This window comes from Aotus nancymaae, unplaced genomic scaffold (assembly GCF_030222135.1).
Source record: "Aotus nancymaae isolate 86718 unplaced genomic scaffold, 86718_ANA_hifiasm-v0.15.2.pri h1tg000022l_1, whole genome shotgun sequence".
Taxonomy (NCBI): Eukaryota; Metazoa; Chordata; class Mammalia; order Primates; family Aotidae; genus Aotus; species Aotus nancymaae.
In genome coordinates, this window is record NW_026988435.1 from 46,746,292 (window position 1) to 46,850,000 (window position 103,709).

The 103,709-nt window shown below is 60.2% G+C and overlaps 5 protein-coding genes, 1 long non-coding RNA gene and 1 other non-coding gene across 14 annotated transcripts in view; 4 read left to right on the plus strand and 3 right to left on the minus strand.

The window, feature by feature from the left end:
• Positions 1–968: 968 nt before the first annotated feature.
• LOC110567991 (small ribosomal subunit protein eS10-like) lies at positions 969–2,446 on the minus strand. The gene has a single exon (XM_064379986.1). The coding sequence runs from the start codon at positions 2,334–2,336 to the stop codon at positions 1,998–2,000; it is 339 nt and encodes a 112-aa protein (XP_064236056.1). The 5' UTR covers positions 2,337–2,446; the 3' UTR covers positions 969–1,997.
• Positions 2,447–3,071: 625 nt separating this feature from the next.
• Positions 3,072–3,175, plus strand: LOC135276432 (small nucleolar RNA U13). The gene has a single exon (XR_010343974.1). It is a non-coding gene; the product is annotated as a small nucleolar RNA U13 (small nucleolar RNA).
• Positions 3,176–8,543: 5,368 nt separating this feature from the next.
• On the plus strand, positions 8,544–22,141 carry AIRE (autoimmune regulator). Its single transcript, XM_012444701.3, has 14 exons — positions 8,544–8,672; positions 9,593–9,767; positions 10,012–10,146; positions 10,510–10,584; positions 11,348–11,461; positions 12,608–12,753; positions 12,936–13,016; positions 13,702–13,817; positions 14,250–14,349; positions 14,843–15,025; positions 15,975–16,096; positions 16,755–16,857; positions 20,200–20,262; positions 21,803–22,141. The coding sequence occupies exons 1-14, from the start codon at positions 8,544–8,546 to the stop codon at positions 21,881–21,883; spliced, it is 1,623 nt and encodes a 540-aa protein (XP_012300124.2). The 3' UTR covers positions 21,884–22,141.
• On the minus strand, positions 21,886–27,404 carry LOC105711800 (uncharacterized). Its single transcript, XR_001106153.3, has 4 exons — positions 24,492–27,404; positions 23,705–23,795; positions 22,434–22,561; positions 21,886–22,115 (listed from the first exon to the last, which is right to left on the minus strand). It is a non-coding gene; the product is annotated as an uncharacterized LOC105711800 (long non-coding RNA).
• Positions 27,405–28,525: 1,121 nt separating this feature from the next.
• PFKL (phosphofructokinase, liver type) lies at positions 28,526–58,628 on the plus strand. Its single transcript, XM_021669402.2, has 23 exons — positions 28,526–28,610; positions 34,654–34,727; positions 39,024–39,101; positions 40,304–40,493; positions 41,159–41,324; positions 41,831–41,875; positions 42,105–42,213; positions 44,346–44,441; positions 44,536–44,628; positions 47,511–47,636; positions 48,381–48,445; positions 49,548–49,611; positions 51,317–51,463; positions 51,726–51,796; positions 52,509–52,596; positions 53,327–53,479; positions 54,040–54,204; positions 54,404–54,465; positions 54,720–54,831; positions 55,531–55,630; positions 55,728–55,833; positions 56,276–56,481; positions 58,616–58,628. Exons 1-22 carry the CDS (start codon positions 28,526–28,528, stop codon positions 56,421–56,423), a joined length of 2,343 nt encoding a protein of 780 aa, XP_021525077.1. The 3' UTR covers positions 56,424–56,481; positions 58,616–58,628.
• Positions 58,629–59,429: 801 nt separating this feature from the next.
• On the minus strand, positions 59,430–69,013 carry CFAP410 (cilia and flagella associated protein 410). Of its 4 annotated transcripts, none has more exons than XM_021669466.2 (7): positions 68,918–69,013; positions 67,730–67,748; positions 65,372–65,418; positions 62,747–62,976; positions 61,581–61,752; positions 60,293–60,383; positions 59,430–59,864 (listed from the first exon to the last, which is right to left on the minus strand). In XM_021669466.2, the coding sequence occupies exons 1-7, from the start codon at positions 68,992–68,994 to the stop codon at positions 59,736–59,738; spliced, it is 765 nt and encodes a 254-aa protein (XP_021525141.2). In that variant the 5' UTR covers positions 68,995–69,013; the 3' UTR covers positions 59,430–59,735. The 4 variants fall into 4 exon arrangements, with proteins under 4 accessions (XP_021525141.2, XP_021525140.2, XP_012300055.2 ...); XM_021669465.2 differs by having other exon boundaries at positions 60,293–60,386; XM_012444632.2 differs by lacking the exon at positions 68,918–69,013 and adding an exon at positions 68,589–68,750 and having other exon boundaries at positions 60,293–60,386.
• Positions 69,014–81,848: 12,835 nt separating this feature from the next.
• Positions 81,849–103,709, plus strand: part of TRPM2 (transient receptor potential cation channel subfamily M member 2) — an 80,024-nt gene continuing 58,163 nt past the window's right edge. For 2 of the 5 annotated variants that reach the window (XM_064380214.1, XM_064380218.1), the window contains exons 1-8: positions 81,849–81,905; positions 85,200–85,466; positions 86,217–86,305; positions 96,022–96,190; positions 97,561–97,741; positions 99,522–99,688; positions 101,980–102,160; positions 103,491–103,552. In XM_064380214.1, the coding sequence (XP_064236284.1) occupies positions 85,302–85,466; positions 86,217–86,305; positions 96,022–96,190; positions 97,561–97,741; positions 99,522–99,688; positions 101,980–102,160; positions 103,491–103,552 (1,014 nt within the window). In that variant the 5' untranslated portion in view covers positions 81,849–81,905; positions 85,200–85,301. Of the gene's footprint in view, positions 81,906–82,810; positions 82,872–84,996; positions 85,032–85,199; positions 85,467–86,216; positions 86,306–96,021; positions 96,191–97,560; positions 97,742–99,521; positions 99,689–101,979; positions 102,161–103,490; positions 103,553–103,709 lie in introns of those variants that run through there. The other 3 variants (XM_064380217.1, XM_064380215.1, XM_064380216.1) reach the window with 3 other exon arrangements.

The window sequence follows — 103,709 nt, forward strand, 5'->3', positions numbered from 1 at the left end:
CTCAACATAAAACACGTACAGGATTTGTGTGCTGAAACTATGAGACACTGTTATTAAAAAATCAATGAAGGTCTCATAAAATAGAGAGGCATACAATGTTCATGGAACAGAAAATTAAGCATCATAAAGACATCAAGTTTTCCCAAATCAATATATAGATTTAATGTAATTCCTATCAGAATCCTAGCAAGATTTTTTAATAGTTGGAAACAAAATTATTCTAAAATTTATATGGAAATATCAAAGAAACAAGAATAGCTAAAACAATTTTGAAAAAGAATGGGCCAGGTGCAGTGGCTCACGTCTGTTATCCCAGCACTTTGGGAGGTCAAGATGGGTGGATCACCTGAGGTCAGGAGTTCAAGACCAGCCTGACCAATATGGTGAAACTCCATCTCTACTAAAAACACAAAAATTAGCCAGGTGTGGTGGTGTACCTGTAGTCCCAGTTACTCTGTAGGCTGAGACAGGAAAATAGCTTGAACTGGGGAGGTGGAGGTTGTAGTGAGCCAAGATCACACCACTAAACTCCAGCCTGGGTGACAGAGAGACACTCAAAAAAAAAAAAGAAAGAAAGAAAGAAAGAAAAGAAAAAAGAAGAATGAAGTGAGCTGGGCTTGGTGGCTCACACCTGTAATCCCAGCACTTTGGGAGGTCAAGGTGGGTGAATCACGAGGTCAGGAGTTTGAGACCAGCCTGGCCAACATGGTGAAACCCCATCTCTACTAAAAATACAAAAGTTAGCCAGGTGTGGTGGTTGGCACCTGTAATCCCAGCTACTCAGGAAGCTGAGGCAGGAGAATTGCTTTAAAACTGGAAGGCAGAGGTTGCAGTGAGCCGAGATTGTGCCACTGCACTGCAGCCTGGGCAAAAGAGTGAGACTCAAAAAAGAAAAAAAGAAAGAAAGAAAAAGAAGAAGAATGAAGTGAGGAATCAGTTTACTAGGTCTCAAGATGGATTATATAGCTACAGTAATCAAGACTGTGATGTTGGTAAACAGACAGGCACATAGATCAATGGAATGAAACAGAGAACCCAGAAATAAACCCATACAAATGTTTTTTCATCAATTAATTTGTATTGTAAATTCACATAACATGAAATTTACCATTTTCACCATTTGAAAGTTTAAAATTCTGTGGCAATTATTACACCCTGATATTGTACGACAGTCCCCACTGCCTTAGTTCCAGAACTTTTCCATCCACTCTAAGTGGAAGCCGCGCCCCTGGAAACCACCTGTCTGTTTTCTGTCTCTACAGACTTGCCTGTTCCGTGAATGTCACACAGATGAAATTGTACAATATGCGGCTCTTTCATGTCTGGCTCACGCAGCATCACGTTTTTGGGGTTCAGCCACATTGCAGTGTGTATCAGTACTTCATTTGTACTTAGAGCTGAATGATGTTCCTTCCTGCGCTCACAGCACATTCTATTCATCCATTCCTGTGTGGATGGACGTTTGGCTGTCGTCAACGCTGCTGCTACGCACACCTGCGTCCAAGCTTCTGCTTGAAGACCTGCTTTCATCTCTTTTTTGGTATATCCCCAGAAGTGAAATTGCTAGATCATATAGTCATTCTGTATTTAACGTTTTGAGGAACTGCAAAAGTGTCTTCCGCCGCGGCTGTGCCGCTTTCGGTTTCCGTCAGCAACTTGTGAGGGTTCCAATTGTTCTACATTCTCACCAAAGAAACAAGAATAAAACTGATTTTCTGTTCTTTGATAATAGCCATCCTATGGGGTAAAGTGCGATCTCACTTGAATTTTTTTTTTGAGACAGAATTTTTTTTTTTTTAGCTGTAAGTTTATTCAATGCAAAATAATCCTCTCCAATTTTACTGAGGTGGCTGACCACATCCACGACCAAATCCGCCTCTAAACTGGAATTCGGTTGCTGACCCGGCCCCCGCCTCGGCTTTCTTGTGGGCACCAGGGGGCACAGCACTCCGTCTGTGGGTATCTCTGTCGGCTTCCCCTCTTGTGAGTCTTGCAGGTCACTCGCCTTCCAGACCTTTAGGCCGAGGCCTGCCAGTCTCTGGACGGCTGCGGCGTAGGGTGGCAGGCACGATCTCTGGGGGCAGATGGAGGTAATCACGGAGATACTGGATACCCTCATTGGTGAGGTACCAGTAGAAATGTCTCCAGGCAAACTGTTCCTTCACGTAGCCTTGGAACTTGAGAGACTGCATGGCCTTCGTGACATGAAAGTTGGGCATGTTCTCGTCTGCCAGCTCCGGGTGCTTAGGCATGTGGACATCCTTCTTGGCCACCATGACTCCCTCCTTAAAAAGGAGCTCATAAATGGCAATCCTGTTCTTCTTAGGCATCAACATCGCGGCGGCTGTAGGGTCCGGGTCTGGGGCTAGAAAGACTTGAGACAGAATTTTTGCTCTGTTTTTTTTGAGACAGAGTCTCCCTCTGTTGCCCAGGCTGGAGTGCAGTGGCGCAATCTCGGCTCACTGCAACCTCCACCTCCCGGATTCAAGCGATTCTCCTGCCGCAGCCTCCTAGTAGCTGGGATTACAGGTGCACGCCACCACGCCCAGCTAATTTTGTATTTTTTTTTTGTATTCTTTTTTTTTTGAGACAGAGTCTTGTTCTGTCACCAGGCTGGAGTGCAGTGGCGCAATCTCGGCTCACTACAACCTCCACCTCCTGGATTCAAGCGATTCTTCCACCTCAGCCTCCTGAGTAGATGGGACCACAAGTATGTGCCATCATGCCTGGCTAATTTTTGTATTTTTTTTTTTTTTGAGACGGAGTTTCGCTCTTGTTACCCAGGCTGGAGTGCAATGGCGCGATCTCGGCTCACCGCAACCTCCGCCTCCTGGGTTCAGGCAATTCTCCTGCCTCAGCCTCCTGAGTAGCTGGGATTACAGGCACGCGCCACCATGGCCAGCTAATTTTTTTTGTATTAGTAGAGACGGGGTTTCACCATGTTGACCAGGATGGTCTCGATCTCTTGACCTCGTGATCCACCCGCCTCGGCCTCCCAAAGTGCTGGGATTACAGGCGTGAGCCACCGAGCTTGGCCCCTTTTTTTTTTTTTTTTGAGGGAGAGGGTTTCGATCCTTTTGTAGTTCATGACCATGATGATTGGGTGCTCACACGCTTGTGTGAGATGTGCTACCCCTGAACCTTGTCATGACGTTGGCACATTACCCGTCTGACCTGAAAAAAAAAAAAAAGAGACAGGATTTCACCATGTTGGCCCGGCTGGTCTCAAACTCCTGACCTCATGATCCATCCACCTTGGCCTCCCAAAGTCCTGGGATTACAGGTGTGAGCCACTGCGACCTGCTGAATTTTTGCTCTTGTTGCCCAGTCTGAAGTGCAGTGGCGCCATCTTGGCTCACGGCAACCTCCACCTCATGGGTTCAAGGCATTCTCCTGCCTCAGCCTCCTGAGTAGCTGGGACTACAGGCACGCGCCACCGTGAGAGACAGGGTTTCTCCATTGTTAGTCAGGCCTATCTTGAACTCCCAATCTCAGGCTATCTGCCCGCCTTGGCCTCCCAAAGTGCTGGGATAAGCGCGGTGGCATAAGCCACCACGCCTGGCTTATTTATTTATTTATTTTGAGATGGAGTTTTATTCTTGCTGCCCAGGCTGGAGTGCAACGGCGAAATCTTGGCTCACCGCAACCTCCGCTCCTGGGTTCGAGCGATTCTCCCACCTCAACCTCCTGAGTAGCTGGGACTACAGGCACGCGCCACCATGCCCGGATAATTTTGTATTTTTAGTTGAGACTGGGTTCCTCCATGTTGGTCAGGCTGGTCTCGAACTCCCAACCTCAGGTGATCCGCCCGCTTCAGCCTCCCAAAGTGCTGGGATTAAGGCCTGAGCCGCCGCGCCCGGCCTCATTTGGTTTCAGTTTGCACTTCCCTGGTGGCTGATGCTGCCGAGCATCTGTCCTTGTGCTTGGTGGCCATGTGCCTGCCTTCTTTGGAGACATGTCTATTTTAGTGCTTTGCCTAGTTTTTAATTGGATTGTCTTAAGAGTCCTGTATATGTCCCGGATATTAGACCCTTATCAGATATGTGATATTTTAAGTACTCACTTTCATCCATCTTCACTCTCCTGACAGTGTCCTTATTGTATAAACATTTTATTTTTTCGAGACAGAATTTTAGCCTGGTGGCCCGGATTGAAGTGCAGTGGCGAGATCTCGGCTCCCTGCAACCTCTGCCTCCCGGGTTCCAGTGATTCTCCTGCCTCAGCCTCCTGAGTAGTTGGGATTACAGGCATGAGCCACCACACCTGGCTAATTTTGTATTTTCAGTAGAGACAGGGTTTCACCATGTTGGCCAGGCTGGTCTCGAACTCCTGACCTCAAATGATCCACCCGCCTTGGCCTCCCAAAGTGCTGGATTACAAGTGTGAGCCACTGTGCCCGGCCATCAGACTCCTTTTATACAAGCAGTAATCCGTTCATGAGGGCAGAGTCCTTGCGACCTAATGACCTCCCAAAGATCCCACCACCTACTGCTATCACCCTGGGGGTGGGGAGATAACATACGAATGTTGAGGGGAGACCAGCGTCCTCCCCCATAGCAGGTGGGCTTCGGGGGGCAGAGGGCAAGGCTCCGTTCTCCCAGGGCCTGTCCACCAAGAGGGACCCCGCCCACCAGCTGGGCCGTTTGGTAATTCTGCCAGGCAGATGGTGAATTCTGCAAAAAGGAAGAGAATCTCTGTCACTACTGTCCCCTAGCTCACTGAGAAGAGCGATGCTGTCTGACACATACCCACTGTGGACCGGAGTGGAGAGGCCAGACCAGGGAAACTGAGGCACAGCCAGCGGGGCAGGTTTGAGGCAAGAGGAGTGGGAGGGGAGAGAGCAGGGACCCCACCCTCACGCCCTAGGCTGGGCAGGGGTGTTTTGGAGCTCACCGGTGCTCAGCGCTGCCTCCCAGACCTGGACACCCATGTGGAATGGCCAGCCCGCCCTCAACAAGCAGAGGCAACTTCCTCTCCACAGTGGGTAAACTGAGGCCTAGTGAGGAAGCTGGTGGCCAGGAGGGTTCTAGGGTCCTCACAAAGTGTCCTTCAGAGACCCACACCTCCCCCGATGCCACACTACCTGGCCAGGCTGCAGGAGCAGGGCCTAGGCCCTGCCCAGAGCTCCACGTCACCCAAGGCCATCCTGACTCCGGCTGCTGGCCTCTGGGAGCCTGGCACTTCCGGGGAGCCACAGGGGATGGAGCCTCCACCTGCAGCAGGGGAGCAGGCACAGAATCCAGGCTTGTTTGAGGCGCCAAGGCTGAGGCCCCTCCAGCCCCTGCCCTGCTCTGCCATTGGGACCTGGCTTCTCCCGAATTCTTCATGCATCACACGGGCAGGGCCCGCTGTCTTTGCAAGCTGGGAACACCTGATGTGACCTGGGCACCCGAGGGGCACCCAGCACAGCAGGAGCCTGGACCTGGAGAGCTTCTGTCCTCCGTGCATCAAAGCCTGAGTCATGGTCCTGCCCCTTAGCAGTGTGGATGGCACCAATCACGATGAGACCTAAGGAGACCATTCTGCCGATGGAGTGAGCAGAATTGCAAAGCTCTCAGGGCCCAGCCCGGGCATGCCAGGCCTGCAGGCGTCCTAGGGCACAGCACGGATGTGGGAGAAAGGGCTGCTGAGCCCGTCTGCTCCATCTGAGGACACCAGGCCCAGGGATGGAGCCCAATACTGTCCCAGAGCTCTGCTGCCCAGGCACCTCTTGGGGAAACTGAGACTCAGCCCCACAAAGGCATCAGTCGCACTGAAGACAGGGCCAAGCCCCTGACCCCTCACTCCCCTCCAGGGTCTGTGTCACCAGGGCCTCCTCCAGAGAGCCTTGGCGGCTCCAGATCACCCCAGGGCAAGGGGCTGGGATGGAAAGCCCCACAGCATGGTGGAAAGTCCAGAATTCTACAGGGGCCTCTTTGTCAACCTCCATGCAAGAGGCTGGGTGACGCCTGCCCACGGGGGTCAGGCCCCAGCCCAGTGACACAGGTGCACCCGCAAAGATTTCAGGTCTTTTAAAAAAAGTGAAGTGCAGGCTTGGGTGTTGCTTTTCGGTTTTTAATTCCCCTTGACCTACCTCTGGGCTAAGGCTTCCACTAACCCACTTAACCACCTGGGGCGAGAAGAGCCACCAGGTTGCAGGGAGTGACTTCAGGGCAGGGCGGCCTCACAGGAGAGAGGGGAGCCGAGCTGCTGGGAGCAAGTTGCCGGTCATCCCAAAGCTGTGTGCGCCGTTCCCTGGCACCCCGGGACCTTTCCGCATGGACAGTGGAGCCCGTGGGTCTGAGGGTTGCCATTGAACTTGATGTTAGTGAGCCCTCCCCTGGTGAGACCCCTGACCACGGAGGAGCAAGGAGAACGGGGTGTTTCGAGGGCAGGCAGGGGCCCGTGCAGAGCTGGGCTTCTGTGCAATTTTGGCTTGCGCTTATTCTAAATATTTTTGCCATAAATACAGAACTCCAGGGGAGAGGGCAGGAAACCTGGTGAGCCAAGGCCTGGCCCAGCTAGGGACAGGATGTGCCTCTCAGAGCGGGCACCTGCAGGGCGGTCCAGGAGGGTCTTCTCTCATGGGGTCTGCAGAAGGCACAGTGCAGGGAGTGAGAGAGCACACTCCACACACCCAGACATGGGCATCGAGAGAGCCCTGCTCCCAACGCAGAGCTCCTGGGCACTCCACACACCCAGACACGGGCGGCGAGAGGGCCCTGATCCCAGCGCAGAGCTCCTGGGCACGCCACACACCCAGGCACAGGCATCGAGAGGGCCCTGCTCCCAGCTCAGGGCTCCTGGGGCACGCCACACCTCAGCCAGCCTGTTCCAACCCCGACTCCGCACTGCCTGACACTCCACAGCCACCCTTGGCTGTCTGAGATGGACCCCTCCCCGACAGCTCCCCACAACAACCCCAGCACCTGAACCCAGGCTGACCACCTCAGCCGCCACCTCTGGCCCCACCTTCCTCCCCAGGTTTGTTATCAAGCACCCCCGGAGTCTTTTCTGGAGGAATCTCAGCACGTGCAGAACATTCAGGGGGACGCTGGGGCTGGAGGCAGAAGGAGAAATTGAGACCGAGCCCTGGTCCAGAGGAGATGTGCGCGCTGCTCCCCATCCCGGACTCTGGCTGCCCAGCGACCAACGGCACACCTGCCCACGCGGGAATCTTGGTGGCATCTCTCACTGCGTCAGTCACCCCAGCCCAGTGCTGCCCAGATTCAGGCTTCCTGGTACCTTTGTCACTCTTCAACCCTGACGCATGCTGGGCAGGTCGCTTCCTTCTCAGGCTCAGGGGGAACACTGTGTGCCGAGTCCTTCGTGGTTCTCCGCAGGCTGCACACAGGGCCTGCCTCGCTGGCTTGACTGCACAGACAAGGGGTCTGTGTTACCAAGCCCTCCCGCTGAGGCCAGCCCCCTCGAGGCCATGCCTGCGGGGCCGCCATGGGTTCAGCATCCTTGCAGGCCCCAGGCCTCTGCATCTGCTCCTGCTTTACTGGGGGCACTGTCCCCACCCACGTCCACCTGGGACCCCCGTCTCCTGTCCACTGCAGCTCCTCTCTGGGACGTCTTCCCAGATGCCCCTGAAGCTCCTGTCCAAGCCGCAGTGTCCCTCAGCCTCTGTCACTGGTCCTAGGAAGACCCCTCGGGAGCTCACACTCAGGGCCACGCTCAGGGCCACGCTCAGGGCCTCCGCCGTGGGGCCAGCTGCCTTCCTTCTAAAGCACCTGGGGGAAGGAAGTAGGGGGTCAGTGGGAACCTCCATCCCCAGGCGAATATACCCCTTTTGAAGATGAGGGAACCGAAGCTCAGAGAAGGAAAGGACTTGCCTGGCGTCACACAGCCAGCCTAGGGTGGCGAAGTCAGGAGCCTCCCCGGCATCGCCCAGGGCTGCCTAGGGCAGGACACCAGCCCTACAGTCTCGTCCATCAGACTGGGACCCTGCATCCGGCTCCTCCCGCAGCCCCAGGCGGACCCCCGAGTGGGGCTCTCAGCTTGTGTGGAGGTACCTCAGGGACGCCACCCCGATCCAGCCTCCATGGAGGCTCTTGCAGGCCACTTGGAGGGGCCAGTGCACCCCGGCAGCCCCTGTCAGGCCCCTGAGCGCCGAGCCTCCCCACCGAGGGCAGCTGTCCTGCCTTTGCCCCATTCCAGCAGGGCCCTCGGAGAGGCAGGATGGGGCCACATTCCGGAAGCCAGAGGCCTTTGAGCCCCGCCCAGAGCAAGTCTCAGTCCCCAGCCCCCAAGGCAGCTGCCCCGGTGGGTGAGTCAGGCTGGGCGAGACTTCCCGGGAGTGAGCGAGGGAGAGCAGCGCCCCCATCACACGGAAGCGTCCCCGCCGCAGGGAGGCTGAGGCTCTGGCCCTGATTGGGCACCGGGCAGAGCTGCCTTTGCGCTTTGCGTGGTCGCCGGGGTATAACAGGGGCGCGCGGGGCTGGCAGGCAGGGGACACGGGTGCGCAGCCGGCGCGGACGCCCCACGGGCCCGCCGGAACCCGAGGCGAGGAGAGGGACTGCCAGCATCCCGGGACCCCCGCCCAGCCCCGAGCGGACCCCATGGCGGACGCGGCGCTGCGCCGGTTCCTGAGGCTGCACCGCACGGAGATCGCGGTGGCGGTGGACAGCGCCTTCCCTCTGCTGCACGCGCTGGCTGACCACGACGTGGTCCCCGAGGACAAGTTCCAGGTGGGCCCCCCCGCCCTCCCCTGCCCCCAGGCCCCGCAAGTCAGGGGTTGTCCCCGGGGAAGCTCCAGAAGGACCGCGCCCCGAGCCTCCCAGGCCCGGCAGGGTGGCTCAGGCCTGTGATCCCAGCACTTTGGGAGGCCGAAGCGGGCGGAACACCTGAGGTTTGGAGTTCGAGACCAGCCCGACTAACGTAGAAACCTCATCTCAACTAAAAATACAGAATTAGCTGGGCATGGTGGCAGGCGCCTGTGATCCTAGCTACTTGGAAAGCTGAGGCAGGAGAATCACTTAAACCTGGGAGGCGGAGGTTGCGGTGAGCAGAGATCACGCCATTGCACTCCAGCCTGGGTAACAAGAGTGAAACTCCATCTCAAAAAAATAAAGGCCGAGTGCAGTGGTTCACACCTGTAATCCCAGCACTCTGAGAGGCCTACGTGGGCAGATCACCTGAGGTCGGGAGTTTGAGACCAGGCTGACCAACATGGAGAAACCCCTCTCTACTGAAAATACAAAAAAACTTAGCTGGGCATGGTGGCACATGCCTATAATCTTAGTTACTTGGGAGGCTGAGGCAGGAGAATTGCTTACCCAGGAGGCGGACGTTGCAGTGAGCCGAGATCGCGCCATTGCACTCCAGCCTGGGCAACAAGAGCAAAACTCTGTCTCAAAAAAAAAAAGTTGGCTCCCTTCCCCCAGCCATCCCCACACCTCACCCCCAAGCCAAAGGAATGGCCTCCAGGACAAGTTTCCCCAGCCCCCACCCTCCACGCCCTGTGCCACCACCTGACCCCACCACAAGCCGAGGAGATGGGCGTGGAGGCGCCTCTGCGTGGGAGCGCCCCCCTCTAGCCATGGTGGAGACAGAAGGGCTGCAGGGTGTGGGTGACCATCGCAGGGGACCTCATGCCACCCCACTGCAGGAGACGCTTCGTCTGAAGGAGAAGGAGGGCTGCCCCCAGGCCTTCCACGCCCTCCTGTCCTGGCTGCTGACCCAGGACTCCACAGCCATCCTGGACTTCTGGAGGGTTCTGTTCAAGGACTACAACCTGGAGCGCTATGGCCGGCTGCAGCCCATCCTCGACAGCTTCCCCAGAGGTGGGTGCTGGTGGTCCTGGCTGCCGGGGGGCCTGGGGCAGCTGCTGTCACCTGCTCAGCCCAGCTGGACTGGAGCCAGAGTGGTGTTTGGGGAGCCCGTGGGTGATGCCCCAGGATGGGCTTGGATCCCAAGAGGCAAAGGGCCCAGGCCTCACCCACGTGGCCAGGGTGTCCAGTTCTGGGGACCAGCCTCCCCTGCAGAAAACTCTGAGGCTGGGACCCTGCTTCTGTCCCTGAGCTGCAGATGTGGACCTCAGCCAGTCCCGGAAGGGGAGGAAGCCCCCGGCCATCCCCAGGCTCCCCACCAAGAGGAAGGCCTCAGAAGAGGCTCGAGCTGCTGCGCCAGCAGCCCTGACTCCAAGGGCCACCTCCAGCCCAGGTACCCAGCAGGGGAAGCCAGCTGGGGGCTCCAGTCTTTCCTGGGAGCCTGCGCCCCCTCCCCACCCGGGCTCCCACTCACTGGGGTAGAGCCAGCCTGCCTGGGTACTGCCCCACACACTGGGCCAGCCTCTCAGCTCCTTCCTGCCTGAAGGCTGAGCTCCCCAGGGCTGGCAAAGTAGGCACGCGGGTTTTATTTGCTTCTACTGAGGGGAAACTGGAGTCCCGCAAAGGGAAGGACCCACGGGAGGCCGGGATACCCAGGACTGGACCCCACTCCACACCCTCCCACCTCGGGCCCCTGCCCACCAGCACTTACCCCCACCGCGAGGGAGGCCAGGCTGCCCCCAGCTCCCCCATTCAGGCTCTCAACTGAAGGCCAAGCCCCCCAGGAAGCCAGAGAGCAGCACAGAGCAGCAGCGCCTTCCGCTCGGGAACGGTGAGCAGGGCCCGGGGGAGTGCCTCCCTTCTCCCTGGTCAGGGGCAAGGGGTCAGGGGTCAGAGCAGGGCCTACCCCCTGAGGGCCTGTCCTGGGGACTGGGAACATGCTGGCCTGGCATGCAAGGGCCATCCCAAGGGCCTGAGCGGCACCGCCAGACCCAGAAAGGGGACACCCTGGCTCCAAGCATGATCTTGCCAATCACCTCCGCCCCCACTGCAGCCCGGTTCTGGGACCCCCTTCTCAGGCACCCCACCTCTGCCCGTCCACTCCCTATCCTTCAGGATGAGTCCAGACACTGCTTCCTCCAGAAAATCATCCCTGGCCCCCAGCTGCACGCAGACTGGACCCCTCCCATTTCCCTCTCATTCCTTCCCAGGGCACTGGACTCCAGGGACACCCTGTGCCCAGCGCTGTCCTCCCTGAGGGCAGAGACTAGGAACTCTGTGTTCCTCCCAGCACAACACAGGGCCCATGTCATGGGGGGCCTGGTGATTAGTCATTCCTTCCTATCCATGCGCCAGCTCTGCTGACAGTGCCACTCCAGCACACACACACGAGTGCACACATGAACACACACATTCGTGTGTCTCTGCACTTACCTGTGGGCTGTCTGCACATGGCAGGACTGGGTCCCCTCCTCGGCCTGCCCCGGCTGGAAGGAGAGGCCTCTGCAGCCAGGTACCGCCTGCTCCTGGCAAGGAGGAGGTGCTCGGGCACGGTCTTCCCCACGGGTGACCCTAATGGGTGGTCCCTTTCCCAGGGATTCAGACCATGTCAGCTTCAGTCCAGAGAGCTGTGACCGTGTCCTCCGGGGACGTCCCGGGAGCCCGAGGGGCCGTGGAGGGGATCCTCATCCAGCAGGTGTTTGAGTCAGGTAGACGCTGTGGTGGGGAGGGCGGCTGACGGGGAGACCCAGGCCCCAAGATGGAAGAAGGACCCCGCCCTTTGCACCCTCGTGGTCCCACAGCAGACAGAGCTGTTGCTCAGGTAGCCGTAGTTTCTGCCTGTGGTTCTTCTGACTGGAGGAGAAGGGTGGGCACTGACGTCCCCTGTCGGGGGGTCTTCTGTGAGGCCGGCGGTCCAGGCCTGCATCCCAGCTCGGGGTGTGCAGCACTCCCATCACCTCCATCCATCCGCAAGGCCCTCCTGGGCCATGGGGTTGCATCCTTAGAAAGTTCTGCTGGTGCTGATGAGGACCTCCAGGGGGTCTGCACTCCGACCAGGACGGCCTGCGGCGCCCTCGCCCCCATACCCTGGCCAGCCGCCGACCCCATGCAATCACCAGCACCACCTGACCAGGGCACAGTAGGGCTGCTGGCGGCAGGCCCACCGTGCCATTGGGGCATTTGATCTACGGTCCCTGCACAGCGTCTCTTTGGTGCTGGACACGGGCTGGGGACACCGAGGGCAGCCAGGGCCCTGGTGTTGCACCTCTGGGAGGGCTCCAGGGCCACTGTGTTACTTCCTAAGGCTGTTGGACCAAATTGGCACAAGCTGGAGGCTTAAAACAACAGAATGCCAAGGTCCAGGCGTCCCGGCCGCGCTCCTCTGGAGCTTCGAGGGGACAGTGTTTCCTTGTCCCTCCCAGCTGCTGGTTGTCATGGGGGTGCCCCGTACCCTTGTTCCCGGGCTCAGGACCCTACCGCTCCAGGCTCTGCCTCTGCGGTCACACAGCTGTCTCCCGTGTGTCCCATTTTTGTAAGGACACCAGTGATTGAACTTATGGTCCAGTGCGACCTCATATTAACTAATCACATCTAGGAAGACCCCAGTTCCAAGTAAGGTCACACTCTGAGGTTCTGGGTGGACATGAACTTTGGGGGACACTATTGAACCCCCTTGTGCAGACAGCCCCAGGACAATCCTCGGGCCTGAGTCGCCGGCGGGCGGGGGCGGGCTGGAGGAATGCAGGCTGGGGAACTCCACCTGCCCCTGTGAGGCCCCAGCCCAGGGCCTATACCACCACCAAGGCAGGTCCTGCTGGGTGGGTGAGGCGGGACCAGCCAGCATCTCCTCCCAGGGAGCTCCAAGAAGTGCATCCAGGTCGGGGGGCAGTTTTACACTCCCAGCAAGTTCGAAGATCCCGGTGGTGGGAAGAGCAAGGCCCGCAGCAGCGGTGGCCTGAAGCCTCTGGTTCGAGCCAAGGGAGCCCAGGGCGCTGCCCCCGTAAGCACCCACCTGTCCCTGGGGAGCCCGGCTCCTGGTATACCCCCACCCAGGAACAGTGTGGCCTCCAGGGCAATAGCTCTGCTGGGGGCTGGGGACTGCTGCCGAGACGCCTGTCGCCACAGCCACGTGCACCCCCGCTGCCCAGGCCGCCCCCATTGCTGACGCTCTCTTCCTTGCAGGGTGGAGGTGAGCCTAGGCTGGGCCAGCAGGGCAGGGTTCCCGCCCCTCCGGCCCTCCCTGGTGACCCCCAGCCCCACCAGGTAACGCCCTAGAGCACAGGAGGGCCCCTGTCTGCCCCGGCTCTCCTCGGGCAGGTCCTGCTGCCTCTGTCTTGTCCCACGCACTCAGGGACGAGCACCAGGGCCCGAGCCCCTCCCCACAGGGTAGAGCTCTTTTTCTGTAATAGACAGTGTTTTCTCCTCATAATGTACAATTATAATATTATTTTAAATAAGTCAGAGAAAATGAGGTCCTTTCAGGTGTGCCCAGGCTGTACCCCGACGATCTCTGATAGGCACAGTGACCAGCCTAGCCTGGGTGTCTGGGAGGCCCCTGAAGGCATAGCAGGCACCATCCAGGCAGGGCACCAGGAGGGTGGGGCCGAGGGCGGAGGGTTCAGCAGGCGCTGAGGTCAGGAGGGGCTCCCTGGGCCTGGCCCCGCTGCCCCGAGAGGAAGGGCGTGTGGTGGGGGTGTATAGCTCCCGGACCCCTGGAACACAGCAGCCCTCGAGAAACTGGGTTTTCTTCCCAATAAGGATGGCAGGTGTATGTCAGAGACGAGATGGACAGGAAGCAGGGGGTCAGGGTGGAATTTCAGGCCCCAGCAGCATGGGGGCAGGGCGGAGCCTGGGGAGCTTGGGCCCCCAGAGACTGTGGGGAGCCGTTTCGGGGAGGAGGGGGCTCTCAGGAAGGTGCTGCACTCCAGCCCCCTCTTACCCGTCCCAGAAGAACGAGGACGAGTGTGCCGTGTGCCGGGACGGCGGGGAGCTCATCTGCTGTGACGGCTGCCCTCGAGCCTTCCACCTGGCCTGCCTGTCCCCGCCGCTCCGGGAGATCCCCAGGTGAGCCAGCAGCTCTGCCAGTGCAAACCGGCGTCCCGCTTCATGGCCACCGCCACCTGCAGACGCTGAAGGGAAGCCATTCCCCTTAAGGAAACAGGGTCGGGTCCCGGGACATACGCAGTCAGCTTGGGGAGGCCCCTGGCAGGGCCCAGCCCTGAGAGGCAGGCATGGCCACTGCACTGGAGATTCTGGGGTTCATCAGAGAAGTACGCCAACAGGACCTTGATCACGCTGGCCAGGGCAACCCCACATGGGCAAATGTCCCCTGCTGGGCTCTCCCTGCCAGAGTCTCTGCCCAGCTCCCCGCTGTGCCTTGGTTTCCCCTCTGTAAAAGAACTTGGTGCTCTGGAGCCCTGGGGCCCCGTCCTTGGGTTTGGGGATCTGTCACCCCCTGTCTTGTACTGTATCTCTGACTGGTGGACACATGAGCAGTGGGACCTGGAGGTGCTCCAGCTGCCTGCAGGTGACAGTCCCTGAGATGCGGCCCCCGACAGAGGAGCCCCGGCCCCAGGAGCCACCCGTGGAGACCCCGGTACGGCCACGCCCACTCCAGGCCCGGCCACCCCTCCTGTCCGCCTGCCCCCTGGAGTCCTATGGGACAGGCCCACCCCAGCCATAGCACTGTCTCCCCCCAGTGCCCAAGCCCGGTCCTTGTGGTCTCCTGCGGCGGAGCCCCCATCAGGGTTCCCGCCGGCCTGAACCCAGCTTCCGGCTGTGGGGCCTGCCCAGGGGAGGCAGGGTGAGCACTGAGAAGGCCCCAGAGCTGTGCTCCTCTGGCTGCTGCTGCGAAGATAGCAGGGACCCCGTGCACGACCCGTGCAGACCCAGTGTTCCCTCCCACAGCCCTGAGGGCCGGGCGTCGCTGGGTGAGGATGGAGGACCACAGGGCCAGGAACTGCCACAGGCCTTTCCCACCCAGCGTGGTACCCTGCCACCCGGATTTCAGGGTCCCAGCAGTCACCAACTGCCGGGTGGTGCTGGGCAGGTCCCCGCTGCCCCTCTGAATGCTGACCCTTGGGTTCCAGCTCCCCCTGGGGCTGAGGTCGGCGGGAGCGGAGGTGAGGGGCCCACCCGGGGAGCCCCCAGCCGGCATGGACACGGCTCTCATCTACAAGCACCTGCCAGTCCCACCTTCCGCAGCCCCCCTGCCAGGGCTGGATCCCTCGGCCCTGCACCCCCTACTGAGTGTGAGCCCTGAGGGGCAGCAGGTGAGCCGGGAGTGGGGGTCAGGGTGGGAGCCCAGGATCTACAGGGCTGAATTCACCTGAAACAGAAGAAGAGGGAGGCACAGGGCCTGGGGCTGTGGGGGGAGCATGGGGGGCTGTGGGGGCAACATGGGGGGCGAGTGGAGGGTTGTGCGGGGAGCGTGGGGGCTGGTGCGGGGAGCGTGGGGGGCTGTGGGGGGCTGTGGGGGGAGCGTGGGGGGCTGTGAGGGGAGTGTGGGGGCTGGTGGGGGGAGCGTGGGGGGCTGTGGGGGGCTGTAGGGGGAGCGTGGGGGGCTGTGAGGGGAAGGGGAGGCTCCCGGACACATCCTCTCATTGCTCCTGGACCCTCACTCCAGCTCCTGGCCCTGGGCATCACTGCTTCCCGCACAAGGCAGGACAATGAAGGGAGGATGACTCAGTGCCAGTGGGAGCCCACCTCGCCCTGCCTCATCCCCCCAACCATGCCTCATCCTCACTCTGCCTCATTCCCCCATCACACTTCATCCCCCCACTGCACCTCATCCCCTCCACCCCCGACCTTCATCCCCCCGACCACGCGTCATCCCCCCCACCTCACTTCATATCCCCCCACAGCTCTTCATACCTCCCACTGCTCCTTACCCCCACACCGGGCCTCATCCTCCCCACCTCGCCTGATCCCCCCACTGAAGCCCTGTGGGCAACGCCCTTCAGGAGACCCCCAGAACTCAGCCCCAAAGGAGGCTGGCCCACCAAGCAGGAGAGAGGTTGGGCTCCTGGCTTGCGGGTGGCAGCCTGAGGGTGCCGGTGTGGCCCCTGCCTCCTGGGACCGGACCGGTCCCACTGTCCCACAGTCTCTGAGCAGCATCGTAGGCTTCCCACTCATGCTTAGGCCCCCGTCCATTCCTAGGGGGTCCCAGGGGAGAGCGGGGAGGCCACCCCCGTCCTGACCCCTCACTATTACCTCCTGCAGCATCCGGCTCCTGGCGCGCGGTGCGGGGTGTGTGGAGATGGCACAGACGCGCTGCAGTGTGCTCACTGCGCTGCCGCCTTCCACTGGCGCTGCCACTTCCCGGCGGGCGCCCCCCGGGCAGGGTGAGTGAGTGCGGTTCACATGGAGGCCCCAACCCGCACCCTGCACCCCACACCTCCCACCCACACCATACACTCCACAACCACACCCCACCCCACCCTACACCCCACCCCACCCCTCATCCACACCCACACCCTACACCCCCCACCCCCACCCTACACCTCACCCCACACCTCATCCACAGCCACACCCAAGCCCTACACCCCATCCACACCCTACACCCCATCACAACCTACATCTCACCCCATACCCCCACCCTACACCCCACACCCCCACCCTACGCCCCCCCACCCCCACCCCACCCCACACCCACAGCCCCACCCACAGCCCCCCACACCCCACACCTCCTATCACCCCCACTGCACCTCATCCCCCCAACCATTGTGCCCCATCCCACACCCCGTCCTACTCACCACTCACACCCACACCCCATGCCTCCCACCAGCACTCACACCCCATACCCTATACCCCACCCACACCCTACACCTAACCCCACACCCCCACCCACACCCCACACCCCTCCATATACCCCAGACCTCTTATCCCCCACTCACCACCCATGCCCACACCCCACGCCTCCCACCAGCACCCACACCCCATACCCCTGAGGGTGCACTCCTGCTCCCCACAAGACTGGCAGCCCCTCCTCTTCTGCCTCAGGATAGGCCTTCGATGCAGATCCTGCTCAGGAGACGTGACCCCGGCCCCTGCGGAGGGGGTGCTGGCCCCCAGCCCCGCCCACCTGGGCCCCGGGCCCACCAAGGTCAGTGCCACAGGGACCCTGCATGTGTGCCAGTGGGGTGGGGGTGCGGACCCCTTGGGTTGCAAGTGGGGAGAGCACATCTCAGGGCAGACCCTGGGTGCCAGCTTCGAGGGTTTGTGCCACACCCACCGACCATGTGCTTATTATTTGTAGAAAATATTTTCCCTTCTTGGCCCGGCGAGGTGGCTCATGCCTGTAATCCCAGCACTTTGGGAGGCCGATGTGAGCAGATCATGAGGTCAGGAGTCCAAGACCAGCCTGGCCAACACGGTGAAAACCCGTCTCTACTAAAAATACGAAACTTAGCCGGGCGTGGTGGCTAAATTTACAGGCGCCTGTAATCCCAGCTACTCGGGAGGCTGAGGCAGGAGAATCGCTTGAACCCGGGATGTGGAGGTTGCAGTGAGCCAAGATTGTGCCACTGCACTCCAGCCTGGGCAACAAGAGCAAAACTCCATCTCAAAAAATATTTATATATATTTTCCATCAAACGAACTCTTTTTGGCAGCTTAAATATAGTCAAAAAGGAGGCTCCCCCCAAGGGTTGGTGACGGTGAGATCATGGTTGGCTTGGAGGCCCTCACAGCACGGGCCTGAGAGTCTGCCAGGGCACCCTGGGTGGGGTGAGGGGAGAGCAGGAGCACCCGGCCTGCGGGAGCAAACCCCACCCTGCGTGAGCAAACCCCGCCCTGCGTGACCCCTCCGGGTTGTCTCACCCCCAGTACTCCCTGGGGCCAGGATCCACCCCATTCTGTGGCTGGAGCCCTCCCAGAGAGGCAAAGTGACACCAGGTCCAGCCAGTAGCTTCCTGTCCTCCCACTCTGGTGTCAGAGAGGGCCCAGGTGGTGGGGAGACCCGTGACTGCTGGGGTGGCCGGGCTTGCCCTGGAGCTGGGTGTGGGGGAGGTCCGAGTCCTTGCTGCATGAACCTCCAGGGGTGGTGGCCTCTTGCCTTGACTGTCCCTAGCAGAGGGCCCCTGAGGAACCTTTAGGGATCCTGGGTGATTACATGTCCCACCCGCTCCATGTGGCTCCTGCTCCTTCCCAGCTGTGCCTCCACCCTGTATACACTGTGTGGGTGACAGGCCACCCAGCATGGTACTCCCCAGGAGGGTGACAGCCCACCCCGACATGGTACTCCCCAGGAGGGTGACAGCCCACCCCGGCATGGTACTCCCCAGGAGGGTGACAGCCCACCCCGGCATGGTACTCCCCAGGAGGGTGACAGGCCACCCCGACATGGTACTTCCCAGGAGGGTGACAGCCCACCCCGACATGGTACTCCTCAAGACGGTGACAGCCCACCCCGGCATGGTACTCCCCAGGAGGGTGACAGCCCACCCCGGCATGGTACTCCCCAGGAGGGTGACAGCCCACCCCGGCATGGAACTCCCCAGGAGGGTGACAGCCCACCCCGGCATGGTACTCCCCAGGAGGGTGACAGCCCACCCCGGCATGGAACTCCCCAGGAGGGTGACAGCCCACCCCGGCATGGTACTCCCCAGGAGGGTGACAGGCCACCCGGCATGGTACTCCCCAGGACGGTGACAGCCCACCTCGACATGGAACTCCCCAGGAGGGTGACAGGCCACCCAGCATGGAACTCCCCAGGAGGGTGACAGGCCACCCCGACATGGTACTTCCCAGGAGGGTGACAGCCCACCCCGGCATGGTACTCCCCAGGAGGGTGACAGCCCACCCCGGCATGGTACTCCCCAGGAGGGTGACAGCCCACCCCGGCATGGAACTCCCCAGGAGGGTGACAGCCCACCCCGGCATGGTACTCCCCAGGAGGGTGACAGCCCACCCCGGCATGGTACTCCCCAGGAGGGTGACAGCCCACCCCGGCATGGTACTCCCCAGGAGGGTGACAGCCCACCCTGGCATGGAACTCCCCAGGAGGGTGACAGCCCACCCAGCATGGTACTCCCCAGGAGGGTGACAGCCCACCCCGGCATGGAACTCCCCAGGAGGGTGACAGCCCACCCCGGCATGGTACTCCCCAGGAGGGTGACAGCCCACCCGGCATGGTACTCCCCAGGACGGTGACAGCCCACCTCGACATGGAACTCCCCAGGAGGGTGACAGGCCACCCAGCATGGAACTCCCCAGGAGGGTGACAGGCCACCCCGACATGGTACTTCCCAGGAGGGTGACAGCCCACCCCGGCATGGTACTCCCCAGGAGGGTGACAGCCCACCCCGGCATGGTACTCCCCAGGAGGGTGACAGCCCACCCCGGCATGGTACTCCCCAGGAGGGTGACAGCCCACCCCGACATGGTACTCCCCAGGAGGGTGACAGCCCACTCTGGCATGGTACTCCCCAGGAGGATGACATCCTGCCCCGGCATGCAGACTCTGGCCTGGCATGGCACAAGCCTCAGACCAAGCCCTGCCCTTCGGGGCTCATCTGGAATACTGTTCCCTTCCTTCTGGAAGCCTCCCTCCGTGTGTCTGGGGGCCCAGCCATGCCTAAAGCAGACGCCCCTCCCCACCCAGGTAGTCTTCCTGTGGCTGCTCAGGCAGCGGTCCTCATCACTGACCTCCTGGGCTCTGTCTCTGAACAGCAGAGGCCTCTTTCTCTTCACTGCGATGTGAAATGTGGCACCATGTTAGAGGAAAGGTCCTGCTGGCCTCAGCCCCTCCCCAGCCTGCGCCCTTCCCTGGGGAAGGTTGTGTGTAGCCCCCGACCCCGTCTTGAGTAGGTCTCCCACCCCGACAGCATCCTTAAGACAAGGGTGCATCCAGGGACTCTCCCTCCAGACCCAGCAGCGCGCCCTCAGCCAGGCAGGGCTGCAGAGCCTTGCGCTGCCAGCGTTCACCGGAGTGGAGGAGCTGACGTGTGGCTGTTCTGGGTTACAAATGGGCGATTCCAGTAATACGGTCTCCTCTCTGCAGGGACTGCCCGCCTGGGGACCTCCCCAACTCTGACCACTCACCCAGGGCATGGCTGGCCCTGGTGGTCCTTGCTGGGGGCGGGGCTGGCATGGACCAGGCACTTTCCTCTCTGGGCCTCAGGCTTCCACCTCAGAGTGGGGGCTCCTTGCTGGTTCCCTGAGTCCCCTCGTTTTCCCAGGTGGCCGTGCAGTATGGAGGCTGTCTGGGGGCCTTGGGCAGCTGGTTTCCCCAGTGGGCAGGACCCTGGGCGGGCATCCCCAGCCTCCTCATGCCCACGCCACCTGATGCCCCTGCCCCCAAAGGAGCTGGTGTAAGAATTCCCATCTCAGTGGGGGGAAGCACTCCCGAGGCCCTAGGCCCTGTGGCCTCTGTGGGGAGTCCTGCTTCTGTGTCCCCCGAGGGCTGTGGGAGTTGGGCTGACCTCTTCTCTTTCCTGGGTTCCAGGACGACACTGCCAGTCAGGAGCCCGCTCTGCACAGGGATGACCTGGAGTCCCTCCTGAGCGAGGTAACTGACGCCTCCCCTGGCCTCCGAGGCACCTGCCGTTCCTCCACTTCCCTCTCCCACCTCAGCCGCCACCCAGGCTCTCCACTCTGGGCATGCTGAAGACTGCAGGCCCCCGCCGCTCCTGAGCCACGGAAACTCAGGCTGTCTCTGCTCCACCCACCACCAGGAGCCCAGTGCTGCTGAGCCCCTGGCGCCCTCCACAGGTGCCCCCAGCCCCCCACAGGAGCCCAGTGCTGCTGAGCCCCCGGCACCCCCTACAGGTGCCACCCCAGCCCCCCACAGGAGCCCAGTGCTGCTGAGCCCCCGGCACCCCCAACAGGTGCCACCCCAGCCCCCCACAGGAGCACCAGTGCTGCTGAGCCCCCGGCACCCCCTACAGGTGCCCCCAGCCCCCCACAGGAGCCCAGTGCTGCTGAGCCCCCGGCACCCCCCACAGGCGCCCCCAGCCCCCCACAGGAGCCCCAGGGCTGCTGAGCCCCCGGCATCCCCCACAGGAGCCCCCCAGCCCCCCCACAGGAGTCCCAGTGATGCTGAGCCCCTGGCAGCCCCCACAGGTGCCCCCCAGCCCCCCCACAGGAACCCCAGTGCTGCTGAGCCCCTGGCACCCCCCACAGGTGCCCCCCAGTCCCATCCACAGGAGCCTCCCCGTCCCCTCCCCCCGCAGGAGCCCAGTACTGCTGAGCCCCCCCGCGCCCCCTCCCCCGAGCACCTGGACCCTGGCAGGCAGAGGCCGGAGCACCAGGCTGGCTCAAGATCCACTCTCCCCTGGGGAGGGTGAGGTGTGGAGCAGTGGGAAGGGCCCAGCCCAGACCCTGTCCCTCCGTCCCTCTGAGAGCTGCTTGCCCCTCCCTCTCAGGCTTCTCTAAGCTATGATGGGGAGGTAGGATCTGGGGAAAGGTGACTTTAAAGGGCTCTGTTTTTGACAAGAGGACAAGCTCCTCCAGCCTCCACATGTTCCCCTCAGTGTCTGGCGTGGCATCTGGGGGTCCTAGCTGACCACGGGGTGGGGGTCCTGCCCTGTGCAGTAGCGTGGCCCACATACCCTGATGGTGCCAGTGTTGAGAGAGCCCCAGGGCCTGGGAGTGGGCAAGGGGATCCGGTGCTGGGTAAGGGTGCTGCCCCTCTGGACGGGGTCCCCGGATATACCTGGAGAGAAGAGGGGCGGGCTCACAGCCTCCCTGGGGCTTATTCTGCTGGCACCGTGGGCCCCGCGGCCCCATCCTATGGGAGCTTCGGGCTCCTGAGCAGAATGAGAAGCAGCTGGACCTGACCCCCCACCCTGAAGGAGCCACCCGAGGCGGCGGAAGTGCCACGGGGTAGTGCCACGGGGTAGTGCCACAGGGTAGTGCCACGGGTTACGGGGTGTGGTGAAATACACAAGATGGGTCCTCCCCAGACTGGCCTGTGCCGTGGGGCCTTGGGCCTGTTTCCCCACCTTTGAATTAGAGGAAAGGTTGTACGGTGATTTCTAATGAAAGCCACGATCCTGTGGCCGTCGCAGGGGCACACCCGGAGTTCTCGCTGTCGCTCTGTTCCACAGCACGCCTTTGATGGCATCCTGCAGTGGGCCATCCAGAGCATGGCCCGCCCGCTGGTGGAGGCGGCCCCCTTCCCCTCCTGACCCCGGACGGCCAGGATAGCCGGTGGCCTGGAGCTGCCCTCCCTCCCACCGGGCAGCAGACGGCGCTGAGCTCCCCTCACGCCACACAGCTCTGATCAGAGGGTGCCGAGAAGGACACCTCCTCCCTTAGCCCTGGAAGCCGGCCAGCTTGGACCAACAAGAAGGGGCGGCACTGCGTCTTGTCCTCGGCTGCAAACACAGCCCTGTGTTGTGGGGACAGCAGCCATCACGCCTGGAAATTAAAACCTGTGGTTTCGAGTTGCTTGTTGGGGGGGCATTTGTTTGGGGCGTTCCTACACCTGGTGCCTGAAGTGTTCGCCATGACGGCTGGAAGGGAGCCTGCCTAAGGGAGGAGCAGTGCCCGTGGGTGGGAGTCACACTGACAAGCCCACAAGGCTCTGTCCCCTGCCTCCCTCTGCCCCCCAGCAACACCCAAGCCCTCGCTGTGGCCCTAAGGTGCTGCGTGGTCCAGCCCCACCCCACCCCGCCTCCACCCCTGGCTGTGCTCTCGGCTTCCCTCTGTTCCCCAGGCAGCCAGGCTCGTTCCTACCTGCCGGCCTCCACATGGGTGTTCCCTCTGTCTGCACGTTCCTTCCCCTGGGGCTCTGAGTCTGGCTTCTCATCATTGACATCTCGGCTCCAACGTCATCTCCTCATTCATTCATTCATTTAAGAAACCTTTTTTTTTTTTTTAAGAGACGGGGTTTTACCATTTTGGCCAGGATGGTCTCGATCTCCTGACCTGTTGATCCACCCACCTCGGCTTCCCAAAGTGCTGGGATTACAAGCGTGGGCCACCTCGCCCAGCCTAAGAAACCTTTATTGTACAACTTCTGTACCCTGAGCATTTTCCTGGGACTGAGGGGGTGCCTGAGGGACATTCTGGTGGGAGAGGTGGATCACAGAAAGAAGGAGGGTGACCTTGGACGGGGTAATGCTGCAAAGCAGGGCAGGGCAGGCTGTGCGTGTGCTGGGGTTGCAGGGACCCCGTGGAGGAAGAAAGGAGCTGGAGGTGTGCCAGCAAGTGCAAAGGCTGAGGTAGCCTGCATGGCAGGAGTGCAGGTGGATGCCAGGGATTAGGGCACAGCGACCACGGTGGGGGGGCATGGACAGTGCTGTGCCCTACCCTGTTCACGGCACCTGCCACGGCTGGCAGCCTCTGCACTGGCTTCCATCTCCCTAAGGACAGCAGCTGGGAGGGAAGGACCCTGTCCGGTTCTTGGCCAGAACCCGAAGGCCAGCTCGGCTGGTCAGTCAGCGTCGGTGGAAGGAGATGGCGGAGCTGTCATAACTCCCCCACCCACAGGGCTCCCGGCGCAGCCTCCCCAGGTGAGAATTCTGAGACCTGGGGTCGGAGAGTAGCTGCAGGTCTCTCCACGCATGGGTGCCAGTGTGAGACCCCGCCCAGGAAGGAGCAGTGACTGGGGTGGTGGCGAGGACTCACAGTCCTTGGTCCCTTGGGGCCAGGCCCTTGGGAGACCCTCTGCACCCCTTTGCCGGGCACACAGCCTCCCAAGGTACTGAGGGCCTGCAGATAGCGGGAAGGCAGCCCCTGTGAGGGACGGGTGGGGCGAGGCCCACCCAGGATAGCCGGGGCCTGACCAATGCCCCAGGGGAAGGGGAAGAGCCCAGGATCTCTTTGTTGAGTTCTGTGAACACAGAGGGCCTCCGCCAGCTCACATGCTGGTGCTGTAGGAGCAGGTGGGCAGGTGTCCCAGGCCGGCCTGACCCTTGGGACAGCTGAGTGGAAGAGCAGGAAGTGCTGCTGCACGAAGGCTGCAAAGCTGGACTCAGGGACGTCCGCCAACCAGCAGCGCTCACCTAAGAGCTCCCTGTGCCGTCCATCCGGATCAGACTTTGGTAGATGTGTTCTTTAGATCTGTCAAACGTAAATGAGCTGGTGTCTCCTCCCCTGTGCAACGAGAGAGATCGGCTCTTTATTTCAGTCTAGGCAGAGACAGAAGAATGTTGAATGAGAGCACAGTTAGGGTCCTGTCTGGTTCTCTGCTGCCCAAGAAAAGAACTCTGCTGTCCAGGCGCTGCTTGGCTTCCTATCCCAGCAAAGACTGCAGTTTTATGGCCTTTTTCACCACCTTGTGGCTGGCACTGTCACACACCTGAGACAGATTTCAGCCTCCCTAAGAGACTAGAGAGAGGAACAGGTGTCGGATACTCATAGGCATTGAGACCTACAAATGGCAAGCTTGTGAGTGGCCCAGCTTTGTTGGCCTACAGACTTTGGTTTGATGCCACTCAGGTGCCAAATGAGAACCTTTGCTGAGATGCAAATAAACTAAGAGAATGTTTTCTTGAAAAACAAACAAACAAAACAAAAAAAGGAGTGAACGTGGTGGATCAGCACCCAAGAGGGAGCCACCTTTGTGTCCATGGGCCCACGTGGTGGGGCCTTGGCACCCAGGGTGGCTAGGGCTGCCCAGGGCGATCCAGGATGCTGCACACACACCGCCCATCAGGTCCAAACGGCCCCCACTCCACAGCTTCTCCCTCCACAAACGCAGCCTGGCCATGAAGTCCTCTGGCCCTGTTCCCAGGCACGGACCCAGCCTTCCCCCTCAGCCCAGTGCTCTGCTGACACCTGGGGTCTCACCTTGGGGGCCTGGGGACCCCATTTTCATCAGAACTGCTCTCCAGACAGGTCCCGGAGGACCCTGCTCCTGTGCCCAGCATGCCCTCCCGGGGGCCTGGCAGTTCCCACCGCACTGACGTCATTGTCCTCAGACTCTGTCGCTCTTCTCTGGGATGTGGGCCCTGAGGTCCTGCCCTCCCGTCATCCACCTGCAGAGGGCTCTGGGGGCTCCTCCACCAGCCGCATTCAATTCCCTTAGAAATAGCCAGGATTCTGCTCAGAGGTGTGGGTGGGCGGACGGGGGCAGAGGACGACTCCCCTCCTTCCACCGCTAAACACTGGGCTGAGGACCAGGCAGGCGGGGATGGGGCTTTTGAGGGCTGTCTTTCCCTACTCTCCATAAACGCCTGTCCATCTGGCGTTTTAAATCGTAAAAAAGTAATTAGAAAATGGCCAAGAGAATGACTGCCTCTCACTGGGCAGCCGCCCCCCGCCCCCCGCCATCCCCCGCTTCGCACTCCTCCGGCCGCCTGCCTTTAGACACCAGGCTCATGCCTGGAATCCCACTACTGTGGGAGACTGAGGTGGGAGGATCACTTGAGCCGAGGACTGAGACCAGCCTGGGGAACACAGCGAGACCCCGTCTCTACTACAAATTAAACAAAATAAGCCAGGTGTGGTGGCACACTCCTGTGGTCCCAGCTACTCAGGAGGCTGAGGTGGGAGGATGCTTGAGGCCAGGAGGCCAAGGCTGCAGAGAGCTATGATTACACCACTGCACTCCAGCCTGGGCGACCGAGTGAGACCCTGCCTCAGAAACAGTACCCCTCCGAGGAAACCCATTCCTCAGAAACGGTACCTCGCCGAGGAAACCCATTCTCATGTAGAGTGACAGCCACTGCTGAACGACTGGGGAAGCGCATGGCCTCCTCTCTGTTCCCTGAAAGCACAAGGCCCTCGTCCACCAGCTTTTATATGTCCGTTTAGTCACTCACTGCTGTCTCCCCTCTGGACCATCTGCACCAGGGGCGGCCAGGTCCATGTTGGTCACAGGGACCCACCCAGGGCCAGGCGCACAGCACAGTGGGAAAATAGTGGCGGATTCAGTGAATGAGGGCTTTGAAAAGAAACTGTTTGCCCCCATAACTTGTTGCACGTGTCTGTTTAGCCAACCCATTCAGCACAGGGCTCCTGCCCCAGCCCCTCCTCCTTCTGATGGTCAGGCCAGAGGCAGGCTTCCCAGCCCGTCAGAATGGCCACCCTGCAGGCTGTAACCCTTTATACAAAATAAAGCTCTCCTTTCCAAATTTATCATTGTATGATTTTTTGTTTTTCAGTTAACAGGGGCATGATCTTCCCCTCCAAGCAAGAAAGAAAAGATGCTTCTTTTGAATCTGACCAGTCTGAAAGAACAATGGTCCTGGGGGTTTCCCCAACAAACCGCTCAGCAAGCTCACCCTACTCTAGACTCAAAGACCTTAAGCCCCCGTCCCGTTCAAAACGTCTGCCTCTCAGTCACGGGCAGCAGAGAGCCCTAAACACGAACGAAAGCCCCAGCATGCCAGAGACCCAGACAAACAGAAATCAGTTGGCATGGATGAAAAAGAGACTTGGAAGGGAGGAAAGCACATTGAAAACGAAAACGAAACTAGCAATAGTCTTAGATGGAGCCTGTATTCATGAAACAAGAACAGGACACTATGAAAAAGAACATTCAGAAGAGGACAACAGCAGCTCTTGGAAATCAAAACCAGGACAGCAGAAATGAAAAGCTGGATATGGGGTTGAAACATCAAGTTAAGGAGAGCTCTGTGAAAGCAGAGCAAAAATGAGTTAGAAAATAGGAAAAGAAAAGCTAAGAAATGTGGAATATTGGCCTGGGAAGCCCAAGGTGTAAAAATTAGGAGTTCCAGAAAAGGTAAAGGGGAAAGTTGTTGGTAGGAAGAAGTTGTTGGTAAAAGAGGAAGAAGGAAGAAGCTGTTGGTAAAATAACTAACTTGTCCCAGAGACAAAGCATGAACTGCTAGGTTGGACGGAGCCAGTGAGTGCCCAGCACAGTGGTGGGAAGTAAACCACCCACAGAAGGCACCCCCTGTGTGATTTCACAACACTTGGGAAAGCACTTCTACAACTTCTGGAAAGAAAATACCAGGCCATAAACAAAGGAACCAGAATGACTAATGTCTCAGTGCCATGCTGGAACCAAAGGAAAGTGGAATAGGCCTTCAGGATGCGTTGAGCAAACCAGCTCTAGCTTTAAAGTCCATATACGACGATGTTTTCTTTTTTTAATTTTGATGGAGTCTCACTCTGTCGCCCAGGCTGGAATGCAGTGGTGCGATCTTGGCTCACTGCAACCTCCGCCTCCCGGGTTCAAGCGATTCTCTTGCCTCCTGAGTAGCAGATGCATGCCACCATGCCCAGCTAGTTTTTGTATTTTTAGTAGAGATGGGGTTCCACCATGTTGGCCAGGCTGGTCTCTACCTCCTGACCTCAGGTGATCACCGCCCTCAGCCCCCCAAAGTGCTGAGATTACAAGCATGAGCCACTGTGCTCAGCCTGTTTTTCTTTTATAGTAGCCATCCCAACGGATATGAGGTGGTATCTCATTCTGGCTAAACCACATACGTTTAAGATTTATGTGCACGAGCCCGCCCCACGATGAAGCTGTAAGAAAAGGGAGACAGGTCGGGCGCAGTGGCTCTCGCCTGTAATCCCAGCACTTTGGGAGGCCGAGGCGGGTGGATCACAAGGTCAAGAGATCGAGACCATCCTGGTCAACACGGTGAAACCCCGTCTCTACTAAAAATACAAAAAATTAGCTGGGCATGGTGGCGCGTGCCTGTAATCCCAGCTACTCAGGAAGCTGAGATAGGAGAATTGCCTGAACCCAGGAGGCGGAGGTTGCGGTGAGCCGAGATCGCGCCAAAAAAAAAAGAAAAGGAAGACAATAATGACCCAAAATGTCAGCACATGGCTGCCTCGGGGTAGACACGGGTGTCTTCTTAGCGCTTTTTAGCCCACACACGTGCTTACGCAGTCTTTTGGGGTGTTTCCTAACATTTCACAATTAAATAAGGAGCAGTGGGTATTGGCAGCCACCATTTCCCGAAAATAGCATATGTAGAGAAAAACGCACAAACCCTAGTGATCAGCCCGCTGAGCTTTCACAAAGCAGCCAGCTCTCATCCCAACACCCCAGGTGTGCCCGCGGGCCCCGTCCCGACACCCCAGGTGTGCCCGCGGGCCCCGTCCCGACACCCCAGGTGAGCCCGCGGGCCCCGTCCCGACACCCCAGGTGAGCCCGAGGGCCTCGTCCCGACACCCCAGGTGTGCCTGCGGGCAGGGCCGACTGCGTGGCCCACGGGGGAGGCGGCTCTCCCGACCACCTGCTCTGCACCCCCAGGGCCCAGGGCCCGAGACTTTCCCAGGGGCCCCGCAAATGTGAGGAGGAAGGCAGGGAGGGAGGAATGCGGCTCGGCCTCCGCTGAGGCCTGAAGGCAGCCCGAGGGCCCCCGGGTGGCAGGAGGGCGGTGGCTGTGGCCAACGGCGAAGAACCTCCGGAGAAGCGAAGCTGGGCCAGACGCGCCACCGGGCGGCGAAGGGACGCCTCGGGCCAGCCCCGCCCCGGTCCCCGGCGCGCCTCGAGGCCGCGGGGTGGGGGCTGCCCAGGACTCGCTGCTCGGGGCCCGCGTTCCATGGCCCAGCTTTAGGAACGCAGAGCGGAAAGGCGCCCCGGCAGGCCCAGACCCAGGATCCCCGCGCGCTCCGTCCAGGGAGGTCCTGCGAGGAAGCGCCGCGGCGAGGCCGGGCGTGCGCGGGGCGGGCAGGAGGCGGGGCGGGGGCGGAGCCAGACGTGCGCGGGCCGGGCCGGGGCGGGGCGGGGACGGCGGGGCGGGGCGGGGGGCGGGGGCCGGGGCGGGGCGGGGCGGGGGCCGGGGGCCGGGGCGGGGCGGGGGGCGGGGGCCGGGGCGGGGCGGGGCGGGGCGGGGCGGGGACGGCGACGCGACGCCGGCGGCGGGAGCGGGAGCTGAGTCCCGGTCTCGGCCGCCGCCATGGCCGCGGTGGACCTGGAGAAGCTGCGGGCGTCGGGCGCGGGAAAGGCCATCGGCGTCCTGACCAGCGGCGGCGACGCGCAAGGTGGGCGGGGGTCCCGGCGCGTCGCGGTGCAGCGGGTGGGAGGCGCCCGGCCCCGGCCCCTCCGGAGCGCCCGCCGAGCCCTGGGACCCGGGTCTCCCTCCCGCCCCGGCCTCCTTCCCCTCCCGGCCTCCCTCCTTCCCCGGCCTCCCGCTCCGGCCTCCCGCCCCGGGTCCAGTCCCCGGCTCCGGCTCGCGCGCTCTCAGGCCTACGTGCGGCCGGCCACGTTCTCGACCTCCGCCTGGGTCTTGGCGCCGCCCGCGCCCTGCCCCGGGGGGTGTGTCCGACTCCGGGCCGCGGGGCAGGACCTCCGAGGACTCTTAGAGGCCACGCTGGGCAGTGGGCGTCCGTCCCGCCGCCCCAGAACCCGGCCCTTCCTGGTCCTGAAGCGACCTGAGGACCCGGTGCTTCCCGAGGGCCGGCGCCAGGCTGCGGGCTTCCGGGACCTCCCCCGGCTGCGCGGGGCGGGCTCACCCCGGGACCGCGCCTCCTCCTCCGGCCCTCGCGGCGCCTTCCATGCGAGTCTAGCTGGCGAAGAAGGCGGGTGGGGAGATGACCTGCCTGGGCCTTGAGCGCAGCGTCGCTGTCCTCCTTTTTGTAGGGGTCCTGGGGAGGCCCCAGGTGGTGGGGACTGGGACTTGGCAGGCCTGGGTGGGGGTCCGGCCTGGGGGGTGATATGTTCTCGCAGTCTCCTTCCTGAAGGCCTGGTCCTGCCTACTGCCGGCCTCCAGTGTCTCTGGCCCGACATGTCCAGTGTCGCACCTGTAGCTCAGGACGCCACCTACCCTAACCCTCAGAAGGAGAGGGGAGAGGACTTACGAGCCCAGAAGGGAGGTCCTGCGCTGGGGAGGGGCCCAGCCAGCAACCCCAGTCTGTGTAGCGGGGCTTGGTGTGTCTTCTTTAGGGTTCAGAATATGGTTGAGAAAATGCAGACATACCCCCACCCAGCTTCAGGCTCCTGACCCTCCTTTCCCTATCTGGAAGCCAGGAAGAGGGAGGAGGAAGCAGGCCTTGACGGGGACCAAGCCAGGGAGGCGGAGTGGCCCGCAGCTGTCTGAACTGCAGCCTTCGGAGGGGGCTCCTTCAGACCTGGCTGAGCTGGGCCTGTGGTGGCGGCTGCCCGCCCTTCTCAGGAGCTGCTGCTTGTTGCCGGCCACAGGCAGTGTCCTGGAGCGTGGCCTGGTGGGCGTGGGCCCAGGTGGGAGAGGAGGCCCATGGCCTTGGAGGGTGAACTCAGGAAGCCCCATCCCATGAGAAAGGCCCAGGTCAGGAGGGCAGATACCGAAGCAGGGCTGACCCCCCTGCCCACCAGGGAGGTGCTTTCTCGGTGAGGCTGGTGAAGCCCCAAAGCCCACCCTGTGAATCCCAGAAACACAGAGGGTCCTCAACCTGCTTCCTTGTCTACAAAGCGGGGCAGGGGGGTGCCAGAAGCAAAGGGTTGGGAAGGTTCAGAGCCCAGCCCACCCACCTCCCCTCCCCGCCGCCCCGTGCACAGACTAAACAGAAGGGGGGCCCACCAGAGGTTGCTGAAAGGCCAGCTTGGCAGGTGGGTCTTGGGCCAGTTGGGAGGGGCACCCAGGGTGACAGACAGTGGGTTCTGGATGCTGGTGGAGGGTCTGGAGATGAGAGGCCCCTCCTGGCCCCCTGGGCCGGCCACCGGCTGGGTGGGCCTTCCGTCTCTGCCTGAGCTGGGGGTTCCCACTGGCCAGCCTGGCCCCACTGCCTGACATGGGGTGGGCAGCGCTTCCTGGCTACAGCTGGGAGGGTGTCCACAGTGCACCTGCTGGCCGATCATGCCATCCCAGCTGGGCCCGTTCCTTCCTCTATAAATGTCCTCCCTTACCAAGCCCCGAGGCAGCTGCAGTGTCTCTGTGTGGGGCCTCCCACGCGTGGACAGGGAACAGGTGGTTTTCTGCTAGGGAGGGGGACTCCACACACTTCCCTAGTTCAGAGCTGGGGCTGATGTGGGGAGGACCATCGGGGGCCAGTAGGATACGGGAGCTGGCCTTCTGGGTGAGGACTATCAGGGGCCAGCAGGATGGGCCAGCTGGCATTCTGGGCAGAACCAGAGCCCTTCTGTCTCATGAGTTCTGAAAGGCAGTCTGCGGGGCTCTCCCCAACCCCACTGCTGCTGCAGTGCAGCTCCCCGTGGTGGATGCTGTTTTCCTTCTCGAGCCTCCACTGCCTTCCAAGAAAGGCTGACCCTGGGCGAGGGAAACCCATGGCCTAGTGTGCCCTTCTCTGTGCCCTCTGTGTCAGCCAGGCAGCAGGAGAGTGGGGACTGGGAGGCGCTTTCTGCCCCGATGGGGCAGCCTGTGTTTGTTAGATGTTTGGGAACAGCCAGCCTCACCCCTCTGCTGGTGTTGCCCAGTCCTGGGACTTCTCGGGCCTCGGTTTCCCCTTCTGTGAAAAGGGGTGTTGGGAACAAGACAGGCCACCTCGCAAGTTCCTTCCATCCAGCCCAGAAGTCCTGTCCTGTGTGGCTCTGGGTCATGCCCTTCCTGTTGGCCAGGGGTCCGTGCTGTCGAGCAGGGGGAGGCATTGTTCAAGGATGTCTGTTGCACCACAGCCTGTGCACAGGTAGCTAGAAGACTTAAAACAGGCCGGGCGCAGTGGCTCACGCCTGTAATCCCAGCACTTTGGGAGGCCGGGGCAGGTGGGTCACCTGAGGTCAGGAGTTTGAGACCAGCCTGGCCAACATGATGAAACCCCGTCTCTACTAAAAATAGAAAAATTAGCCAGGTGTAGTGGCATGTGCCTATAATCCCAGTTACTGGGGAGGCTGAGACAGGAGAATCGCTTGAACCCAGGAGGTGGAAGTGGCAGTGAGCTGAGATCGCACCACTGCACTCCAACCTGGGTGACAGAGCGAGATTCTGTCCTAAAAAAAAAAAAGGACTTGAAATAAAAAACAGTCCAGCCTGCCTGTGCCCACCTTCATCTCGTCCTGGCCTGGGCACTTTTAATTCTCTGGGCCGTTTGTCAAGCACCCCTCCCTGGCCCTGCAGAGTATGGTGCCCTGCCTTTCCCTGGCCGGTGCGTTTGGACATCGGTTTCCTGTCACTGCAGGTGAGGACTTAGCTCCTTGGCCTGCCACACCTCCCTGACTTCCGTCCGTGTTCGGAGCCATCAGGCTCATGCTTACATCCTTAGCTGATCATTAAACTTTGTGACTTTTGAGCCTGGAACCATTTCACGATCACTGCTTTCTTGCCCGGGAGCTAATGGTGAGGAAAGGTCACCGCGGGAACCAGTGCCCCAAACTCAGACATCTATTTCGTTCCAGCCTTTTTTCCTTGGCGGGGTGTCCGTCACCAGCTGGTAGGCAGCAGCAGGCTCACCGTCCCGCCTGCCCTCTGACTGTGGGTGCTGGAGACTGCTGCCTGGGGTTTATTTTGAGAAGGGAAAGCTGATTAAAGGGCCATTAAAGAGGCCTGTTGAAGATTACAGCTTCCAATGAGGTTGACAGAAACCGCTCCTTCAGGCCCCCAGTCCTGATCTAAATCCAGTTTCCTATGACAGGCACTTTGTTCTTCTGAGGGCTCAGCGCAAAGCTACTTTTGGCAGCTTCATTGTCTCTGGGCGTCAAAGCATGTTTTATTTTGCAGAGCGCCTGAAGACATTTGGAAGCCAGGGGTACAGTGCCAGTGTCACCCTGACCCTGAGGCCCCTTTGCTGTTCCCAGGCCCCCTGACAAGCCCACCAGGCCGGCTGCTGAGATGGCTGTGACCCTGGGCTGAACCGCCCGGCGGCACCCGGACTCCACCCGGAGCTGGGGAGACAGAGAGGCCTGTGGTTGGATAGCGGCCTGGGCGTGCTGCTCCTGCCCTCCCTCCTTGCCCTGCCAGAGCTGCTGCCTGCCAGAGCTGGGCTTGGACCCATGCTGGGACCAGGTCCGCAGGGAGGGCGAGGGAGCCACGGAAGCTCCGGCAGGCTGCGGCTGAGCTGATCTTCACTGCCCCCACCTCCTGCGAGGGTGGGATCAGGGAGCCTGCAGCCGAAGCACCTCCTTGGACGCCCAGCCTCAGGCAGCAGGACTTGGCTGTTCTGGGTGTTTCTGGTTGTCGGGTGCCTGGAGTGCTCGGCTGTCTGGTGTGTGTGGGATGCTGGCTGGGCTCCCACCCGGTTTCAGCCGCAGCAGCCCCGCTGCCATCTGTGTGTGGATGTGAGGCAGGCACTGTTCCTTTAGAGATGGGGGTGCTTGCTCAAGTGGGGAAGCTGCCAGTGTGGGCCGCTCCAGCTGCCTGCAGGCTCCATGCTCTGCCTGTCCTGATGTCTGTGCCCTTCCTCCCAGGGGCTCAGGATACCCTGGCTCCTGGGTGAGGGGAGGGCTGCCTGCTGAGCCCGAGGATGGGTCTGGGTGAGTCCTGGCTCTGCTGTCACCTGCTGGGCTCTGGAAGGTCCCTCACCGTCCCTCTGGGACTTCGGTGGGTCCCTGTAGTGTGGATGATGGGAGATGCCCAGGCTGCTGTGTGGGAACCCTGCGCAGTGCGCCAGTCCCTGGGCTTCTCCAGGCTTGAGGCCTCACCTCACACCTGCCCCCTCCCGCCAAGCCCCTGCCCAAGCTGGAAAGTGGCTGGAAGGCTTGTGTAACCAGGGTGGAGGGCGAGAGTCCTCTGGGGGGTTCTCCATGTTCAAGGGCGCTGCCGAGGCTCGGGCAGGAGGCCTCAGCAAGTCAGCACCTTCGCCCTCTGCGAGTGCAGGGGCGTGGGAGGGCAGGCGCTTTTGAGGGGCACAAGGCTTGGGCCAGATGACCTGCATCTTAGGGACGGGTGTCATGGTGCGGGTGCCGGGAGGGAGGCAGGAAGAGCAGGGCCAGTCCCAGAAGCAAGCCCAAGCTGAGTGCCATCTGTGACCCAGCCCGGCCCTGCTCAGCGTGGGGATGCCGGCCGCTGGCCTGGGCTTCTTGCTTCCTCTCCGAGGATGGTGGTCTCCGGTGCCCCTTTTGTATGAAATCATGGCTGTCTTTTGAGATGGGGGCTCTTGGGAAGAAGGCGTTGGGTACATCAGCACCAGCATTTCCTGTGTGCCACCTCCCCGTCACTGTCGGCTTTGCAGGGACCCCTGCTGGGACGTGCTGTTTCTTTCACTGTAGTCCCAGGAGCCCAGGATGAGGGGACAGGAAAGAGGAGGTGACCGCAGAGCCTGGTGACACCAGTGTCCTGTCCAGGCTGGGGGGTGAGGGTGCCTGAGGCCCTGGGGCAGGGCAGTGCTGTTCCCTGGGTGGCTGGGGCTGGAGGGGCTCTGTTCTCAGTCTCCCATCTCATTGCGGGGTAGGAGCCTGTGCCCAGTCCAGTGGGCACTTTCCTCAGTGCCCAGGGGTGTTTCCTGGGCACTCCACTCCGATACCGTGTCCTGAATATCTGGGGCAGGGGCTGGTATGGGAAGTGCTGCCCTCTTTTCCACCTGCCCCTTTTTACTGGTCTGTGGTAAAGGCCTGGCTCTGTGGCCTGTGAGGGTGGGGGCTCCGTGGCAGAGGTTGGGGCAGTGGGGCATGGAGTTCTGGACGTGCGCACACGCCTGGTGGGCACGCCCCACGTGGGATGCTCCCAGTTTATCTCTGGGCACCAGGACTCCAGGTGCTTGGAGGCTGACGCCTGGAGCCTGCTGGGTTCACCCGAAGCTCCACCCAGGGGCCCAGGGCTGTCTGCAAGAAGTTTCTTGGCCTGGTGCCATCTGAGCTGGGGAGGATGACCAGGGCTTCCCCACCCACTACCCTCTGAGCTGGGGAGGATGACCAGGGCTTCCCCACCCACTACCCTCTGAGCTGCGGAGGATGACCAGGGCTTTCCCATCCACTACCCTCTGAGATGGGGCGGGTATCCAGGCCTCCCCAACCCCCTGCCCTCTGAGCTGGGGAGGATGACCAGGGCTTCCCCACCCACTACCCTCTGAGATGGGGAGGATGACCAGGGCTTCCCCACCCCCTGCCCTCTGAGATGGGGCGGGTATGCAGGCCTCCCCAACCCCCTGCCCTCTGAGCTGGGGAGGGCGTCCAGGCCCTGCATCTCAGGTTGGACTGACAGGTCTGCCCTGACCTCTGCAGGCATGAACGCCGCCGTCCGGGCCGTGACGCGCATGGGCATTTATGTGGGCGCCAAAGTCTTCCTCATCTATGAGGTAAGGCCAAGGTGGGCTGCGTGTGTGCAGGGAGTGGGGCCTCCTGGGGCGTGGGCCGAGGTGTGTTCTGTGTGGGTCCCCCTGGGAGGCTGGGTGGTCCTGGCTGGGGGGAGCTGATGGGTACATGGTCTTGGGGAGCTTAAGGGGGAGCGTGGGGCCCAGCCAGAGGCATCTGTGGAAAGAAGAGAAGACCTGTCCCCTGGGCTGGAGGCTCAGAGGCTGCAGGGGCTGGGCCTGGGGGCAGGGAAGGAGCCGGGTGGAGACAGAGCCCAGACCCTTCCTGCAGTGATGGCTGGTCAGCGTTCAACCAGAGGCCTCCATCTGGGGGTTGGTCGGACATGATCTGTGCCTGGGGCCAGACTCCACCCACCACACCCCTGCCTGGTGTCCCCCAGCCTGGGCCCTCGTCCCGCCCCAAGGCCTCTGTGAGTGGGGTTAGAGACCTCGCCGCCCCCGCCCTCATCTTCCGCAGCCTCCTGCCTCACCACCCAAACCTGGGGAACAGCAGCCACCAGCCCCTGGCAGCACGTTCAGCGTGTTCCTGTGCGAGCAGCCAGTGCCCCTCTTCCTCAGCCCCAGCTCCCTGTGGGAGATGTGAGGCTCGCCCTCCATCTGGGCGTTTACACACACACACACACACACACACAGACTTGCACACACAGGGCATTCACACACTTGGGCCACACCAGGTTCTCTCAGCCTGTGCTCCTGGTCTTGTGGTTTTCTGGTGGCCTTTTGGTATTTTGTTGCCACTTTTTACATAAAATGTAGCTGTTTACATAAAATGTAGCAACTTCAGCTCTGCCTCTGGTGCTGAACCCCACCTGCTCACTGCTCACCGCCCTGGGTCTCAGCTCCTTCACCTTGGCCCCAGGGAGAGGCCGCCACCCAGCCCTCCCTCTACAGGGCTGTGTGAATGAATGAGTGGGTGAGTGAGCGGTCTGTGCAGGCCCCTCCGCTCCCTGTGGCCAGGCTGGGGTGGTGCTGGGGCCCTGGCAGTATGGGATTAGGAAGCAGGTCTCAGAGCCCCAGGGAGCTGGGTGTCGGGGGAGCCGGGTGTGGGGGGAGCCGGGTGCGGGGGGAGCCGGGTGCGGGGGGAGCCGGGTGTGGGGGAGCTGGGTGTCGGGGAGCTGAGTTTGGGGGCCAAGGCCTCCAGACAGGATGGGCTGTGTCCCTACAAGCCCCTCCCACCACCTGCTCGACCTTCAGTTTCTTCTTCTAAGTGGCGATGGGGAGAAATTAGGGTTTTCCTGAACCCCCATACATTCGTGGTTGGGACAGACTTCTGCAGCAAAAGACAGAAAACAGGTTCACAGCACAGGGTGTGTCCTGGAAAATCGGGGAAGAGGCGCTGGGCCGTGCCTGGAGTCCTGGCTTCTGTAGAGCCCCAGCAGAGACCAGTGCGCTGGAGAAGCCGCGGGGCACAGGAGCGCCGTGTGAGGCTCTGGGAGGTGGGGAGATACGGGAGGGTGAGTTTAGGGAGGAAGGAATGAAGCGGGGTGGGCGCAGGTCCTCGGGGCTGTCTCTGGGTGGGAAGAGTTGTGAGGGCATTTACATCCTGTGCAGGCGGGAGCAGGAGGAGCCTTAGTCTGGGGATGCTCTGTCCGGCTTTTCTCTCGAAGGGAAGCAAAGCTGAGCGCCTCTCTGCACCTGCTGCCTGGTGGGCTTAGCTCAGAAACATCCACATCAAAGAGGCATCTTTGGAGGTGAGACATTCGCTGTAGGAGCCACGGGAAGACCCCCTCCGTCCTGTGAAGGTTCTTGGAACAATCCACTTGCAAAAGACGGATTACTAGGGAGAAGGTGCTGGCACTCACTGTGAACAGGCATGGGGAGGTGGGGCGGAGATGCTGACCGCCCTCCTCCCAGGGGAAAGGGGCATGGGCAGCCTGGATGATTCTAGGATGGTAGTGTTTTTCTTTCCCTTTTTTTCTTTTATTTGAGACAGAGTCTCACTCTATTGCCCAGGCTGGAGAGTGTAGTGGCAAGATCTCAGGTCATTACAACCTCCGCCTCCCGGGTTTAAGCAATTCGCCTGCCTCAGCCTCTTGAGTAGCTGGGATTACAGGCACCCACCACCATGCCCGGCTAAGTTTTGTATTTTTAGTAGAGATGGGGTTTCACCATGTTGGCCGGGCTGGTCTTAACTCCTGGCCTCTGCCTCCCAAAGTGCTGAGATTAGAGGTGTGAGCCACCGCACCTGGCCATCAGTGATTTTTAGGGGATTCATCGGGCTTGGGCAGCATCTGTTGGCCTGGTGACCACCTGCCCAGGTGTGTTGGCAGACGCGAGTCTTTCTTCCTGTGATGACCTCAGCGCATGGAAACGCAGGGAAGGGACTGACTGCCACCGTGCTTCCCCGGCAGCTGTGGGCTTTAGGCAGATGTGGGGGCTTCAGGGAGCGGCTGCGTCCCGAGCTTGGAGGAGGCGGATGGAGGAGGCGGAGGGTCGAGTGGAGAGGCGGGAGGGGGAGGTTGGGGACACCTGCGCTGCGTCCGTTCACATCAGACTCTGCATTTTGAGTCTCATTTGAGCCCCAGCACTGGTTTCCTTCAACAGGGAGATCGATCCCTTCCTCGGGGCTGTCGGGGCAGAAAGAGGGTGGCCTTGCAGGTGAAAACTCTTCTCAATTCTGACACAAAGGAGGGCTTGGGACGGGGCTGCTCTTATCCTCCCAGGCGGAGCCCAGAGCGGGAAGTGTCCTGGGCCTGGAGCCAGGCCTGCAGGGGTGAGAGGAGGGGGCGGGACGAGAGGGGAAGGGAGGGGGAAGGTAAGCTGGGCCTGGGAGGACAGATACAGAGGCAAAGCGAGTGGAGGGGGGCAATCCTAGAGCTTCCAGAAGGCTCCAAGAGTAGGAGGAGGTTGTGTCTGAGACTGATTCCGGCAGCCCGGGCCCCTGGCCTTGTGGGGTCTGTGGGGACTGCTGGGCTGGCCACCCAGTGGGGCAGGAGGCTGGCTGGCGCCTGGGCTGCGTGTTGGGTCCTGAGTTTTGCAGGCAGCTGTGTGTGTGGTGCCTCCTGCTCAGATGGGGCTGTGGGTTTGGAATCATTTTCCGGTTTTCCTTGTGCCTGGCTGGGGACTGTACGACCAGAGGGGGCCAGGCTGGCCTGGCCTGAGCCAGAGGAAGTGGCTCTGTGGTCCCTCAGATCACCCGTGAGATGCGGCAGGGGCACCTGTCCCCCCAGCCCAGCTGGTGAGGGAGTGAGGCTGTCAGGCTGCGAGCCCGCCACGGCCAGAGTGGAGCCACTCTCACGCCCCTCGGCGTGCACTGTCCCTGGACCCGCTGCCTGGTTGAGGCACTTCCCTCCTGGCCCCCAGAGCGCTGACGCCTGGTTGGGGAGGAGGCGGAGGGAGGAACAGAGGCACAGAGTGGAGCTGGCATCGCCCCAGGCTGAGAGTGGCACCTCCAGGGCTTCATCTCGAGGCCGAGAAGCTGCTGCTGTCATGAGGTGCTGGGGGCTGCACGGAGGAGGCCGCCCTTCTCCTCTCCGCACTCTTAGTGAAACAATCATGAGAGCCCCTCCCCTTAAACAATAAGAGACGGCCAGCCGTGCGGCAGGAAACGGGCATGTGGCATGGAGGCTGTGCAGGCACCATCGGGGAAATCCTGGGCAGAACCACATGAGAGGCAGGTCCACAGCCACGGGGTGGTACGCAGAGCCTAGAGCCCTGCCTGGGGTGTGTCCGGCCCTACGGTCCACTGGACCCATGACCCCCTCAGGTGGGGGCGTGGCTGAAACGGGTGCACCCCTACAGGGAGGTGTGTGTTCTCAGCCGCCCGCTCTGGTGCGCACACGGGAGCCTGTGCTGTTCATGCAGTCGCCACACAGCAGGAGCCCGCGCCGTGCACCTCGCCGGTCGCACGTGCAGGGGGACTGCAGGGGGACAGAAGGAGCCAGACACAGAGGTCTCTGAGGCGCCATTTCTGCGACGCTCAGAGCAGGCAGACCTAGGCTGCACTCCCAGGAGCTGGAGGGTGGGCTCCGCCAGGGGCTTTGGGGCCCTGGTCGCCTTTGTGGATCTGGAGGGTGAGGGAGCTCAGCCAGGCCCCTGCACCAAAGCGCTCGGGAGTCACACCCCGGACACACAGACTCGGCGGCCATGCAGAGGGTGTCTGGAGCCCCATGTGGGGTACCTGGTCCCCATTACCCCAGGCCCTGGAAACAGTGGGGCCTCAGTCAGCACCCCCACCCCCGGCCTGCTTTTTGCTGGTGGGGTGACGGTCCTGCTGCTAGACCACCTGCTGCCGGCTGCCAGAGGGCTGCCTGTCTCATGCCTGCCCCACTCTGATTTCAGGGCTACGAGGGCCTCGTGGAGGGAGGTGAGAACATCAAGCAGGCCAACTGGCTGAGCGTCTCCAACATCATCCAGCTGGTGAGGCCGGGGAGCTCGGACGCACGTGTGCACACGGACGCGCAGACGGACAGATACACAGAGACAGATGTGCACACGAAGACACACACATACAGACGTGCACACAGACAGACATGCACACACACGCACACAGATATACAGACAGGCACACACACAAAGATGCACACACAGACGCACACGGACCACGTGTGCACAGAGACAGACACGCACACAAGACAGACACCTGCACACACACAGACATGCACACACACACACACACCCAGTCACACAAACACAGAGACAGACACATGCACAGACACAGACAGACACATGAACACACAGACAGACATGCACACACACCCATAGACATGTGCACATACACAGACGCACAAACCCAGAGACAGACGCACACACACAGACACAGAGACAGACTCACGCATACACACAGACACGCACACATACACACCCCCAGACACAGACACACACACAGACACGCACACAGACGTGTACAGACACAGAGTCACACAGCAATGTGCACACACACACATATACAGAGAGAGACGTACATCCGGGGATAGACACGTGCAGACACATACAGAGATAAACACATAGAGACATAGAGATGCACACACAGGTACACACACAGAACATTACAGACACATGTACTTGGAGTCACACACACACATACCCCATCCCACAGGGGCTCAGGTTCTGGCCAGCCATGTCATCCGCTGCCATGGAGTGGTTGGGTCATAGGGTCATGGGGTTGCCAGGGGCCAGGAGGGCCTGGAGTGTGGCTGTGCTGGGTTCTGGGGATGCCCCAGCAGAGGCTGGTGGTGAGGGCCGTGTGAGCGCACCTGGCACTGCTGAGGCTCATGCCCTGGGGGCCCCAGCCAGTTCCCCGAGTTGGTGCAGGGCCTGCGTATGGAGTGTGCGTGCAGTGTGCGTGCACGTGTGTACTGTGCTCTCCATCTCAACACCTTCCGCTCCGTTACCGTGGGCTTCCAGAGCCCAGGACCAGGTGTCGTCCTCCTCTTTCTATCCAAGGAGTGAGGCACAGGGAGGTGGGGCCCCATCAGGTTTCTGGAGATTCCCGAGCCTCTCCGTCTTCCTCTCAGGCCTGCCCATCCCCTTGCTGCCCAGTCCTGGGGTCCCTCTGCTGACCCACAGGACCTGCCTGCTGCCGGCCGTCCGTCCTGAGGTTTCCGGTCTCTTCCGTGCAGGGTGGCACTGTCATTGGCAGTGCCCGATGTAAGGCCTTTACCACCCGGGAGGGCCGCCGCGCAGCGGCCTACAACCTAGTCCAGCGTGGCATCACCAACCTGTGCGTCATTGGCGGGGACGGCAGCCTCACGGGCGCCAACATCTTCCGCAGCGAGTGGGGCAGCCTGCTGGAGGAGCTGGTGGCGGAAGGTGGGTCTGCGCCCGGGCGCGCTGGAGACCCCGGGGTTGTTTTTCCACTGCTGGCAGGCGTGGGAATGGGCAGGACAGAGGGAGGAGGGAGCCCTGGGTGCCCTGAGGCAGATGAGGGGCTGTGTGGCCGCTGGCCGGGGAGGTGTGGTGCATGCCAGCCCGAGCTCGGACGTCTCCCAGAGAGGAGGTCAGTGCGTAAGCCTGAGGGAGGGACCCGGGCAGTGCCTGACCTGGTGGAGGCCAGTGTGGCTCACCCTGCGTGGTGCAGACAAGTCTCTGTGATTGATCCAGTGAGATTCTGGACAGGCATGGTCAGAGTTCACAGAACAGAGTTAAAGTTCTGGTAATGGGGACACAGAGTCCTGAGGCCACCGCTTGGAAAGTGGCCTCTTGGAGCCTTGTCTGTTCCATGTCCCTGGTGTGGGGGACCCTGAGGTGAGGCCGTGGCTACTCTGCAGGTCCCCCCACAGGTCCCCGTCTGCGCTCGGCACCAGCGGGTCCAGCCACGCTGCTGCAGGGTTCGGGTGGGAGGAGACTGAGCCTGGGACTCCGGGCCCTGCCGGGCTGCATGCCTGGGATGGGGAAGGGCGGCAGGAGAGGGGTCTCTGGCCCTGCAGTGGGGCCCCTGGAGCCTCAGCCAGACCCTCCCTCTGCTCCTGGCCCAGGTAAGATCTCCGAGTCCACTGCCCAGACCTACTCGCACCTGAACATCGCCGGCCTGGTGGGCTCCATCGACAACGACTTCTGCGGCACTGACATGACCATCGGCACCGACTCGGCCCTGCACCGCATCATGGAGGTCATCGACGCCATCACCACCACCGCCCAGAGGTGAGCGAGGCTGGCGCCAGCGGGCCGGCTCGGGGTCCCGTCCTCCCCGCTCGGTGGTGAGGCGGCCTCAGGGTGATGGCCATCGGAAGGGCAGTGGACTCTGGTGGCCCCAGCATCCGGGCCATCCGCCCTCAGCCCCCAGCTGGGGGGATGCACGGTGGGATCCACGCCCACTCTGCCAGGCTGCCAGGGGCCTTTGTGCAGCCCCCTCTGCGGGGCAGCTGCTTGCCCTGGAGTGTGATGGCCCCAGAGGAAGTCCTGGGCTGGGCTGGCCCGGGCTGGGCTTGGCGAATGACCCTCAGCCTTGGAGCAGATCAGTCGAAACCAGCCCAGCAGCTGGAAGGAGCCCAAGGTGTCTTAGCTCAGAGCCTGAGCAGCCCTGTTGTGAGAAGGAGCTGTCTCCTGCCTGCTTCTGCATCTACTGAGTCCCTTGGGCACCCCACAGGGGATGGGGCTGGCAGGGCCACGTGGCTGGCACTGATGCCTGTTCCTGTCTCTCTCCGCAGCCACCAGAGGACCTTCGTGCTGGAGGTGATGGGCCGGCACTGTGGGTGAGGAGGGGCTTCCTGGCCCAATGGGGTGGGCTGGGTGCTGCTGGGGACCGCAGTGATGGGTGTGGCATTTTCTAGGGTTCAGTTAACACCACGGGTGTGAGAGAGCTGTGGGGGGGCCAGGAGAGATTGGGAAGCTGTGGCCCAGAGTCGGGCCTGCGGGCGAGGGGGACGCTCCCCCCAGCGACTCCCTGCAGGGTCCTGAGCCGGCAGGGGTCCACCCCTCCAGGTACCTGGCACTGGTGTCTGCGCTGGCCTCGGGGGCCGACTGGCTGTTTATCCCTGAGTCCCCGCCTGAGGATGGCTGGGAGAACTTCATGTGTGAGAGGCTGGGTGAGGTGGGTGCCATCGTCAACGGGGGGCGCGGGTGTCCTGGGGCACTGGGTGGCGCCCTGGGGTTTGGGGACCAGCTTTGGCCAACTGGTCCCTCACTCATTGGTTCAACAGCAGCTGCAGGTGCCCCTCAGAGTGGGACATGTGGTCCGGGGCTACAGGCTTGACCTCTTCGAGGCTTGTGGTCCTGCCCCCAGTGGGCAGGAGGCGGAGAGGGTCACTCAGGCCACCGTCCCAGGCTCAGTGTGGGGAGCGTGGTGAGGCTGCTTCCTGTGGGGGGACTGCTGGGCCTGGGCCGGTGGGAGGTGGCTGGTTGTGAGGATGAGTGGCCCCAGTGAGGTCCAGATGGCGGGGGCCCTGGGGTGGCGGGGCCAGGAGCTGGGCAGGTGGGGAGCAGGGACTTCCCCTGAGGGCGGTCAGGGCTTGGGGGTGGGTTCTAAGCTGGGGATATGTGTCCGAAAGTGCCTGTAGCCACTGAATGGACAGGAGGTCCTGGAGGCAGGAGAGGGTGGGGAGGCTGCTGGGAGGCCGAGACCTGCTCTGGGAAAGGTGGGGGATGCTTGGCGGGGAGGGGTGTGCCTGGAGTGGGGTTGCCTGGAGTGCTGCCCTCTGGTTCCCTTGAGGTGGGGTTGACACTCTGCCCTGTGGACCCTGAGACCCCTCAAATAGGGGCCCCTCAGCCAGGCAGGCTGGCCCCTCTGTGGGCTGGGGTCAATGGTGGAGCAGAGGCGTGGGCCACACAGGCCATCCTGGCCCACGCCCCGCCACGCAGGGCAAGCCTGGGGCCCCATGGCTCTGTCCTCTGTGCTCTGAGGCTGAGGCAGGACCACCGGCACCAGTCCTGGGGCAGAGGGTGGGTCTGGGCTGACAGGGTGTGCCCGTCCCCATGTGAAGGTGGCAGCGTCACTCCATCTGTGTGGATCCTAGTTCTGTCTCTGCCTGGCGGAGGGCAGTGAGTGAGGCCAGGGGTCATGACCTGGCTTCTGGAACCTTCCTCAGTGGAGCTCAGAGGCTGGGTGGAGTTGGAGCCGTGCAGGGGAGGCCGCCCGAGGGCAGGTCCTGTGAGGGGCCTCGTCTCCTAGGGTGGGACCTTCCTCTTGGGGTGTCCCCCGCCCCCCTGGCTGCAGTGGGACCTTGGCCTTGGCTTATGTCTGTGACTCAGGTTGGGTCCTCCTGGAAGTGGCCTGGATGAGAGGTTGGCCCCCCTCGATCCTTCCCGCTCTGTGAGCGGCTCAGGCCCTGGCCGAGAGCCTCAGTTTCCCCCGTAACGTGGGTTTCCGCCTTGCCCACTGCCCAGGATGTACTGGGACAGGGAGGGTGGCACAGCTCTCCTGCTGCACCTGCAGCCTAGCTTCTGGGTGTCTGACCTCACCTGCACTGGCGCCACCTCCAGGCAGCCCTCCACTCCCACCACACCCAGGCTATGCCTGAGCTGCTCCAACCCTGTCCTTGTAGGAGGCTCTGTCGCCCGTGGTGGGGCAAACATGGGGCTCGTGGCTCAGAGTGAGTCCCACAAACGTTTGTTGGGTCATTGAAGAAGTGGACGACTGGAAAGCCCTTTAGTTCCCGGAGAGCTGGGCCACGGCTGGGGTGTGAGGTGCTGAGGCAGGGGCCTGCCACGTGTACCAGCGTGCACCCATGGTGGCTTCAGGACAGGGTGTCCAGGGAGACCTGGCTGGAGGCAGCGATGTGAGGCTCCTGGTTGTAAGGATGAGCAGATGGAGGTTCACGGAGCTCCAAGTAGCGCAGGCTAGCCTGGGCAGGCCCTCTGCCCTCTGCCCCACGGAGCTGCAGCCCCGAGTATCTTCCCACCTGGAAGCCTTCGCCAGACACAGGGGCCCCGCCCCAGCTGTGTGTGTGCTGGGCCCAATCCCAAGGCCCCTTCCTCCCTGCCACCCTTCCCCGAATTTCGGGCAGAGCTCTCTGGTCACCACCTGTAGGAGGGCGGGGTGCTAGCGGCCGCAGCCTCATCTCTGCCCCGGCTCTCCAGCCATGCCTTCCTCCTGCTGGGTGGGCGTTGTGGCCTGGCCCAGTGGGTTGGGGATGGTGGCCCCAGGGGGGCTCTCGGGGCCTGGGGGCTCTGTCCAGGTCAGGTTTCCCCACCTGGCGGCTGAGCCCCGTCCTGCCTTTGACCCAGACTCGGAGCCGAGGGTCCCGCCTCAACATCATCATCATCGCCGAGGGTGCCATCGACCGCAACGGGAAGCCCATCTCCTCCAGCTACGTGAAGGACGTGCGTGTGGGCCTGGGGGCGGCCACGGGGCAGACCCCCTGCATGTCTAGGCCGGGTGGGGTGGGCTCAGGCCGCTCCTTCCCCTCTCCTGCAGCTAGTGGTTCAGAGGCTGGGCTTTGACACCCGAGTGACCGTGCTGGGCCATGTGCAGCGGGGAGGGACGCCCTCCGCCTTCGACCGAGTCCTGGTAAGTGGCCATCACCCTGCCCAGCTGGACGCGTGCGTGAGGGGGGTGTGTGCGTGTGGGTGTGGGCAGCGTGCCTGTGAGTGTGGCATGTGCACTGTGTGTCCATGTGGTTGTTGGTGTGTGCCCGTGTCTGTGTCCGTGTGGGTGTGCGTGGGGGTTGTGTGGTCCTCGTGGGTATGTGTGTCAGTGTGGATGACTGTCCATGTCTGTGTGGGGGGTATGTGTGTGGGGTGTGTGGTTCTTGTGGGTGTGTCTGTGTGTCTGTGTGTGTCATGGGTGGGTGTCAGTGTGTGTGGGTATGCGTGGGTGTGTCTGTGGTCCTCGTGGGTGTGTCAGTGTGGGTGTGTATCCACGTCTGTGTATGTGTGGGTATGCGTAAGGGGTATGTGGTCCTCGTGGGTGTCCGTCAGTGTGGGTGTGTGTCAGTGTGGATGTCTGTCAGTGTGTGTATTGTGTCAGTGGGTGTGTGTGTCAGTGGGTGTGTGTCTGTCACTGTTGGTGTGTATGTGTGTCTGGGTGTGTGGGTATGTGCATTAGTGTGTGTATCTGTGTGTATCGTTGTGGGTGTGTGTCCGTGTGTGTGTCTTGGTGTGTGTCAGTGTGTGTGTCTGTGTTGGTGTGTATGTGTGTCAGTGGGTGTCTGTGGGTATGTGTATTAGGTGTATTAGTATGTGTGTCTGTGTGGGTGTGTCTGTGTGTCGTGGGCTTGTGTCTGTGTGCGTGTGTGTCAGTGTGTGTGTGTCAGTGTGTGTGTGTGTCAGTGTGTGTGTCTGTTGGTGTGTATGTGTGTCAGTGGGGGTGTGTGGGTATGTGCATTAGTGTGTCTGTGTGGGTGTGTCTGTGTGTCGTTGTGGGCTTGTGTCCATGTGCGTGTGTGTCAGTGTGTGTCAGTGTGGGTGTATGGGGCGTTTCTCCCCAAGCTGTTTCTCCTCCTGGGGGACAGCGAGACCTGCTTTTCAATTCCCTGCAGGTGTAGGGAACTCAGACCTGGGGACCACCCCTGCTGGCCCATGCCTCCTGGCGGTTCTCCTCCCCACCCCCTGCCAGGTCCACATGGCAGCAGGCAGGGCCGCAGACCCTCCCGGCAGCTGGGGGCAGGCCCTGGGAGAGGGGGCTGGGTGGTCAGAGGGCGGTGCCTGTGGTGCCCGCAGCGTGGTGGTCTAGGAGGCTGGCACTGGGAGGGAGCGTGCAGGGTCTGGCCTGACCTCGCCGCCCTCAGCCGTGATCACCGCTGGGTCTCACTTTGTCCTCTGGGAAATGGGAATCAAGTTGGAGCCAAATGGAAAGGGTCTGGGACCAGGAAGGCCCCATGGAAGGCAAAATGCCAGACTGTGAGGGTGGTCACCCTCTCGGGCGGGGCCAGACTGCCAGGCAGGTGGGACTTGCGCTGAGGCAGACCAGGTGACTGCGCCCGGCCCTGTGACTCCTGTGCCGAGCCTTCCCAGGGAACCCAGAGTGCTGGACGGGGTTCACTCTACAGAGGGGACGCTTCTTCAGAGAGGGGCTCCGCTGACCTGGCCAGGCAGCCGCTGCCCCTCTGTGAGGCCTCAGGCTCGCTCAGAAGAGCCTCTCAAGGGGCCTGGGACATCAGGGCAGGCCAGCCACTGCTGCGGTGCCTGGGTGGCGGAAATGCCGCCGCCGTGACCGGGCGGGCCGCGTGCTCCCTGCCTGCAGGCTGCTGGGTTTTCCGGCCAGTGTCGGATGCTTGACGCTGGGTCTGAAACAAAGGACAGCTGATCGCCCTCGGCCGCGGCTGTCACCCAGAGCACCAGTGTTTTGGGCTCCCTGAGCCTGTATTCCCACTGGGTGCCATGAAGGGGGCTGGTGACCTAGCACACGCAGTGGTAACTGGGACTTTTCCAAGGAGCCTCAGCCAGCATGAGGGGTGTCTCTGAGGCTGCCCCTGAAACAGTGTCCTGGAGAGAGTGCCCGGAGCAAGGAGCTGCCTGCGCGTCACTTGCGAGACGAAGAAACCCGCATAGACCACAGAGAGCTGCCTGGGGCCCCACAGGTCCAGCGGCCGGGCTGCTACAGGGCCAGAGCCGCCTGGGGCCCCGCGGGTCCAGCTGCCGGGCTGCTACAGGGCCAGAGCTGCCTGGGGCCCCGTGGGTCCAGTGGCCAGAGCTGCTGCAGGGCCAGAGCTGCCTGGGGCCCTGCGGGTCCAGTGGCCAGAGCTGCTACAGGGCCAGAGCCGCCTGGGGCCCCGCGGGTCCAGCTGCCGGGCTGCTACAGGGCCAGAGCCGCCTGGGGCCCTGCGGGTCCAGTGGCCAGAGCTGCTACAGGGCTAGAGCCGCCTGGGGCCCCGTGGGTCCAGCGGCCGGGCCGCTACAGGGCCGCACTGGCGGTCATGGGACAGCCACGGAGACCGCGGGCCTCGCTGTCTTGCCCACTGTGGGCTGTTCCCTGGGTGGGGCGGGGCCTGCCTTTGCTGTGTGTTCCCAGGGGCAGCTCCTGGATGTGTCCACTGCCCAGCCCCTTGGCTGGTGCCAACACACACCAGCAAAGTCCCGACATGAGGACACGAGAGCCTGCATGCAAGGAACCGTCGCAGCAGAAGGGCCCTGGGGACCCGGCTCCACCCTCGCCCTGTGTGCCCAGCGATGGCACTGAGTGCTGGCGGGTGGTGGCATTGCATGGCACCCTGCAGCCCGAGGTGCAGCCCGGGCCTCCCAGCAGGGCTGTGGGGACTCTGAGACAAACAGTGTCCTGCATGCTGCTGTGAATGCAGGTCAGACGCCTTTCCATCTCCGGTGCCACCTGTTCTGGAAGCTTCCGTCATCTTGGGGGGCTTTGGAAGCTGGGTTTGTGCATCTGCAGAGGACGGGCATGTGGTTTGGGGTAGAGGGACCAAGTGGGTGTGCCAGCCTGAACCCTCCCCACAGAGCAGCAAGATGGGCATGGAGGCAGTGATGGCGCTGCTGGAGGCCACGCCTGACACGCCGGCCTGTGTGGTCAGCCTCTCGGGGAACCAGTCGGTGCGGCTGCCCCTCATGGAGTGCGTGCAGATGGTAAGCCCTGGGCCGTCCCCTCACGACCACCTGGACCCACTCCCAGTCCCCACTCCTGGGCCCCAGCACAGGGAGCACCGGAGGACAGGGCCTCATGGCTGGCCCAGGGAATCCCAGGCCTCCAGGAGGGGAGGGGTGTGAGCACATCTCCCTGGGATGGTCCCCAAGAGGTGCATCAGAGCTGCAGGGAGCCCGGTATGCGGGAGAAGGCACAGGGGCCGTGGTCACTGAGCTTCTGTGGGCAGTGCTGGGAGTAGGGTTAGGATGGGATGGAGGAGGAGGGGCCGGTGGTCAGAGCTGAGCCCTGGAAGGAGCTCGGGCAGGTGGTGGGGACGCTGGTGTGGCTGGAGCAGGGACCCTGGGAGGGGAGGTGTGGGGACGGGAGGTGTGGGGAGGGCAGAGGCCAGGAGGCTGGGTGTGGGGGCGGGCCCAGCTCTGGCTCAGTGGGTTCGGAGGCCTGCAACTGGGGCAGCTGGGGCAGGGTGGCCCTGCCTGGAGCTGGGGCCGCTGGAAGGAGGGGAGGGCAGCTGGGGCAGGGTGGGGCCTCTTGGCCTTGGCTAGTCCCCCAAGACGTGACCTTGGTAGTGACCCCTGCTCCCAGGGAGAGGCTGCTAGGCCAGGGCCAGCCCCAGGGCTAAGAGATGCCGGCCAGGTCTGCCCTCGTCTGGCCCACTGGATGGGGCAGGGGCCATGGGTGTGCGGGCAGCACCCTCTACACCCTGTGTTCTGTTTCTCTTCCTTAAGACCAAGGAAGTGCAGAAAGCCATGGACGACAAGAGGTTTGATGAGGCCATCCAGCTCCGCGGCAGGTGAGCACCCTCCGCAGACCCTGCATCCTCCACGCTGGGCCCTGGTGCCAGCTGTCATGTGCCCTGGTGGCGCTGTGCATGCCTGGCCTGGGTTGTCTTTCCGGGCACAGCGTCTGAAGATTGAGGGAGGAACGGGCCTGCAGGTGGTACAGGAGGTGGGCAGGGAGGCGTGGTGCTGCGGGAGACCCTGGGTGGCGGCTTGGACAGGGCCCAGTGCACACAGATTGGGCGTGGCGAGGGGCTGAGAAGCTGTGGACGCAAGCCCAGGACCTGGGGTGGCCCCGTGGGGCTTGGAAGGCTGGCAGGTGGCGGGTGTGGGTGCTGCCCTCCTGCAGGTCTGCTGGCACCCGGGGCAGGCTGGATTTGACATCTGGTTTCCCATCCGTGCCTCCGCCTGCTACCAAGATGGCCTGCCCTTCCTGGAGCTGCACGGCTGACGCGGCCTCGTGTTGTATGGGGGTCTTGACCTTCTGTGGAAGGAGCCCTACTGGGCATGCGCGCTTGCCGCAGCCTCACGGCTGAGCTTCCGGAGCCGTGTACCTGTGACCAGCCTCCTGGGCTCTGTCACAGCTGCACTGTGGCTGTGGCTGTGGCTGTGGCTGTGGCTGTGGCTGTGGCTGTGGCTGTAGCTGTGCTGTGGCTGTGGCTGCGCTGTGGCTGTGGCTGTGGCTGTGGCTGTAGCTGTGCTGTGGCTGTGGCTGCGGCTGCTCTGTGGCTGTGGCTGTAGCTGTGGCTATGGCTGTGGCTGTGGCTGTAGCTGTGGCTGTGGCTGTGGCTGTGGCTGTAGCTGTGCTGTGGCTGTGGCTGTGGCTGTGGCTGTGGCTGTGGCTGTAGCTGTGGCTGCGGCTGCTCTGTGGCTGTGGCTGTAGCTGTGGCTGTGGCTGTGCTGTGGCTGTGGCTGTAGCTGTGGCTGTGGCTGTAGCTGTGGCTGTGGCTGCGCTGTGGCTGTGGCTGTGCTGTGGCTGTGGCTGTGGCTGTGGCTGTGGCTGTGCTGTGGCTGTAGCTGCGCTGTGGCTGTGGCTGTAGCTATGGCTGTGGCTGCGCTGTGGCTGTGGCTGTAGGGCTGCAGGGCTGTGCAGGTCATGACCTGAATCCTTTCCAGGAGCTTCGAGAACAACTGGAACATTTACAAGCTCCTCGCCCACCAGAAGCTCTCCAAGGAGAAGGTGAGGCAGGGAGTGGCCTGGTGGGGACACTGGTGTGGCTGGAGCAGGGACCGGGCTGGAGAGGGAGGAACGGGCTCTTATTCTGCAGCCTTTTCTCGCCGGCCCCTGAAGCTGGGCCTGCCTCCACCGCCTTCCTTCCTGCTGGGGTCCGAGCTGTGAGCCGGGAGGGTGGGCTCAGCCTCTGCCTGGGCTCAGGCACCACTGTGGCTGGCTAATCCCAGGCGCTGGGACCCTGGCTACAGGGCTGGCAGTTGCTTCTCAACGGTTGATGGAAATAAAGTCAGGCCCACAGGGTTAGCTCGGCAGAGGAGGGAGCCATTGTGGAGAAAATGTCTCCAATGGCGAGTCGCGGTGGCTCAAGGCTGTAATCCCAGCACTTTGGGAGGCCGAGGTGGGTGGATCACCTGAGGTCAGGAGTTTTCGAGACCATCCTGGACAACATGGTGAAACCCTGTCTCTACTAAAAATAAAAAATTAGCTGGGCGTGGTGGCAGGTGCCTGTAGTCCCAGCTACTCAGGAGGCTGAGGCAGGAGAATCACCTGAACCCAGGAGGCAGAGGGTGCAGTGAGCCGAGATCCTGCTTCTGCACTCCAGCCTGGGTGACAAGAGTGAAACTCCATCGGAAAATAAAATGTCCCCAAACAGCTGAAAGCCTCAGGAAATGGGATCCCTCCAACACAAGGATGAAGTGGCTTGTTTCTGAAGTCCTGGGATCCACGAGGTCCTGTAGAGAGTCAGGGCCAGTGAGGTCTTGAGCCACGGCCAGAGCAGCAGGCTGGGGCAGGCAGCGTGGCCCAGCCTGGGACTGGTCCTTCCATCCGTGGCCATCTGTGGGTGTCCCTGCTGCTCCAGCCTCCTGCCAATCCCGGAGCTGGTCAGTGTGCTGCACCCTCCGTGTGGGGCAGCGTGGTCCATGAAGCACCCGGAACCTGGCTGGGACGTGACCGGCTCTGGGGACAGCAGGGCTGGTGGTGGGTGTGGCTGCTGCCGAGTGGGCTGTGCTGCACGTGACGGGTGCATGCCAGGTTCAGAGCCTTGGCACAGGGTGGCGGGGAGGAGGTGGCAGCCGTCACTGGATTCACATGGACACGGTGGGTTAAATTAACTGTAGTCCTGACAGGTCTGTCTTCACGTCTTTGTGCCTTCCCTTCCTTTAACGTGGCTGCTAGAAAACAGGATAGTCAGGGCCCCCTTCCTTCCCTGTGGCTGTGCCCGCGCCTGCCGCCGGCCCCTTGCGTGAGCATAGACCCTGGCTCAGACCTGTGCTCCTGCCCCAAGCCTGGCTTCACTACCGTGCCTGCCCCGCCGGCCCCTCCGCCCCTCCGCCCCCCTGCCCCCACCGCCCCCCACGCGCCCCCGGCCCCTCCGCCCCCCTGCCCCCCTGCCCCCGCCGTCCCCCCGGCCCCCCCCAGCCCCTCCGATCCCCTGCCCCCTGCCCCCTCCACCCCCGGCCCCCCCGCCTCCCACGCGCCCCCGGCCCCCCCGGCCCCTCCGCCGCCTGCGTGCTGGGATTGCGCTGTCTCAGTCTTCACGAGATTCTGGAGTGAGGACAGATGCTGTATTCCCAGGGCAGTTGGTGTGCTGGGTGGCGTCCAGGCTGGCGGCAGGGCCTGGCCCCTTTTCCCAGAACCTGCTGGCCTCTTGTGCAGGTTTTGGGTCCCCTCCCCAGCCGTGCCTGATGCTCGTCTCCCCTTCTCTCTGAAGTCCAACTTCTCCCTGGCCATCCTGAACGTGGGGGCCCCAGCGGCCGGCATGAATGCGGCTGTGCGCTCGGCGGTGCGGACCGGCATCTCCCAGGGCCACACGGTCTACGTCGTGCACGACGGCTTCGAAGGCCTGGCCAAGGGTCAGGTGGGTCTGGCCAGGGCAGACAAGGAGGACTTGGGCCTCCTGCGTGCAGACTGGGGGCGTCTCCGGTGGAGGACGGCTGCCTGGAGGAGAAGGCTGAGGCCTGGGTCCGCGTGTCGGTGCCCACCCAAGCCTGGATACACAGCTCTCCCTGTGGCGAGACGCCCAACGCTGGCTGGCCCCTGCCCCCGGGCACAGGCCCACCCCTGGGGGGAATCGGCGAGAGGCATGGACTGGCCCCTGAAGCTGCATCTCCTCCTGACAGGTGCAAGAAGTGAGCTGGCACGACGTGGCTGGCTGGTTGGGGCGTGGTGGCTCCATGCTGGGGACCAAGAGGTAAGCCACCTGCTGCGGGTACCTGGGAGCAGGAGGGCCAGGGTGCGGTCTCTGGGCCCCGCAGTGGGGGCAGCAAGGGAACCCAGCCAGGGTCCCTGGGCTCGGCCCCTCTTCTGGCTGGTGGCCTGCCCAGAGCAGGCTTCACACCCTCCTGCCTGGGACGTCTTGGCCCGAGCTCAGCTGTGCAGGGCAGGCTGCTGTGGTGGCCCCACGCCCGCGGCAGGCTCTCGGTGTCAGGGAAGCTGGACAGCGTCTGTCCCTACCCGGCTGGGCCAGGCAGCCTGCACTGTCACCACTCTGGCTGTGGCCTTTGTCCCAGGGCCCGAGACCCTTCTGTGAAGTGGGCATGAGGAGGGCACAGGCGCCCTGTGTGACTGTAGTGGAAGCCGCCCTATTCCAAGCCTGAGTGGCTGCAAGGGCCAGAGGGAGCATCCCCTCCTGCCGCTGAGTGTTGGGAGAGAAAGCCTCAGGCAGGAAGGAGTGCCCATGGGGAGTCTGAGGGCGGTTGGGGGTTCAGTCGGTTGCTTGGCTGGTGCCTGGTGACTGCTGAGTGATGCCCGGGCAGCTCGCGCTGGGCCTGCCTGTCCCTCGGTGTAGAGCCACAGCGCCACCTCCAGGGCGCTGTGGGGACTGCTGCCTGGCTCGGGAACGGCCAAGGCGTGCCTTTTCGTCCTCGGACGCCGTGTTCGTGCTGATGAGTCTGTGACTGCAGGACCTTGCCCAAGGGCCACCTGGAGTCCATCGTGGAGAACATCCGCACCTACGGCATCCACGCCCTGCTGGCCGTCGGTGGGTTTGAGGTGAGAGCTGCCTGCACTGAACAGAATCCTGGGTGACCCAGGTGTCTCCTCCTGCTGAGGGGCCTGTCCTGAAAACCCGCGTGCCGGCCGGGATCGGGGTTTGAGTGTGGTGGTGGGCTTGGGAGGGTTCTCGACTTTCTCCAGAAAGCTCCACAAGGTTCGAATTAACCCCAGTGCTGGGGACGGGCAGGGGAGGAAGGGGACTCGGAAGCGGGAGAAGGACGAGGAAGATGGGAGGCAGAGGCGGCAAGGCTGTGGGTGTCGGATGTGGTGTCCCGGCATCGGGCAAGCTGTCACCAAATAAATAAATGACAGCCCTTCCCCCTTGTCCTCCAAAGCCAACCCCACTTCAGGCTTCATGGAGTGGATCTGGGGCCAGACTGGGTTGGATGGGTCTCCTGACCCCCATTAGAGACCAGTTTCCCTGGTGGGCATCCTGAGATGACACCAGGCTGAGTGCCCGGCCCAGCCCCAGGGGATTGAGCAGGTGGGTCCCGGCACCCAGCACGGGGTGTGTGGCAGGTTAGCAGGGAGGGCTGGGCGGCCGCTGGCACGCTGGCCTCGGTGCTGCCCTTGACCCGCCCCTGCCCCTGCCCCGCGGCTACATGCCTATGAGGGGGTGCTGCCCTTGACCCGCCCCTGCCCCACGGCTGCAGGCCTACGAGGGGGTGCTGCAGCTCCCACCCGGCCTCGGTGCTGCCCTTGACCCGCCCCTGCCCCGCGGCTGCAGGCCTACGAGGGGGTGCTGCAGCTGGTGGAGGCACGCGGGCGCTACGAGGAACTCTGCATCGTCATGTGCGTCATCCCGGCCACCATCAGCAACAACGTCCCTGGCACCGACTTCAGCCTGGGCTCCGATACCGCCGTCAACGCCGCCATGGAGGTACAGGCTCCCAGACCTCTGCCTGTCAGGCCCGGGCCCTTGCGGGGTGGGGCTGTGCCTGAGGAGGCTGCTGGAGGGGACAGTGCGTGGTGAGCGCCCGGGAAGGCTGCCAGCGTGGGGGTGTGTGGGGCACGGGCCCGGGTGAAGGGCTCAGCTCCCTGACATAGCCACTTTCGGGCCCAGGGGGCCCTGTGTTGTTCCTCACTGCTGCGATGAGCTCAGATGGGGAGGCCGAGGTGCGAGTGTCCCGGCCGCAGCACTGGGTAGCCTGAGAGCAGCGCCTGGCCTCTGCCCGTGGGTGCAGGGACACCCCTGCATGCCAACAGCCAGTGTGTGTGTGGGCCACCGCCCACTGTGCCCTGCGGGGGCGGGTCGGCCTGTTGAGAACCACTGGTCTGGCCGGGCCCAGGCAGGAGGTGGGCCTAAGCCTGGTGCTGCCGGCTTCCTGGGTGCATGAGCCCCGCTGGCTTTGGAGACACGGCTCCCTGCAGGGTAGCCATGCCCACGGCTTGCAGGGAAGGGTGGGCACACAGAGACCCCTGACCCCCCTTTACCCACAGAGCTGTGACCGCATCAAGCAGTCCGCCTCGGGGACCAAGCGCCGCGTGTTCATCGTGGAGACCATGGGGGGTTACTGTGGCTACCTGGCCACGGTGACCGGCATCGCCGTGGGGGCTGACGCCGCCTATGTCTTCGAGGACCCCTTTAACATCCATGACTTAAAGGTGAGCGCAGCCCGATCTCTGCTGCAACACACCCACTGGTGTGCCAGCCTGGGCCCCAGACACTCAGGCTGGGCCAACACAGGGCAGGCCCGGGCAGGCAGGACTCACAGTCCAGTGCTCCTGCTGGCCCGGGTCGCTGGCCGGCCTGGAATTCCCTCCCCACAGTCCTCCGGCTCATCCATGTCTGCCCCTTCTGCAGGCCAACGTGGAGCACATGACGGAGAAGATGAAGACGGACATTCAGAGGGGCCTGGTGCTGCGGTGAGGCTGCCATGGGCCCAGCCTGTGGGAGGAGGGGTCCCGGGCCACAGCTGGGCTTCCGACCCTTGGGGCTGCTGAGAGGCGGCTGGCAGGAGAAGGCAGGAGGAGGCCTTGGAGAGGGTGGGTGAGGGTGGGTTTCCTCGGAGCTGCCACGACCTCTCCCAACCTGGCCTGGAGGCCTGGCCCAGTGGGGACTGAGATTAGGGGGAGACCTGAACTTGCTCCCCCGACTTGGGCCCTGCTGTCCCTTTCAGGAATGAGAAGTGCCACGACCATTACACCACGGAGTTCCTGTACAACCTCTACTCGTCAGAGGGCAAGGGCGTTTTCGACTGCAGGACCAATGTGCTAGGCCACCTGCAGCAGGTCGGGGGTGGGGCCATGGAGGGGCCCTGGTGCCAGTCGGGAGGCCCACCCCTCATCCCTGCCACCATCTGTCCCCAGGCCCAGGAGTCCTAGCCTTACGGGTACCCACTGGCACTCCTGGCAGGCCCTCCTTGGCTGGCTGTTCTGTTCTTATGCCCTGGCCAGCATGTGTGCCCTTCAGTGGTGAGGAGTCGGAGGCCCGTATCTGGGTGAGGTCTCGCTCCAAGAAGGGGTGGGGCTGGGGCACAGGCCAGCGCGTTCAGATGCTGAGCTGCTCCCCACCCCTGCCAGGCCTCCTGCGGCCACTCTGCCGAGCCCCTCACCTAGATTCCGGCATGCTCCCTGCCTTGTGGCCCTGGAGGAAGCCCTCGTCCTGGGGTTTTCTGAGCCAGGGAGGGGGAGTCAGGATTGCTGGGCCTGGGGCCCAAGGCAGGGGCCCAGGGGTCACGGTACCTGGCCAGGAGGCAGCCGCCTGTCAGCCTCAGGAGGTGGCTTCTAGCCTGGCTTCGAGCTGCAGAGAACGGGCAGGGGCCTCCATTCGGGAGCAGATGGGAACTGTGCAGGGTTGAAGGGATTGGTGTTCAGAAGCTGCCTGGAAGGCTTCCTGTGTAGACCCTGTCTGCACCAGGGCTGGGCCTCCCTCTCCTCAGCCCAGGCAGCCCCGGGCAGCCCCAGGAGCTGGGCTTCACCTGTTTCCAGGGCGGCGCTCCGACCCCCTTTGACCGGAACTACGGCACCAAGCTGGGGGTGAAGGCCATGCTCTGGGTGTCAGAGAAGCTGCGTGAGGTTTACCGCAAGGGTAGGTGGTGGGGGCGGCCTGAGGCCTCACCTTGCCCTCCCCTGGGTCCCTGGGGCGGGGCCGGGCCTTGGGGGCCACCATGTGCCTATGTTTGCAGGACGGGTGTTCGCCAATGCCCCAGACTCTGCCTGTGTGATCGGCCTGAAGAAGAAGGCGGTGGCCTTCAGCCCCGTCACTGAGCTCAAGAAAGACACTGATTTCGAGTGAGTTCCATGGAAGCCTCATGGAGGAGGGTGGGGCCGAGGGGTGGCCCAGATCTTCCCCGGGGCTGGCGTGCCAGGCCCAGCCCCACTCGCACCCTAATCCCACAAGGCCTCCTTGTCTCCCACGCCCGGTCCCCGCCAGGCCTCGGAAAGCAGGGACCATGCCCAGGTCTTCTGAGCGTGACCCTGAGCGAGACCCTCGGGTGGGCATGGGGCACAGTGTGGGCAGTCAGGACTGGGCACGCCTGAAGGCGGCTGCGGCCGACTGTGCTGTGGCTCCGAGGGATGGAGACCCTAGACCTGACCCAGACGCTGCAGGGCTCCGTGGATGTGGAGATGTTCAGAGGGAGGGGCATGCACAGAAAGGGGGCGTGGCGTGGCAGGGGCGAGGCCTGAAGAGCCGCCCTGACCCCTGACTCTCCGTCACCCGCCTCCTGCACAGGCACCGCATGCCGCGGGAGCAGTGGTGGCTGAGCCTGCGGCTCATGCTGAAGATGCTGGCGCACTACCGCATCAGCATGGCTGCCTACGTGTCGGGGGAGCTGGAGCACGTGACCCGCCGCACTCTGAGCATGGAAAAGGGCTTCTGAGGCCACGCCCACGCCGCTCCCGGGCCCCAACCACGCCAGCTGGCCCCAGTGACGCCAGCTGGCCCCAGTGACGCCAGCTGTACCGCAGGGCCCAGCTGGGGCCTGGGCTGTTGTGTCTGGAGCCTGCAGGCAGGTGGGGGCTGCGGCCTTGCTCAGCCCAGCCGCGCCTCTATCCCTGGCCACCCACCAGGCCCCCGGGGCTGGTGCCTTGAGACCAGCCTGCCAGGCCCTCCAGCAGGAGGACAGAGCGCCCTGGGACATCCATCTTCCTGCCCAGGGGACTGGGGCTGTTGGTGTTTGGAGGCTGCTGCCCCTGGCTTTGGCACCCCATGGGCCTCAGCCTCTCCCTACGCTGGGCTCACTCACAACACGCCTGGGTTGTGTTGAGATGGGGAGGCACCAGCCCTGCCTCATTGTGACCTGTTACTGCCCGCGTGCAGCACCTGTCACCTTTTCTAGAAATAAAATCTCCTTGACAGTGGGGTGCGTCGGTCTCTGGAGAGCACAATCCTCGGAGGGATTCCAACAAAGCGCTTTACTGAGGACATCCTCCCCCGCACCAGTCACAAGGATCCTGGTGCCAGCCCAGTGGGCAGCGGCCGCCAGAGGCGGAGGGCCCTCTGGCCAGAGCCTGGGCCAGGTCAAAGGGACGTGTGCCCTGGGAGGCCACCAGGGTGACCTGAGCCCCTCCTGGTCCAGCCCTGGGGGCAGAAGGGTACAGCCTCACTCCCCTGTCTCCCCAGCCTCACCTGAGTGGGGGTCTCCGATCTGCAGATGGCTTAAGCCAGCATCCAGGAGACACTGATGGTGGATGTGCTGGAGCGGGAGAGAAGGCAATGGGAAGCTGCTCCCGTCAGGGCCAGGCTGAGTCCCACATGTGGTTCTGGGGTGGCAGATGCCCTGCTCGCAGTTTGCCTGTTAACCTGCAGGTCGAAGCCACACTCTGCACCACCCACGGCTCTGCAGCACCCACTCGGCAGGCGATTGCCAGAGAGGGCTGCTTCCTGCCCGCAGTGCCACCTGGGTATGTGGTTTCAGGACACAGGAGGTGTCGGAGGGGAGACCCTGGCTTGGAGGGGCCTGTAGGCCACATTGAGGGCCCCTGGGCAGTCTTCAGTTGGGCTCAGCCAGTGGGGTGGCTCTAGGGACCAGGTGAGGGTGCTGGGACCCTCCTGCCCTGGGGCACCTTGATATTCCCCAGGTAGCCCCTCTCTGTGCTGGCCCCAGTGCAGAGGCCTCCAGATTGCTTCATTCTGGAGCTGGGAGGAGGGGCCTTCCAGTTCATTCTGAGTGGGGGCAGTCCTGGGGCCAGGCCCAGGAGCAGACAGTCGTCCAAGGACAGCGCTCCCGGGGTCTGCACCTGTCTCAAAGGAACAGAGAGGCAGGTGCACGGGCCCTGGGAACCATGCATGCATGTTCTGGGGGCTGCGCTGTGTCGGGATCAGGACTCAGTTCTGAGTAGACTCCCTCGATCTGCCCTGCCTGATGGTGTTAGAACCTGCTCAGCTGCCACACTCAGCTGCTGCACCCAGGTGGCCTGTGGGTGATGCCGGGGACAGTGGGCGCCTCCGTCCTGGGTGACGTGCTGTGGTGAGAGCCCCTGCATCAGGCCCGTTTCTGGCTGCACAGAGTTGGTGTTTCAAGCAGAGTGACGGGCCTCCCGGGCCCTCGGTCTTCCCTTGTGAACTGGGTTAATGGGACACGTGTGATGCCAGTGCCTGCTTGGCTTGAGAACCCAACTTTTGGGGTGACGGGGAGGAGTGGTGGGACTGTGGGGTGCCTCAGGCTGCAGTGCTTCTGGCTGTCCTCCATGGCTCCAGGCTCTCAAGGGGGCAGTGGGTGAAGAGTCGCCAAGAAGGGGAGCAGTGAGCGGGCGGGAGGCTGAGGGTGGAGGCGGCAATGGTGTGGGGGTAGGGGTGAGGAACCAAGGGCTGAGGGCAGGCAGCTGCCCCCACAGGTCCCCTCCAACTGTCCCGACCGAGGTGTGCATGGTGTGGGGCAGGAGGGTGCTTGTGTAAGCCCCGTGTATCCCCAGCAGCCTGTGCCACGGGGCACAGAAGGGGACACAATTTAACAACCTCAGCTGTTCCAACAAAGCGCTTTACTGAGGACATCCTCCCCCCTACCAGTCACAAGGAGGTAGACACAGGCCTGAACTGCCCACCCTCCACGTCCCCAGCGGTGACCCCTCACTGTACCGCAGAGATCACACCCCTCCTGGAGAACTCGCATGTGTGAGCGACTGTCTTCACCCTGGGTTTCCCCGAGTCCGGGGACAGTGGCTGCCCCAGTGCTGCAGCTGGCTCTGGTGGCAGTGGACGAGGAGACTGCACGGCCCAGGCTTGGGAGAGTGGCAGCCTGCAGACATGGGCACCCATCACCATTTGGCGACAGACGGGGACATCTCACGGAGGTCTGGGTCCCAACCCCACTCAGGACAAGGGCCCAGGGAGCTGGCTTTCCTACGCACCAGCTGGAAGGCTGACTCCCCCTCTCATGTGAACGTCCCCTTGATTTTTGGGGGCACTGGAAAGTTTCCCCGGGGCTGTGGGTCACTGCCTGAATCCTGGCATCCTCATAAGACTTGCGCCTCTTCCCAGAGGAAAGAAAACCCTTCTCAGATGTTCCACAGACTCCCCCAGCCCAGCTGCTTCCTGTGCCAGGCCTGGACCCCAGAGGGAACAGGCCTGTCCATCCACAGCCTCATTGGGACAGCGGAGGGCCCCACTGCAGCTCTTCACAGGAGAGAGAGAGGAAGGCGCCCCTGCCCCGCCCGACCAAGGAAACCCTCTCCCGAGGGTGCTGCCTGCCTGCCGGCAGCAGCTCAGGGCAGGAGTCCCTGTGGACGCCTTCTGGAAGTCTCCCTTGCTCAACAGGAATCTATGCAATGACCAAGGGCTGGAATCAGCCAAGCCACCCATGAACGCCTCCTTCATGCTGCTGAGAAACGGCCCTTGCTTTCAGGTAGACCGTCAGGGCCATGCCTGGGAAAAATGTGCTTCCAGATGAGACTTGGGAAAATCCTTTATTAGGGAGACAGCCTGCAAAGCCCTCCCTTCAAGAGTCTGGGCCAGCCCAGACCCTCCTGACCACAGAAGGGGAGTGCTGGGGACATCCTGGTGTGGGCAGGCGTCTCTGCTGCCTCGGCCAGCCAGCCAGCACCTAACACCCCTCCTGCCCTCGGCTGGTGTGGCAAACTGGGGAGGCTTCTGTGTGGGGCCGGGGCTGTGGCAGCTGCCCTCCAGCTCCCGGGGACTGGGGAAGATGCTGGGGTACGTGGAGGGTGGCACGGTGCTCAGGCCCTGTGGGCGGTCACTCGGCGTGCTCCTGCACCTCCTGCCCGTGCAGGGCCTGCAGCCTGCTGCTCACCGTCCGCTGTACAGCCTCCAGCCCCTCGGCGTCCAGCTCCCACAGCAGCAGCAGAATCGCCGTCAGGACGTTCTGGGGGCAGAGGGGTGCAGACTAAGCCCACCCGGCACCACGAGGCTGCTTCCCACCACGAGGGCCAGGGCCTGGCCAGTGGCACCCAGCAGGAGTGGCTGGTCGGGGGCTGGGGTGTGCCCAGGTGACCGACTGTCTGGAACACATGGAGAATCAGAGCAGAGGAGCCTCGCCTGTGAACACGTGTGTGGTGCTTCCTCCATGTCGCTCCTGTCGCCCTCACCCCAGCAGGGCCCAGGCCCACATTCCACAGACCAGGAGACCAGAAGAGGCTGAGGATCAGGATGGCTGCGTGCGGGGAACGTGTTACATGTGTGCACACTCACGGACCCACACATGCGGCTTCCCTCTGGGGTGCAGCTTTTTGGGGCTCCATCCTCCCCCGTGATTTCTGTGCGGTGGGCCCCCTAATGGCCCTTGTCACTCACCCTGCTCCTGCGGCTGCTCGAAGTATCCCTGGGTAAGAAGGAAGGAAACTGGTCCTGGGAACAGGGCTTCAGGCCAAGCTCACCCTGGGCGCTGCTGGTGAGAGGGAGACGAAGGTGTGTGAGTGTTGGGGGGCTCGTGGCCCCGGGGGCCTCTGCAAACCACATCTGCAGGTCACATCCAGGCAAGGGGGGGCTCATACAAATCCCACCCGGCACGCAGGGGGAAGAGGAGTCAACTCCTGTAAGGTCAGTGGCTCCTGATGGCAGCTTCTGGAGAGCCCGGCACCTACGTCACCTGTGGGGCGCCCTCCCTGCATCCGTAATACCTTCCACCCGGGGCCTTGGGTGGGGGCAGGGCAGGGAGCACCTGAACACACAAATGCCGCAGGGCAAGCTGCTGACCACAGGGCCAAGCCCTGTGCAGGACGGCAGCTGCCCAACCGAGATCACATCTGACACCCCCACGGCAGGCACCAGCAGTGGGTGTGACCTGCCAAGCAGGAGGGAAGTACCCCGCTTCTCAAATGTATTTGTGACCCGCCGCCAACTGCCCTGGGAGGTGCCTGCACTGCACCGCAGTCAGCCCTGTGGCCCCTCCACGGCCCCTGGGCCCAAGGCTGTACGGATACTGATGGCCACGCCACCAACCATTCCAGTGAGTGTGACCCTAGGCTGCACCCCCACCAGGGACTCTGCACCTCACAAGCTCTCAGGCCGAGAGCCTTCTCTGTGTCAGGGCATGGGGCCTGGCTTACCCCCTCTCCTGCTCCCTAGTACATCTGTTGGGCAAAACATGAACCTGCCACTGAAATCACTACCCAGGCCCTGGGTGACTCCCAGGGAGTACAGAGAACAGACACCCACTACCCGGGCCCCGGGTCACTCCCAGGGAATACGGGTGAGAACGGATACCCGTTACCTGGGCCCCGGGTCACTCCCAGAGAGTACAGAGGAGAATGGACACCCACTACCTGGGCCCCAGGTCACTCTCAGGGAATACGGATGAGAACGGATACCCGTTACCTGGGCCCTGCGACACTCCCAGAGAGTACAGAGGAGAATGGACACCCGCTACTTGGGCCCCACGTCACTCCCAGAGAATACGGATGAGAATGGACACCCGCTACCCAGGTCACTTGTAGAATATGGATGAGAACAGACACTCGCCCTGGACAGTCCCTCTCCCTCACTTCCGAGATGCAGCTCACTGGAAGCCCCACTCAGTCCTGTGGGAGGGCCCTGGGGGACAGGGACGGGCTGCGGAGGCCCCGCTGCCCTCCAGCCTCACATTGCCTCCTCCTCGCTGTCCAGCGGGTCCTGGCCAGTCTCGGCGGCAGAGCTGAGGGAGCTCAGCGCGAAGCCCGGCTTGGGGCAGCCGGTGCCCATGCCCTCTCCCTCCGGGGCGGCGGTGATCTCCTCTCCCTCCATCAGTGCGCGGGCCAGCTCCTCCTCTGTCACAGCTTTGGGTGAAGGACAGAAGGCAGCATGAGTGGCCTCACCCCCATGCAGGCCACACGCACCACGGCTCCCACCCTCACTGGCCTCAGCACAGTCTGCTGGTGAAATGCAGGCGTGTGTCCACCTCCAGGGCAACTCCCAGAGTGGGGGCCAGTCCCTCACCATCCCATCCCCAGCCCGGCACAGGCCGACACGGCAGACGGTGGAATCTGAACACCAGCCTCTGCCAGAAGCACGTACTCATCACAACCTCAACTAAGACCCAACAGGAAGAGGAACAGACCGTACTGAATTTATTCCATTTCACTCACATATCGATTTCCCTGAAGTTTATTTCTATTATGAATATTAATAAAACGGTCTGGGGGAAAGTATTAGTGCCCACGTGACTGACAAGGATGAGAACCGAGTGCTGAGAATGGCAGGGAGGAACGGCACGGAACGGAACCGCCGCCTGCAAGCCGCACTGGAGCTAGCGCTGGCCGAGGCACGCGCAGCCGCACCAGGGCTGGTCACGGAGGGCCCTGGGTCTCCAACAGGTGGAGCGCAGCGGCGGGCACCGCGGTGCTGGGCAGCCCCTCCCCGCGGCGGGTGTGCGACGGCACCACCACCCTAGGTTCACGGCAGCCCGGGGAGCCCGCCTGGTCCCCGTGGACCAGTGCCAGACGCTGACTCCCCGCTTGCTATGGCGCAAGGCGATGGTCAGAGCAGCGCTGCTCGTCACAGAAGCAGGAGGAACCCTCGTGCTTTGCTACGCCATCCTGCAGTTCTCGGGGGGGTAAGCATGTGGCGGTCCCAGGAGGGACCCAACACTGCGCTGCTGCATTCGGGTGGCGGGATTGAGAGGAGACACGGAAGCCGGGGAACGGCCTCTGGAGGAGCCACACGCCACACGTGTCCCGCCAGGCCAGGCATTTGCAGAAGAGAAAAGAGGGCTGGAAAAATCCCCCACCAGTCTCGTTTCAGACGGCCGGCGACACCGCTGCGGCCACCTACCCTGGTTGTCCAGCTTCTGCAGGCGCGGCAGGGTACGAAGCACGGTCATGCGGTAACAGTGGGGGCTGGCGCCGCAGCACGGGTTCTCGGCCAGCCACAGCACCCGCAGGCGCGGCAGCCCCTTCAGGTAGAAGAGCTCAGCCAGGCTGGGGATGCGGTTCCTCCGCAGGTACAGCTCGCTCAGGCGCTGGCACCGGCTCACAGGCTCCAGGGTGGAGATGCTGTTGACACTGCACGGAGACCAGCAGTCAGCGAGGGGCGTGGCCAGCACCACCTCTCGATCTCGAGCCCCAGGAAAGGGCACTCACGGGACCTGTGCCCCTGCCCCTGCCCCCTCCCAAGAAGCCCAAATCCGCTATAACGGGTCACATGCGGCTGGACCTGGACCACGGAGAGAGCTCTAGGAAGGCTGGGCCCTGAACTTGAAGGCGGACTGGGATGGACCCCACGCTCCACATCCGGCTCCTCAGGGCGCTCCAGTGGGAGGTGGGGGACGAGCCTCCTTCACAGAGGAAACTAAGGTCTCTGAAGGGACACATCATGTTGCCCCAAAGAAGGGAGTGGTCAGAAAAACTCAGGGCGGAACATTCGAGCTAGCTCCATGTGACGCGGAAGTGAGCATGGAATTTCCAAAACCCCCACGTGAGAGTAGAAACCCTGGGTATGGGCTTCATTTCCATTCCACCGAACATGGACACATCAGAGCAGAGAAACCCAGGAGGCCTAAAGGCTCCGTGGGGTCCATCCCCCCACAACCAAACAGGCGGAGCCACCCCCACAGGCCTTCAAAGGGACAGAGCGTCTGCCTCTGGGAGCCAGGGACCCGGCATGGAGGGTCTGGCAGACGCCTTAGAAGGGGGTCACCAGGGCCCCCCCAGGCAGCCCCTGGTGCTGAGCTCCCCTCCCCGATGCTGCCCCAGTAGTTCCTTCACTCAGCGTTTCCCAGGTGTCCTCTCACACGGCTTCTAGCTCGGAGGCTGCCCATTTTACCAAGAGCAAAACTAAGGCTGTGGGACGCTTCGCAGGACGGAGCCTGCCTGTGCAGCCTGACATGCGGACACACCCACGGCCTCGACGCTTCGTGCCCGCTCAGTGGCGCTCCCCACTCTGCTCCGGTGCAGTCGGGCATGCAGGCGCCACGCACCTGAGCTTGGTCAACACCCTCGGGGGGCCTGTCCCTCCTGAGATGTGACAGAAATGACCCTGCACACGAGTGGCCTGGCGCTCGGAGGGCTTGTGGCCCCTGGGTGACGCGGTGCGTGGCAGGGATCAGGCTAGGCCCACAGCCCCGCTCCAAGCTTCCCGCCATCGTAGGAGCCATGAACTCCAAGCTGACCTGTCAGGTAAGGCCTTCCGAGGCAGGGCTGAAATCCCAGCGTCACCCTAAGCGTGAGCTGACTGGTGAAGCAAGCCCCACAGCGTGCACCACAGCCCTGCTAAACCTCTGCACTGGGCTGCATGGCCTCCTCGTCTCCCTGTGGAGTGGGCACTTGTAATACCTCCCATGTTACAGGAAGGAAACTGAGGCACAGAGAGGGCCATGCCTCACCCAAGGTTAGCTAGCCCATAGGTGGGAGGTCTGAGACTTGACCCAGGAGCATGCCTCCAAGCCCGTTTCATTCATTCCTTCATTCAGACAGGCTCAGGCAGGACAGGCTGGTGCCCACACTGGGGGTGCCTGAACACCAGGTGGACTGGCCTCAGCCCATGGCAGGCAGCACGCTGGGCATGGGCATCACCATGGCAATGCCAACCTCGGAAGGCATTTTGGAGGATGGGCAGGGGCTGGCCTACTCTGTGGCTGGCTGTGAGATCAAGAAGGTAGGTCACACTCAGGGACCGGGGCCTGCAACGGCCACTCAGAGAGCAAGCCCCAGAGCCTTCTGAGCTGCCAAACACGGGCGGGGGGTTCCCTGAAGGGTTTAGACCCTCGTGAGCTTTTAAACGCAGAAACCCACAGAAGGCCCCACCCAGCGTCTGGCAGGCAGCAGTGAGCCATGAGTGTCTACTCCCTCCCGGGTCCCACAGTGGGCAGAAGGGAATTTGGGGATAAAGGGAGCTCTTCTCTTCCCCAGAGCCCTCAAATACTCCCCAACTGCCTGAAACTGCAGTAATGTTTGCTTCATTCAAGCTTTCCTTAGTCTGTTGGGAGGGCAGTGACCCCAGAAGAGGGGGACACTTCACGGGATGCAGAGGAACTGGGAGCTCCTGCAGTGGTAGCACGGGGCGGGGGGTGGGCAGAAGAGGCCAGGACTCTGGAGCCCCGGGGCAGATGCAGCCACCGTTGAGGGCGGCCGGAGCGGGCCACCATGCATCCTTAGGAGGGCCCCACCACCGACTGGCCCAGCGACAGCTTATCGGAGCACAGAGGCCAAGGGTGGGCAGGGGCACCACAGGGCAGGCAGGGGACAGGAGCCATCGGGAGGCCCAGGTGAGGCTCTGAGGAAGGAGGGCTGAACATGGGGCCACCAGCTCTGGCTGCCCCGGCCCCTCCCCTTCCGGAAGCTGCCCTCAGTCTGTGCTGGAGGCTTCCAGTTATCTCACAGCTCTGGGTCCATGGGAGGGACGTGAGGTTCTGCCCAGTTTCCAGGCCCCAGGCTGAGCATGATGGCAGGAGTGAGGTACCTGAGCGTGATCACCTCCAGGCTGGGCATCTCCCGGCAGATGGAGATCTAGGAGGGAAAGATCATGGCTGGCAAGCACGGCCCAGCAGGGCACACGGCCACGGCCACCGCCACAGAAAGCTGTCAGAGCTACAGCCAACTCCACTTCCAGGGTCGGAGGGGAGCCGCCCTGCTCAGCCAGGGTGCCCCGGGGGAACGCCCACGAGCGTGCTGGGCTCCCCTGCAGATGCCCCACAGCCTGAGGGAGAAACTGAGGCTGCTCCTTGCATGTGTGCTCTCCTTAGCAAATTTTACAACAGTACCATTGTGTCGATGCTGCCAGCAGTGCAGACGGGGCATTCGTTACTTCAGATGCCTCAAAGGACGTCAGGTAAGGGGCCCCCAGTGTCCCCTGTGCAGAGGCTTGCAAGGAAAGGATGGAAATCACTTCTTGACAACAGGCCTGGGCCGAAAGGCAGACAGACCACACTGGGACTGTCAATTCCGTGGCGAGGTGCCCAGGTGGTCCACAAAGCCTGCACGACCTGCTGGTCACACCCACATATGTGAACACCCACCACACGCCAGGCATGGTGCCAGCAGCTTGGGTGCCAGGCAGGGCCCCGACCTCAGTGAAGCTCAGTCTGGTCAGATGCATCCCATGTGTAAGGGATTCCTGTCTACGGCCGTGGCGCGTTTGTATGTTCACTGCTAAACTTGCAGTATTTCGGCTACAGCACAAAACAGATTACATGCAGGTGCCATGTGTCTGGCTTTTTGTCTTTAAGGAAAGGCACTGCTGCCCAGTTCAAATGAATTGTTGGCTCACACGTGCAATCCCAGGATTTTGGGAGGCTGAGGCGGGCAGATCACCTGGGGTCAGGAGTTCGAGACCAGCGTGACCAACATGATGAAACCCTGTCTCTACCAAATTAAAAAACAAAGGAGAATAAAGAAATAAATAATTGGGTTGGGTACAGTGGCTCACACCTGCAATCCCAACACTTTAGGAGGCCGAGGCAGGCGGATCACCTGAACTCGGGGGTTTCGAGACCAGCCTGGCTGACACAGCGAAACCCCATCTCTACCAAAAAGTACAAAAATTAGCCAGGCATGGCGGTAGGCAGGAGGCTGAGGCAGGAGAATCGCATGAACCCAGGAGGCAGAGGTTGCAGTGAGCCAAGATGGCACCAGTGTACTCCAGCCCAGGCAACAGAGCAAGACTCCATCTCAAATAAAAGAGAAATAAACAATTGTTATGCAATCCCTGTGTAAGTTGGGGACACTCTGGACCGAGAAGGAGAAAGAGAGAGAGGAGAAAGTAATCTCTTCACAGACGCACACGCTCAAGTTCTCCCAGCAGGGCTGACTCTCTGCCTGCCTTTTGGGTAGTGGTTGGGGGCACAAAACTAGATGCGACCAAGAAGAGTGGGTGCAGTCAGGAGGCTGGGGAGACCTTCAACTTTCCCTTCAGAAAGGAAAACAAACCCTCCTGGGATTCCTTTCCAGGTGAGAGCAAGTTCCAAACTAACTTCTCCCCTCCTCTGTGACCACGTGACAGAGGGCGTTTCATGTATAGGGAACTCCAAAATAAGCCTGGCACTAGAGAACTGTTTTTCCACCGGGTGTGGTGGCTCACACCTGTAATCCCAGGACTTTGGGAGGCTGAGGCAGGCAGATCACCTGGGGTCAGGAGTTCAAGACAGCCTGACTAACATAATGAAACCCCATCTCTAGTAAAAATACAAAAATTAGCCAGGCATGGTGGCGCATGCCTGAACTCCCAGCTACTTGGGAGGCTAAGGCAGGAGAATCGCTTGAACCTGGGAGGTTGCGGTGAGCCGAGATCACGCCATTGCACTCCAGCATGAGCAATGAGAGCAAAACTGCATCTCAAAATATTAAAAAAGAGGGCTGGGTGTGGTGGCTCACACTTGTAATCCCAGCACTTTGGGAGGCTGAGGAGGGTGGATCACGTGAGGTCAGGAGTTCGAGACCAGCCTGATCAACATGGAGAAACCCCTTCCCTACTAAAAACACAAAACTAGCCAGGCGTGGTGGTGCACGCCTGTAGTCCCAGCTACTCGGGAGGCTTAGGCAGGAGAATCGCTTGAACCTGGGAGGCAGAGATTGTGGTGAGCCGAGATCACGCCATTGCACTGCAGCCTGGGTAACGAGGGAAAATCCATCTCAAAAAAAAAAAAAAAAGAGAACTGTTTTTCCATTAGTGATTTTGCATAATGAAAACCACTAAGTGAACAAAGAACCAAGTGTGGGGCTGAACTGATAAGTGCAGTTTTGTGAACTCAAAAATTCTCTTGAGGAAGAAGCTACAGCTTTAGGGGTTGGGCCACTTGGAGCTGATCAGCACAATACTTACATCTGTGAGGCGGCTGCCCCTGGGGAGAGAAGAGATACATACTTTAATTTTGTTAAAGTTGAATAAAAAAACACCGAAGACAAAAATTTCCAAAATTACCAATGACTGCCTACAAACCTTAAGATTCTAGGATTGTAATGGCATGATAAGAAAGGAAAGTTGCCCAGATAACTGGCAAAGGTGTAGACAATTGTTTTAGTTGCTTTTCAACAAAACTGCATGTTTGATGTCGGGGTGGTACTTTTCAGATAAGGAGTAGCAGGGGTTGCTCCATTTGTAAGACACAAAAAGATGAACTCTTCCTCACGGTCCCTGAGGAGCAGGTTAGTTTCCCTCACTAAGAGGCCAAGTTCAAAGGCTGAGCAGGCAACTTATTAAGCAAACTCGGAAAGCCTGAAATAGGGTTGTTGTTTGTCCCTGCTTAGTGACAGCACTGACCACCCCGTGCAAAACAAACAAATGCATTACCGAAAGCAAACGACGCAGGGGAATTGTGGCCAAAACACCAGATGGGCCAGGGCAGAAAGAACAGCTTTTTAATGAACAGGGAAGAGCTCACACACTCCGGGCAGTCTGGGGACACCCCTGGGGGGAAGCGTCTGCTCTCGCTGACCCCCATGCCCGCCTGCACGGTGCCACCAGTTGACAGGGCGCAGTGACCCCACTGAGCCCCCAGGGAGCCCTGGAGATCCTGCAGCCTTCAACTCCAGGCTGCCTCTCCTGGAAGACCCTGGTCTTCTTTGGCCCAGTGAGACCCGGCATTACCCGCCTTTGAGCCTGCATGGATCCCATTGCACCCACATCCCTTCCTGTCACCTGCCAGGAGTCCCCTGGGCACGGCCACCCCAGTACCGATTACCAACGTGTTTCCTGACTCAGTCTTCAAGAGTTCAGTTCTGTTTCCTATTCGACTTGGTCCCAGTGACTGGTGGCATGCCAGACATCAGACCCGGCAGCAGGGGACAGAGGCCGGCCGGGAAATGTGGCGCCCCAGGGGACCCCAACCCCTGCGTCCTCCCCTCTACCCCAGCTCTCCGCCGCCCCCGCCCCTGACACCTGACCCCCGCCCGCTCCGCCCCGGCTCCGCCCCCGCCCCCGCCCGCCCCGGCTCCGCCCCCGCCCCCGCCCGCCCCGGCTCCGCCCCCGACCCCGGGGCGACCGCGCGAGAAGGCCGCTGCCCTGCCTCACCAGCAGTTGAGTTTGCGCACGCTGTGCAGCTCTGAGGCCTTGGCTCGGGTCAGGACCATCTTCCGCGTCAGCTTCATGGCGGCCGCGGCAGGCCCGACCGGCGGGCGCCCCCGGCCAGCGCCCGCGGCCTCCGGCTCCCCGGCAGGTGACGACTTCGCAGCGCGCGTCTCCAGGGGCGGGGCCCGCGTCGTCAGGGGCGGATCCTGAAAGCCCATTGGTGGCTTAGCGAGGAGGGCGGGGCTACGCAAGCGCCCTGGGGCCCCATGGGCCACGCTGACACGTTGGCTCCGCTTCTGCGCATGCGCGGCGCAGGGCGTCTGGCTCTGACGCCATTCTAACGTGACCCCGGAAGCGCGCGGTGAGCGGTGGGTGGGTGCCCGCGGCGGTTCCTGAGTCGGCCCCTTGAAGGCTGAACTGCCGCTTCCAGGAACCGAGTGGGGTGGGCTCGGTCCCACGCACGACTGTGGTGGAGTCTAGGCCTGTCTGAGCGCCGGCCTAGCGTGCATGGGGTGGACTTTGCACAGCTCCAAGTTGCGATTCAGATAAACCCAGGGCAGCCCTGGGGCTGCGTTCATTCCTTGTCTCCCTCCCTCCCTCCCAGCATTTGCAAAAGACGCATTTATAGGAGAGACGCACGAGCAGGTCCGGCAGAGCCCTTACAAGCATTTCAGCCTTTTAGAAGTCAGAGAAGACCCTCCCTAAATATCGTTACATGGGCTACGGTTACATTAAGACAGGCATTCTGAGACCGCCTTTGCAAAATATTCTATGAGTGAGAGAATGATGGCCCTGAGGGAGATCTGGCCAAGCCCCATCTTGCAGTTGGCGTTAATTATTCCTGGATAAGCAAAGCTAACTTTGGGAGACATTCATAATTTAAATAATAGCCAAAACAGCCTTTGTAAAGCTAATGAGGAAACCACTGAACCCGCCTTTGCAAAAATCATAACTGAAGAAAAGATGATGGGGAAGATCTCCAACCCACCCCCCTCTTCCTTCTAACCTCTAAGCTTCCTGTGTTCATTTCTGAATGTAGGCTGAACTAGCTTTGGGAAGGAATTTATGGATTAAACTCTGAAACAAAATTGATAATAGCCCTTTCCCCAAAAAATCCATCTTGTCTGGGGACAGTCGGCCTTTGTAGGACTAACAAATTAAGCTACAAGAGTAAAAATTACAGTTTAGGGGCCACGCAACCTCTGGCTGCAAGAGTCCGAATCTTCGCAAGTTGCTCCTGGGGATAACATCCCTGTTGCAAAACCTAAGATCCGTGCTTGAGATATTTTCTAGACCCTGCATTGGGATTCAGGAGATGACACCTCCCAGATGGATAATCTGGCTCAACCACTTCTGTGATCCCACCCAGGAACAGAAATCAGCCAGAACTCATTTTGACACCCTGTGATTTTATTTTCAACCTGACCAATCAGCACTCACCACTTTCCGAGCCCATGCCCGCCAGCTTATCCTTACAAACTCTGATCCCCCAAAAAATGAAAGAAGAAAGTGGAAAAAAAAAAACCAACTCTGATCCCTGAATGCCCGGGGAGACTGATTTGACTATAATAGAACTCCGGTCTTCCATACTGCCAGCTCTGCGTGAATTACTCTTTCCCCATTGCAATTCCCTTGTCTTGATAAATTGGTTGTGTTTAGGCAGTGGGCAAGGTGAACCCAGTGGGCTAGGAGGGTAGAGGAGCCTGAATTCCACTACGGTGTAGACATAAACTTTCATCAGCCATTATTCTGGAGGTCACAAAATAAGCAACTTCCCCAGTTACTCGTGCAGATGGTGTCACTGTTGTAGAACCTAAGCTTGGCCTTTTGAGGGACCTTTTCAGGTTTCTTGCGTGTCTGACATGGATGGATCCAGCTAGACTGCAGCTCCTGTGGCCCCACCCAGAAGCCACTCAGCACAAAAAGACAACTTGATTTCATCTCAGACCCAACCAGTCAGCACTCCCCATACCCTAGCCCCCCGCCCACCAAACTACCTTTGACAAAACCCCTAACCTATGAGCCTTCATTGTAACCGAGCAGCTTAGCAGGTGTGAATCCAAAATACCTGAGAAAGATCTCAATCAACTTAGAACGTTTATTTTGCCCGGGTTAAGAACAAGCCCATGACACAGTCTCAGGAGGGCCTGAGGCCACGTGCCTAAGGTGGTTGGGGTACAGCTTGCTTTTATGCATTTTAGGGACACATGAGACATCAATATGTGTAAGATGGAAAAAAAGAGAAAGAAAATATATATGTATAAGATGTACATTTGTTCGGTCCAGAAAGGTGACAACTTGAAGGTTGGGTGGGGGGCTTCCAGGTCATTGGTAGATAATGAGGAAGGAGACCCTTAATCCTTTTCAGCCTTCTACATTGCATCTCAAAAGGAGAAGTTAGAAGTCAGCCAGAGGAGGGACTGGTTGGCGCCACCAGCCAGGTTAAGGATAAGACCCCTACTGCTAACCACAGTCCCATCTACAGAGCACAGATAAGGTGTGGAGAAACCTTTCTGGAAGGCGTTGTTTTCACTTACACACGATCAGACCCCCACCTAATCACATACGCCACACCTACTTCATGGATCAAGACCCTTTCACATGTGATTTCTAGAGCTGTAAGCCTTTAAAAGGGCAAGGATTTTCTTTGCTGGGGAGCTCGGCTGTTAGGCAGCTATGCTGCCCGCTGCTCCCAGCTGAATAATTCACCACTTCCTTCCCGGTTCTGCGTTGGAGGGGTTTGTTTTGCTGCCTTTCCTGCTACAATAAGAAACCAAGATTGCGTTCTTTTGAGTCCTTTCACTGAATATACAATTTGGTCTGACTTAGTGAATCTGTATTTTTACATAAACAATAAGGCAGAGAAAGCAAACAGGCATGTGCCTCTGCTGAGCGGGGGGTGACCTGTCCCACACCTGTGAAGATCAGCTGCTGGTTTACATTGCCAGGGTGAAATTCAACAGAAGCGTTTTAGGGTAAAGATCTTGAGGCCCACAAGGAATTTCCTTGTGGGCAAATTGTGAGGGCGCTTCCTAGCTTTTTATCTTCGTAGCATCTTATTTAGGGATAAAATTGGAGGCAGGTTTGCCTGGCACAGTTCCCAGCTGACTTTTCCCTTGACTTAGGGATTTTAGGGTCCCGAGGTGTATTTTCATTTCACACAGCTAAACCTCAACCACGTTTTCAAACTTTTTTGCCCTTTCCCCTTGCCTTCTCTCCCACCCCAGTCTGAAGATGTAACTTTGAGACAAGCTGCATGTGTGTTACTCTTCATCTTGAAATCCGGCCTGGGAATGTGAACCTCCATTCCTACCTGTTCCCAGCCTGTACTCCCAGGCCTTCTGCACATTTATTTGACCTGGATGCTTGTTCAGCTCACACCGTGCTCACTTACCTTGTCATCTATTTGCTTGGAAGCTTCAGGGGTCAGATCCTGAAATGGACCAGACACTGACCCAAGGAATGTCCAGGACATTAGGAAAACAGTATCATCTCCACTGTGCTTGGAGCCCTCAGTGTTCAGGGAGAATGGAAAAGATGAATGAAATTCTTTTTTTTTTTTTTTTTTTTTTGAGACGGAGTTTCGCTCTTGTTACCCAGGCTGGAGTGCAATGGCGCGATCACAGCTCACCGCAACCTCCGCCTCCTGGGTTCAGGCAATTCTCCTGCCTCAGCCTCCTGAGTAGCTGGGATTACAGGCACGCGCCACCATGCCCAGCTAATTTTTTGTATTAGTAGAGACGGGGTTTCACCATGTTGACCAGGACGGTCTCGATCTCTTGACCTCGTGATCCACCCGCCTCAGCCTCCCAAAGTGCTGGGATTACAGGCTTGAGCCACCGCGCCCGGCCGATGAATGAAATTCTTAAGAGACACCTCAAGAAACTGGCACAGGAAACCCATCTCTCGTGGCCTTCTCTATTACCGACAGCACTTTTTTTTTTTAATCTGCGCCCTCCCCACTGATAGCACTCTTAAGAGCTGGAAACTCTCCTCGGAAAATAGGACTCAGTCCCTATGAGATGCTTTATAAACAGCCCTTTCTTACTAATGATCTTGTATTAGACAAGGAAACAGCAGATCTCATAAAATATATAACCTGCTTGGCTAAGTACCAACAGGCTCCTAGGACCTTACCTGAAGGCACCCTGGGGAAAAGGGGAAACAGCTGTTCTGCCCTGGACACTCGGTGCTTGTTACCGCTCTCCCCTCAGACTCTCCCCTCCAGGCCCATCTCGGGAAGGACCGTTTTCGGTTATTCTGTCTACCCCAACGGCAGTTAAGGTGGTGGGAGCTGACTCGTGGATTCATCGCACTCAGTTGAAGCCTTGGACGCCTCCTGAAGAAAATCATCGGCCCTCCGCCCCACAGCCTGAAGTTCCAGGCGACGGCCCTTCGTACACCTGCGGGCCATGGAGCCTTACGTTTGCTCTTCCAATGAGAGCCCCAGGAAAGTCATCGCTCATGAGTCGAGTTTACATCCTGGCACTAAGAAGACTATCACTCTTAACGTTGCCATTACGGACCTTCACACTCCAATGATTCCTTTCATAGTGCGGGGGTAACAGGAGGACTTGGTACTGGCATTGGAAAAGTTATTACCTCTAATCGGCTACTATAATCTATCTCAGGAGTTAAATAATAACATGAAAGAGATTGCTAATTCTCTCTGCAGAGGAAGCTCACTCTGCAGAAACAGCTCAACTCTTTAGCTGCCGTGGCTCCTCAGAGGAGAAGGTCCCCAAATCTGCTAACAGCAGAGAGAGAAGGAACCTGTCTCTTTCTGGGAAGAAATGCTGCTACCTGATAAACCAGTCAGGTATTGTCTTAAACAAAGCTAAAGAATTCAGGGATCAATCAAACACGGGGCTGAAGACTTTCAGAAACAGGAGCGTGGGGCTTGTCTAACAGCTGGCGGTCCTGGCTCTACCCTCTGCTAGGCCGTTTATAACCATTGCATGATTGCTGGCCTTCTGGCCTCTCATCTTTAACCTTCTTGCCAAGTTCGTTTCTTCTAGAATTAAAGCCATAAGGCCACAAATGATCCTGCAAATGGAACCCCCGATGTCCTTGGCTCATAAGCTCTATCGTGGACCTCTGGATGAACCTGCACCCTTAAAAGACTCGCCTCTGGAGGAACCCTCACCTGCAGGGCCCCGTCTATCCCCAGTTCAGCAGGAAGTAGCTAAAGAGCGATTGATGCCCGTGTCCCCACAGCAGCTGGACTTTCCTGTCAAGAGGAGGGACTGAGGGGCTGTGTTAACTTCTCTGCCCCTTCTCCCTTCGCACAAGGGGCGTGGTTTCAAAGGCAAGAACTTCCCAGCGCATGCCTCCATCCACCTCCCCATCTGGAAACCTGGAGTTCTTCGTCTGACTTTCCCGTGCGCAGGCTGGGTAAAGTTTCAGGTGAGCTTCCTTTGTTTAGAAAGCTTGCCAAAAGCTCTGAGGGAGGAGGCTTTCCTTGTGGGTCAGGCAACCAATCCAATATCAAAGTTGAAGATCAGTCACTCCAGAGGAAGTTTGAGAGAACTCCTCTCACTGGACAAAAACTTAAATGGGGCGGGAGTAACTCCAGGGTTAAAATCCCCCTTGCTCCTTCACCTATGTGAACTCCATCTCTGGATCCCCTCCCACGACAGCGTAGGAGCTCGCTCGCTCTCTGTCTCTCTCTCTCTCTCTCTAAGGGCTCTTTCTCTCTCTTGCTGTCTCTCTCTATTTCTCTCTCTCTCTCTCTCTGCCTGTTAAATCGCTTTTCTGCAAAGCTCTTTGGGTCCAATATTTACTTGAACAGTATCACCGTGCTGCCAGGTTCCTTCTCCCCATTCTTGGGCGAGTGAAGGCCCAAGAAACTCACGGCACATCCCATCGGGGAGGGAGCCAAGCCTCCCCGACATCCCACGACCCCGGTTACAATACCTCTGGAATTTTCTCTCCAACAGAAGATTGCTTTAAGGCTGAAACTCACTCTCCGCCTTGAACTAATTGAGGACTAAGCACTGATTTTTTTTTTTATCTTGTCCAAATTCCTATCTCAGGGGTCTGGGGAGTCTTGCCCTACAAACCATAAAATCTCATCACAGGGGTTTTATTTAACCCGATGTATCATGGTGTTGATGAAAAGAGTCAAACTCTGTAAAATGTATATATGTATATTTTACTCTGTAAAATATTTGAAGAGATTTATTCTGAGCCAAATATGAGTGACCATGGCCTGTAACACAGCCCTCAGGAGGTCCTGAGCACGTGTGCCCAAGGTGGTCGGGGCACAGCTTGGTTTTATATATTTTAGGCAGGCATGGGACATCAAATACATTTAAGAAATAACATTAGTTTGGCTGGGCATGGTGGCTCACGCCTGTAATCCCAGCACTTTGGGAGGCCAAGGTAGGTGGATCACCTGAGGTCAGGAGTCCGAGACCAGTCTGGCCAACATGGTGAAACCCCATCTCTACTAAAAATCCAAAAATTCGCTGGGCATGGTGGCTCATGCCTGTAATCCTAGCTACTCAGGAAGCTGTGGCAGGAGAATTGCTCAAACCCAAGAGGTGGAGGTTGCAGTGAAACTCCATCTCACAAAAAGAATTAAAAAAAGAAAATACATTGGTTTGATTCAGAAAGATGAGACAACTCAAAGTGTGTGTAGGTGTGGAGGGGGGCACGGTTCAGGCTACAGGTGAATTTAAACATTTTCTGGTTGACAATTGGTTGAGTTTGTCTAAAGGCCTGGGATCCATAGAAAGGAAATATTCATGTTAAGACAGAAGATTGTGGAGACCAAGGTTCTTTGAAGTCTTACAGTGGCTGACCTTAGAGACAACAGATGACAAATGTTTCCTATTTAGATCTTTAAAAGGTGCTAGACTCTCAGTTAATCTCTTCAGGATTGGGAGGGCCTGGAAGAAAAAGATCTAGCTAACTTAACAGAGATTCTTTACACACGCAAATTTTCCAAAGGACAGCTTTGCATGGCTATTTCAAGTTATGGCACAGAAACATGTTTTGGAATAAAATATTTCGATTTTCTTCCTTGTCATGTTATGCCAGAGTCAGACTGGAAAGTAAGTCATGATATGCAGGGTTAGATAAAACCCATCTGATGATGGGTTAGATAAAACCTCCGCCTCCTGGGTTCAAGGCATTCTCCTGCCTCAGCCTCCTGATTAGCTGGGATTACAGGCACTTGACCCCATGCCCAGCTGATGTTTTTATTTTTAGTAAAGATGGAGTTTCACCATGTTGCTCAGGCTGGTCTAGAACTTCTGACTTCGTGATACGCCCGCCTCAGCCTCCCAAAGTGCTGGGATTACAGGCGTGAGCCACCTCACCCTGCGGGCCTCCCTTCTTCTTTACAGGGGTGAGTTAGGTACTCTGCTCCCCAATAAATCTCAGGGGGCCACACACAGAGCCTGCTTCCCAGAGACATGGAGGGTGGGGGACACAGGAGCTGCCTGTGGAGTCTTCCCTGAAGCAAGGCCACCACCGCTGTCACCAGGCACATGGGGCCGACACCCGCTTTGTGGTTTCAGCTGGGTCGGGGTTTCCGGCTCTTAGGCAGCCAGGGGTCCTGTTGAGGACAAGGCACCATGGGGCACCTGGTGCTCTCTTCTGCCCTGACAGACGGCTGGGGGCTCTGCGGGGATCAGCAGGGCAGGCTCACCCCAACTCGGGGCACCTGGTGCCATCTTCTGCCCTGACAGACAGCCGGGGGCTCTGCGGGGCTCAGCAGGGCAGGCTCACCCCACTCAGGGCACCTGGTGCTCTCTTCTGCCCTGACAGACAGCCGGGGGCTCTGCGGGGCTCAGCAGGGCAGGCTCACCCCACTCAGGGCACCTGGTGCTGTCTTCTGCCCTGACAGACAGCCAGGGGCTCTGCGGGGCTCAGCAGGGCAGGCTCACCCCAACTCGGGGCACCTGGTGCTCTCTTCTGCCCTGACAGACGGCTGGGGGCTCTGCGGGGCTCAGCAGGGCAGGCTCACCCCACTCAGGGCACCTGGTGCCGTCTTCTGCCCTGACAGACGGCTGGGGGCTCTGCGGGGCTCAGCAGGGCAGGCTCACCCCACTCAGGGCACCTGGTGCCGTCTTCTGCCCTGACAGACGGCTGGGGGCTCTACGGGGCTCAGCAGGGCAGGCTCACCCCACTCAGGGCACCTGGTGCCGTCTTCTGCCCTGACAGACAGCTGGGGGGCTCTGCGGGGCTCAGCAGGGCAGGCTCACCCCAGCTCAGGGCAAATGCTATCCTCACAACACCTGGCGCGGAGTCCCATGTGCCTCAGGCCCCGTCCTTGTCTCTCCTTTCCTCCACCACCCTCACCCCATAGGCGACACCCCCACTCCAGACCAGCTCCAGGCTGATGTCCTAGTCACCTGCGCTGCCTAACAAATCACCCCCAAACTTAGCAACTCATGGTAGACATCACTATCTCCCGGTTTCTGAGGCTCAGGCATCTGGAGCAGCTGAGCTGCGTGGCTGGGAGGGAGGTGGGGCCGTCTCTGAGGACCTGGCTGGGGTCTCCCAGCTGCCCCACGAGGCCTTCGCTCCCTACAACATGGCTTCTCACACATGGCCTCCCAAGGAGTGAGGAATGATGGGGCAGGGAGAGACGGGAGAGGAGGAGACAGAGACGAACGGAGAGTCAGCAAACGTGCTCAGGAGCTGAAGTTTTCCTGATCTCGGAGGGACTGTGTCTCCCCGGCCCACACTGCTGGTCTGAGGCTCTGGCTGTCACCACGTCCCTGAGGCAAACTTGGAAACTGCTCGGGTGGCAGGTGCGGGCACCCCTCCCAGACCCTCTTGGGAACTCGAGACTTCTCCCATGGCCTCAGGACCCAGTGCGATGGGTAGCCTGACCCCTGGCTGACCAAGGACCCCAGCTGCCGCCGCAGATGCTTCCGATCCGTGCGGCAGGTCAGAGCCAGGCCTGGGAGAAGGGACAGGCGGCACGTGTTGATTTAATTTTTTTCAGCGTCCTGAGAGGTCGTCAGGCACTGTGGTCATTTCCAGCTCCGTTCTCGTCACTGCCGATCTGGAGCCATCCGGGCAAGGGTGCCCGGTGCAGAGCGTTCGCGGTGGCCGCGGTCTTCACCTGGTGTGACATTCGTTGCTTTCCTTTCACATTTTAAGAGCAGCTCTGTTGTATAAGATGTTCTGGAATGCAGATGACTCTGTGCACTCCAAGCATGAAAGGAAACATGCCTGTACCCTCAGCCTGAAGCCCACTGCTCTAGACCGGGTATCAGCAAACTATAGCTGGCCGGCCAGATTGGGCCTGACACCCGTGTTTGCAAATAAAGATTTTTTCTTTTCTTTCTTTCTTTTTTTTTTTTTTTGCGATGAAGTCTCACTCTGTCACCCAGACTGGAGTGCAATGGTGTGACCTCAGCTCACTGCAGCCTCCTCCTTCTGGGTTTAAGTGATTCTCTTGCTTCAGCCTCCTGAGTAGCTGGGACTACAGATGTGCACCACCACACCCAGCTAATTTTTTATATTTTTAGTAGAGACAGGGTTTCACCATGTTGGCCAGGCTGGTTTCGAACTCCTGGCCTCAAGTGATCGTGCACTTTGGCCTCCCAACGTGCTGGGAGTACAGGCATGAGGCACCGCGCCTGGTCTGCAAATAAGGTTCTATTAATATTAGTGCACAGCTGTAATATTTTTGTTCCTTTTTGCATTGCTATTTAAAAAAAGCCCTCAGATTGGGTGATTTGTAAGAAAAGAGTCCTAATTGGCTCAGCGTTCTGCAGGCTGTACAGGAGGCATGGCGGCTTCTGCTTCTGGGGAGGCTTCAGGAAGCTTCCAATTATGAAAGAAGACACACTGGGCAGGCGTCTCCCATGGCAGGAGTGAGAGAGATGGGGCAGGTGCCACACACCTAAATGACCAGATCTGGCAAGAACTCACTATCGCCGGAACAGCACCAAGACGGCTGTGTTCAGTCCTTCACGAGAAACACCTCCTGATCCACGCTCCGGATATTAAGAATTTTTTTTTTTTTTTTTGACAGAGTCTCCCTCTGTTGCCCAGGCTGGAGTGCAGTGGCACAATCTTGACTCACTGCAACCTCTGCCTCTTGGGTTCAAATGATTCTCCTCCCTTGGCCTCCCAAGTAGCTGGGATTACAGGTGCACACCAACACACCTGGCTAATTTTTGTAGTTTTAGTAGAGACAGATTTCACCATTTGGCCAGGCTAGACTTGAACTCCTGACCTCAAGTGATCCGCCAGCTTCAGCCTTCCAAAGTGCTGGGATTACAGGTGTGACCCACTGTGCCCGGCCTGGGGATTACAATTTGACGTGACGTGGAGCCAAACCATGTCACATAGTGATTCATTTATGTAGCTGACCTGTCGGTTAGGACTGCAACACCCCTTAAAGTGGAAAATCCACGTGTAACTTTTGACGTCTTCAAAACTTACTACAAATAGCTCACGACTGACCGAAGGAAGCCTGACTGATAGGCAGACACATCTGTTGTATGTTATGTGTATTATAAACTGTATTCCTACAATAAAGGGAGCTAGAGAGCAGGAGATGTTACTAAGAAAATCACAAGGAAGGTAAAATAGATTCACATTAAATGGCAGCAGGCCATCACAAAGGCCTTGCCGTCTTCCCGGGAGTAGGCTGAGGAGGAGGGCGAAGAGGAGGGGTGTTCTAGAATCTCAGGGGCGGTGGACGCAGAAGAAACTCCGCATAGAAGTGGATCCCCCCAGCTTGAACCCATGTCATTCGGGGTCAGCCGAATGGCCCACGGCTGCCATCCCGCTGCAAGGGCAGAGGTGAGCAGCTGGGACAGAGACCACGTGGCTGGCAAAGCCGCAGCAGCGCCACGCGGCCCTGTGCAGGGAGTTTGCTGACCCTGCCTTAGCGCGGGCCTCCCTCCTTCCTGGACGCTCCTCTGAGGAGCCCGAGGCACGTCACCTGCTCTTGAGTCCCACCCAGGACCAGAGTGCGCCCGTGCCCACGGCCCCATCACTGCCTTTTTCTCCAGTTGTGGTTTTCTCCTGCTGCCAGAGCAGGGGGCTCTTTGCTGGGCCTGGTGCCCACACCATGAGAAACACTTTGTGCCATGCGCTCTCTCTCCGAACTTGAGAGGCCTCTCAGCGGACCCCGGTACCTGCCCTGTTCGGGTTTTGTGGTCGAATGGCCTCTCTTTTATGGGAAGAATATTGCATAATTGCTACTGCAGTGGCGTCTGGGCAGACGGCCGTGGCCCTCTGTGGAGTGTGCAGCTCTTCTTGGGAAGGGCAGGAGCGACCCCTGGGGCGATGTGGGCCCGGCTGTGTTGGAGGCGGTCAGCTTGGTAACTGCCTCACCTGAAATGACGCTCCCACAGAGGCCCCGAGATACTCGGAAACAAGCGCCCGGCCGTTCTCATGGGCTCTCCGCAGTGATGACTGTCTTATAAAATATTAACTGCCTGCAGTTCTTATTAACGAGATGGGCTCTCCGGCCAGAAAGCACCCGGGGCAGGGGCATTGGACGGGCTCTGATGACTGGGAGCGGGTGAGCAGGAGGGGTCTTCACTTCCTTTGTCTGCTAAGGATGGTCTGAGACACACTCTGGGGATGTGGCTGGTTGTCATAGAGCCCAGCTCCTGTGGCGGGTGCCCTTCCAGCACTTCTAGTTGCTGGGTGGACCGGGCAGAGGTTCACGCCGTCCAGCAGGGCGGAGCTGCTGCATGTGTGGCCCCGGCAAGCTGCGGGGGTGGGGACACGGTGCTGGCCACTCTGGAGGGCAGCTTCTGGCCATGCTTGTGTGGACACAGTGTCCTGAAAAGATGACAGAGTGCTGTCCTACACCAGGGGCTCTGACTGCCTTCCCACCACTTAGCAGGCAGTGGGATGGTGGGTTAGTGAGATGGTGGGCATCCTTCAGCCCGGGGGCACTGCTGGCTGGCTCATCTGCAGAGGGCCTTCCAGAGGCGTGTGCTCAGGGCAGGGGTCCAGGCAGCAGGCTCGCACACCCAGGGAGGAAATGAGGGTGGCGGGTCAGGCAGGAGTCAGGGGGCACCCTCCCTCCTCCCAGATCAGCGGGCACAGGGCCCTCTTCACTTCCGTGGACACGGAGGCCCGCAGGGCCCAGTAATGGCAGCCCGGTATTGCCCCCTGGTGGCAAGGAAGGGGCGGACAGTGTGTCTTTGTGGGGTGAAAGAGCGGTGGGGTGGTCTGGACGGTTTGGGAAGGGCGCAATTGCCTTCCCAGGCATCAGAGGGCAGTCCCCGTCCCTCCCCAAGCCAGAGAGTGGGCAGCACATGCAGGGTGGAGTTACACATCTGTGGGGCCAGAGGCCAGCACCTGCTGTGATGGGGGCTGCCGTCTTGACCTTTCTGGCCGTTCCTGTCCCCTCCGTTGTGACGGATCTAGGGAGCAGGACCTGAGCCTGCCCCAGCCTTGGGGTCCTGCCTCTCACTGGGAATAGTCCCTGGCTTTGGGGTCACATCCGGAGTGCTGGGGGAGGGACTGCAGAGGTCCTTGAGCAGGAGGTCCTAAGTCCCGTTGTTGGGGGGGTCTCACTCTGGCCCAGGTCCCCCTGCCACTCCGGTCCTGCCTGTCTCCCTCCCGCTGGCTATTCAGGTTTTGAAGGTAATCGCGGCAATCGCCGGTTTACAATCCCCTCGCAAGGCACACATCCGCGCGAGGGTCCTGCCCCAGGTCCCTGGGGAGCCCCGTTCCCGCAGGTGCGGTGTCTGGGCCCGTTTCCCCCGCGTGGCCTTGGCTTTAGCTGCGGGCGCGGGACGCGGCGCGGGAGGCACTCTCCGGGCTGAGTGACGCAGAGCGCTGCGGCCGGCTCCACTGCATCGGGCACGTGGCACACGCTCGGGCGAGATGCGGGCTGCTCCGCGGGGCCAGGGCAGCGGTGCTGCGCGGGGGCGCGGGTGACGCCGGGCGCCGGCGGCTCAGAGCAGGTACGTGCGAGCCGGAGGGCGGGGGGCACCAGCGCGGAAGCTTGTGAAGGTTGCAGCGGGTGCAGGAGCGCGGAACCGGGTGCCGAGTGCGTGCAGGGCGCGGGATGGGGGGACCGAGGTGGCGGGCCTCGGCGCTGGTGCAGGGTGCGGCGGGGTTTGGGGTGCGGGCGGGGTTCGGGGCGCTGGGGCAGGGCGCGGTGGGGTTCGGGGCGTGGGGTTCAGGGCGCTGGGGCAGGGCGCGGCGGGGTTCGGGGCGCGGAGTTTGGGGCGCTGAGGCAGGGCGCGGTGGGGTTTGGGGCGCGGGAGGGGTTTGGGGCGCGGGCTGGATTCGGGGCGCCGGTGCAGGGCGCGGCGGGGTTTGGGGCGCGGGCGCGATCCGGGCGTTGGGGCGGGGCGCGGGCGGGATGCGGGGGCACCGGCGGGGTTCGGGGCTCGGAGTTTGGGGCGCCGGTGCAGGGCGCGGCGGGGTTTGGGGCGCGAGCTGGATTCCGGGGCGCCAGTGCAGGGCGCGGCGGGGTTTGGGGCGCGGCCGGGATTCGGGGCGCTGGGGCAGGGCGCGGGCGGGATGCGGGGGCACCGGTGGGGTTCTGGGCGCGGACTGGAGCGCCGAGTGTGCGCAGACTCGGAGCCGGGTGCTGTGTGTCTGCGGGGCGCCTTGCCGCTGGGGCGACCCTGTCCGGCTGGCGCGAGGGGCCGGGAGATGAGGGACTCAGCGGTCCCCAGGCCCCTGCTCCTCCGCCGGGACCCCAGGACCCGCTTTTGCGGCGCTGCCTTCCTCCGTCCCCGCCCCCGCCTCTGCCTGTCTGGTCTCCGAAGCTCTGGTTTCCACGCGGGGATTTCAGAGGATGCCTGAGCAACCTCCGGAGAGGGCAGGGCGGCCACACGGTTTACCCAGGGAGGACGGGGCGCTGGTGCGGGAGGCCCGCCCTGCCCAGACAGAACCTTCCCTTTCCTGGTGAATCTGCTGGGCTGGCTGGCTGGTGCGGCGGGCACACCCGGGTCCTCGGGAGTCTCCGGCACTCAGGCACCATCGAGACTTGAATTCGGCCTTGGTGATGGTGGGGGTGGTCTTCCCGCTGCCACCCCTGCCTTGAGGGACCCCCAGGGCTGAGGGAGGGGCTGCTCTGGGCTGCTCTGAGGCTAACCCTGAAGGGTTTGGAATGCCCCCAACCCAGGCTCCTTCCTGGACGCTCCACTGCACTCCTTTCTCCCGAGAATAGCTCCGAGCAGGGCTCGGGTTTGAAAATCCACCCTTTGTGGGGCCTTTCCTGCTCAGGCCTGCGTGGTGCATCTGTCCTCTGGAAGTTCATTTCCTTCCGGAGTGCCCTCAACACCCACACCTGGGCCAGAAGCTTCTGGAGAATTTTAGCTGTGAACCAGGGTGGTCCAAGCCATTCTCAGGTGACTTGTGAGGAAGGGATTGAGCCTGTGAGTTTCGGTAGAAGCCGCAGAGAGGGCTGGATGGGCCCTTGGAAGGTGGTTGCCAGCCTGGGTTTCAGGGTCCCCCAGCCTGGGGCGCAGACTCAGGCGCCCATCCGGCTGGGGACTGGTGGAGCCAGTGGCCCCCGACAGCGGATATCAGATGCTCACAGGGGCTCCTGGCTGCCTTCTGCAAAGTCTGGGGGTGGTTCTGGAGCAGGGCTGACCTGCTTCCCAGGGCCCGCTTGCCACTGGGATTAGAGGACCCTGCAGAAGAGCCCAGGGGCTGTGCCAAGGTGGGTGACTGCCTGAACGAGAACATGTCAACAGAACATGCTGGCCTTCTGGAAGGCAGAGTCCCTCACTGTGGACCCTCCCATCTTACGCTGGGGCCTTCGTTTCTAGCCATCCTTATCCCATGCAGGGTGCAATGCCTGCCTGGGGAGCTGCCTGTGGTCCGGGTCCCTTGCGGTGGGACTGCAAGCTCTCCAGAGCCTCTTCCTGCTGCCGCTGGGGACACCTCTGCCCCTCTGCTTCCCTCAGAAGCTGGTTGTGAGGCCAGGCCAGTGGCTACAGGGATGGCTTATGGCCCTGGATAGGCCCTGCGGGTGTGTGGCACATCTGCTCTGAGAACTGCGGGACAAGGCCGGGCAGGGTACCCCTGCCATTCTGCGAGTGAAGTTTAGGGGCCTTGCAATGAGGGGGGGCAAGGGGCAGAGGGGAGGAGGGAGAGTGGGGGAAGTGGGATGGCCTGAAAGTGCCTGCCCCAGGGCAGCAGCTGGTAGCTCAGCCTCAAGCGCCTGGCACCGAGCTTCGAGCTGTGTGGCCACAAACATGGGCTCAAGTCCCCGCATGTGATCGGAGGACGGCCGAGCAAAGGACTGACAGTGACCATCCCGTGCAGTGGAGAGGACCTGGTCAGAGATGGGATTTCAGGGCAGGGATTGGGGGACGTGCAGGCAGATCTTCTGCCCCCAAGCAACCCTCCCTTCACACCTTTGGGGCAGTGGCTGGGGGTGACCATGGGTGACCTTGTGGGAACAGCATTGTGGGTGCCAGGGGCTCAGGGAAGCCCTTCAGGGCCTGAACGTGCTTACGTTTCTCATTTGTAAAGGGAGGCCCTGGGTGACGAAGGCCACATCAGAGCTGGGGGTTAGGATATGAGAGAATAAGATTCCTTCGAGTTACCATCTTTTTCCTGGAGTGGAGAGATGGGGCACTCCCCAAAACTTCCTTTCTAGGCCGGGCGCGGTGGCTCACGCCTGTAATCCTAGCACTTTGGGAGGTGGGGGTGGGTGGATCACTTGAGGTCAGGAGATCGAGACCAGCCTGGCCAACATGGTGAAACCCTGTCTCTACTAAACACAAAAAAATTAGCTGGATGTGGTGGCACGTGCCTGTAATCCCAGCTACTTGGGAGGCTGAAGCAGGAGAATCGCTTGAACCCAGGAGATGGAGGTTGCAGTGAGCTGCGATGGAGTCACTGCACTCCAGCCCGGGGGACAGAGCAAGACTCTGTCTCAAACACCACCAACAACAAAAACTTCCTTTGTGGGCAGTGGGGGCTGTTTTTTCTTTCTGGAATGTGACAGCGGTGACCAGTGTCTGGAAGCAGGAGCTGTGCAGAGCTGCAGGGTTGCGAAACTGTGTCGCCGGCAGCTGCTGCTGGAGGTGGGAACGTCTCTGCGGTGCGCAGTGCAGCTGGGGCGGCAGCAGTCGGGGAGGGAGCTGTCTCCGGCCCTGCAGTGACCTGAGGTTGTGGCCGTTATGAATGGGCGCTGCAACTCCCGCATGTGCGTGTCTCCCAGAGGCTCAGGGCCCCGGCCAGGGAACAGAGCTTGGGCAGCTGGGAAGATATGCAGGCCAATGAGGAGAACCGGATGAGGGCTTCACATGAGGAAGCACGTGGCCGGTTCCTCTCAGAACGTCAGCCTCATCTTCCTGTCTCTCATCTATTTCAGCAACCACCCGCTGTGTGTCTCCAGAACCCCCAGGGTCTCGAGCGGAGAGAGGACTGTCCTGAAGGCAGCAGGCGTGGTTGCAGCTGGCGTGGGGGTATCAGGATGGAGCCCCCGGCCTTGAGGAGAGCTGGCTCTGAGCAGGAGGAGGGCCCTGGGGGGCCGCCCAGGAGGGTCACTGACCTCGGGAGGGCCTCCAATCTCCGGCGCAGCAACAGCAGCCTCTTCAATAGCTGGAGACCGCAGTGCCCCTTCGGCAGCAGTGACAAGGTAGGCCTTCTGCTGGTCAGCCCGCAGCTGGCACGTGGCGGAGGAGGTCGCAGCTTGAGGCCGTGACTGCGGGGGTGGGGGCAAGGATCTGCTGACCTCTGGGGCTCCAGCCCGCCGTGCCTCTGGCAGAAGATAACTGGGGACGGTGATGCATGGCTGGCCTTTCTGGCCCTCTGTGGCTTGCGCGATCACTTCCGCTGGCTGGCCTGATTGGGAAATCACTGTGTTAACACAGAGGAGTTGTGTCAGCGTCGTGGAAATCTGTCACCCCGCTTACCTTGTTGCATAATGGTTTCCCACCGCGTATCTGATTGGGAGGCCCTGGGCCTGGGCTAGCTTTCCCCGAAGCCCTCGATACAAAGATGCAGGCGTGCTGAAAGCGCATGGAACCTTGCAGTCCCTTGGCCGGGCAGGAGGGTGTCTGCCCTTTCCTGACGGTGCAGGATGCGGGGTCCCAGCTTCCCAGCCTCTACGTCGTTCCCAGGGAAGGCGGTGTTGCTGTGTGAACTGTGAAGTGCCTGCACACGCACATCGGCCCCAAGAGGAAACGATTCATTCCTCCCTCCTGAATCCCACCTGAGAGCCTTGGCGAGGTGTGTCTGGCCCTTGGCATGGCTTGGGGTGCCCAGGCTTCCTTTCTTCAATCAGAGTAGCGTGGAGTCCCCTCAAGGAGCGCCGATGTGTCTCTGGGGGTTTGGGGTGTGCCCTTCCAAATGTCGGAGGATCTCCATGTGCCCTCTTTACCTTCAGCAAGAAAACCTCAGTTCATGGATTCCTGAAAACATCAAGAAGAAAGAATGCGTGTATTTCGTGGAAAGTTCCAAACTGTCTGATGCTGGGTAAGTGGCGTGACTTGAGTGAAGGCCTCCGGCTTCTTCCTTCTGATCCCATGTGCAGTAGCTGTTCAGACCAGGACCCCTCAGGGCGTTAGTGGCGGGTCAGTGGAGACACCTCTGTGTCCGTGCAAGGCTCAGAGTCCCTGGAGCATTTCCACCTTACCCCACAAGCCTCCTGTGGGAACAGTTGACCCTCACCCCGCCTTGCAGAGAGGGAAACCACAGTGCAGACTTTCGGTGGCTTGTCCAGGGTCATCTCAGGGGGCATCATGTGGTGAGGCCCAGTGGTTCGAACACAGCTGCATCCTCTAATCCTCCCATTTCCACACCCGCTCCCACCCCTAGAGAGAGAGTCCCAGGGTCCAGGAACCGGCAGGGCCTTAGGGAGAGCCCACGGCCAGAAGACCACCTCCTGCACAGCTCGCCAAAGCCAGAGGCCGGACTTGCCACCAGGCTCCACAGAGCCCCCTTTGCCCCCCCTCCCCACCGAGCCCAGGACTCCGGTGTGGCTGAGCCCCCCCAGGCAGCATGGCCACCGCCTCTGAGCGGCGGGGTGTGGCCCTCCTGAGCTGACGGCACTCCCGCAGTTGTCCCGCCTTTAGGCACGACCCGAGTGTTGATTCACGTTTGTGCTCCTGCTGCCACCCCGACGCCCCACTCCGCCATGCCCGTTTCATGTTCTTCCACAAATGGGCCACACACTTCCTCCTTTTACCCCTTCATCACCTGGGGTGAAAGCTCCTACTTCTCCCTCAAGGCCTGTCGCAGGTGCCGCCTCTGCCGTGCAGGCCTCTTTGACTACACACCCTCTACCAGGAAGTGAGCTTCCCTCCCACCGCACTGTGTTTCTCTCTGATCCTGGCTGTCGTGCTGTAGCTGTGTGGCTTTGTGTGTGTCCTACTAGCTGCTGAGCTTCTGGGGAAATGGGACCGAAGCAGAATGTTGTCTCAATTCCCAGAGAATGGCCTTCAGCTCATGTTTGCTGAATATGGGGAGGGAGGAGCATCCTGTGTGTGAGAAACAGAAGAAATTGTGTTGCCAGGTGTGGTGGCGCATGCCTGCAATCTCAGCACTTTGGGAGGCCGAGGCGGGTGGATCACCTGAGGTCAGGAGTTCAAGACCAGCCTGGCCAACACGATGAAACCCTGTCTCTATTAAAAATACAAAAATTAGCTGGGTATGATGGCGTGTGCCTGTAATCCCAGCTGCTTGGGAGGCTGAGGCAGGAGAATCACTTGAACCTCGGAGGCTGCAGTGAGCCAAGATTGCACCACTGCACTCCAACCTGGGTGACAAGGTAGAGAAGATTGTGATATGAAATCAGATACAAGTGATCAGAAAAGATGGCATCGTTTCTGGGATCCTGTGACCTGCCCAGGGTCCCATACTGAACGTGGCCTGTGGCTGTCTTGGGGGCCCACATGCTGGTGCGGCCCCTCCTCGGATAAGAGCCTCATTTCTCCCTGGGCAGTAACAGGGGCAGACGCCGAGGCAGAGGAAGTTGCCACCCTGCCCTGGCTGGCAGCTTTGTAGCCGGGAACCTCTAGTGTACTTGGGACATCAGCAGAGTTTCACGGTCACCAGTATAACAGCTGTCCCCTGGCATCCCTGGGGAATTGTTCCCGGACACCCACAGATACCCAAATCCCCAGTGCTCAAGGCACTGACTTGAGATGTGTGGTGTTCGCATGTAACCTGCGCACATCCTGCAGTATGCTTTCAGTCCTCTCTAGACTACAATCATACCTGATACAGTGTACACGTTACATAAACAGTTATACTGCGTTTAAAAAACTGTGTTTTTGTTGTTGGTGTTTTTTTTCTTTTTTTTTGAGAGAGAGTCTTGCTCTGTTGTCCAGGCTGGAGTGCAATGGTGTGATGTCAGCTCAGTGAAACCTCTGCCTCCCGGGTTCAAGAGATTCTCCTGCCTCAGCTTCCTGAGTAGCTGGGATCACAGGCATGTACCACCACGTCTGACTAATTTTTGTATTTTTAGTAGAGATGGGGTTTTGCCATGTTGGCCAGGCTGGTGTCAAACTCCTGACCTCAAGTGATCTGCCAGCCTCAGCCTCCCAAAGTGCTGAGATTACAGGCGTGAGCCACTGCCCCAGCCACTGTGTTATTAATTTATTTTATTTTATTTTTTTGAGACGAAGTCTCGCTCTGTTGCTCAGGCCGGAGTGCAGTGGTGTGATCTCACCTCAGTGAAACCTCTCCCTCCTGGGTTCAAGAGATTCTCCTGCCTCAGCCTCCTGGGTAGCTGGGATTACAGGTGCGTGCCACCACGCCTGGCTAATTTTTGTATTTTTAGTAGAGAGAGGATTTCACTGTGTTGGTCAGGCTGGTCTCAACTCCTGACCTCTTGATTTGCCCACCTCGGCCTCCCAAAGAGCTGGGATTACAGGCGTGAGCCACTGTGCCCAGCCTGTTGTTATTTTTAATTTTTTTCCCCTCAATATTTTTGGTCCGCGGTTGGCTGAATCCGCAGATGTAGAACTCGAGGCCATGGAGGGCTGGATGTACAGACAGTGACAAAGAGCCCCGTGTGGAAGGAGTGGGGACCGCAGAGCGGTCATGCGCCAGCCTTGCAGTGCACCCTTGTTACTGGAAAGGGTCCCGACCCAGACCCCAAGGGAGGGTTCTTGGATCTCATGCAAGGAAGTGTTTAGGGCGAATCCACAGAGTAAAGTGAAAGCAAGTTATTCACAAAGTCAAGGGATGAGAGAAGGGCGACTCCATACACAGAGCGGCCCTGAGGGCTGCTGGTTGGCTGTTTTTTTGTTGTTGAGATGGAGTCTCGCTCTGTTGCCCAGGCTGGAGTACAGCGGTGTGATCTCAGCTCACTGCAACCTCCGCCTCCTGGGTTCAAGCGATTCTCCTGCCTCAGCCTCCCGAGTAGCTGGGATTACAGGCATGCGCCACCACGCCCAGCTAATTTTATATTTTTAGTAGAGATGGGGTTTCACCATGTTGGTCAGGCTGGTCTCGAACACCTGACCTCAGATGATCTGCCCACCTTGGCCTCCCAAAGTGCTGAGATTACAAGCATGAGCCACCGTGCTTGGCTGGTTGGCTGTTTTTACAGTTATTTTCTCATCATGTGCTAAACAAGGGTGGATTATTCGTGAGATTTCTGGGAAAGAGGTGGGGATTTCCCAGAACCGATGTCCTCTTCCTTTCAGACCATATAGGGTGTTTCTGATGCTGCCGCAGCATCTGCAAACTGCCATGGCGCCGGTGGGAGTGTCTCTTACATGCTAATGTATTATAATTAGCGTGTAATGAGCAGCGAGGACGTCCAGAGGTCACTTTTTTTTTTTTTTTTTTTTGAGATGATGGAGTCTTGCTCTGTCGCCCAGGTTGGAGTGCAATGGCTCGATCTTTGCTCACTGCAACCTCCACCTCCCGGGTTCAAGTGATTCTCCTGCCTCAGCCTCTCGAGTAGCTGGGATTAGAGGCGTGCGCCACCACACCCGGCTAATTTTTTTATTTTTACAAAAATTAGAGACAGGTTTTCACCATGTTGGTCAGGCTGGTCTCGATCTCCTGACCAGGTGATCCGCCCACCTTGGCCTCCCAAAGTGCTGGGATCACGGGTGTGAACTGCCATGCCTTTTGACACCATCTTGGTTTTGGCAAGTTTTAGCTGGCGTCTTCATTGCATCCCATTTTATCAGCAAGGTCTTTGTGACCTCCGTTTTGTGCCAGCCTCCTCTCTCATCTTGTGACTTAGAATGCCTTAACCTTGGCAGGGCATGGTGGCTCACACCTGTAATCCCAGCAATTTGGGAGGCTGAGGTGAGTGGATCACCTGAGGTCAGGAGTTCGAGACCAGCCTGACCAATATGGAGAAACCCCATGTCTACTAAAAATACAAAACTAGCTGAGCGTGGTGGCACATGCCTGTAATCCCAGCTACTCGGGAGGCTGAGGCAGGAGAATCGCTTGAACCCAGGAGGTGGAGGTCGTAGTGAGCCGAGAGTGTGCCATTGCACTCCAGCCGGGGTGACAGAGCCAGACTCTGTCTAAAAAAAGAAATAAAACCAGCAGGTCTCAGCCTCATTTCACCCAGGGCCTGTTCAAGATGGAGTGTTGTGGTTCGAACGATGTTGATCCCTGACCTGTTATGTCCTGAGAAGCCTAGGCAAGGCCCCGTGGGTCTGAGGCCTTTGCTGGTCGGCTCTGTGTGCCTCTCACGTGGACCTGGAAACCCCTGGGGGCAGCAGGGCCCAGAGAGGGAGGGGTGGTGACCTGGATCAGATGTCAGCAGGGCAGACTTGCTTCTGGAGGTCCCCAAAGCCATCCCCCTTGTTAGGGGGTTTGCTAGGACTCACAGCTAAAGTGTATCATGGTGAAGGCAGACGTGATGGGCTTGGCAAGGGAGAAGCACACAGGCCACGTCTGGAAGATTTGAGCGTGGGCTGCTGCCGCTCTCCCGTGCGGGCGCCACGCATGCCCCTTCCTCCAGCAGCGAAGAACTCAGCAACCTGCAAAGCCCATTCGAGGCTCAGAGCCCAAGGTGTGCTTCCTGTGCTGGCCATGTGGGCCGCTCTGCGTGGCGACCACCTAAATCCCAGACTCCCGGCAGGAAAGCAGGCATTCAGCATAAACTTGCAGGGCAGTCCAGGCCTGGAGAAGCTCTCCTGGCCGTCAGGGGACGGAGGGACAGTCCAGGCCTGGAGAAGCACTCATGGCCATCAGGGGACGGAGGGACAGTCCAGGCCTGGAGAAGCTCTCCTAACTGTCAGGGGACAGAGGGACAGTCCAGGCCTGGAGAAGTTCTCCTAACTGTCAGGGGACGGAGGGACAGTCCAGGCCTGGAGAAGCTCTCCTAACTGTCAGGGGACGGAGGGACAGTCCAGGCCTGGAGAAGTTCTCCTAACTGTCAGGGGATGGAGGGACAGTCCAGGCCTGGAGAAGCTCTCCTGTCAGGGGACAGAGGGACAGTCCAGGCCTGGAGAAGCTCTCCTAACTGTCAGGGGACGGAGGGACAGTCCAGGCCTGGAGAAGCTCTCCTAACTGTCAGGGGACGGAGGGACAGTCCAGGCCTGGAGAAGCTCTCCTAACTGTCAGGGGATGGAGGGACAGTCCAGGCCTGGAGAAGCTCTCCTGTCAGGGGACAGAGGGACAGTCCAGGCCTGGAGAAGCTCTCCTAACTGTCAGGCGCCGCCTTGCAGGCAGGCCCTTCTGAGAAGGTAGCCCAGGTCTCTGTGCTGAATCTGTCCCGCACAGAAGCCTCACCAGCCACCAGCCACCAACCACGGCGGCCACTGCAGCAGGATGGGAAAAAGGGCCAGGTGTGTCCTGCGCTCTTTGTTCTTGAAGAGTAGATGGAATGTCCCTTCTTTTGTGGAAAGACCGGGGCGGAATGAGGGCTGAGCATCCTCTGCCGCAAACACAGATTTTGAAGCAGAGCTGTTTATACACCTGCATGTCTTCCTTAAGCATGGTAGGGGCTTCCCTCCCCACTCACCCGCCCGGGGACTCCCACTGGTCAGTGCCACGTACTGGTCATCCTCCTCGGCTCTGCACAGACCTGTCTCATTTCCGTGTCTGCCTGGCCAACCCCCCCAGACCTTTGTGCTGCTATTTCGCCACCACGGATCTCACGACCTCGGGCACATCGCTTCTCTTCCCTGGGCCGCCAGGCCTCATCTGTGAAGCACAGAGACTGAGGGGATGCCCCGGAATTCAGGCACTCATGCCGAGGAGGGCCCAGGAGCCCCCTGGGTGGGAGGAGGAGCCCAAGTTGGAGGGGGTGCGCCTCCGAGAGCTCTCATTTCCCGGGGGTGCCGGGGGTGGCGTCCCGTTCGTGCCTATCTGGGCTGAGTTCCGAGCCAGCTCTCTGATTATGTGATTTCTGGGTCAGTGGCTGCAGTGCAGTTTCTGGCATCACGTCAGCGTTGCAAAAACCACGCAGGTGTAAGTTCTAATCTCATCAGAGGTGACGGTTCAAAGAGAAGAGGGACAGGAGGTGGCTTGTTATCAGTTGTTAGGAATGTACCAGGACATTTGGGGCAGCATTGGACCAAGATGGGAGAGCGCAGGTCCTTGTCCGGGGAGCGCCTTTCCCCCGGACCCGGGTCTCTCATCCGCGAACGGTGGAGGTCACCTCAGGTGCTCGCGAGATCCCTGCAAGTCTCAAGCGCCTTAGGCGAGACCTTTGGCGTCTGTACAGTTTTGTACGGTGCACATCAGGGGTGTATTGCCTTTCCCATTTTAACAACTGAGAAAGTCAGAAACATCTAAGGTCCCAGAGTCGACACGTGGTGGGGAAGCCCGTTTTCTTTCTCCCTGTTCAGCGGTCTTTCCCCTGCGCCGTCTGGTTCAGGTTTCATCTGGTTTTAGCGTTTTTTTTTTTTCTGTCTCACTGTATTTTCTAGGTTATTTGTTACTAGCAAAAAATAGGAATCTAAAACTATTTGTGGATTTCCAATTAAACAAGTTATAAAGAACACATACATTTGTCTCTTCTCTGCCTGAAACACCAATGAATTGCGGTTAAGGAACAAAAAGACTTCATTCCACGAAGGATAAGAAGGGGAGCTGAGATTGCTGCGTTCTTGCCAGAGGAAGGGGAGGGAGCTGAGCAGGTCCTGGAGGCTGGCGGCTCTCTGGGCGAGGGGAGGAGGTGCGGGACCTTGGGAGAGGTGCTAGCCCCGTGTCACCTGTTTGGAGCCTTCATTTGTGTGTGTTTTAACTTTTTATTTGGAGATAATTATAGATGTCCAGAAGTTCCGAAGACACTGCAGGTAGGCCCCACAGTTCCACCCGCGGCTGCGTTCTGTATGACTGTAGCACCATACCCAAACCCGGAGTCCCAGCTGCCCAGGCTGGAGTGCAGTGGCACCTTACCAGCTCACGGCAATCTCCACCCGCGGCTGCGTTCTGTGTGACTGCAGCACAGTACCCAAACCCGGAGTCCCAGCTGCCCAGGCTGGAGTGCAGTGGCACCTTACCAGCTCACGGCAATCTCCACCCGCGGCTGCGTTCTGTGTGACTGCAGCACAGTACCCAAACCCGGAGTCCCAGCTGCCCAGGCTGGAGTGCAGTGGCACCTTACCAGCTCACTGCAATCTCCACCTCCTGTGTTCAAGCGATTCTCCTGCCTCAGTCTCCTGAGTAGCTGGGACTCCAGGTGAGCGCCACCATCCCCAGCTAATTTTTATATTTTTAGGAGAAATGGGGTTTTACCATGTTGGTCAGGCTGGTCTCGAACCCCTGACCTCAAGTGATCCGCCCACCTCGGCCTCCCACAGTGCTGGGATTACAGGTGTGAGCCTCCACACTGACCTGATGTCATTTGTTTCACGTATGTATTTGTGTAACTACCACCGTGGTGAAGACCCAGCACTGATCCGTCTCCACTGAGTTCCTCCCGGACTTCCTCGTTACGATCACCTCACCTTCTCCTCCCCCATCATCCCGGAACCCTGCAACCTCCAGTCTCTCTTCATGCCTATAACCGTGTCGTTTCGGGAATGTCGGGTCTGTCCTCCCCCTCAGCACAGCACCCTTGAGGTCCATCCAAGCTGCTGCTGTGTCAATATTATTTTTTATTTTTTTCGAGATGGAGTCTTGCTCTGTGACCGAGGCTGGAGTGCAGTGCTGCAATCTCGGCTCACTGCCTCCTCTCCCTCCCAGGTGAGAGCAATCATCCTGCCTCAGCCTCCCGAGTAGCTGGGCTTACAGGCGCCCACCACCGCACCCAGCTAATTTTTGTAATTTTAGTAGAGACGGAGTGTCACCATGTTGGCCAGGGTGGTCTTGAACTCCTGACCTCGTGATCTGCCCACCTCGGCCTCCCAAAGTGCTGGGATTACGGGCGTGAGCCCCCGTGCCCAGCCATTGATATTATTTAACTGCCAAATATTCCTTTCCCTTCCACCTTGTCTGTGCCATTACACTTCAGGTGAGATTTTGGTAGACAGCAAATAGTGGGGTCCTATTTTTTAAAAGTCCAGTCTGTCAATCTGTTTTTTAATTGTCGTATTTAGAAAATTTACGTTTAGTGTAATCACTGGTATGTTAGGGCTTCAGTCTGCCATTTTATTTTTGTTTTCAGTTTGTTCTCTCTGTTTTTTTTCTTTTTGCCTTCCTTCTATTCCCAAAATAGAATTTTTAGAATTCTATTTTGAGCTGGGTGAGGTGGCTCAAGCCTGTAATCCCAGCACTTTGGGAGGCCGAGGTGGGCGGATCACGAGGTCAAGAGATCGAGACCGTCCTGGTCAACATGGTGAAACCCCGTCTCTACTAAAAATACAAAAAAATTAGCCGGGCGTGGTGGCACGTGCGTGTGGTCCCACCTACTTGGGAGGCTGAGGCAGAAGAATTGCTTGAACCCAGGAGGTGGAGGTTGCAGTGAGCCGAGATTGCGCCACTGCACTCCAGGCTGGTGACAGAGCAAGACTCCGTCTCAAAAAAAAAAAAAGAAAAGAAAAAAAAGAGAATTTCGGGCCGGTAGTTTTTTTATCGTCTAGCACTGGAAAAAATGTTGTGCCACCTTCTGGCCTTTCTGACTTCGGATGAGAAATACATTGCTGTTGGAATTGTTTGGCCCTGTGGGTAAGGTGTCACTTCTGTCTTACTGCTGTTAAGATTTTTAATTTGTTTTCAGTTTTCGCACGTTTAACTGTTGCGTGTCTTGGCGTGCGTCTCTTTGGGTTTATCCTGTCTGATGTTCAGTCAGATTGTGGAGTCTATAGGATCGTGTCTTTTTTGTCAAATTGGGAAATTTTGGCGATTACTTATTTACATACGTTTTCAGTTCTCCTTCGGGAACTCTGAAGGTGAAAGTGTGATCTTTTGTGACAGGGCTGCAGGTCCCGCAGGCCCCGTTTGCTTGTGTTTTTCTGTTTGTTTGTTTTCTCTCTCTTGTTCTTACCGGGCGATTTCTGTTTTTCCGCCTTCCTCCTCGCGGACTCCTGCCTCCGTCTCCTCCGTCCGCTGCTGAGTCCATCCGTTGGGTTTTTCATTTCGGTTACTGCATTTTTCACTTCTAAAATTTGCATTTGATATATCTGCTCTTTCTTTACTGGAAATTTATAGTTTTTCATTTCTTTTGAGCATGTTCGTGATTGCTTGTTGAAGCAGAATTCTAACGTGCCTGCTTTAAAGTCATTGTCAGATAATTCTAACACGTGTGTCATCTTGGTGATGGTGGCTGTTAGCTGTCTTTTCTCATCCTGGTTGAGATTTTCCTGGCTCTTGGTACAACTAGTGATGTGTAATTGAAACCTTGATAGTTTCAATTTTGTTAAGAGGCTCAGTATCTTGAGTTTTAGCTGGTTCCCTTGACATGTGTAGGGTGAGGGAAGGAGGGTCCTGCCCATCACTGCCACCCGTCTTCCTCTGCCTCCCATCTGAACGTGGCTCTCCCAGGCTCTGTCGTCACTCTGGGCCCTTGTGCTCCAGGAGACCCTCACAGCCCACAGGGGACTATCCCGGTTCTGCTCGGTTGGCTGTCCCTCCTCATCACTGTCACACGAAGGGTGAAGTCTAAGCTCCCCCTGCAGCCTTCATTGACAGTTCCCGGGAAGGCTCCTTTTTGCTGCTGAGGGTGAGAAGAGTTCCAGCCCACCATTAGGCCGCTGCGGCCACCCCCATGGCTGGAAGGGGCAGATGCCTTGTTATTGCTGGCCACCGGGCCTCCTCTGATGCCCCCACAGGGAGCAGGAAGGGCACCTCACTCCCTGGTGACTGGTGCTGTGTCTTTGCAGGAAGGTGGTGTGTCAGTGTGGCTACACACGTGAGCAGCACTTGGAGGAGGCTACCAAGCCCCACACCTTTCAGGGCACACGGTGGGACCCAAAGAAACACGTCCAGGAGATGCCAACAGATGCCTTTGGCGACATCGTCTTCACGGGCCTGGGCCAGAAGGTGGGAAAGGTTGGTTTCCATCACTCTGCTCTCTGGCTTGTGGGTGGGGCTACAGGGCCCCACAGTGACACGTGGTGGTTGGCATTTCCTGGGGCAAGAGCAGGAGGCTGGCAGGGCCCAGGGGGCATGGAGCCCACCGCGCAGTAAGGGAGGGGCGGAGAGGGCCTCTGCAAGGCAAGGAAGCGATGCCCGCGCTCTCAGAGTGCTCAGCCACCTGCAAAGCAGGGCGGGGCGCAGTGAGCGTTCTAGGAAGGTGCAGGCCGGGAGTTGGGAGTGAATCCTGGCCGGGTGGCCCTGGGCAGCATTTGTCAGGGCTTGGGAGGGAGGAGGGAGGAAGGAGGCGTGCAGGACACAGACAGGCTCAGGGTGTGCTTGGGGAATGGCAGGAAGGGTTCGGGGAGGGAGGGAAGAGCAGGGGGATGGGGCCCAGGACGGCAGGAGGCCCGGCTGGCAAGTCTGGTAGCAGAGGCGAGTCCTTCCAAGGAGGCTGGGCCGGGCAGGGCGGGATCCGGGCCGAGCCTGGCCTGCGGGAGAGCGCTGTGGGGTGCAGACTGCTGGAGGGGCCCAGGCGCAGGCCTGGGTTCTCTTGTTCTCAACCTCCCTGTGGGCCCTGGACCAGTCGTCTCTGACCAGTTCTCAGGCCCCACCCAAGACCTGTGGAGTCAGAGGCTCTGCCCCATGTGTGTTGACCAGTTTTCTGGAGGGTTCTGAGATAGTGATTGGCTGCCGCCATCCTGGGAGGTGGTGGCACTGATCTCGGTTCTGGGGTCTGGAGCCCTGAACCTGGTACCTGCCAAGTGTGACCCATCCACTGGATGTGTGGTGATGCCATGAGGTGGCCAAAGAGGTGGAGTGGGGCAGGTCCGGGGGCGGGTCATGTGACCCCAGGTGGGGCAGGGCACAGGGGCCATAGAGGAGAGGGGACAGGAGAGGGGGCAGGAGAGGGGGCAGTGCCGGGCGCATAAGGACAGGAGGGCAGAGACTGTGGTGCAGGAGTTGATTAGACCCGGAGAGACCTAGGGCCCAGGGCTGGGGCAGGGATCGGAGTGAGTCTGTGCCAGTGCATGACTGAGAAACGCTCCCAAAATCTAGAGGAAGAGGAAAACATGGGTGCTGTGGGGGGACAAGGGCTGGGGGAGGTTTGCTGAGGATGGTTCTGGTCCCCGAAGCGTGGCCTGTTGCTCCCGGCTCGGCCTCTCTGCCTCCCTCTCCTCTCTCACGATCCGTGCCCTGCCCCCACGGGAACCTCTTTTCTGGGTCTGAGCGGAAAGGTGTGTGGGTTCCACTGCCCGCTGCGGCCTCTCCATGCTGCCCGTTGGGTCGGTGTCGTCCCTGCCCACTGACACGTGGGCCCCTCCGCTGCCTTCCCCGTCCTGCAGTACGTCCGAGTGTCCCAGGACACGCCCTCCAGCGTCATCTTCCACCTCATGACCCAGCACTGGGGGCTGGACGTCCCCAACCTCCTGATCTCAGTGACGGGGGGCGCCAAGAACTTCAACATGAAGCCGCGGCTGAAGAGCATCTTCCGCAGAGGCCTGGTCAAGGTGGCTCAGACCACAGGTACCTCGAAGGCTGGAGGGACACGAGGCCCCAGTGGGTGGGCTGCGGGGGCAGTGCTGGGGCAGTCAGGGCCATCAGGACCCAGAAGGCCCGGGAGTCTCAGAGAAGGTGCTGAGTCAGACCCACGTGCCCCTTGCCTGGGCATGGCTGCTCCCTGATGCCTGGTACTGCCCCCGGCCTGCCCGTGAGCTGGAGATGCTCAGTCCGTGGCCCTGCTGGTGCCCAAGGCCATGCAGAGATGAGAACCTCAGTGGCCTGGGTGCGCGGCTGGGGCCAGTGTTTCAGGCCAGTTGTAGCGGGTCAACCAGAGTTCCCGGTCAGCAAACTCTCGCTGTGATTGTGTTTTTCTATCAGTGTCGGGCAAGGAGCATTGTTATTTCTGTCTTTGCACTTGAGGCAACTGCCTGGTTGGAGCGTAATCACCTCCCAAGGTCGCACCACTGGTGAGAGCCAGGCAGGGACTCAGTCCCCATGGATGGCGTGAGACCCCCAGTGCCGTGACACAGTGCCTGGCCCTGCCCCTATTCCGTGGGGAGGGGGCCCCAAGCCCTCGAGGCTCCCTGGGCCTCCCTGGAGGGGACTGTGGATGAATAGTGAGGCCTCAGCCTCCCTAGTAGTTGGGATTACAGGTGCTTGCCACCCCGCCCAGATGATTTTTGTATTTTTAGGAGAGACTGGGTTTCACCATGTTGGCCAGGCTGGTCTTGAACTCCTGAGCTCAGGTGATGCATCCGCCTCCACCTCGCAAAGTGCTGGGATTAGAGGCATGAACTGCTGCCCTGGCCCGATTGTTGTTTTTATGGCGACACCTCCCAGCCTTTGATACGGCAGCATTGCCCCAGGACAAACCCCGAAAACGAACAAACGCGACTTTTGCTGGTGCCTCAAGGGGAGGCTGTGGGGCAGCAGCTGTGGCCTCACCTGTGCCTCTCACCCCGGGGCGGGCAGGCGAGCAGACCCCTCGGGACCTCCTGCTCTCAGGCAAAGCTGCCGTTAGCTCACAACACGACACTGGGTCAGGCCGGACGTGGGGTGGGAGGTGTGTTTCCTGCAGGGGCATCTGCAAGTCACTGGCAGCAGGCGGTGGGTGGGAGGTGGGGGGTGTCCTTCCTAGGGACAGACTGAGTGGTGGGAGCTGGGACGCACCCTCCCACACTCTGCCGCATCTGGGTGCCGGAAGCTGGGAGGAAGAGGGAAAGCAAAATAAAAGAATGCAGAGAACGTGCTGAGAACCATGATCCTGAGACTGGGGCCAGCGGAGGTGGCGGGACCAGGGAGGGGGCGAGGCCTGTGTCTGTCCCCATAGACGCAGGGCAACCTCCTTCCTTACATGCTGGTTTGAAAGCCCCTGAGGAGGCCGGGTGAGGTGGCTCACGCCTGTAATCCCAGCACTTTGGGAAGTCGAGGCGAGTGGATCACCTGAGGTTGGGAGTTCAAGACCAGCCTGACCAACATGGAGGAAACCCCATGTCTACTAAAAATACAAAATTAGCTGCTGTCAGTGTGGGCTCCTGTAATCCCAGCTACTTAGGAGTCTGAGGCAGGAGAATTGCTTAAACCTGGGAGGTGGAGGTTGCGATGAGCTGAGATCGTGCCACTGCACTCCAGCCTGGGCAACAAGAGCGAAACTCCGTCTCAAAAAAAGAAAGCCCCTGTATGAGGGGCTCTGTGTAGATGGGGGCTGGGCGTCGCTGAGCCTAGAGGGGCTCAGGCATCAGGCTCCTGGGTGTCGGGGTGGCCTCAGTGCTTCGGGGCCTGCCCACCCGTGTTCCTTCCCCAGGGGCCTGGATCATCACGGGAGGGTCCCACGCCGGTGTCATGAAGCAGGTGGGCGAGGCGGTGCGGGATTTCAGCCTGAGCAGGAGCTACAAGGAAGGCGAGGTCATCACCATCGGAGTCGCCACCTGGGGCGCCGTCCACCGCCGCGAGGGCCTGATCCATCCCATGGTGAGCAAGGCCTCCTCTGTCGGCGGGGGGCCCGAGTCAGGGGAGGGGAGCCTAGGACAGGGGTGTGGGTGAGGCCTGACCGGACACCGCCGGGAGCAGGTGGAGTGTGTGGGGGTCGGGGTGGGTGAGGCCCGACTGGGTGCTGTGGGGAGCTGGTGGAGTGTGTGGGGGTCAGGGTGGGTGAGGCCCGACTGGGTGCTGTGGGGAGCTGGAGTGTGTGGGGGTCAGGGTGGGTGAGGCCCGACTGGGTGCTGTGGGGAGCTGGAGTGTGTGGGGGTCGGGGTGGGTGAGGCCCGACTGGGTGCTGTGGGGAGCTGGTGGAGTGTGTGGGGGTCGGGGTGGGTGAGGCCCGACTGGGTGCTGTGGGGAGCTGGTGGAGTGTGTGGGGGTCGGGGTGGGTGAGGCCTGACTGGGTGCTGTCGGGAGCTGGTGGAGTGTGTGGGGGTCGGGGTGGGTGAGGCCTGACTGGGTGCTGTGGGGAGCTGGTGGAGTGTGTGGGGGTCGGGGTGGGTGAGGCCCGACTGGGTGCTGTGGGGAGCTGGTGGAGTGTGTGGGGGTCGGGGTGGGTGAGGCCCGACTGGGTGCTGTGGGGAGCTGGTGGAGTGGCTAACTTGGCTGGACTCTGGTCCTCCCCTCAAGGTTGTAGGAGGGGGTCCACGTGAGAGCCACTTGCTGGGTGGGGCTGAGCCAGGGGCATCTGACCCGGAAGCGGAGCTTTTAGCCTGTTGAGTCCCTGCACTCAGGTGTCCTGCAGCCGGGAGTCCCCCCCTGCTGTGGTGCCAGGCAGCCAGCACCCACCCCAGCTTCTCTGTCAAGGCTGGGACCCAGCGCTCCTGACTGTGATTAACCGGCCGCGGGAGAAGCAGTTGCTTTAATCTGGAGGCTTGAGTTGGGACAGATAACAAGTCGTTCAATGACGTTTTCCAAGGACACCCTCACTTTGGCCTAACAGTGTGAGCCCCTGAATCCGCGTGGCCAGGAAAGCCCTGGGCACTGGCCCGGGACTCACTGAGCAGGCTCCCTCCTCACTGCCCCTGAGCGGGGATTCACTGCTCTGGCACCGAGGTCGAGGTCAACACCACCCGTGGGCCCATTCCCTGGGGCGGGGTGGGGCGAGGTGGGGGAGAGCCCCGGGTGGTGGTTCCCTTTGTCACTCCAGATGCCCATGGGGGGCCCAGCAAGGCACTGGCCAGCCCGGCCTTCGCCTTCCTTTTGCCTTAGAATCATGAATGTGTCCGGCGGGGTCGGACTGGACCGGCTGTTTGGCCTTGCGTGCTCTTGTTTTTTTTTTAATTTTAATTTTTTAGTTTTAGGGACGGGGATTCACCATGTTGGCCAGGCTGGTCTTGAACTCCTGACCTCAAGTGATCTTCGTCTCTTGCAGGAGGTTGTGCAGCCACATCCTTGGCCCTCTGCCTCCCGGATTCAAGCGATTCTCCTGCCTCAGCCTCCCGAGTAGCTGGGACTACAGGCACCCGCCACCACACCCGCCTAATTTTTGTGTTTTTAGTAGAGACGGGGTTTCACCATGTTGGTCAGGCTGGTCTCAAACTCCCGACCTCAGGTGATCAGCCCACCTCAGCCTCCCAAAGTGCTGGGATTACAGGCGTGAGCCACCGCGCCCCTCTCTGCAAGATCAGCACCACATTCCCACCAATAGTCTCTTTAAGGACATGGAGCTGTTTTCTACTCAGGGTGCTTCAGAATCCTCCCGTCTTCTCCCTGCTGGCAATTTCAATGCCACTTCCATGTTTTTAGGTGTTTGTTACGGTAGCTCCCCAATTCCTCGTCCCCAGCCCTGGATCCGTTTCCTGTGGCTGCCGTAACCAGTGGCCCAAGCCTCAGAGCAGCAGCACTGAGCTGTCCTATGTCTGGAAGACAGAACTCTGGAGTTGGGGTTGCTTGGCGAAGTCGGGGTGCTGTGGCCTGGGAGGACGGTCTATTTCCCCACCTGCTCCACTCCCGGGGCTGTGGCTCTCTCCACCTGTGGCTGCATTGCTCATCTCTGCCTCTGTGGTCCCGTGGCCTCCTCTCCCGTGTGTGTCTCCTGCACCCGGCGGCTCGTGTCTCTTTATACTTTGTTCTTGGAGGGTCACGTGTAAAGACTCCTGTGAGCACACCTGTGGTGGTATTTTGGGCCCACACAGACCCTCCAGGTTAAACTCTTGGTGTTTAGATCACATCTGCACAGCCCCTTTTTCCAGTGAGGCCAGGTTCACAGGTTCTAGGCCCTGCTGCGTTAGGAGGCGGAGCTCTCCCGCAGCTGTGTCTGACGCTTCCTGCCGCCCCAGGGCAGCTTTCCCGCCGAGTACATCCTGGATGAGGAAGGCCAAGGGAACCTGACCTGCCTGGACAGCAACCACTCTCACTTCATCCTCGTGGACGACGGGACCCATGGCCAGTACGGGGTGGAGATTCCTCTGAGGACCAGGCTGGAGAAGTTCATATCAGAGCAGACCAAGGAAAGAGGAGGTAGGGGAGCTTGCTTTCGAGGGTGCTCGGGCAGGGAGCGGGGTGGGGGGGCGGTCAGTGTCAGGTACAGCTGGTCACAACAGGCGTGGCGCTCGGAGCATGCTCAGAACACACCTGTGTTTCTTTCCCGTGTCTCTTTACACTTTGTTCTGGGAGGGTCATGTTCTCTTGCCAGTTTCAGCCAGTGGGAGGGCGGTCTGGGTGCGCTGACAGCTCACCTGTGTATCACCTGTGTGTTCACAGGTAATAGGCCAACCTGCATTAAAAAAAATTTTTTGGAGACAGAGTCTGGAGTGCAGTGGTGTGATCTCAGCTCACTGTAGCCTCGAACTCCTGGGTTCAAGGGATCCTCCTACCACCCTCCCAAAGTGCTGGGATTACAACCTTGAACCACTGTGCCTGGGCCTGTAGTCATTTTAAACCATGATCACGAGCTGGTCTCAGGGTCAGAAATCAGGATGTACGACAGTCGAAACTTAGGATTTGACACCTTTTTCCTTATAGGTGGGATGGGATGGGTTCGAGGCCATTGGGAGGTCCAGTGTGGGATTTTGCACGTGATTGAGGAGGTTCAGAGAGGAGATGGCGATGGAGCTGTCTGGCCTGTGCCCAGGCGGTCTGGAGTCCCTTGCAAGCCTCCTCGTGCATTGGAACCCCCGGGGGGCTCCTCACCAGCGCGTGGGCCCGGGCCCAGGGTCCGAGTCAGTGGCTCTAGGTGGGCCGAGAACTTGCATTAGGAGCACGTTTCCTGGTGAGGGCGATGCTGCGGGTCCGGGCCCTCCCTTTGAGAAGCGGCCTGACTAGGACACACAGGGTGGGGAGCTGTGTGTGTGTGTGTGTGTGTGTGTGTGAAGACAGTGGGCCTGGGGGGCTCACAGAGAGTCTGCTGCCAGGGAAAGGGGTCACTGGGTCCTTCTCAGGCTCCCCTGCTGTTGGGCTGAGTGACGTTCAGGGCAGGGCCGGGCAGATGGACAGGATCATGTGTCCTGCTCCCGCCCACATGTGACAGGTCATGCCCACCTGCTTGGGCATCTGCTCTGATTGCCCATGGCCCCTCTCCCTCCCTCCCTCCCAAGAGAGCAAGCCGGGTGGGGGTGGATGCCAGCGAGCGGGGGAGGTGTGGGCGGTGGGGGCTTTTGATCTGCTCACTGCTGTGGAACAGGCGGGTCCCCTGGGAACGTGGAGATTTGACCTTCAACAGTGACTGGCACTGGCAAGAGGCCTCCCAGCAGGTGCTTCAGCGTGCGCTTCGGCTGGAGCCGGAGCGGGCAGGGGAGAGCACCGGTGCAGGGGCTTGCCCCCAGCTCGCTCAGCTCCTTGCTTTTTCTAGGCGTGGCCATAAAGATCCCCATCGTGTGCGTGGTGCTGGAGGGCGGCCCGGGCACGCTGCACGTGAGTTCGGATGGGTGGGCGGGGCCTGGCCGGGTGGGCGGGGCCTGAGGGGCCACGTACAGCTGCAGGCAGATGACACTGTTGGCAAGACAGGGCGGTGAGCTTGCCTGCCAGGAGACAGAGAAAGACAGCATCTGCCCCGTGACGGGGCTGCTTG

Bases quoted from the DNA above. Each gene is read 5' to 3' on its own strand.
- LOC110567991 (XM_064379986.1), bottom strand. From the start codon at position 2,336: ATGTTGATGCCTAAGAAGAACAGGATTGCCATTTATGAGCTCCTTTTT.
- CFAP410 (XM_021669465.2), bottom strand. From the start codon at position 68,994: ATGAAGCTGACGCGGAAGATGGTCCTGACCCGAGCCAAGGCCTCAGAG. The intron at 62,977-65,371 runs GTACCTCACTCC...GTCTCCGTGCAG, and splicing joins CTGGAGGTGATCACGCTCAG to TGTCAACAGCATCTCCACCC. The intron at 61,753-62,746 runs GTAGGTGGCCGC...CTTCACCCAAAG, and splicing joins GCAGAAGCTGGACAACCAGG to CTGTGACAGAGGAGGAGCTG.
- PFKL (XM_021669402.2), top strand. From the start codon at position 28,526: ATGGCCGCGGTGGACCTGGAGAAGCTGCGGGCGTCGGGCGCGGGAAAG. The intron at 52,597-53,326 runs GTGAGAGCTGCC...CCGCGGCTGCAG, and splicing joins TGGCCGTCGGTGGGTTTGAG to GCCTACGAGGGGGTGCTGCA. The intron at 54,466-54,719 runs GTGAGGCTGCCA...TGTCCCTTTCAG, and splicing joins CAGAGGGGCCTGGTGCTGCG to GAATGAGAAGTGCCACGACC.
- AIRE (XM_012444701.3), top strand. From the start codon at position 8,544: ATGGCGGACGCGGCGCTGCGCCGGTTCCTGAGGCTGCACCGCACGGAG. The intron at 9,768-10,011 runs GTGGGTGCTGGT...CCTGAGCTGCAG, and splicing joins CCTCGACAGCTTCCCCAGAG to ATGTGGACCTCAGCCAGTCC. The intron at 10,147-10,509 runs GTACCCAGCAGG...TCCCCCATTCAG, and splicing joins AAGGGCCACCTCCAGCCCAG to GCTCTCAACTGAAGGCCAAG.